The 141520-nt window shown below is 35.0% G+C and overlaps 14 protein-coding genes and 1 non-coding gene across 18 annotated transcripts; 6 read left to right on the top strand and 9 right to left on the bottom strand.

Annotated features, from left to right (window-relative positions):
* Nucleotides 1-31400: 31400 nt before the first annotated feature.
* On the bottom strand, nt 31401-48441 carry LOC113760524 (probable pre-mRNA-splicing factor ATP-dependent RNA helicase DEAH9). 3 transcript variants are annotated; one of them, XM_027303138.1, is made up of 23 exons: nt 48315-48441; nt 47376-47520; nt 47096-47170; nt 46176-46265; nt 45921-46000; nt 45040-45109; nt 44878-44963; nt 43684-43753; nt 43447-43542; nt 42577-42676; nt 40040-40086; nt 39871-39954; nt 39716-39769; nt 39096-39196; nt 37649-37739; nt 36638-36802; nt 34640-34729; nt 34335-34406; nt 33602-33700; nt 33361-33447; nt 32745-32798; nt 32547-32626; nt 31401-31726 (listed from the first exon to the last, which is right to left on the bottom strand). In XM_027303138.1, the coding sequence occupies exons 1-23, from the start codon at nt 48419-48421 to the stop codon at nt 31579-31581; spliced, it is 2091 nt and encodes a 696-aa protein (XP_027158939.1). In that variant the 5' UTR covers nt 48422-48441; the 3' UTR covers nt 31401-31578. The 3 variants fall into 3 exon arrangements, with proteins under 3 accessions (XP_027158939.1, XP_027158940.1, XP_027158941.1); XM_027303139.1 differs by having other exon boundaries at nt 40040-40059; XM_027303140.1 differs by lacking the exon at nt 36638-36802.
* An 11451-nt stretch (nt 48442-59892) lies between these two features.
* On the top strand, nt 59893-63472 carry LOC113760683 (glutamate receptor 2.7-like). Its single transcript, XM_027303361.1, has 5 exons — nt 59893-60287; nt 60454-61778; nt 61951-62260; nt 62354-62745; nt 62836-63472. The coding sequence occupies exons 1-5, from the start codon at nt 59993-59995 to the stop codon at nt 63277-63279; spliced, it is 2766 nt and encodes a 921-aa protein (XP_027159162.1). The 5' UTR covers nt 59893-59992; the 3' UTR covers nt 63280-63472.
* Nucleotides 63473-64237: 765 nt separating this feature from the next.
* On the bottom strand, nt 64238-74830 carry LOC113762651 (apoptosis inhibitor 5-like protein API5). The gene is made up of 16 exons (XM_027306199.1): nt 74551-74830; nt 74277-74441; nt 71639-71738; nt 71491-71556; nt 69664-69761; nt 69506-69580; nt 69040-69189; nt 68079-68144; nt 67930-67995; nt 66698-66808; nt 66266-66355; nt 66075-66181; nt 65401-65515; nt 65238-65303; nt 65053-65156; nt 64238-64593 (listed from the first exon to the last, which is right to left on the bottom strand). Exons 1-16 carry the CDS (start codon nt 74635-74637, stop codon nt 64368-64370), a joined length of 1692 nt encoding a protein of 563 aa, XP_027162000.1. The 5' UTR covers nt 74638-74830; the 3' UTR covers nt 64238-64367.
* A 2308-nt stretch (nt 74831-77138) lies between these two features.
* Nucleotides 77139-81640, bottom strand: LOC113762655 (ATP synthase mitochondrial F1 complex assembly factor 1). Its single transcript, XM_027306204.1, has 5 exons — nt 81521-81640; nt 80711-81032; nt 80407-80486; nt 80270-80328; nt 77139-77664 (listed from the first exon to the last, which is right to left on the bottom strand). Exons 2-5 carry the CDS (start codon nt 81020-81022, stop codon nt 77360-77362), a joined length of 756 nt encoding a protein of 251 aa, XP_027162005.1. The 5' UTR covers nt 81023-81032; nt 81521-81640; the 3' UTR covers nt 77139-77359.
* Nucleotides 81641-83842: 2202 nt separating this feature from the next.
* On the top strand, nt 83843-86318 carry LOC113763880 (peroxidase 19). The gene is made up of 3 exons (XM_027307863.1): nt 83843-84124; nt 84577-84777; nt 85740-86318. Exons 1-3 carry the CDS (start codon nt 83858-83860, stop codon nt 86316-86318), a joined length of 1047 nt encoding a protein of 348 aa, XP_027163664.1. The 5' UTR covers nt 83843-83857.
* Nucleotides 86319-87357: 1039 nt separating this feature from the next.
* LOC113760416 (D-aminoacyl-tRNA deacylase) lies at nt 87358-91034 on the top strand. Its single transcript, XM_027302983.1, has 8 exons — nt 87358-87603; nt 87708-87799; nt 87914-87980; nt 88701-88731; nt 88867-89007; nt 90387-90412; nt 90503-90561; nt 90647-91034. Exons 1-8 carry the CDS (start codon nt 87424-87426, stop codon nt 90675-90677), a joined length of 627 nt encoding a protein of 208 aa, XP_027158784.1. The 5' UTR covers nt 87358-87423; the 3' UTR covers nt 90678-91034.
* Nucleotides 91035-91514: 480 nt separating this feature from the next.
* On the bottom strand, nt 91515-98008 carry LOC113762939 (negative regulator of systemic acquired resistance SNI1). Of its 2 annotated transcripts, XM_027306587.1 has the most exons (15): nt 97638-98008; nt 97478-97544; nt 96313-96406; nt 96145-96234; nt 95975-96046; nt 95708-95779; nt 95443-95524; nt 95318-95367; nt 94999-95211; nt 94850-94920; nt 94688-94757; nt 93917-93982; nt 92974-93126; nt 92356-92489; nt 91515-91742 (listed from the first exon to the last, which is right to left on the bottom strand). In XM_027306587.1, the coding sequence occupies exons 1-15, from the start codon at nt 97825-97827 to the stop codon at nt 91664-91666; spliced, it is 1503 nt and encodes a 500-aa protein (XP_027162388.1). In that variant the 5' UTR covers nt 97828-98008; the 3' UTR covers nt 91515-91663. The 2 variants fall into 2 exon arrangements, with proteins under 2 accessions (XP_027162388.1, XP_027162389.1); XM_027306588.1 differs by lacking the exon at nt 96313-96406 and having other exon boundaries at nt 96145-96262.
* Nucleotides 98009-98108: 100 nt separating this feature from the next.
* On the bottom strand, nt 98109-98181 carry TRNAE-CUC. Its single transcript has one exon. It is a non-coding gene; the product is annotated as a tRNA-Glu (tRNA).
* A 3448-nt stretch (nt 98182-101629) lies between these two features.
* LOC113762591 (GDSL esterase/lipase At5g45950) lies at nt 101630-104677 on the top strand. The gene is made up of 5 exons (XM_027306105.1): nt 101630-101979; nt 103216-103346; nt 103464-103697; nt 103844-104090; nt 104223-104677. Exons 1-5 carry the CDS (start codon nt 101712-101714, stop codon nt 104411-104413), a joined length of 1071 nt encoding a protein of 356 aa, XP_027161906.1. The 5' UTR covers nt 101630-101711; the 3' UTR covers nt 104414-104677.
* A 70-nt stretch (nt 104678-104747) lies between these two features.
* On the bottom strand, nt 104748-107929 carry LOC113762590 (GDSL esterase/lipase At5g45960). The gene is made up of 5 exons (XM_027306104.1): nt 107570-107929; nt 107265-107395; nt 106917-107150; nt 105591-105861; nt 104748-104965 (listed from the first exon to the last, which is right to left on the bottom strand). Exons 1-5 carry the CDS (start codon nt 107850-107852, stop codon nt 104772-104774), a joined length of 1113 nt encoding a protein of 370 aa, XP_027161905.1. The 5' UTR covers nt 107853-107929; the 3' UTR covers nt 104748-104771.
* A 2388-nt stretch (nt 107930-110317) lies between these two features.
* On the bottom strand, nt 110318-117903 carry LOC113762968 (GDSL esterase/lipase At5g45960-like). Its single transcript, XM_027306630.1, has 5 exons — nt 117602-117903; nt 117374-117504; nt 115192-115425; nt 113544-113799; nt 110318-110680 (listed from the first exon to the last, which is right to left on the bottom strand). The coding sequence occupies exons 1-5, from the start codon at nt 117888-117890 to the stop codon at nt 110487-110489; spliced, it is 1104 nt and encodes a 367-aa protein (XP_027162431.1). The 5' UTR covers nt 117891-117903; the 3' UTR covers nt 110318-110486.
* A 5132-nt stretch (nt 117904-123035) lies between these two features.
* On the top strand, nt 123036-124499 carry LOC113757011 (ethylene-responsive transcription factor ERF091). Its single transcript, XM_027300435.1, has 2 exons — nt 123036-123679; nt 124280-124499. The coding sequence occupies exons 1-2, from the start codon at nt 123036-123038 to the stop codon at nt 124497-124499; spliced, it is 864 nt and encodes a 287-aa protein (XP_027156236.1).
* Nucleotides 124500-126949: 2450 nt separating this feature from the next.
* Nucleotides 126950-127782, bottom strand: LOC113762429 (pathogenesis-related genes transcriptional activator PTI5-like). Its single transcript, XM_027305881.1, has one exon. The coding sequence runs from the start codon at nt 127692-127694 to the stop codon at nt 127104-127106; it is 591 nt and encodes a 196-aa protein (XP_027161682.1). The 5' UTR covers nt 127695-127782; the 3' UTR covers nt 126950-127103.
* Nucleotides 127783-131937: 4155 nt separating this feature from the next.
* Nucleotides 131938-134886, bottom strand: LOC113757007 (LOB domain-containing protein 6-like). Its single transcript, XM_027300434.1, has 2 exons — nt 133980-134886; nt 131938-131948 (listed from the first exon to the last, which is right to left on the bottom strand). Exons 1-2 carry the CDS (start codon nt 134884-134886, stop codon nt 131938-131940), a joined length of 918 nt encoding a protein of 305 aa, XP_027156235.1.
* Nucleotides 134887-136944: 2058 nt separating this feature from the next.
* Nucleotides 136945-139595, top strand: LOC113762018 (rac-like GTP-binding protein RAC13). The gene is made up of 7 exons (XM_027305252.1): nt 136945-137180; nt 137341-137428; nt 137730-137839; nt 138457-138520; nt 138708-138772; nt 138873-138938; nt 139281-139595. The coding sequence occupies exons 1-7, from the start codon at nt 137082-137084 to the stop codon at nt 139380-139382; spliced, it is 594 nt and encodes a 197-aa protein (XP_027161053.1). The 5' UTR covers nt 136945-137081; the 3' UTR covers nt 139383-139595.
* Nucleotides 139596-141520: the final 1925 nt, after the last annotated feature.

Below are 141520 nucleotides of genomic sequence, written 5' to 3'. Positions count from 1 at the left end.
CATGTAGGACAACATTTTATTTTGACTGAGTGCAGAAATGTAGTTCTTACATCTTTTGAGTGTTAGATTAGTTTAGTATAGAGTAGTATAGTTCATCCACTCTTGTATATTGGCTAGATTAGGATGAAGATGGAGATGAAGAAGGAGGAGTTGAAACTCATGTGATAAGGGTTATCTCTTCTCTAACTCTTTATTTTTTGTATTGGATTCTTAAGTATGGTTAATATGCAAGTATTGGATTTTATGTTAATTATGTGTCTTTAAAGTTTATGCCTTGGGTTTGATTGAACTTCCTATGATTGTTAGTGTTTATTATTTGGTTATTTGAAGCTATTATTTGAACAAGTTATTTAGCACTTTATCTCTTTAAATCATGATTAATTTGGTACCATTGATTGTGATTATCTAAGGTGTTATATCTTCAATGAAAATTGAGATTTAACACTGGTTCAAGAAGTGCTAAACCTAGGGAGTACACTCACTAGAGTAGAGGTGCACTTATGTGGTTTTAGTGATTCATTTCATGTAATTTCATTGAAGAAATGAACTTGTAGCTAATTTCATAACCATGAGAATAGGTATGGATTAGTTATGAGTATAATTGATTCACTACAAAAGTAGGATTCATATGCATAAGGAAATTACACCATAACTAGCCAAGATAGTAGCACTCAATGATCCAAAGGTAGCACTTGCATGAGTAGTTAGGAATACCATAACCTAAGGTGTTTTCATTTGTTGTTATCTTGCATAAGTTTAGCATAGTTTTGTCTCTTTTAATTGATTGATCGTCTAAATAATAGAGAAGGTTCAGTAGTGCCGGTAATTGTCCAATCTTTCTCGTGGGATCGACCCGATATATGCCCTAAACTACTAGTTGACCTGTATACTTACAGTCAAAACGGATATAAATTGGATTTAAACTTGTACACACGAGGAAGTATCTATTGACCTCTAATAGAAAAGGCCAAACAGAAAACAGCGAATCCAAAATAAAGCTGTATACTTTTCGTGAGATAGGTGACACATGGGTTGTCGATCTGTTTGAATTTATGTCAAGTCGTCAAAATTGAGAGGTAGGTTTCCTGTAAATCTCATCCCATGACCTAACGGGAAAAGTGTCTCATAGACAGGTTATTTGATTTTTTTTTGGTTGTATTTGCCATTTGAGACCCGGATCCAGTGTTTACCCAAAAAAAAAAAAAAGAACGAATTAAATTGTGTTCTACAAAATAAAGCATAATTTTGTGAAACGCAATTCTTGCTTTAGCTTTTGTGAAAATGTATAAATCTATGGTATGTTCTTTCATTAAAGATGCACAATCTAGTAAAAAACTGAAAAATAAACTATAAAAAGGATTAGTATATATGCATGAAATAGCATAATAGCTAAAGTAGTGGTTCTTCTTTCTCCAAAGCACTTTTTTGCATTAGTAGTAATTCACAAGTCAATTCTCGTTTATTGCACTAAATGTTCCTTACCTTGTTTTTTTTGTACGCTTCATACTTTTATTGATAGGCTGATGAGTTTATACAAAGATTGGAAGCTCTCAGCAAGGGAAACTCCTAATTCCAAGCATAGCTCTAGATTTTGCTGAAGCCTAGGTATAGGTCTCCATCCTAGCACAATGCTTCGTTGTTCCGTACCTATTACAACTTCTTTTTTCTAAAAAAATCTTTCTTATCTTGTCCTTATTTCAAACTTCACCAATACTACCACATAGCATTAAAGCTCTTTACCTCACGGTTTCTAGCTTTTATTTATTACAACCTCACTTGCATCACCTCTCATTCTAAGACTATCATGCCTGCCTGATTGTAACAACACATCAAACTCATAAATCCATACCTCTTTTGTTCTCACTTTTAATATTGGTTTCTTTTAATTTTGTAATCTTGAATTAAATTTTGCGAGAAATAGAAAAGGAATGAGAATATCTGTGTGCGCTTGTATGGAGAGAGAGAGAGAGAGAGAGTTTGGAGCGGATGTAGAATTTCTTGTTACAAAGAAATTTTTAACCCAAATTTACCTATTTGGAATAGAATTGTGAAGTTTCAACATATTGCTTTAGCAAACGGTGGCCTACTCTAGAATTTCAAAATAAAAACAATAAAAATAGTTAACTACTGAAAAACTCAAATGGAATGTTTAGATGTGTGTGTATGTGTGCTGTATTTATAAGAATCTTTAAAAAAAAATATTAATTAAATTATACTTGGTCATCTTCAAATTATGAAGAATACTTAAAAATCATATGTCTAAATCAAATAAGAGAATATAAACAATATGATAACTATTGTTTATTGTTATGCATAATTCCTCTAGAATATGATGTCAAAAGTGGCGACATGAGAGGAACAATAACAAATGGTAAACCATCAAAAGTGGAGAAAGAAAGAATGCCCTAATTGAAAAGTACAAGATAAGAAAAATGGGAGGAACGAATTTAACTTGTAAATCAAATGAAGTTAACGTGTTTAACAGGAGGAACGGATTTCTCTCTAATAAGAGACTGTGATTATCGAGCAAACACTATAACTTAAATATTCAGCAAGAAAAAACAATCAAAATGAAAGCTGTCTAAACATATCTCCACTGAAGTTCACAGTACTATCAATATGAATCCAAAGCATGGGAAACTAAAATAGTTCCACACATGCATGATACCAAAACAAGCCAACCCAAACAAGAATCTTGACGGTCATAAATGTGTTTTATCATAGAAATCACAAACTTCAGAAAACTAAAATCTAACAGGTCAAAAAAAAGATAGACTGTAATTGAATTGAGCCTCTATCTAATCTGATAGCATATTTCTTGCAGATGCACAATAATCTTTTTTTAGTCATCCACTGCTTGATGCACTCGAAGTGATATTCATGGTCGCAATCCAACTTTACAATGCCCTGGTCGACTTACAATTCATCTTAGGATAGAAAAAGGGATCATCAAATCTAATACATAAAAGATGGAATTATTTGGTACCATATAATTGCATTGTAGTATTATTATCTCCGGAGAACTCATAATTGCCTAGCAAACAAAGGCAGCACATTTCTTGTTCTTCATTATCATTTCTTCCACTTGAGCGGTATTTGCTAAGGTTTAGGCCTCATCGCTTAGTCGGGTGTTAAATCCCATGCCATATTTCAAAAGCAATTACTGATGGCTAACTGATAGGGAATAACAATGTATTACATCTAAACTCTTATGCAATCCATCTACAAAATCTTACCTCATTAGACATTCTTTCCAAATTCAAGCGATCTAGGGTGTGCTACCCATTATCATTAAAAAAATATTAGCATTTTATTGAGTCCCACATCATCATATTTAGCATATGAATTTATTTAATATAATGGCCAGAAAAGAAAAGTTAGAATTGTTTTTTAAGTTTTACTCCTAAAACATCTTTATATAACTTCAAAATAAGGGAATAGGATAGTCAAAAAACATAGAAATTCACAAAAAAGTAACGGACGTGAGTTGAGCAAAAATCTAACCTCGCCTTGGTTTTGAGCATGTAAAGTCGCATGTCCTAAGTCCTGCCTTGTGTCTAAAAATAAAAACAATTCAAAAGTTATATATTACCTTAAACAAAATTGACTAATATCACTTTCAAGTAATAAATATATTTATATAGCAATTAATCAATCCAAGTTGAAGAGGCCTTGGTCTAATAGTTAAGGATGAAACTCCAAGAATTTAAGGTTTTGGGTTCAAAATTCTCTATAGCAATTAGCCCATCCAAGTTTGAGGAGGTTTTAATCTAATAATTAAGATTGATATTTCAAGAATTAGAGACCCTGGATTTAAATCCTCCTTCTCGTTTCTTAATTCCCACCATTTCCTTGCTGAATTTCTTTTTAAAAAAAATTAACCTATCTAACTAATCTATGGAAATAGTTATAAATTTAGCAAATCCATTGCCAAAATTACATCACCAACTTAATTACAATGTGAAGATTATCCCTAGCACTTTGATCTCATACCAAAAAGTTAGAAGTGAAAATTGGCATGTACTAAGTTCAATGAAGGATTCTTTTCAAGTTATATATATAGCGTAAGAGCAAGAAAAACAAGTGAAGAAACTAACCATAGCAAGACTAGGAAAAATTGATGGAATAGTAATGGTAGCAAACCAAAACTTGGATGTTCTCCTATCCTTGAAGAAACACTAATATTGGGGCATTTGCCACAAAAACTGTAGCATTACCAGTTCTTAATACTTGTGCTATGTATTCTCTCTTGTAGAATATGTTACGCATGAGATGCTGTATAAAAATGCTGTGATCAATCTCTACGGTGGTATAGATAACACCTTTATTTCCCTCATTGACTCTGCCTATATGCATCTGAATTGCTCCACCTAAGTCAATATTATGAATAACACGTCCTAAAATTGTAAAATATTTGTCAAAAACTTGGTTAGACTCCTATCCCGATACCCCAGTTATGATGATATTCAGGTCATTCTTTCTAGCTGCATATTATGTGTGAATTCTCCTTCTGTATTAACTATAGTCCTATCATTCCAACAGGTGAAAGAGGTAACAGAAAGATGATAATTTGATGGTAGTAAGCCTCTCATTGCGGTGTGGTCTTTCCCTTAAACAGATATTCCTGTAACTGTATTCTGCGTGACCTCGGCTTATAGATGGACTATTGGGATTTGTTCTCTATGATGAACTATCAAGTGCAGGAGTTACCTGGCATTCATGACAAGCTCCAGTATCACCATTAGAACCTTTATTACCCTGGAAAATCTATCAAGTGATTTCCTTTTCTGTCCATAATTAGTACAATGTGGAAAAGGTGCAGAATTTTTATCGCTAGTCTCAGTTAGAAATTTCAAACGCAAAATTAGTGGAATTGATCAAAATAAAATAATTTATTTACCCAACATACAATATGAGAATAAATTTGATAAACAACATCAAAATTCAAGGAGCAGTATATTCAATCTGATGCCATGATTTTGTTTAACATTCTTCAACGTGCTTATCATTGTCCATGGTCTATTACTCAGGAAGTCGATCAATTGTTGGCTGTATCACATAATTTTATAACTATATCCAATGGTTATCGTCAGGCAAATAAGATTACGGATGTGCTTTCAAATGTAGGCTGTTCAAAAGGCGCTTCAAAAATTTGTCTTCGTGAGTCTAATCTTCCACGTTTGGCAAGAGGTGAACTCCAAGTAGATAGATTAGGTTTGCCATCTCTTAGGAGTCGATAACTTGTACTAGAATTAGAAACTTATTGTAATATTTTTTAATTTTTCATGTAATTATGGAGATTAGATTCATGTCTCCCTTCTTCGTAATTTTTAATTATTATTAATAAAATTTGGGATGGCATCCCATCCCCGTGTATGAAGTTTGTGAAAAAAATTTTTTTTTTTTTGCCATATGGGATGTTCAAATCAAAGTCGCTGTAGTTATTATCTTTCAGCATTTGCTTGAAGTCAGTATCAGTACTGGAAGATGATTGGTGAGGTTCCATGGCACTTAGATTAGAGGAATTGCCAAACGAGCTAGACACATTGGCATTTGAAGAATAATTGTTGCTTTGCCCTTCCATTGTTGCGTTATACTAATATTTGTAGAATATCCAAAAAGTCATTTAATGACCTCAACTCACACTTCATATAAGGGAACATCTAAGATATAAGGATATTTTATGAAGAGATTTTGGTAACATGCTTTGTTCCTTTGCAATTATTGAAGAAAAATTTGTGTATAAAAGGTAAATAAAAAGTTAGAAAAAAGCAACATAGATGAGGAACCACTTTTGGTAAAATAAAATATAGTAATAGATTTTTTTTTTTTGCTTTTTTAAAATACTATTTGTTTTTGAAGGTAAGTCTATTTCTTGGGAGATCATTAGTCATAATATTTTCTGGATTTGAAGGATGCATTTGCTACTCATTTTCAGGATATTTATATTCAGACTCATATATGGTCTAGTTTCTATTTATCCATTGCTAATATGGCTAAGCCTATGAAGATTTCTTTAGTTAAATAGTTTCCTCTAGCGTTGTCGGTCTTCAAGCTCAACACTGATGGGTATTCAAAAGGTAATCCAGGACCAGGTGGGGGAGATGGAGCTTTATGTGATAATCAAGGGCATTTCTTTTAGCCTTTTCTTGTCATTTTAGCATTACAACAAGCTTAAAGGCTGAAATGAAGGCTTTGTTATTCGGAGTCAAGGCTTGTGTTTCAAAGGGTTTTTAGTGTCTTCATTTGGAGTCGGATTCATTAGTGTCAGTGAATATTCTTAAAGGTTTGAATAGATATCCGTGGAGTTACAACATGAATTGGATGAACTTACGCAATTTCAGCAACAGTTTTGTCAAATTTCCCATTGTTATCGAGAAGCTAATCAACCTGCTGTTTGGCTGTCTAATATTGGCGCACTCTCTACTGCTGATTCCATGTGACGGGTTTTTACTTTAAGTGCAAGTTTAATTCCGAATTTACACCCGTTGGACTGCAAGTATACAGGTCGCAATTGTAGTATAAGATGTGTATCGGGTCGATCCCACGAGGAGCAATTAAAACAATTATTAGATACTAATTTACTCTATTATTTAGACTTACAATTAATTTGAGCAGAAACTTCAGATTTTAATTTAACTACAAAAATTCTTAAATAGATAAATGCAATTTCACAATAAGAGTAGAATTCACTAAATATTAAGATTTAGGGATGTAGATTCCGCATATAGCACAAAAGATCTAAAACGAATGAATTTAACACTTGTTACTACTCTTGTTTAACCAAGGATTCATTTGCAACAATACCAAAATCACATTTTCATGATAATAATGGGTTAAAACAGATTAGTTTTTCCTAATCTCTTGGAAAATACTAAATCTGTTTTGTGCATACCTGAAATATAGATTTTATCCACTTGAATGTATTTCTATTCTCATGAATATACTACTCAAGCTCTACTTTATGTCATTCCATTATTTTTACCATTTCTCAATGAGTAAAAAACAACTATAAACCTACTATTGGTGATCAAGCAACAACAAGTAATCCAACATACACAAGTAGATAAGTTAATACAAGACATAACAAGCATAAATCACAATCACTTCATATCATTTGGCCATAAGCTTCATCTACTCCCTAGATAAAGGAAATTAGCTACTCATGAATGATGAAACACTCATAACTTCATTAATGTAAATCATCAGGAATTACAAATACAAAAAGAGTAAAGAAAGTCTTAGCCAAGATATGGTAAAGCCTTCCAAAAATCTCCTTTGTCTTGAACTTAGATGATTACAAGATGGAACCTCAATTGCCCCTTGCAAGTACCTAGCTAGAGAGACTATGTTTTTTAGTAAGAATACTAGCTACGTTTTTTATGTCGAGACCTCCCTCAATGTCTCTGCATAAAAACTACTCAAAAGCTCCATTTTTCCAAGTCAAATTCTATCCTTTGATTCCCAAATCTCCACTTTGTTAGCATAGTCAAAAACCAATATTTTTGACTTGAAAATAAGCCACTTTTCTTGCCCTTTTGTCTTCTGAAGCATGTGCACCGAATTCCCTTGCATCTTATAGCTGGAAAGTGGTATGAACACAAGAGAATTGGCTGAGTCAAATTGCAGAATTTCGGCTATAAAACGCGCCTACACAAAACGCGGCATAACTCGCGTTTTGTCTACTCGCGTTTTCACTCTGGCCTTATTTCAACTGCGATTTTCTCATTGATAAAGGCCAAACTAGCTTTTGTACAAAACACAAAAGTTGTAGCCCTTTGAGTTAGCTTTCCAATGCTTTAAGAATCATCCAAATTGGAGCTTTGTAGCCTGAGATATGATCGAAAAACTGTCACCTGTTCAAACCTCTGTTTTAACTTCCGACCACAGAATGCAGCTTCTGTATTCCAACGTTTTGCCCATGAAGATGGCAGAAATGGATTTCGATGTCTTCATACGAATTGTAGGTCTCTTTCTTAGCTTTAAAATGGTATAAAGATCATCTTAATCCGATAAGTGTAGCTACAGATATGGTCAAAATACTGAAGAGTGTCAAAACTGACTTGTATTGCATTTCCTCACTTGAACGTTTTTCACTTCATTCTTCTTGTTGCCACTTGAATTCATCACCAAATCTCTATTTTTTACCTCATTTGACATCCTTTGGTGATTGAATCATCATTCCTGCATAAAAATGAAGTTTTTACCATTAAAATCAATAGAAATGCAATATTATCCACTTTTACCAAAAATATATAATTTTACCAAAAACCTCTTTATTTTATTTATAAAACTAAATAATCAACTCAAAATTAACTAATAAAATGCACTTAAAAATACGTAAAATAAACTCTTATCACCATGAACATTGCCTTGGCTGGTTCATGGAGATTTGAAATTGGATAGATTAGGTTTTCCATCTTTTTGTAGAAGATAGTTTTGATTTAATTGTTAGAGAGAATAGTATTCCCTATTTAATTTTTTGTTTTCACTTAATTAAGGTCAAGTTAGATCTCGCTCAAATTTTTTGTAATTTTTATTTTTAACTTTTAATAAAAGTATGGGCTGGCATCTCTTTTCCGTGTACGTGAAATGCATCTCTCTCTGCCTCACCAAGATTGCATGAATTATCAACAAATTATGACAGAATGACAAGTGGCAATTCTAATAGGATGTCATGTCTAAGACACTCAAAACTTTTGTAAAATTCATTCAGGTACTAATTTGACCAATTTTTTTTCAAACTTATTAGTGACTGCATTTCATGCATCTAAACTTTATTGACAATCTTTCACTTATCATGTTCGTAGCATTTGATACTTGATATTTCTACTAAAGTTTTTAAAGGACAATTAAGATTAAAGCATGTATAGAAACATTAGGTAAAAAACATATTAAAAAAATGCATCTAAATGAGCTAAGTATCAGATTCCTACTAAATGAAATGGTTAACATATCTTGGGAACAAGTAATTAAATAGAGAATCAACCCTAAGTATATAACAAGACAATGAATCGTAAAATCAGTAATTGTCCTTATTTTCGAAGATCAAGTTCTTGTAGATAGGGCAATTGTATTATTATTATTATTATTATTATTATTATTATTTTTTGTCATCTATTTCTACTCTACTCCTATTTCTAACCTATTTTATCATAACTCGAATCCAAGAACTGACCCAAGTAATTTTTGGACCAAATTTCACTAGCTCAAAATGGTTAATCCAAATTATTTAGTAGCCCAAGGACCCAAGTTCTTATACCTTTTCTTATACCACCGATGTGGGATGTCTCATTCACCCCACCTTTAGGATTTTGTATCCTCATAAAGCTCATCAGCGAGGTTCGCTCTGATACTATATGGACCACTTTAGTGATAACATTTTCCCAGGTCATCACAAAGGTAATTTTCCGCCACACCAACAGGTTGCGTGCAACCGATATCGTGATGACTAATCCTATGTTGTCACTAATGATAGGTCTATGTGAGGTCATCTGTGACGACATCAAAAATCATCACTGAATGGGTCAACTATGACAAGTTTTTGCTTGTCACTGATAATATTGTTACAAAAGACCAAATTTCTTGTAGTGATTAGAAGACGTTGCGCTTCCGGAAATGATGAAATCAATACTGAATATCGCCCGATTTTTCGAGTAGCCTTGTACTCAATCCCCAAGCGTATAAGTGCCTCTAGCATGTTCCAAGAGTTCAAATCACTAGGTTTGAAAGCTTTCTTCAAATCTACCTTATACCCCACATTCGAAACATGAAGATAGATCTCCAAATCAGCTCTATGGACTCAAATTTTTCTCCCTCGCACTGTACTGGTAATCACTTTCGTGTCGTAGTGGAAAACCTTCTTGTCATCCACATTTGCATAAAATTCTCGGACAAGCTCCTCATAATAGAAGTTTGGGATGTTAAAGAAGTTTTTCCATCCCAATTTGGCAAAGGAGGCCTTGAGATGGTAGACCTCCTCAACATCCGGAGTGACATCTTTCTCCACCAATACCTTAGCTCCCCTCCTAGCATTGTACCAAGTTTTATTTTCGACGGAGGTAAAGCGCGACTTATTATAAGGGACTTGCTCCTCTTGTTCCCCTTGTGCCTCTTGTTCCTCTTGATGTTGAGTCTCCTCTTCGGATGATGGCTCGTCCTCAAGCACAAGACGTCTACTTGCTTTTCTTTTCATGCGCGGTGGTCTAAACGTCGAAGCTTCTCCTCTCCTATTGGGAGGTGGAGATTTCACCGCACCTTTCTTAGTGCGAGCCATTGTACATAATTAAAATTATTAAACGTTAACTTCATTTAATAGGTACATTGTTAAATAGAAGATAACAAACACTTAGTCGCATTTACCTCTATCTTTAAAGAGACAAACTCATTAACTTACTTACATGATAATTAGCAATTAATACCATAAGTAAGTGTCCAAAGTGGTTATCAACAACTCTTGCTCCTATAATTTCTCCAATTAAAACATTTAAGCATATAATATCCAATTAATTAGAAGAAGCATTTAAGCACACAAACAACTCACTCCCAACTTAGTGACCTAAATAAACATAATTAAATGCTAAATAGCACCTTAACCATGAGTTTTAGGTTTTAAATGGTCATTAATTCACTTTTCACCAAAAATTCTACAATAAACATGCAAAAAATCAAGAGATAGGCAAATTAGTCCTAAAATTAGCATGTAAATATCCTAGAGCAATCCCTTAATCTCATACAGTTTTCTTCAATCCAATTAACTCAAGAATTTAGCTAATAATTATCAAATCAAATTAATCCTCAAAATTAGCTAAAAATTGCTAAATTCACCAAATAATCACAAACCCATGATTTAAACATCACCAATAGTCATCAATAAACTCAATAAACATAATAAAAAGCATCAAACTTCACAAAATGAAAAAAATTCGAAATTGCCCAAAAATAGAAAAAAGTGAAAATTGGCAAAATTCAAATGACAACATTTGGTGAAGATTTGTTACCTCAAACTTGTTGATAGATGATTAATGATGCAAATGGTGAAGAAACCCCCAAAAATTTCACTTCAATTCGGCCTCAAATGAAGAGTTCAAAAATTTGAAACCCTTGTTCTTCTCAAGCTCAAATCCGAATTAAAACTTGTTTTTGAAGGAATTTAATCTATGAAATCAACTCTCAAAGGAAAGGGGAGTGTTTTGGTGTATTTAGTTTGGAGATTGGAAGATGAAAAGATGAATTTTAGGAGTAGTGTGTATTCAAGGTGTGAGTGTGTGTGAAGGTTGAAGAAGGAAGTAAGGAAGAAAATGAGGAATCCGTGCGCGGATTCCTCTTTGTTCGCAATACTGGCCAGATTCCGGACAGTTTTTGGCCGGATATTCGGCCGGATTCTAGCCAAGAATTTTTTTTTTAACACATATCCGGCCGAAAACTGGCCGGATTTTCGGCCGGATATGAGGCAGTAGCTTCAAAAATCGTTGTTTCCTTCCCCTGTTAATCCGTCCATGAATCCGGCCAAAAATTGGCCAGATTACTGGCCGGATTTACTGCAGAAATTTTTTATTTCTGCAGTTTTTCCTTCCATTTTTCATTTAAAAAATTTTTTTACTCACCCAATTTTCAACTTTCTTTATTTTTTTCAAGAAAAACTCACCTTAAACATGAAAAATGTGCTTTCTCAACCAATTGCACCTTGAAACATGAGATCATGCATCAATATAACTTTAGAATTAAGCACTTTAAATGCATGAATTGGATCAAGAAAACTCCCTTTTTGCATCCTTATAAGCTATTTTGCATTTGAAGTCATTTGCATAAACCATTGCCATTGCCACCTATAAAACACACAAAAACACTAATTAAACAACTTAAACTTACTAAAAACAAGATATTGTTGGGTTGTCTCCCAACTAGCGCTTCTTTATAGTCATTAGCTTGATTATATCATCTCATTTTTCAAGGAGACTTAGTTAACGAATAATCCACCATTTTTGGACGTGGTGAATCATTAAATGGTGACTTTAAAGCAAAAGCCACATGATCTAATGATGTGAGAAATGGAAGTGACTACCTATCTCAAGTGTTTCATAGATATTACCTTGAATATGTACCACTTGAGAATTCACCAAATGAAATGTCATGAGAGTATCTTGGGCAGGAATATCTTTAAAACCTGTACTTTTTATACACTCCTCAAGATGGGTGAAAAATGAGTCATTGAAGCTCACCTCTTGAGGTTCAAAATTAGTTTCAAAGACATTATCATGTGAAATGGATATTTGCTCATTAAAACACACTTGAGATTCATCATTTTCATCAAAATGCAACCCATTTTCACATACAACATTCCCACCATTCATGCTAGGATCATTTTGTAAATTATTAGAGGAAATAACTTTACACAATGCATTCAATTGCTCATGTATTCTACCAAAATGAGAAGCTAATTCATCTACTCTTTCCTCAATCCTATCAAAACGGTTGGAAGTTGCATTTGCTAGCTTTTCTATAGCTAAATCAAATTGATTAGAAAAATTTTCTACGGCTAGCTCCCAAGATGTATTAGAATCATTAGCTAATGGTTCACTTTCTAACTCCCAAGGTAGATGTGCATTAGCTAACTTTTCTATTGCCAACTTCCAAAATAGTTTTGATTCATATTGGACACTTTCAGGTTGGTAATCATAATAATATAGATAATCACTATATGTACATTGATTATCCCAACCATAAGCAGGAGAATTGCTCCAATTAGCATTATATTAATCAAAACAAGGATTGTAATGCTCTAATTCATCAAAATAATTCATATTTTGTGCTTGTCTACATGTATTAGTAGCATGATAACTTCCACACAAGTCACAAATCACATGATAAGAATTAATAGCATTAACATTCCTCCCTTGCTCAATTTCATGCATAATTGTGTCCATTTGAACTTGTAGTATCATAACATCAAATTTAGCCTTTAAGCATCTTAAACCATCTTCAAAAGACATACATTCAGTAAATTCTTGGTTACCCCTGTTGAAGGAGCTTTGCACTTGGTAACCATCCATTTCCAATCTTCTATTTCTCAAGCATTGTCCTCCAAATTGACATATCCTTCTCATCACCTAAAATTGCTTTTAAACAACCTCAAAAGCAAAATTAGTAAGAAAAATAGGTAATGAAACACATACACACATAAAACATAAAAATAACAGAAAATAACATTCACACTATAACTAATGAAATGTCTAAACTAATAAAGTTGGTCTTCACACCGATATTACCAAATCTTCCCCAACAACGGCGCCAAAAACTTGACGAGATTTTAATATACGTGCAAGTTAAAAGAAAATGAATTACACCCGTTCACTGCAAGTATACAGGTCAACTAGTAGTTTATGGTATATATCGGGTCGATCCCATAGGGAAGAGTGAACAATTACCGGTATTACTAAAACTTCTCTATTATTTAAACTATCAATGAATTATAACAAATTTAACCTACTGAAATTCTACAAAATAACAAATAAAAGCTCCTTAGGTTGTGGTATCCCTAACTACTCATGCAAGTGCTATATTTGGATCATTGAATACTACATTTAGGCTAGTTATGGTGTAATTTCCTTATGCATTTGAATCCTACTTTCGTAGTGAATCAATTATACTTATAACTAATCCATACCTATTCTAATGGTTATGAAATTAACTACAAGTTCATTTCTTCAGTGAAATTACATGAAATGAATCACTAAAAATCACATAGGTGCACCTCTACTTTCGTGAGTGTACTCCCTATATTTAACACTTCTTGAACTAGTGTTAAATCTCAATTTTCATTGCAGAAACAACACCTTAGATACTTACAATTAATGGTACCAGATTAATTATGATTTAAAGGGCCAAAGTGCTAAATAACTTGCCCAAATAATAGCAATCAAATAACCAAATAATAAACACTAACAATCATAGAAAGTTCAACCAAACCCAAGGCATAAACTTTAGAGACACATATTGAACACAAAATCCAGAACTTGCATATCAACTAAACTTAGAATCCAATACAAAAGATAAAGAGTTGGAAAAGAGATAACCCTTGCCACATGAGTTTCAACTCCTCCTTCTTCATCTCCATTTTCATCCTAATCTAGCTAATATACAAGAATGGAAGAACTATACTATTCTAAACTAAACTATCTTACTACTCAGAAAGTGCAAGCGCTACATCTCTGCACTCCAAGTTTCTCCCGTATGTCTCTCTATTCTCTCTTGCAAGATTTGGCTATTTCAAGATAAAGGAAGTCAAGAAAATGAGGCCTACACTTCCTTTTTACAGCTGGTAATGTTTCTCACATGTCTAGCATTGCATGTGACTTGTTGAAGGTGAAATTGAGTTTTTCGCGTAAAGAGCAGCCTTCTCTGACCACAATCCGACCAGAAATCCGGCCATAAATCCGGCCAAGTTCCGGCCGGATTGCTACAGTGACATTTTGGTGCACTTTTGTTCAATTTCCAGTTCTTCTCCGATTTTGCGTCAAGTTCAACTGAACTTTTCTTGATGATAAAAGCTGATTTAGCTCTTGACCGAAACATGAAACTTGTATCCCTTTGAGTTAGTTTTCCAATGCATCAAGAATCACCTCATTTGGATCTGTGTATGCTGATAAATGACCAAAATACCCTTGACTGCTCATTGCCCTGTTTCAGCTTCGACCAAATGAAATTGGCTATTGTACTTCGGCTTTTTGACTTGGAAAACCTTCAAACTGGATTCCGATGTCTTCACCAAAGTTGTAGATCTATCTCTTATCTTCAAATTGGTTCAAGAATCATATTAATCTAATTACTGTAGCTCAAGTTATAGCCGAAATACGAAAATGTGTCAAAACTGTCAAAATACACAAATCCAAGTAAAAAGTGATAAAAACCTCATTTAATCACTTAAAAGCATTTTTCACTAATTATAGCCAAAATGATTCATTTTCTTCCAATAATATAACTAAAGTGACTAAAAATAATATAAAATATCATACAATTATTACGTAAATTAGTCACTTATCAGTACCCAAAAATATTAGGAGCGGGTTAGGGTCGCAAAATAGCATATCCGATATATTAGGGTCGGGTCAGTCAAATCATGTTAGAGGCGGGTACCCGATCCGTGTCCACTCCTAAAGCTATGCACAAAAGTCATATATGATAATGAAAACAAGTGTAGTAATTTTGATTTTTTGAATTAGTACGAATAAAAGTTAGATTGATAGCAAGAAATTATGTATGAAAATAAAAATCAAAGAACAAGAAAATTAAAAAAATATGGCATATCATATTGAAGAGGTGAAAGAACTAGAACAATTCTTAAAGATGAACAATCTATCTAAACTCAAAAAATTATCCAAGAATACTAAGAGCCTTGAAAGTGAAGAAGAGAAAAAAATTAAATTTATTTGTGATGAAATTCAATGGGTAGAAGGGGGTGTAGATTTCTATAAATAAGACTAATGGGAAAATTTAATAAGAATTAAATATAAGATTCATACAAGCTTAGGAAACTATAAGATACCATACAAAAAGAAAAAGTCTAGCTAGAATAGAAAAAACTTTAAGTACCTTGATACATAGATGGCCATATATCAATGATTAATGACTCTAATAGACTCTAATAGGAATTACTGAAGGAGAAGAAGAGAAACAAAAACTCAAATAACAAAAAAAATTTTAATTTGGATTGATGTATTAAAAATGATATACAAGGAAAATATTACGATTAGAAACTTGTCTTCTCTACCGTATTTCCCTTGAAAGGCTTTTAACAGGAGATATCCTAAATTTTTTTTTTATTATCTAACAAGGAGGATAAAAAGAATTAACTCTTTGATGTTGTTATATTTGCACATATGACATTAGGTTGAAAAGATATGTCAATGAAATTTTTTTTTAAAATTGAGTGCACATATATGCACAAAAGTGTCACGTGCTAATAAATAAGCTTAGTAATTATGAGTTTTTGAGTAGACACGGGTAAAATCTAGATTGACTACAAGGCATTCATAGATGAGAACGAAAACAAAAGAACAAGAAAGTAGAAAGTATTGTATATCATACCAAAGACGAACAAAGACTAGAACAAACTCTTAAGAACTCAAGAGCTATACAATCTATCTAAACTCAAAAGATTATCAAAGTACATTAGAAGCCCTGAAAGTGAAGAAGAGGAAAAAAAATAAAGTTAAAATTGTTAGTGATAAAAACTAGTAGGTAGAAAGAGAATGAATTTCTACAAGGCCAATAGGGAAACTTAATGAGTTAAACGTGAGATTCCTACCACAACTGCTTCTTCCAATATATGACAAAATGTGAGAAGAATTGCAAAAGATTAATCACCAAGCATAGAGAAATAGACAATATCTCCATCTCTGTCGCATGAGTTGAATGTTTGTTATGACAACTTTTCTCATTAGTTTTGACATAATCTCTCTCTCTCTCTCTCTCTCTCGCTATATATGGGCTAACTAGGTCCATCACTTTTTTTTTTATTCTTTGTTATTAGTGTTGTTGTCTTACTTCTCTTTTGAACTTGTAACATTTATTTATGCTACTTTTTTGTTTCCAAAAGATACCTTTACAAGAATGTTGAAGTATTTAGTTTTTTTTTTTTTTGCTTCAACCATCATCAATATGAGCTATAAGGCTACATTTACCAAAACAAATATCTTGAACTTTTTTGTGCTATAAAATATTATTTAGAATATTTGTATTTTTTGGTAGTTAAGGTTCGAAGAATGAAACAAATTTGTGTTATTGTAAGTTACACTTAGTCGAATATACATTTTTTGCTATACACCTAACCAAGGGAAAAGTGATTACATCTAGGACAACTTTTTAGTTGGATTGAGTTTTAACAATTTCTTAAGTAATATTAAATGAGTTAAATATGTTCTCAAATTTAAATGATACTTAATAAGTACAAGTTTTGATATTAAAAGATTACATATGTAAATTAATTTAATATCACATTCTACAGAGTTTATATGTCAGGATAAAAAATTTGATTACAAAAATATGACTAGTATTCGGATTGGAGAAGTATAAAATTTTTTTAAATACATTTAGGCCTAATTAAGCAAAAAAAAATTTCTATTAGAGCAATTTATACCATAATCCTTTTTCTTCCATAAATGAATACTTATTTTTCCCATTTTTTTTGAAGATATCATTAAAAATTTGTCTCCCAGCAACATACATGTAAATGATTCAAACAAAAATTTCAACAATATTAGAATTTAATTCACACTACTCCATGCAAAGGAAAAAGCAATTATTACAATTATAATATCTCTAAGTATTGGGAGATATCATCCAATACCAACAATTTCAATTGAAGTTACATGCAAAATTCATAAATGTTAATTATAACAAAAAATTAAATTAAATGTAAGAAGCAAAGAAGCTTTGGATAAGGGGGAAAACGAAAATGGCAAACATCAGTTCAATACTTGTCTTAGTCTAATTTTTTCCCTAAAAGGGTTATAAAAAAAGTTTGTCATATATAGTAATTCATATATGAACAGTTTAAGAAACAACGGGCCTTTAAACTAAGGAAAAATAACATAAGCTAAAAACTCATACTGATATCTATCTTTTATTAGTTTCATTTTTCCTTAAAATGATTTTTACATAAGTGAATTGGTCAATGTAATCTTGTTTGTGAATATTAAAAAGAAAATGATATATCATTTCGGTGTATTTGATATATGGTTGGAATGAAATATAAATGTATAATAAAAGTCAAAAAGAAAAAGAAAACTAGGAATAGAGCTATGCACAAATACTGCACATAGTACAAACATAAAAGTCACGATCTTGCTTCTCCAAAATAATTATAATTGAAATCTAGTTTGACTTCATTCACTATAACACTTTAATCTTCATATGAAATAGCTAAAAAAAGTAAAAATTTGAACTAAGTGATAGTAATGGCAGTACTAACGTCGTTGAAACATTTGCTATATATGTGTTATTTCATCATTAATGGATAGGAATTTCTCAAAATTAGTTTTTCATGTTTTACAGAGTGCGTAAGAGCATGATAAACAAGTGCAGAAACTTATCATATGCAATCATATAACCAATTGGTAAAAGTGTACAAAGACCAGACCATAAAAAGAGAAACTAACCATAGGAAGGTGAATTGATTCTACGGTATCATCAGGATGTTCGACTCTACTTGAGGAAGCCACTAGTGGGGTAAATGGCATGAGAATCGGAGTATTACTAGCTCTCAATGTTTCAGTTATGAACTTTCTACTATAAAAATAACCCCAGCTATGCTGTATAAAGAGGCTATGATTAATATCTGTTGTGTTATATACATGGTTCGCCATCGCGGGTCGCGGTTGTGTCGCGGTCTCAGTTGTTCCACATCCGTCGCGGCATATCGATTGAATATCGGGTGATATGAACATTATAACACATTAAAGATTCCAAAAATTTTGAAAAAATTACTAAAATTAGAAAATATTGAAAAAGACACAATTTAAAAAAATATCGGAGTCGACTCCGAGTTGACTCGGATATATCGACCGATATCATGTATCACGGATTCGAATCGGTCAATATCGGTCGAGTCAGAGCGAGTCGTCACGGATATGGTGATATCCGTGATTCGGGGATCGGTATCGTACCGGTCCCTTCCGTTTCAGATACGACTCGGCCGATACGTATCGGTATCGGCCGATACGTATCGGTATCGGCCGATATGGCGAACCATGGTTATATATGAAACCTTCATGGCTCTCATTTACACTGTCAATATCCATCCCTATGTAGCTGCTATCATGCTCGATTGCTCCACCTAAGGCATTGCCATAATCAGGACAAGGACGATTTGGACAATGAAATACATTTCCAAAAAGAGTAATGCATTCGCTGCTGCTTGCTTGCTCCACTTGAGCCAATGTTGCTACTGTGATGGGGATGATTTGTATAACCAATGACATTTCCAAAAAGTGTAATGTAACCATTGTTTGTAGTCCCAGTACTTTTTGTCATCCCATCAACTTGGTTGGAGAAGTTCAGACTCCAATCCCAATTCACCAATTGCGATGATATCGAGGTCCTTGTTTCTGCCTGTATAGTATGCATGATCTCTCCTTCAAAATTGATTGAAGTTCTAACACTCTAGTAGGTGAAAGGGGTAGCAGAAAAAAATTGATGATCATCTAATCCTGATAAGTTTCCTCTTATAGTTTCTGGACTCCTCCTAGGACGGACATTTCTATAGCTGTATTCTGGACCACCTAAAAACCTAATGGTCCCGACTCCAGAAGTATCTCCTCTCCAGGTAGACGGTCCTTGGCTCATAGATGGATTGTCACGATATGTATTTGGTAATGAATCATCATGCAAAATGTCACCATGGTAGCCTTCATTATCCACGGATGATCCATCAAGTGCCTTCCTTTTTTGTCCACAATTAGCACAGTCTTGTGGAAGAGGTGAGGGAATTGTATCAAAGTTCTTATCCAGAATGTCCGAATTAGAGATCAATAGAACTGATCAAAATGGAATGATTTAGTTACATGATATACCAAGATAAAATAAATTTGATAAGCAACAAAATTCAGGAAAACGAGATAGCCTTACCATATATATGGAATGTTCAAATCAAAGTCGGTATCATGATTATTATCCAACATGTGCCTGAAACTGGTAGGAGCATCAGAAGATAGTTGATGAGATTCCATGACACTTGGAACAGTTGCGTCTCTTGTATCTAGTTGAATCAGTGTAGAGCTAGACAAATTGCCAAGCGAGCTAGAAATGTTGCTAGTTGAAGAGTTGCTATTGGTGCTTTGCCCTTCCATCGTTATTCTACTAATATCTGTAGAAGATCCATAAGATCATTTGATATTGTCAAATCCCACTTCGCAACACAGTAAATGCAATATTCGAATGTTCTTTAAGTAAATTTTTGTAGTATACTTTGCTTCCTTGCAATTTAGAAACTAAAAACTTTTACTGATATCAATTTTTTATTAATTTCATTTTTGCTTGGAATGATTTTTGCAAAAGTGAATTGGTGAATGTAATATTATTTGTGAATGTTAAAAAGAAGACAATATATCATTTCAATGTATTTCATATTTTTGGATATGATATATGGTTTGAATGTAATGCAAATGAATCATAGAAGTTAAAAAGGAAAAGAAAACTAGCAATAGAGCTATGCACAAATATTGCACATAGGACACACATAAAAGTCTTGATCTTTCTTCTCCAAAATAAACATGCTTGAAATCTAGTTTGACATTCAAAGTACTACCACTTAGAACATACACTAATTTAGAATGTTTGCTATATATGTATGATGCGAACTCGATTCTCCAAGGACCACTCCAGAAGAAATTGAATCGACCAGGCAGCGGAAGGATCTATCTTGACCAGGTTATGGATACAAGAGACGGATTCTAAACCAATCAACGATAGCTCGAGATTTTTTAGAACGGTAGAATGGCGCCACAATTCAACGTGGTCTTGAATTGATAAGCCAAAACTTGAACAAAGGAGACATGACTCACTTTGTATCAAGAAATGTTCCCAAAGGAACAAGAAAGAGAAAACTCTCAAGTTTTATTCATAATTGTCTTCCTACTGATAATATCATAAGTTTGGCTATTTATAGCCTTGCAAGACTCTGAAACCTAATCTAAGTTGGAAACAATACAAGTCTCCTTATTTGACTTGGCTTCTAAACTTGACAAAATCTCCTAAACAAATTTGGAAGCAATTAACTACTTTCCTAAAACTCTAATTCAATTAGAATAGGAAACTAACCGACTCAATTGGCTTAACTATGGTCAACATGACCTTATCCTTTATTTCCCTTATTAAGAACTCAAAAATAACTCAAGACTAACTAACAAGTATGCTGGAAACTTACTTAAATAAATAACAAGAAATAAGCATGACAAAACTTCAATGATTCTTGAACCTGATTGTGCCATCAACCAACAAACGAATTTCCTTGAACTTGACGGGAATCCAAATCTTCATGTTCTCATCAATGTATTATTAACTTTTTTTCATTCATGGATAGGGATTTTTATGAGTTAATTTTTTCATGTTTTTAGAGAGTGTAAGAACATAATAAACAAGTGTAGAAACTAATCACATGCAATCATATAACCAATAGGTCGAAGTGTGCGAAGACCAGACCATAAGAAGAGAAATTAACCATAGAAAAATGAATTGATTCTACTATATCATCAAGAAGTCCGGCTCTACTTGATGAAGCTGCTAGTGGGGCAAATGGCATGGGAACCCGAGCATTATTAGCTCTCAATGTTTGATCTATGAACTCTCTACTATAAAAGTTACCCTAGCTATGCTGTATAAAAGATGCTATGATTGATCTCTGTGGTGTTACACATGAAACCTCCATTGCTCTCATTTCCACTACCAATGTCCATCCCAATGCGGAGCTATCATGCTTGATTGCTCTACCTGAGTCAATACTATGATTGGGACAAGAACGATTTGGACAACGAATTACATTTCCAAACAGGGTAATGTATTTGCTGCTTGCTCCACCTGAGCCAATGTTACGATTGTGATAGGGAAGATTTGGATGACCAATGACATTTTCAAAAAAGGAATATAACTATTGCTTGTTGTCCCAGTGTTTTGTGTCATCCCAGCAACTTGGTTAGAGCTCAACCTCTAATCTCGGTTCACATGTGATGATATCAAGGCCCTTGTTTTTGCCTGTATAATATGCATGACCTCTTCTTTCATATTAATTAAAGTTCTAGCACTCCAGTAGGTAAAAGGGGCAGCAGAAAGAGGATGATCGTCTAACGGTGATAAGCTTTCTCTTATAGCTTCTAGTTTCTTCCCAAGGCAGACATTCCTGTAACTATGCTCTAGACGGCCTAAAAACCTATGCAGCCGCTATCATGCTCGACTACTCCACCTAAGTCATTGCCATGATCGGGATAAGGACGATTTGGACAATGAATTATGTTTCCAAAAAGGGTAATGCATTCGCCCCTTCGTTCACTTGAGCCAATGTTGCTACTGTGACGGGGATGATTTGCATAACTAATGCCATTTCCAAAAAGTGTAATGTAACCATTCCTTGTTGTCCCAGTCCTTTGTGTCATCTCAGCAACTTTGTTCGAGAAGTTCAGACTCCACCTTGTTTTTGCCTGTATAGTATGTGTGATCTCTCTTTCAGAATTGACAGAAGTTCTAGCACTTCAACAGGTGAAAGGGGTAGCAGAAAAAAAAAATGATAATCGTCTAATGTTGATAAGTTTCCTCTTATAGTTTCTAGACTCCTCCTAAGATGGACATTCTTGTAGCTATATTCTGGACGACCTAAAAACCTAATGGTCCCGACTCTAGAAGTATCTCCTCTCCAGGTAGAAGGTTCTCAACTCATAGGTGGACTGTCAAGATATGTACTTAGTAATGAATTATTATGCAAAATGTCACCATGATGACCTTCATTATCCACAGATGATCTATCAGGTGCCTTCCTTTTGGGTCCACAATTAGTATAATATTGTGGACTTCTATGGAAAATCCCATTTGAATGCCTGAATTGGAGTTTGGTGGAATTGATCAAAATAAAATGATTTAGTTACATGATACACAATGGTAAAATGAATTTGATAAGCAACAAAATTTAGGAAAACATGATAGCTTTTCTAGTTCAACTTAATTTATAATTCACACAAAAATTTCAACAATATAAGAATTTAATCTACATTACTCTATGCAAAGGAAAAAGCAATTATTACAATTATAATATCTCCAAGTATTAGGAGATATCATCTAATACCAACAATTCCAATTGAAGTTACACGTAAAATTCATAAATGTTAATTGTAAAAAAATTTGAATTAAATGTAAAAATCAAAGAAGCTTTGAGATAAGGGAAAAGAGAAAAGGTGCAAAGTGCAGTTCAATACTTGTCTTAGTCTAATTTATTTCCCTAAAAAAGGTTATAAAAAAAGTTGTCATATATAGCAGTTCATAACTAAATGAAGTGAACTAGATGAGAAACAATATGAACAATTTATGGAGAAATAGTCCTTCAAAATGAGGAAAAACAGCAGAAGCTATAAATTTTATTGATATCTATCTTTTATTAATTTCAGTTTTTGCAATAGTGAATTGGTGAATGTAATCTTGTATTTGAATGTTAAAAGAATGATATATCATTTCAGTGTATTTCATATGTATGGATATGGTATATGGTTGGAATGAAATGTAAATGTCTAATAGAAGTCTAAAAGGAAAAGAAAACTAGGAATAGAATTTTACACAAATATTGCACACAGCATAGACATAAACGTCATGATCTTGTTTATCCAAAATAAACATGCTTGAAATCTAGTTTGACATTCAAAGTACCACTACTCAGAATGTACAATATTTCGGATGGAAACAAAAAAGGCATAAGATAATATACCCATAAGAAGCAAAACTAGCTTGAACAAACTCTTCAAAGATCCAAGAGCTAAATCGACTTAATTACCACAGATTATCTAAAGAACTCTTCAGAACTTCAAGTCAAACAAGTTACAAAAAAAAGAAAGTTGAAGTTGTTTTTCGATAAAAACTAAGATGCAAAAGAAATGAATTCCAAAGTGAGATAAATATCATAACTACTTATTTCTTTGTATGGCATCAATATTAGTAGGATTAGATCCTGCAAAAAGATCAATCACTGAATGTAAGAGTGGTTGTTTCTTCTATTCTTTGTAGCAACTCTAACCCTCCTTGTGGATAATCCTCCCTTATATTTATATTTATGCACTCCTTAATTAACTTTACGAAAATATATTCGTACTCTACTTGTTATTTATCGCACTCACACTATCATATTTATCATATGATTTTCATTTATTAGACTATAAGATTAAACAAATAATAAGAGTGTAATTAACAAAAAGTGAAGTGTAATCAACAATTCTCCTGATTTTACTTTTTAAAAAATTTAACACCTAAACTATATTTTAATGACTGCCCATTAAGCACTCGCTAGATAGACCTTAAATATAAAGATTGACGAATGACTTGTGGGCATTTTTTTAGTGCACCTAAATTTCACATAATTGACCATATGAATTTACATACTCACTTTTATTGCACCCTATATTTAAATACTCTTGTATAAAATATATACTCTTATCGAGTGCCCAATCAAACCCTTAATCTAATCCAATACTAACTGCTACCAAGTATATGAACAATTCTTAGTAACTTCTTTTATAAAATGAACAGTAAATGGAAGAAAAAGGCAAAGGAAATAAAATAACTATTAATAGCTTTAGCTATTTAGGATATCTTGCCACTTTTAATACACATTTTTCTTTTGACATCTTAATCTACATATCTATATTATGCAAATTTTTGTCTTTGCACTTGAAACCTTGTAAAGGTGGATCTATGTCAAATACTAACAAATGTTAAGTATTTTAAACAGTTCATTCAAGAAGAATCAAAGACGCTAATTTTAATCTTTGTGGATTCATGAACTAAGGGGGCAAACAAAATGAGCTCAAATGGATGCTAGAATGTGTATTTATGTGTACTATACCCATAAGAATTGGAAGAAATATAGTTAAATTGTATTTTGCTATTGTGGAATTTTGAAGAATATCACTTCTTGGGCTATATGTCTAAATCAACTAAAGGAATTCAGCTAATATGATAACTATAGTTTATTGATATACATAATCATTCTAAAATACCGTGTCCAGTTTGTTCAATTTTTACTTGCCACTTGCAAGAACAAAAAAAAAAAATGCAAACCATTAAAAAAGCGGAAAAAACTTGTAATCAAAAGTAAAAGATTAAAAAAAAATTGCCTGTCTTTGCAATTCTTTTATGCCAAAATTACACTTTATGTGTGAAATGGAGCATGATACTTGGGATAATTCTTTGTTCATAAGCCTATCCCTCAAGCTGTTATTTCTATCAAATCCGGTAAAATTAACAAAATACATAAAGAAGAATAGAAATGGGAAAGATTAGAAGCAATGCATTGGTTAAGAAATTTAGAATAAATGACCAAATGAAAGTTAGGATAGAGTAGACAATGAATTTAAAATGTTTAAATTTGTCCACTTGGCAAAGTAATTATCAAAATAAAACATAGTTTCTGAAGAGTGTTATGTATAAAAATACCAAATTTGGAATTGGAATTCAAAAGGTAAAAAAGAAATTAAGTTGGTCCTTACAAAATGTATAAGAAAATAAACGAGAATCCAAAGGTACAACTTGTACCATTAGAAAATTAAAACTAATGCGTACAAAATACAATTTCAAATTGTGTTGAGTATCTAATCTAGTTCTATTTTGTAACTCTATCCAAGTTTGTGAAGATAAACTTCTCCCTATTGAGATTGCTATTAATCTATCAATATTTTTAACAAATTTTTTTAACTTGAACTTCAGGGACTATGGTCCGCTCCAATTTGAAGGTAGTAAGCTTTTTGTAGCCGAATATTCCTGTGGCAATTTCACTTTTTTTTTCCTTCCATTTTTGCACGTCTATTGCACCTTTAGATAAAGGCAGTTTTTTATGATTTAGTGGTAGAATAACTTTTGTAATGATGTACTAGATATTCCACCTCTCCTATCTTTCGCCACTCCAGCCAAGGATCAATTCTATACTTAGCAAGGTTTGGATTATTTATCTAGGTTGTATGCTTGATTGCCCATAAAGTTAGCTCAACAAATTGAAGAAGACTTTGATTGTATATGTTGGTTAATGTTGAGAGTTTACTGATGTTTCTTATTAATTAGAGATGAAGATTTCGGTCAATTGGTGTGTTGTGTTCTCTTTTTTTTTTCTTTTTTTGCTTGAATTCTAGCCAAGAAAGGTGTTAAAATGTGTTTTTTTGTTATTGCACTCTCCCTTTGGGGGGGGGGAAAGAAAATAAGTCACCAGTATTGCTAACCTCTCATTATTTTGTTCCTATCATATTTTTAAGTTGCATTGTGAAATGGCTGATGTACTGAGTGTGCTAAGCCCAATTAAAACCATTTGTCTTAGAATCAATTGCTATGGTATCATCAGGATGTCCGGCTCTACTTGAGGAAGCTTCTAGTGGGGCATATGTCATGGGAACCAGAGCATTACTTTGAGCTATGAACTCTCTGCTATGCAAATGACCCCAGCTATGCTGTATAAAGAGGCTATGACTCATATTAGTAGTATTATATATGAAACCTCCATGGCTGTTGTTTACACTGCCAATATCCATCCTTATGCGGCCACTATATATCATGCTCGATTGCTCCACCTAAGTAATTGCCATGATCGGGACAAGGACAATTTGGACAGTGAATTACGTTTCCAAAAAGAGTAATGCATTCGCTCCCTCCTCCACTTGATCCAATATTGCTACTGTGACGGGGATGATTTGTATAACCAATGACATTTCCAAAAAGTGTAATGTAATCATTGCTTGTTGTCCCGGTACTTTGTGTCATCCCAGCAACTTGGTTGGAGAAGTTCAGCTCCAATCCCAATTCACCAATTGCAATGATATCAAGGTCCTTGTTTCTGCCTGTATAGTATGCGTGACCTCTCCTTCAGAATTGACTGAAGTTCTAGCATTCCAGTAGGTGAAAGAGGTAGCAGAAAAAGAATAATGATCATCTAATGCTGATAAGTTTCCTCTTACAGTTTCTGGACTCCTCCAAGAACGGGCATTCTTGTAGCTGTGCTCTAGATGACTGAAAAGCCTAATGGTCCCGACTCCAGAAGTATCTCCTCTCCAGGTAGATGGTCCTTGGCTTATAGATGGACTGTCAGGATATGTATTTGGTAGTGAATTATCATGCAAAATGTTGCCTTGATAACCTTCATTATCCACGGATGATCCATCAAGTGCCTTCCTTTTCTATCCACAATTAGCACAGTCTTGTGGAAGAGGTGAGGCACTTGTATCAAAATTCTCATCCGGAAAGTCTAAATTGGAGATCAATGGAACTGATCAAAATGAAATGATTTAGTTACATGATATACAATGATAAAATAAATTTGATAAGCAACAAAATTTAGGAAAACAAGATAGCCTTACTACTTCAACTTAATTTATAATTTAAACAAAATTTTCAAAAGTGAATTGGTGAATGTAATATTGTTTGTGAATGTTAAAAGAAAACAATATATCATTTCAGTGTATTTCATATTTCAGGATGTGATATATGGTTGGAATGAAATGTAAATGTATCATAGAAATTAAAAAGGAAAAGAAAACTAGGAATACAACTATGCACAAATATTGCACATAGGACACATATAAAAGCCTTGATCTTTCTTCTCCAAAATAAACATGCTTGAAATCTAGTTTGACATTCAAAGTACTACCACTTAAAATATACAATATTTTAGAATGTTTGCTATATATGTGTCATTAATTTTTTTCATTCATGGATGGGATTTCTATGAGTTAATTTTTTTCATGTTTTTGGTGAGTGTATGAACATAATAAACAAGTGTCGAAACTAATCATATGCAATCATATAACCAATAGGTCGAAGTGTGCAAAGACCAGACCATAAGAAGAGAAACTAACCATAGGAAGATGAATTGATTCTACTGTATCATCAAGAAGTCTGGCTTTACTTGATGAAGCCGCTCGTGGGGCAAATGGCATGGGAATCGGAGCATTATTAGCTCTCAATGTTTGAGCTATGAACTCTCTACTGTAAAAGTTACCCTAGCTATGCTGTACAAAAGATGCTATGATTGATCTCTATGGTGTTATACCCGAAACCTACATTGCTCTCATTTCCACTACCAATGTCCATCCCAATGTGGCAGCTATCATGCTTGATTGCTCTACCTGAGTCAATACCATGATTGGGACAAGAACGATTTGGACAACGAATTACATTTCCAAATAGGGTAATGAATTCGTTGCTTGTTCCAACTGAGCCAATGTTATGATTGTGAGAGGGAAGATTTGGATGACCAATGACATTTTCAAAAAAGGAATGTAAATATTGCTTGTTGTCCTAGTGTTTTGTGTCATCCCAGCAAATTGGTTAGAGCTCAACCTCTAATATCGGTTCACATGTGATGATATCAAGGCCCTTGTTTTTGCCTGTCTAATAAGCATGACCTCTCCTTTCATATTAATTAAAGTTATAGCACTCCAGTAGGTAAAAGGGGTAGCAGAAAGAGGATAATCGTCTTATGGTGATAAGCTTCCTCTTATAGATTCTAGTTTCTTCCTAAGATGGACATTCCTGTAACTCTACTCTAGGCGACCTAAAAGCCTATAGTTCCCGGCTCCAGAGGTATCTTCTTTCTAGGTAGAAGGTCCTTGGCTCATAGATGGACTGTCAGGATATGTACTTCGTAATGAATTATCATGCAAAATGTCACCATGATAACCTTCATTATCCATAGATGATCTATTAGGTGCCTTCATTTCAGCCCACAATTAGTACAATATTGTGGAAGAGGTAGGGGACTTCTATCGAAAATCCCATTTGAATGTTTGAATTGGACTTCGGTGGAATTGATCAAAATGAAATGATTTAGTTACATGATATACAATGGTAAAATGAATTTGATAAGCAACAAAATTCAGGAAAATATGATAGCCTTTCTAGTTCAACTTAATTTATGATTCACACAAAAATTTCAACAATATAAGAATTTAATCTACATTACTCTATGCAAAGGAAAAAGCAATTATTACAATTATAATATCTCCAAGTATTAGGAGATATCATCCAATACCAACAATTCCAATTCAAGTTACATGTAAAATTCATAAAATTAATTGTAAAAAAATTTAAATTAAATGTAAGAATCAAAGAAGCTTTGAGATAAGGGAAAAGAGAAAAGGTGCAAATTGCAGTTCAATACTTGTCTTAGTCTAATTTATTTCCCTAAAAAAGGTTGTCATATATAGCAGTTCATAACTAAATGAAGTGAACTAGATGAGAAACATACTATATGAACAGTTTATGGAGCAATAGTCCTTCAAAATGAGGAAAAATAGCAGAAGCTATAAATTTTATTGATATCTATCTTTTATTAATTTCATTTTTTCCTTGGAATAATTTTTGCAATAGTGAATTGGTGAATGTAATCTTGTATTTGAATGTTAAAAGAATGATATATCATTTCAGTGTATTTCATATGTGTGGATATGATATATGGTTGGAATGAAATATAGATGTATAATAGAAGTTTAAAAGGAAAAGAAAACTAGGAATAGAGTTTTGCACAAATATTGCACATAGCATAGACATAAAAGTCATGATCTTGTTTATCCAAAATAAACATGCTTGAAATTTAGTTTGAGATTCAAAGTAGTGCTATTCAGAATGTACAATATTTCGGATAGAAACAAATAGGCATAAGATAATATACGTATAAGAGGCAAAACTAACTTGAACAAACTCTTCAAAGATCCAAGAGCTAAACAATCGACTTAATTACCACAAATTATCTGAAGAACTCTTGAGAACTTCAAGTCAAACAAGTTACAAGAAAAGAAAGTTGAAATTGTTTTTCTATACAAACTAAGTTGCAAAAGAAATGAATTCCAAAGTGAGAAAAATATCATAACTCCTTTCTTTGTATGGCATCAACACTAGTAGGATTAGATCCTGCAAAAAGATCAAATACTGAATGTAAGAGTGGTTGTTTCTTCCATTCTTTGTAGCAACTCTAACTCTCCTTGTGGATTATCTTCCCTTATATTTATATTTATGCACTCCCTAATTAACTTTACGAAAATATATTCGTACTCTACTTTTTATTTATCGCACTCACACTGTCATATTTATCATATGATTTTCATTTATTCGATTATATGATTAAACAAATAATAAGACTGCAATTAACAAAAAGTGAAGTGTAATCAACAATTCTCCTGATTTTATTTTTTAAAAAATTGAACACCTAAACTATATTTTAATGACTGCCCATTAAGCACTCGCTAGATAGACCCTAAATATAAAGATTGACGGATGACTTGTGGGCATTTTTTAGTGCACCTAAATTGCACATAATTGACCATATGAATTTACATACTCACTTTTATTGCACCCTATATTTAAATACTCTTGTATAAAATATATACGCTTATCGAGTGCCCAATCAAACCATTAACCTAATCCAATACTAACTGCTACCAAGCATATGAACAATTCTTAGTAACTTCTTTTATAAAATGAATAGTAAATGGAAGAAAAAGGCAAAGGAAATAAAATAACTATTAATAGCTCTAGCTATTTAGGATATCTTCCCACTTTAATACGTATTTTTCTTCTGACATCTTAATCTCCTTTTTTATATTATGAAAATTTCTATCTTTGCAATTGAATCCTTGTAAAGCTGGATCTATGTCAAATACTAACAAATGTTAAGTATTTTTCAAGAAGAATCAAAGACACTGATTTTGCTCAAATTGGATGCTAGAGTCTGTATTTATGTGTACTATACCCACAAGAATTGGAAGAAATATAATTAAATCGTATTTTGCTATTGTGGAATTTTGAAGAATATCACTTGTTAGGCGATATGTCTAAATCAACTAAAGGAATTCAGCCAATATGATAACTATAGTTTATTGATATACATAATCATTCTAAAATACCATGTCCAGTTTGTTCAATTTTTACTTGCCACTTGCAAGAACAAAAAAAAAAAAAAAAAAGAAAGGCAAACCATTAAAAAAGTGGCAAAAACTTTGTAATCAAAAGTAAAAGATTAAAAAAAATCGCCTGTCTAAAAATTACACTTTATGTGTGCAATGGAGTATGATACTTGGGATAATTCTTTGTTCATAAGCCTATCCCTCAAGCTGTTATTTCTATCAAATCCGGTAAAATTAACAAAAGACATAAAGAAGAATAGAAATGGTAAAGATTAGAAGCAATGCATTGGTTAAGAAATTTAGAATGAATGACCAAATGAAAGGGAGGATAGACAATGAATTTAAAATGTTTAAATTTGTCCACTTGGCAAAGTAATTATCAAAATAAAACATAGTTTCTGAAGAGTGTTACGTATAAAAATACCGATTTTGGAATTGAAATTCAAAAGATAAACAAGAAATTAAGTTGATCCTTACAAAATGTACAAGAAAATAAACGAGAACCCAAAGGTACCATTAGAAAATTAAAGCTTATGCGCACGAAATACAATTTCAAATTGTGTTGAATATCTAATCTGATTCTATTTTGTAGCTCTATCCAAGTTTGTGAAGATAAACTTTTTCCTATTGAGATTGCTATTAAGCAATCAATATTTTTAACAAACTTTTTTAACTTGAACTACAGGGAGTTTTTTGTTATTGGAGTCTCCCTTTGGGGGAAAAAATGCGTTTCAGTTTTATTTGGTTGAATTGTGTCCTAGCAAGAAAATGGAGTACAGAAACTGAAACATGTATATGTATTAGCATTTGCAGAAGTACAGAAACTGCTAAAGAATGTGACAAAATGAACGACATTTTAGAGATCCAAATGGAAAGGATTCACCTGCCCAATCACGGAACTATGACAAAGGGTACATAATGCAATTAGATTTCTTAAAATGGTCTAATGTCAATGAGCTATGGGTTTTGGTTGCTGATGCTGATAGAAGTGGGGAGCTGCCTCCCTGAGCCAAGAAGGATCTATGGAGATGACATTCCGCATGTATTGGCGATCAGTTGAAACAAGTGAATTGTATATAACCCACTTCGGATTAACTCTGTAATTAATGATTCAAGAAAGAAAACAATGGAATTCAACTGTTAAACAGGTTAACACATTGAACTAATAAAAACGTATACTTGCTCCGAAAACAAAGGTCAAGAAAACTGAGCAACCCTACAAGAGAATATAAGCACTATTTGAGAGAAATCAGAAACATGTAAAAAGCTTGGAACTTTCCTTTCTGTATTTAGATCAGCTACAAGCCAGCACATTTTGCAACAAAGCTAGTTAATGACATAGAATGGGATATAACTTCCCAGTTTGGCTAACAGAAGCTGCAGAAAATGATAGGAGGGCTGAGGCCCTTTTTTGAAATTAACTCTTGTACTTTCAAGGGTTAATATATATATATATACCAATATTGATGTTGGTTGAAAAAAAATAAAAAAAGAAACATGTAAGCACGATATAAAAAGCTTGTTTAGCTCAATATAAGCACGTTATGTGTCGATGCATTAAGGAAAATTTCTAGAAAACAGAGCTTATTATTTGCCACAGAGGGAGAAATTTCCAATAATTCATTCTCAAGGGCATTCTTACCAACACTCTACAAGATAAGAAAATTTTCACATACATGTAACGAATACGCTGGAAGATATGCCTTCTTTATTAGTAAAAGGCTGCAAAGCTTTTTACTCATTTTCGCATGCATTAAACACTAAGACGGGAAAACTTCCATGAGTACAATTGGTCGTTAGTTATATAGAATAAAAACTAGGTCATTCTCCAAATTGCAGGCCCTTCCAAAGTGCAAAAATTTACTGATTCCAGAATTCTCCTAGACAAAGTAAATCACATCAAAGAGTTTTACTGACCTGAATAATACAGATGAAGGGTGGATATACACTTCTTGAGAAGTTCTCACAGTCTTGTACGTCCCATTATAGCTGTATGGCTGTTACCGAGGTATTCAATAGAGAAAAATAGTTAGTTCCCAGGAGAAAAATTATGAAAAATGAGTGTTTTTCCCCCAATAAAAAAAAAAAGAGCATTATTCCATTGAAGTTTCGTACTTCTAAGCGACAGGCATTGGCAAAAAATCCAGCAGTGATTGCCTTTCTTACAACCTGTAAAATGACCCAAAGAAAACAATGAATATTCAATCAAACAATGAAGTCAATAGCACAAGTTTACTTATCTACAACAGAAAACAGAAGTAATGCCAACAGAAAACTGCCTGACAATTCAGTCTCTATTTCCTCCATTTACATGTCAACTTTTAAGAGATATTCAATCAATTCCTCTCAAAGCTTGATCAGCAACATTATAGATACTTGTAACATTGAGGAATTCTGTAGATGTAAGAATAAATACCTAAACCTCTAAATATTGCCACTCTATGTGTTTACCATCAAATTTATAATCAAGCCAAAGTACAAGCAGTATATGAAAGGAATAACTAAATAAAGACTTTGTATCATTATTAAATTGCTGCATCTATTTCATCCCTATTAGCTGAGCAGAGGATGAGTCAAAATTGAATAGGTAAGGCTTCCAACTGTCTTGAAAATTCACTGAATGCTGGGAAAGACAATAATGCAGAAAGCAGTTTATCCAAGCAGGTTATTAAATGACCAACTGAACCTCTATCCTTGGAATCGATCAATCAAGTATTGCAAATTGACTTGCCTGTATGTCACCCTCACAAGATTTTAAAACTATGCCTAGCCTCTGAGCAATTCTTCTGAGTTGCTCTCTAACTTCCAAAGCCCTTTTCTGCAAAAGGATTGCCAAATATGTTAAAATAGAAGACAATTATACTAAGAACTCAAAAGCAATTAACAACTTCCATTCAAGAAAAACATATAAACGCTAACCACACATGGATAAAGTCCAAACACCTGTAGATAAGTTAGATTGACAAGTTTACCATGGCATTGTAATTTATGAAGTTCTTGTGGCACCACTTTGATGATTTATTAGACTGAATAAATCCTTTGTAGACATTCAAGAAGGTCACATGATCTCCCTGCAAAATATGCGAAGGTTCATGCTCTGCATTCACTTTATATATTGGAAGATAAGAAAAGGAAAGTAAACACATTTCTTATAAAAAGAGAGAGAGAGAGTAAAAAAAAAAAATTTCTTAAAAAAAAAAACAGAGAGAGAGAGAGAGAGCAACACTTCATCCACATATCATTCACTTAGTAAGTCAATCCTCACTTGGTTTATCAGATAACAAGGGACCTAGATGAGACTTCAGAAATTTAGAAACAAAATGCTAATCCTTCTGCAGATATACATAATCAAAATGCTAGGCTCACCCAAGTCCAGGAGAAAGCTAATATGTAAACACCGAAACTCCAACTAAGTCGTGTTTAACAGCTAAAAGGTGAAAGGTGAGAGAAAAAAAAATTTCTAACTAAAGCAACAAGAAACAGAAACCCATACTTCTTTGACCTTTGGGAGCTGCATTTCTAAGCCACAGTATCAAGTCATTCATGCTCTGGTAATACTCACATGCACCTTATGAATACAATGAAAAATCTATCAATGACCTAATACATTATTAACTTCCATCAAACGTGTTGAAATAGTATTTTTCGGAATGGTAACATTTTGCTACAATGTAAAAATGTTAAAAAGAGCAGATCAAGAAGAACCTCAGCAGCAGCAAATCTCAACTTGACTTCATCCAGTTCTTTTTCAGTTCCCCTAGCAGAAATCCAGATTGACTGCCAAAATAAAAAAGATAAAGATAAAGTTTGAAGATAAAAGAAGATAAATTAACTAACAAAAAAGATTATACTTCATATCAATTGCTCAAAAATGTGGTAAAAATAAAAAAGAATAACTAAAAACAGCCGAGGCCGCCTTGGTCTAGTGTCTAAGGTTAAAGCCCTGGGTTCAAATCCCCCTTCCCCCTCCCCACTTCTTAAATAAAAAAAAGTGAAACAGTAAGTTTTACCTGCATGGACAGAAGTGCAGCAATTGTAATGACTTCCTCAGAACAACCATACTGGTTAGAAGCTAAGATCGTCTTTGAGATCATTGGGTCCTACCAGAAACATGAAATTCATAATCAAAGAGCAAATTCAGTCGTTCCTGTCTCAACTAGACTTATACAAACAACAGTCTTCTAAAGCTAATCAAAATATTGCAAGACCAAATTAAAAATTTTTAGTCCTAACAACGTAAAGGAAGAATTAAAAAAATGCTTGATTGCAATTGGGCCAGAATACTACGGTTGAGGACCTGGGGTCAGTCCTGATCTAAACATTGCCAATGCTAGCCAAAGACCAAGCTCAACTGGGGCTAACCATCAAACCTTAGTTCCACTCAGGCTATAAAATATTCAATGAGATTGCCAATAAGTTCATGATTCACCAGCCAAAAACAAACAATTAACATTGAAAAAAAAAAAGCTCAAAATCATGTAAACAAAATGGCTCCAAGTCTTTGGTCAACTGATGAAATACGTTGTGGCAACCTGGCAGCATAGCATTTCTTTCTTACCAAGTTTCCCAAAGTTTAAGCACTGAATCATGGATTTAGTCTTTTCTAGGCATAAGTCAACAGGGTCAACAGGGTGAGGCTTCCAAAAATGGGAGGAAAGGGGTGGGAAAGCGGCTCCTTTCAACCAGATTACTAGCACATACAAACTTCTTCAAAGCTTAATTTTGGAACTAGATTTAAGGCTATTCTGTTAAACTGTATCTCATAACCTCATCCATTCAAAATGTGGCCATGAATCAGTTTGCAGTACTAGTATAGCTGTGGTCCTAAAGTTGAGATGTCTTACTGACACCTCATAGAGTCTAAAGTAATCTGAACTTAGTAAATTGCACTTTCTTCCAAACTGAATCTAAGCTTCAGAACAATAATAGTGTCTCCAGCAACTATCGTGTTTACAAGGTACATCAGGCCAATCCAGTGAAATGCAGAATCTCCAAAACTTGAGATCAATATAGAATCTGTTTTCCATCCAGTTTGAAACTCTGTAAAAAAAAAAAAAAAGGGTAACACAACTACTTTGTTGGCCCCTGTCTGCTTAATATAGACTTAGCCATACAAGCAGTCACAAATTATGGCAGCCCAACCACCAATCCAGTAATCTCTCATATAAACTAAGACAACAATTGCAAGGAAATGATAGAACTAGAAATGAAGGAACAGATTGAAAGAAAATGCATACATATTGAAAACACAATCTAAGCAAGATGGAATAACAGAAAAGTAGTAGTACAACAACTGGTACACAACCATCCGGATGAGAAAAAGTCAAACATCAACTCCATCTTTTGCTGAACTTATCACTTGCCACCATTATGTTCAGTACGCAAATTAAACATGAAATGAAGAGAAGCACTTATCCCAATGTAGGAAAACATATAATGCTGGCATCATTAAGGTTACAAAAAAAAAATGCAGCAAGGCCACATTGACAAGTAAATGACAGTTCGTAATTTGAAGAAATAGTACTTTTTAAGCACCAAGCACAACATACTTCAAAAGCACCAAGAAGCACCATTCAATAATTGGATAATTCTTTATATGGTTGCAAAAGTAAAACAACAATCAAAAGAGATATTAATATATTAGTGACGCGTAATAGCCCATGCTAAGCCCCCCATGAAAGATAGCTTTCACAAGAAGAAAAAGAAAGGGAAAACAAGATCTGAATTGAAAATAGTCCTGAATGGAGAATTGTAATAAATATCAAGTAAGGATTTTAACATGGTTAGACAAGAAGAACTGGGAACCCAATTACAGGTCAATAAACTCCTGCTTTATCTTATTTTCTTTATTGTTTCCACATCGTCTGAGAATGTTTCATTTATCCAAAGAACACATAGCAAGCATTTTCAATAATGAAGCAAACCTGCAAATCTACATTAACTCGAATTTGGTAATTTAACAATATGTATGCATCCCAAAGATTAAAATGCTGATGACAGTAGCATACCAAAGGAATCTCTGCAACTTGAAATCCATCAGGCGAGGTTAATTTGGCATCACTGTCAAGGACACCAAGAGAATATAGTACTTCTAGTGCTCTAATCATGGCCTCGGATGATGGAGATGCCAGCCAATCAAAACCCAAAATATTATCTATCCCTAAAGCCTTTAACTGCAACATTATATTAGACAAATGAGTACTTGAACATTTCCTATGAGCTTCAACAAGCAAATCCAAACCAGTATTAGAAAAGCAATATCATACTAGAGGACACTTTATCAAGGAAAATGATGTCAGATAAAGCAAACAGAACCAAAGAGATAAGTTCCAAATAAATTTTACCTTGAGAGAGTGACAACCACTAATGCTTTTGGACAATTATTATTCATTAAAAAAAAGTGATTATGAGAAAACTATAAACAGAAGAAAAATATTTTATACCAAAGCTTTTGAGAAGCAAAAGATGTTACAAAAAAGCATTATCAAGAAGCTGAGGCAGAGATATAACAGAAACAGCTCAGAGTACCTTCTAGCTTAATACAATCTGGCATTGACTTATTTATTCAAAAAGACCATGTCATCATGTTACCTACCATCCCAATGCACCAATTAAAAATTATCACACAAGCAGGTAAAGCATGGTTTGGTATCTTCCACCATTTTGTACAGGGAAACTGAGCATCCAAACTATTCAAGTTTCAACTATCATCTTATATCTGGTATTCCCAGTCTTCCATTATCATGCATGTAGCTATAGCAGGGGAGGGAAAGCTAACCATTCTATCACAAGTGCCATAGACTTCTAGTGGGTGCTTTCTCAACAGAAACGCACTGAAGCTACAAAAGTTCTCACAAAGAGAACAATTACAACCTCTAAACGATCTTAACAAAAAAAGGGATGGAAAGAACTTTACGTCTAATCCAAAAAATGCCAGCAAAGTTGAGCATGTAGCTCAAAAATTCTCAAACCAGATATCTTTTAACAGTATAATCACATGCACTCTACCTGAAGCATACCTGAATCACTGAGGACACAAGATTTGATCTCTGGATCTCTGGAATGCCCTCAGCAGACATCTCTTTGAGGAAGTATTGTTCTGTGTAGAGCCTGCTCAAGGCAACGACAGTAGCAAACTTTTTTTTGTAAATATAGAAGTTTAAGCCACATTAGATGAGGTGAAAGTTGAATCCCTGGTCTTCCTGTGTATTTTTACTTGGTAGAAAAGTATTGCACACTTGGAGGTTATGCAAAAAAATTGCACAGGAAGACCAACCATGCAAATCTAAATATAACAACTTAAACCACTGAAAACATCCTCCCTATAACATTGAAAGTCAGCCGCAAGAAATTTCTTTTCTTTTTTTTTTTTTTTTATATTGCTCCATTGAAGTCATATTCACCTTGAAAACAACCTATTCGGCTATTCCAATGCCTGAATAGCTATCTTGTAACAGATGCGAAACTATGATATCCAAAGGAAAATTTGGAAACATGTACTAAATCTTGGGGACTATTTGGAGTGACATGTTACTATATGCAAAAATGAATTTTGCGCAGATACAATGATCTTTCTTGATAATTTTAGCGAAGAGTTAACAGTAGATTTCTCCTAGATTGGTCTTTTGGGACACAATCTACCAAATTCCCCACCTAGAATCAATTGTTAAATTTCTAACAGTCTTCCAAGCAAGATGAGCAAGATAGATCTCCCCGCAATAGACCTAACAAAATGATCTTAAAGTAACCTGTACTGCTGCTCTTCATTCTTTCTGCTCATTAACTGAAAAAGAATACTAGAAGATCTTACATGCAGGTAGCTAAGAAAGCCAAAGTTTTTTTTTTCCTGAGTAAACAAAACCAGGAAGTTGTAAGAGTGAAACATTTTACCCAAGTGGTAGTCCTGATTAGTAGAATAACTTAGGAGGAAAAAAATTACAAGAAATTGCAACAAACATTTAAAAGAACTAGTGGAATAAAAGTGCAACATATAAAGTTTGCATTCCAGTCCAAACTATTTCACTTGTCAAACTGTAGGAGTGGAACACAATTGTGAAAGAAGTAGCTCTGTGGTGCACTGGAGTAGGAAGGCAAGGAACCCATCAGCCAAAATTTTGACACTGCAAACTCTAGATCTAGGTAGAGGGTTGAATATAAATGTGCAACATACAAAGAATTTAAATTCTAGACCTAACTATTTCACTTGTCAAACAATACGAGTGGAACACAAATATAAAAGTAGTAGCTATGCGCAACACGAGAGCAGGAGGAAAGCACCACATCAACCAAAGTTTTGACACCACCAGACTTTAGATCTTGAGAGAATGTTGAAGATACAGTAGTAAAACTGACAACCTAAATCCTGACCTGACTAACGTGTAATTAATTAATAATTTGACATCCAGTCATTTTAAACAGTCCTGAGACAAGAAAGTATTTCAGTAGTTGCTCTAGAATAGTTTGCACCTGTAGCACTTTCCTGGTCGAACTCTTCCAGCTCTACCAGCCCTTTGTCGAGCAGATGCCTTGGATATGGGTGCCACTATGAGACTCTCAATATCCGTAATCTGTAGTAAAATGACAATAAGATGTGACCCATCAATCACATATTTTAAGCTGCTCATGGGAATGCTGCAAGTGAGGAAATTTCCCAGTCCTAGTAAGAGCTTAACAAATATAAGCTTCAAAAAGGAAGAAAAAGTTCTAATAAGAAAATCAATTTCGATGCATTCAAAAGCAGCAAGAATCAAAAAAATAAACCTAACATTTCAAACTCAAGCTCATTATGCTTGTTAAAGACAGGCTATTAAAACATTGTAACATAGGATATACTCTGGCTTACAACATGAGTCTTCACGTAATAGAAGCAAATGCTCATGCTCAGGAATATGGACTTTTCCCAATCATGACAGATATAGGTAGACAAAAACCTTAAAAAGTAATCAAATAGCAAATCCAAATCAGACATGTAGAACTATAAAGAAAATTACAATTCCATTAACAACGTGCACCAGGGGGAGGGGGAAAAAAACGAAGTGCTAGCAGTGGTACTCCAAATGTTAAAAAGAGGAGAGCCAACAGCATACCGGGTTGTAGAACCGTTGCTTTGAGAATCCACTGTCAACAACATACACAATACCCTGAATAAAAAATAAAGTAAAAAACAAATTAAATTGATGGAAACTTGTTAGTTTAACTCGATGATATGATAGTCATAAACATTTTTTTGCCGCCTAATCACCTCCAAAGTCAATGATGTCTCTGCAATGTTTGTTGATATCACCACCTTTCTCTTTCCTCTGGGAGTTGGAGAAAACACAAGATCCTAAAATTAAAGCAGCGTACACATTCATAGGTTGACTAAGAAGAAGGAAAAGATATCTAACAAATACCAAATTATTAGAACTGACCTGGTCCGCCCGTGGCAATCCTGAATAGAGAGGCAATATTATCAATCCTGCTAGTCAATTGAGCAAATAAACATGAGAACTAAGAACTGATGAAACTTGAAAAGTAACGAAAATTAGTTTTATGATTCTACAAAGCTTGATTTGTATTATCACCAATTCTTTCGGAACACATACTAGGTGAAGGGGCATGATAAATCACGTAGTGTGTGTTTGGATTACAAGATTTAAAAAAAAAAAATTTCAAATTTTGTTTTGCTTGCATCATACACTCAATTTCCAACCACCTTTTTATCTCACATACATCACATCACAAAAAGTACTACAGTAATAAATATTTCAAATAACCTCCTATCCAAACAAACCCATTATTTTTCTCCAGCTGACTGGAGGCATGTGCCAAGATTTTTGTTCGATCGATGAAATTCCTTTTCCAGAAAGAATAGGCAAAATAGAGTAAAACAATCTAGTTCACATGGTTTGCCTCAATTAACTTTCAGTTTCAACTTTGTAAAACCAAATTTATGCAGTTATAGTTTTGAACAACAAACTTAACAGAGTTTATGAATACTAAGTTCATCAAAATAAAGACTTTAAAGGTGCAATGAAAGATTTTCTCTATTAGCATGTTCTCACCTTTATAATCATAGCGGTCAATTAATGAGAAATCTAATATGAAAATAATCGCCACAATGAAATTACAACCTGAGGAAGGACAATAAGGAAAACCTATTCTCTAATAATCTACCAGATAATATATTACTTTGCACGTAGATAACCAAACTACCAGATCTAAAAAGCAACTTAAGTATCAACAACTTAAACTAAACGATATTCACAATTAATTTGTAAACAAATTAAAAGAATGCAATAGAATCTGAGACCATATATTTCATGCTTATCTTATATACGACACAGATGTCATGGCTTTGTAGCCTGTCTTGTCTCAGATTAAATAAAAGGCTTTAAGTCAGAAGTAAATTAGCATGAGCTGAAAAGCTACAAGCTTAAGCCTTTCCCCTAAAATGGATCCAGAAATCTCTAAATTACATTCCCTACGGAGGAACTCCATGTTAGAACTAGAATGAAAGTTGCATTGTTTAAATAGACTACTTTCTAGTATTGCAAGTCAGAAGTAAATTAGCATGAGACCAAAAGCTACAAGCTTAAGCTTTTCCCCTAAAGTGGATTCCAGAAATCTAAATTAGGTCCCCTAGTGAGGAACTCCATGGCAGAACTAGAATGAAAGTAGCATTGTTAAAAGACTACTTTCCAGCATTGCAAGTTTGGACCCCTCTTCGTAAACATATTAGCAGCTGAATGAATCTTTCACTCAGAATTTCAATTGATTCTCTATGTGTAACATTTGGAAAGGAAGCAATTCCTACCATGGAATGACAATTTTCATTTGATGGGTCTTTAAGGTTAATGAGTACAGAGATCTTTCAGAGTCAAAAAGATTGCGATTGTGTTTTCAGACTGCGTGGTCATTTTTCATGCAATTCCATCCCTGGGTGGAATTTCATCTTCTTGTTTTCTCAAATTCACATCAAGAGGGGAGTTGTTATGGTCCTAAGGATCTTTGTTGGCCCACATAAAATAAAGGTCTCAAGTTCATTGCTCAATGATCAAGCATGGTCCAGAAAACTTGATACTAGAAAGTTAGCTCAAAGATGGCATTTCATCTCATGTCTCAAGCGCAATGCTTCTTGAGGGGACCAATTTGACATTTGCTCCCAATAATAACATCCCTACCCTCTTTCAAGGAGAATCCAGTAACTACTTAACCCTTCAAACGCAGCTTAAAATTGTAGAAGAATTTAAAATGCTTCAAATGCAACTTAAAATTGTAGAAGAATTTATCTTCGCTATTTCCCAATTTGCAAAATCACAAATCACTACTTCCTGCAACAAATGCAACAGAAAGAAGAGGTAGAAACATAACATATTACAGGGAACACAAACCAGTGAAAAGACTTTCAAAAGATTATACTGATAATTCATTTTTTGCTTCTCTTTGTCTACCTTTTTCCCTCTTTTACCAATGAAACAATTACCTAGTAAGTCTACTTTCTACTAAATATTCCAATGACAGATTTCACCACTTCAACCAAAAACTTCAAAGTCAAAACTTTAGATGGCAACTTTAAAGTCACAGTTTTAGACAGCAACTTTAAACTCGCAATTTGAGAGGGTGACTTTTGGTTACTTGTCTTAGTCACCCTTTTTTCTTTAGTTTCTTTATACTAAAGTTACCCTTTTAAATGACCACTTTAAAGTCACCATCTTAGATGAGACTATGTAGTTGCCATCTGAGATGGGACTCTGAAATTGCTGTTTAAAGTAGAGAAATAAAATCTCTACTCTGGAAAATCCCAAAAATTTTGGACTACTTTCCGAGTTTCTAATAAAAATTGGATTGTTTAGGTAATTGATCCCAGCTTTTTAACCTTTATATAGCATGCAATAAAAACAATCCAACTTCCAACTGTTATTCTTTCCCAAATCAATAAAGTGATGAAAAAACAGATGCAAACTACCTTGATTTCGACCATTTCGAGATTCCTCTGAAAGCAACTGTACCGCAGCATCAATATCATCTTGACCCGTGAGGAACATGAGGATATCACCCATCGCCTCCTGGAGAACACAAATGTATAGGTGCATAAACAATTACTTCGTACATGATGATTAGTGGTAAATTGTGTTATGCACCAATGAAATGCCAAAGAGTGGTGGCTAACAATAAATTGTAAGAAAACATTAATGCTTCCAAGATTCAGGAGACAAATGCAAACAAAAGCCAAACCATGAACAGTAAGTATTGACAGTAAAGGGCACTATTTATATTAAGGAAAAAACACAAATGCAGAGGTTCTGGGACAGCTACCAAAGGATATAGGAGTAGGGAAAATGACGCAACTAATGTGCAAATACCTGCACTTTTATCAAATTTAAACATCTAAAAAATATCATACTCTCCCTTTGTAAGATTTAAGCTAAAGGATTGGAAAAAAGAGATGCCGCTTTTTCACCTCTATTCTTCATTCATTTCTCTACATGAAGAGATCAGACATCCTATCATCATCCATGGCAGCCATTAGGATGCGATCTATGAAGGATAGGAGAATGAAACCAAAAGACAGGAAAAGTAAACCAAAAGCGCCCAAATACACCCAAATGGTAAGCCACACGGCTTACATTTATAATTCACCTCAAACTAATTTCCATGTATATTCAACTGAGAGGATCACAGAAACAAATCCAAGACGGTTCTTCCAATTGCAATCTTATTATAAGGAAAATTTGCCAAACCAACCACATACATCACAAATATCTAGTTGATAAATCGGCTGTGCCAACACATAATCAGCCACCCCAATATTGTCATTTTCTGTGAACTTCAATACCTGATCATGAATTGACAACACTGTCGAAACAGCCGCCTGAAGATAATCCGGAACAGGATCCTCAACATAGAAGATTTCCACATTAAATCCTCTTCCCTGTAAGTAATGAAAAATTAACAACATAAAACAGTCAATCAAGCTGTTTAGAGTACTTCCAATATCATGACCAACATTTATGATACTAAGAAACAAGAATCTTCATAGTATGAATTGATTTATAAAATTAGTATCTCTTACCTCAACTGACAGGATGGCAGGTTCTGCATTTGGTCCATGGTCCTCAGTCTGTAGCGCTTGACGCCTTTTACTGGATTTATCAGTACACATTCAAAATTGACATAGATTCTTAGAGAACAATCAACTAGTGCAATTCCAAACACCAACATCAACTATGATCAGTTAAACACAATGATATCAAAAGGAAATTTTTATGTAAGATCAGATGATGAACCACATAAGGAAAGTAGGTAAATATAGGAAGACCAAACAAGGTTGGAGTTATTTCAAAATTTACATAAGATTTAGCACACATGGAAATTCAGATTAGGAGGCAACAGGTTGAAATTATTCCACTTACTCATCATTTACAGACTAGGTAAGCAGAGGTTCATCAACTACAATCACATGACAGCATCTGGAAGCTTATTTCATTTGCAATCAACTTAACTAATCATTGTCACATAGAATCTAGACCTGAAAGGCACCACTAAACCAGATTCACCACCAACAAACAAACAACCAACTCAATAAGTATAACATAAAATTGAGGCAGGCTACCATGATTATAACTTTCTTACTCCATTATACCACCAACAAATGAGACAAAACAGTTAAGAAATGACCTTCAGTCTTATGTATAAACAGAGTTTCATCTGAAAAGACATTATTGTTAAAATATCCACAGAGCCAATTAAGCTTGTATACAACAGATGTTCATTCAGCAAATAAAGCCTCAATATCTTTGTCTATGAATACCACCACTAGCATATTCTATCAATCCTTCCTAACACTCTATTTGCAATTTCCTTTAGATCTGTCCTGCCATTAGGTAGAAGTTGAACTCTGTCCCAAGGGTATAACGTTACAGGAAGCTCCTCCTGCTTCTTTTAAGAAAGAGCTCCAATAATTTGCATCATGTCATATTAAAACTACAATGACTACACATAAATTTTGAGCTTTCAAATCTTATTCAAGTATTAAATGACAAGGCGCAAGTACGACATAAGCTATCTATCACAATAGAGAAAATACCAGAAAGAGAATGAACAGGCAGATGAACACTAATGGAAAATTAAAGCTTCTAAATAGACAATATTGGCATTAAACTACTCTTGTTTTACAATCTGGTTGCTTTAGAGGTATCTTCACTTTAAACAGAATATGCATGTGTGCACCTATCTAATGCTGACAGCAAAGCTACAAGACAAGAACCTGGGAGAGAAAAAAGAAGATATCTTTTTTGCTTCAATAGTTGCTGATGATATGATAAGACGCAGTTCTGGCCGGCGTCGTTGAATCTGCATTTTCGAAATATTAGCCTCACATTTGTACAAAACCATGAAGCATACTGAATTAATGATTCAGAATATATACCTTCTTTAAGAGACCTAATAAAATGTCAGTTGAAAGAGATCTTTCATGAGCTTCATCAACCATTATGACACTGTCTCATCAAAAGTCATGCACATATGTAAGCAACTAATTGCTACATACCTAGAAAAGACATTATACAGACATCAATTTTGACATTTACAAGACAAGAAACACAAGGCATCCTTATATTAGAGTGATTGGGTTCGATCAATTATTTTCTACATCCATGTGAGAGAACTAGAGGACATGCAGGCAGGTAACACTACATCGACTGGCTTAAATTGCAAATATATCAGAGAACTAAGATTCAGTAAAAACCAGTTCACGTGCAGACTACAAAACAAAGTGCAAAACAATGCTACCATAAAATTGCAAATTCAACAATGAGATCCTCAAGCAACACAATTTCACATGGAAGAATCTAAGAGAACATAATGTATATCTCAGTAGTTTATCAAAGTACCAAACCCATCTAGTTACTCGTCTCTCATGACAACTAGCATATATAGTTCTAAAAATCTCCTTATTTCTTATTTCCCAAACATAACATATGAAACAAAGTCAGTGTAAGATCTCATATCCTCTTTTTTTTTTCATGCCTTCTATGCACTATACACGACCACACTTGGTGAATGTGGAATAAGCAAGGGAACCTAGAAGCATGTCATTACTTCTAACCCATTGAATGAACCCCAGAAACCACTAGTTCATAAATACCAAAACATCACATAAAATGCATACATGGGAACCAAATGAGTTAATCAAAATAATCCACAAAGATAAACGCTGCAAACAGAGAGAGAATCTATGAGGAAGGGCGTTATCATCAAAGGGAGGCAGGAGAGATGATGAACTTTGATGAATGATTAGTACATTGATACCTATACTTGCTCAAGAGAGGATCATCCATCATTTCTCTCAGCAATACTCCATCTGTAAGAAACTTGATCCTTGTTAAGTCCTGTGCTGCCAGGGTGGTTAAACAAAGCAATTAAGTACAGAAGTGTGTGTTTGGAAGAAAATAATCATGAGAAAGGGAAAGGCACCAGTGATAAGGGTTATAGGGTATTATTGTTGATAATCTACAATAATACTAATCAACCAAATGTTGTCAAGGTATAACATAAGAATCTTACAGTATTTGTGACATCCTCAAACCGAATTGTATAACCAACTTCTTCACCAAGTTTGACACCCATCTCTTCAGCGACTCTTGATGCCACTGACTGCATATGTCATAACCTCAATCATGTGGTGCATGATTATAAGCTTCTAATATAAGACAAGTACAACGGAAGCATCCAATCTAAAAAGGGAAAAAATTAAAGCTGCAGCAGGCAATATCTGACTTCAAGTTGTCAGCATGAAGATAAGCCGGAAATCATAAATTCACAAAAAAAAAAAAAATCCTTAATCATGGAAAACTAAGTGAAATTTTACGACAACTTAATAGAATTCAGAATTTTAGAGTTATCAAAATCTGCCATATCCTCACACTATATAACTTTACTTCTGCCAAGCAATTTTGCAACAAGGTGGTAACTAGATCGGAATTGTTAGCATCTTAATGTACACATGATTAAACTGAAAGCAACCTGAGAATCATTACAAGACAAGCAGTTTTCTTTCCTACACTGACACACCAAATTCTCTGGCAAGACTACCAAAACCACAATAGTCCTACATTAAACAATTTTGGGGGAAAAAGTTGCATCAAGTTATTTCCCGGAAATTACACTTTATTTCACCCCAAACAAAGGAGGAGAAGAAGAAGTTACAGATTTAGCAAACTCACATCCCACATACATCATGCGAAAGCACTTGGAGACATGTCCAACTCAAAAATGATCTTATATGTACTAATATAACTTTTCAAATGTAGGCTTCCCAAGATTCACACATGGAGAGAAACAATCCACTATAAACATATGTACAGATGTACATGGAGATGCAGAGAGAGAGAGAGAGAGAGAGAGAGTTTTAAAAATTTGACAATCAGGCAAAAGAACATATACTGGGATGTGCATGTGTAGGTGAATCACGACAAAAAATAAACCTGTACAGCAAGTCTTCTTGGTTGAGTACAAGCTATAATGCGCCCCCCTTCTGCCCAACCAGCTTCTTTCAAGAACTGCAGGCAATTAGAGCAACAACCATAGTCATGAAACTTAACATAGCCCAGAAAGGAATAGAGAAATCAATCTCGATGATTTAAACTCAGTTAGCCCATTCAAGAATTCACAATATACACTCTGCATTAAACAAAGCAAGCACGAGAATAGGAACATAAATACGTAAAAACAGAGAGAAGGGTTAGGCGAGCCTAAAAATTGTACCTGAGGAATCTGAGTGGTCTTACCACTACCAGTTTCCCCAACAATAATGGCGGTGGCATGAGTCTCCACTAAATAAAGAATAGCGGTTCTGTACTTGTACACTGGTAGCCTCTGCCTCTGTTTCTCTACACTCGCAAAGCCGTATCTGTAATATCAACATCTCTTAAGGTTACATCAATTCAAGACCCATACTCTCTTTCGGAAGCCCCCCGCAATAATTCAAGGAAAAATACACTCCCACTCCCAAACATCGACTTGTCAACAGCATATTACAACTCTCAAGAATCAAGAACCATTCTCAGAATTCCATGTCTTTGGCTTCAATACTATCGTAATGACCAACAGTTCAAACGTAAACTTCCCATTACCACTGTACGACTACAACTTCTATAATTCAAGAAACATATTATCACTTTAACAGGTCAACAAATAATATCAAAGAAAATCCCATGCCTTTTATTTCAATAATCAATATGGCAATGATTCAGGTAAAGTTATTCAGGTACATTTCCATATTTACGGTTTCCACACATTCAAGAAACACATTTTCTTAGCAACCCTCATCTTTGGCTTACATCATTACAACATCTAATTTCAAGAAAACATACTTTCTTGGCATCACATACTACCCATATTAAATCAAGAAACTTCAGTGACCATATAAAATCAAGAAGCGTTAGTGGAGCAAGTAATTCAAGAAAATTTAAGAACCATGCTCACTTTGCTATATAAGTTATTTCTTGGCATCACATGCTGCCCATACTAAATCAAGAAACTTCAGTGAGCATATAAAATCAAGAAGCGTTAGTGGAGCAAGTAATTCAAGAAAATTTAAGAACCATGCTTACTTTGCTATATGAGTTATTTCAACTAATGATTACCACTATAAATTGAAACCAAAAAACATTTTTTTTAAAAAAAAGGTTAGCAAGGAAGTACCCAGAGGAGGAGGAAGATAGGGCGGATGTGGAATAGAAAAGAACACCGCCTTCTTCGTCGTCGATGAGGCGAGGCCTCTCCGTTCCCGGTTTCCAGAACTGTGACATATTTTCATTCAGGGGTTTTGGGTTTTAGCAGTGCAGGAACGAGGAAACTACGGGATGGAACTGATTTAATGTTAAAGAGATCCGGTCGGGGTTGTAAGTACCCGGTCCGGGCCGGTGTATTTTATTGGTGCTTCTCTTTTTTTTTCTAGTCAGCAGAATGACTTTTGCATTTTACTAAACTTAATCCACAGGAAACCACAAAAGCCGGCAACTTTTGTGGTTCCTGAGGAGCCTAATAAACTACCCAAATCCCCCTCCTAATAAACTTATTGGTGCTTCTCGGTGCGGTAAATATCGTGCATTGTATATCTTTTCTAGACTTTTGACCCAAAAAAATTATTTATATATATATATATATATGTTACTCCACACTAGATAAACCAAATTAGTCTATGCGCGAATTTAATTTCATCATGTAAGAGGTCATTCGAGCTTAGGTTGACTAGTAACTAGTAGCTCGCCAACTCATGAAATTAAATTCAAATAGCATTTTATATTTGATGACATTCAAGTTCGATAAAAATTTGTTCAAACTTAGTTTGACAAATAAATAAATAAAATTTTAAATTTATTAAAATAATCAAATAAATTTGAACAGTTGAGTGTAGTGTTCGACCTGATTAGGATCGTTTGAAGTTTGAACCCCTACTCTTAAACAAGAAAAATTACGATAGCATAGTGGAAAATGCATCATAACTATCCAACAAAAGGATCAAATTGTAGTTTTGTAAAATGAAAAAGTTTTTTCTTCCTAAATTCAAATTGGAAGAATGCGATTGAGTGACAGCTGGGCAAAAAAAATGCTAGGTAATTTTTTTGTTGCTTTAGCATATTGTAGATTGGTAATTCATCCAAAAGGGAAAAAAATTAGTAAAATGAATTTAAAGAAGGAAGGAGAGAAAGAAGAAAAGGAAAATAGCACAAATTTTCTCTAAATTCCCAAATTTGTTGGGAGTTTGGCGGAAAAAATTATATGTTTTTAAGTTTATTATATGTACTTTTAGTGTTTTGTTCTTTTGAATTTTATAACTATTACATCTTACTTTTCTATTTCTCTATGCCATCGGAAATAAAAATTATTTCCTAATTTTTCATTCACCCTTTTATCCCTCTTTCTACTTTCTATCTCAACTACAAACCCTTAACCAATGACATAAATTCTCATTTGTCTTCTTTTCTCATCAAAAATTTCCATTGAAATTTTGACAAATTTTGTTTCATATAATGTATTGCTCGTAACTCATCTCTTTACCTTTGGTTACTAAGAGGAGCAACGAGGCTTACATTAGCTTGAGTTTGGCTCATTAAATAAAAATAGCCAACCCAACCCAATCCATCCACTCCGCCTAGGGACATAATGGGTTTGTTTGGATAGAGGATTATTTGCCAAAATTTATTTGGTTACATTATCATTACAATTTCTAACACACCTTTTTATCTCACATACATCACATCACAAAAAGTGTTTCAGTAAAAATATCTCAAATAATTTACAATCCAAACAGAGCCAATGTTTTACTTGAATGCAAATTGGACTAAATTTGGCCTAAATTTAAAATTTCATTCAAATACGAGTTGAGCCAAGTTAGGCTTAACCTAAAAAAGACCTAACCATTTAAATAAACTTAAATATATGTAACAAATAATTAATAAGTTTAATATTAGTAAAATTTTATAAAAAGAATTATGTATTTGTTAGTAATGGAGTTGTCTTAATCCACTAACTCTTTTATCCTTTTCAAAACACAGTTCAAAACACTCTTATTGTGCATCTAACCATTCAAATTTCGATGTCTTGATTCTTTGTCAAAAAAAAAAAAAATCCGATTCATCACATATTCTATGCTGTTATTTGGAGTCAACACTCATAAAATTAGATTACAGATTGGATTGACTCCTCACATTTAAGTAATCGCACTACATGGCACATTTATCGATAATGGCATTCCAGATTTGGCATTAAAACTCAAAATTCTATTTCTCTCCTGTCGTCCATTCGGTATCTGACACTTGACAAACCTTCCCCACTCCAAATCCCAATCAATACAGGAGGTCCTTGGCGATTCCATTTCCCAAAAATGGTTGAGTTCAGATGCCAGCAAAAATTTCACTTGTGCCATCATAACAAATAGGGTAGGCAGCTTGTACAACAAGAGAATATGTAACAAAGCAGCCTTTCAAGTTTCAGCTTCTGCTCCCGTCCAGCAGAGCAATTTTGCCTGCTTGCTACCTTCAAAAGCGTCCTGTTCTTTCTTGTCCTCGACTCCCATTCAAACCTTTCTGACCACAGGCTTTGGCATGAATCGAACTGCTCCGTATTAAAGGCTCCTTAATCCCGCTGCACAAGAGCAGAAACAAGGGAAAAAAAAGACGCTCAAAAACTTTACCATTGCCCTGTTGCCCTGTTGGTTTTCGCTTTCCTTCCTCCACTTTTGCTCCTAAACCTTACAGCTTGCAGAAAGTTTCTCAAATGGCGAGGCTGAGAGCCAGGAAGCCACAGAGGGATGCTCCTATTCTTAAAGCCAAAAAACGCAAGAAACCCAAACGCCAAAGAGAAGTCCTTAAAACTAATAATAAGCCAGCTTCTTCTTTGCTCCGATCATCAGACGACCATGAGCAGAATCTTGAGTCCCATCAAAAGCCTTGTTTAGACATCACACTTCCATCACAAATTCTCAGTGATTTTGATCCGAAGAGTTTCTCAAAGGCACAGCCCATACAATCCATGCCTTCATCTCCTAAAACTCTTTCTCATCTTGCCATTGTCCCGTTCAACAATCCCAGCTTGAAAGCTGGCACAGTTTCTTCACGGAAGAAGGGAAAGAGCCTAATGACGTGTCACTGGAACAAGAAAAAGATGGAAACTTTGACAAAGCATTTCAACCCCATCCCATTTTCACCCAAAAGAGTGCCGTCTTTAGATATTGCAAGCCACCAAAGTTTGCTCTCAACTTTAGGCCTGTGGGATTTTTTCCATCTTGATTTTGACCAGGAACTCCGAACAGACTTGATAAAAGAGCTCGTTGTGTTCTACAACTCGAAGAGGCATCCGTACTGTAAAAGCTATGTGAATGGTATGTCAATAACCCTCAGCCGTGGAGCACTGGCGAAAGCTCTGCATTTGCCGCTTAAGAGCCGAAGTCGCCGAAGTCTTGTTGCAAAAGGAGGTGGCGAAGACGGGTTATTAATGCTTTCCGAGGAGGAGGGTCTGTTTCTTGAAGAGATCGTTTGGGGTTGGCTGGTTTTGCAGGATGATGGCTCTATGGTGATAGAGGAGGTTTTAAAGTTTACGAGGTGTGTTAGAGAGAGAATGCTTGAGGAGGTCGATTGGGCAGGGTTGATTTGGTTTATGGTGGAAAGAGAGTTGTCAAAAGGGCAGGATTTGGTTAACTGTTATTATGCCTCTCATATGCAAATTTTGTTGAAGCATCAGCTGCCTAAGTTGTTTGAGAGTGAGGATGTTGAGAACGTTATTGGAGAGGAAGCACATTTGCTAGATGTGCCTGTTGAGAATGTTTTGGGCGAGGAATCAAATTTGCTAGATTTGCAGATGGTTGACGTGGAGGACTCGAGAAATGTTGACAAACAGGTGATTTTCTTTGATGAAGAGTTCAGTAAAGAGAGTGTTGCTAGCGTTGTAAAAGATGCATGGATTACTGAAATTGGGCAGGAAGATGAAAATATTTTGGTGAAGTGTTACAAGAGGAGGACCCAATACTTGGAGAAGTGCAGGAAGGAGAGAAAATTATGCATGGTAGATGATGTGGGGAATACTATTGCTGCACGTGATTGTGAGGGGGAAGAAATAGAGAACCAGCAGAATGATGTTTATCTATTGGATGGAGAATTTGGAAATGAGCAGCAAATTAAAGGCGTAAATCATGATCAGCATGAATATGAACTGCAGAGCATGAATGAGGAAGACGAGAAAGTAGGTGAAAATGCAGATGAGTTAAAGGGTGATGAAATGGATCATCAGCAAGGCAATTTGAGTTGTATGCCTGCCAATGAGAGAAAGGACCTAGAATCCAGTAGTTATGTTGGCATGTTGAAAAATCTGGACAAAGCTAAAGTGTCAACTGAAATTGTATCCAGTGGAATGGATCATTTGAATTGGCGAGAAAGAGACAACCAGCAATTCAATGTAGCTGCAAAACAGGAAAATGGCGAAAGAAAGTCCAGTTTAGAAGTTTCTGAGGAGGGGGTGAAAGATGCTGTTAACATGCTAATGAATGAGGAAACCCATGAGGAGGGGCTTAAAACAGAACAGTTAACAGATTTGACTGTAAGTGGAGTGGATGTTACGGATATCCAAGGAATGGAAAATCAGCAAACGTGTTTGGTCTCAAATCAGGAAAACGGTGAAAAACGTTTTGGTATAGAAGGTTCTTTGGAGGAGGAGCAACACGTACGTGCTGAGAGTATTTTGGATGAACAACATGCCGCCCAAACAGAACCTGGAATTGAATTGACGGTAGTGCAAGGCGAGAAAGAAGTTGAGGAGATGGAAGGGTTGGCAGAAGAGCCATGCAAAGTCGAAACTGATGAATTGCTTGACAACGGAGAAAAAGTAATGCAAAAGGTACAGATTTTCTTTTTCTTTTCCTTTCGTTTCCTTTCTTAAATTAGAAGAACTTGCATGCTTAATCTACGTCTTATAGTAACTCAGGTTCTGTTTCTTTTCCTTTCGTTTCCTTTTTTAAGTATTTGTTTAATATGCTCGCGAAGTATCCTCCCATTACTTTGTTACTCATCTCATCCTATCAATATGTTTTGTTTGTGTAAATATTGGAAACTAAGAAGCATGATATGCTAAAACTTTTTTGGGTCTATGATGGTATACTATTTGTATTCTCCTGCATATATTTTTCTGCAAACAAAAGCATTTAATGTTCTTTTCTTATCGTAGCTCTATATGCAGGTTGATTTATGTGCCGCGAAGCATAATACTTCCCATGAGAATGCTTTGAAGGAGGGAGTGAATCAGGAGGGACATGCCACTCAAACAGAACCTGGAAATGAATGGATGGTGGTGCAAAGAGAAAGAGAAGCTGAGGGGATGGAAGGGTTGGCAAAAGAAGTATGTGAAGCTGAAATCGGTGAATTGCTTGACAAGACAGAAAATGCGATGCAAAATGTATTGGCTTAATTTTTTTTCTTTCCCTTTTTCATTCTTTTATGATTAAATGAATTAATTATATTTCCTTCACGTAAAAGACCTCGAGAACGAAATTGCATGCTTACAGCTTACTCTGTCTATAGAAACTTAACCAGAAATTTGTGTTTCTTTTTAGACATAGGTTCTATTGCAAAATGTAGGAACAAAATGAAATGGTCTCTTATTTCATCTTATTGTAGAGATTCATCAGAAAGCTTCCCAAATCGTGTAAAATATACTGGAGTATTAAGTCAAATTGCTCTTTCAAGTATGTATAAAACATGCTTTGGAATTTTCTTCCCATTTTATTGTTTTACTATGTTTTGTTTGTAAAAATATCAGAAACATCAGAGATGGTGAATTCCCTATGATGAGTTATGGAACATGGACCTAAAGGTTCGGAAAAAAATAATACATGAGAAAGTTTTTGAGAGTTCGAAGCATGATATGCCAAACTTTTTGAGGTTTATGATTAATACGAATATTTTCCTGCATAAAATATGTTATTTTTTATACCCCAGAAAAAGGTACATTTTTATTTCTTGCGATATGTGCAGGTTGATTTAAGTGCCGAGAAGCCTAATATTTTCCATGAGAATGCTTTGGAGGAGGGGGTGAATCAGGAGGAAACGCACTTGCGTGATTCCTTGAAGAGATCTGAAGAAGAAAATATTGAACCAGAATCGATGGATGTGAATGAATTTCTTCGAGCTGATGTGGTTAGTAAGCAGATCACATTGAATGCAAGAACATGTAAAGGTGGAAGTGATCATCATATAGAGACTACAGAGGAGGATATCATATGTTTGGAGCACGAGGAAAATGACAAAAGGGAACAGCAGTTATGCAAAAGTAATGCCTCTGAAGACTCTGTATTACAACAATGTGCTCCAACAAATGTTGAGGTATGCGAAATTCATAAACGAAAGATTCAAGTTGTGGAAACCAATATTTCAAATGATCTTCCTATGGAAGTGTTGGCAAAAGAAACATGTGAAGCTGAAATTCATAAATTGCTTGACAACGGAGAAAACGTGATGCAAAACATACAGGTTCTTCTTCTTCTTTTTTTGTCAGTTTTGTTTCCTCATTCTTATACCATTAAAATAATGAGTAAATCTTATATACACTGACAGTGTATACACTGTCACTGTTTGATTCATGATATGTGCAAGAGAGGAATATTTTGAGGATAAAATTGCATGCTCAATGTGAGTCTTATTTGCAACTCGGCTAGAGTTTTTTGTTTCCTTTGACATATAGGTTCCATTCCCAAAATGTATGGTAATAAACTAGTCTCGTAATTTATGTTGTAGTAGTTAGATTGCAGGCATTCGTTAGATTAATATGTGCCAGAGGATATTAATTCAAATAACTCTTTCAAGTATTTATCTTGTCACAATATGCTTTGGGAATTTCTTCCTTGCATTTAGATTATAACTCATCCTTTTTGTATGTTGTGTTCTAATTCCATTGGAAACACCAGAATGCAGCTGAAGAAAAGTAGTTAAATAAACTTGTGATAAGTGACGGGGAAAGAGTTTATTTTTCTTCTTCTTGCACTATATGCAGGTTGATTTAAAAGCTGACAAGCATGTTATTTTGCAAGAGAATGTTTTGGGGGAGGAAGAGAATCAGGAGGGGATGAATTCCTCTAAGAGTTGTGGAGAAAATGTTGGAGTAGACGCAACAGTTTGGAATGAAATTCTTGGAGCTGATAATGATATACAGGTCACATTAAATGCAGAACCGTCCAAGGGTGGAAGTGAATATGTTACAGAAACTAAAAGGGGGGATGTTATGTATTTGGAGCATGAGGAAAATGATAAAAGGAAATTCCAGTTAAGTGAAAGTAACATCTCTGAAAGGCTTGTCTTACAGAATTGTACTCCAGGAGATGTTGAAGTTACTGAAGTACATAAAGAAAAGATTCAAGTTGTGGAAACCAATATTTCTCACGATCCCCTAAGGGAATGCACTTCAATTGAGGACCTTTATTCAGCTGAGGGTGTTCAATCAACTTGTGAAAACGAGATGCGTTTTAGTGCACCCAACAATAATTTCAATCACTCTTTCATAGAACTACCTACCCCGAACTTGGATGTGCAAATTGGAGAACTGATCCCATCTGTTCATACTGAAGCACAGCAAAGTAGGAATGTCCACCCAAGCGCAACTTCTCTAGAAAATTTTGAATCTCAGCCTGATATTGGTATGAATGTGGGTGGTTCTTCCTTTGACAATTCGTTAAGGAGCGAGATTTGCAGTCTGAATTATAGCCAGTATGAGCATGTGACTGAAAGTCAAAAGAGGGCTAGGAGTGATGATGCCGAAAATAATGAGCCACTGGACCTTGAGTTGTGTACTAGACAGATGGAAGTATGGATGTCAAGATTGAAAAATGCAGCTAAGAAACGAGCTCGGGCAGATGGTGAAATCAGCACAAGGCTGCTAAGGAAAATTGAGGAGCAGAACAAGATCATTGAAGAGCAGAACAAAATGATTCAACAGCATGAGAAATTGAAGAACGAGGAACAGCAAAAGAAACAGAAGGGTATTCGTAGATATGAGCGTGAACTACGTCTCATGCAGGGTGTTCTTTCTGACTACCGGAGGGCTCTGAAAGAGGTAGACAAGTCATATTCCAAGTATAGAGAGCGTTGCCAACTTCCTGAAGAGCCACTTTATATGGATGATCCATGTGGTGGTGGTAAAGTTATCCTGGCAGCAGAGTTTAACAAATTGTCACTCGAAAGCCAAAACAAGGCCACTCAAGTCAGCATTGAAGGCATGATGAAGAACTTCATGCATGAATGGGTTGATAAATTTGAAGAATATTTTATTGAGCTTGATCATCTCTGTCATAGGTTGGAAGACGTAGAAATTTCTGTGTCCTCGTTGAAAGGAAAGGTTTTGAACGCTCAGGATCCTGGAACCTGAAAATGCATTCTGGGCTTCTCAATGCACTGGAGGCTTTTGGTTTCGTTTTAACGTCCAGGTCTTTGACATATCACAGGTGACTTAGTTTCCTGGACATGTCTGATAAGTTGGTTGTTTGTGTTACAGATGGAAGTAGCTTCTTAGTAGTTTAAGCTCTTGTTGTCGAAACCTTAATCAGATTGATGATCCTAAAAGTTCGTGTTACGTGGATACTGGTTCTTAACTCTTTGTCCTGACAATGATAATTAAGTTGATTTTGGCCGTTCAACATGTGATCCTAGATTGAATATCTTACAAGAAATTCATGAATCTGCATTTGAGTGAGTGATGGAGCTAGTTACTTGCTTCTTGTGTGCATTTGTCTATTACAAGAAGTCTCATGGAGCAGGGCTTTCCGGCTTTGCAGATAAGCCGTTAATGTTGAGGCTGTAGTTTTAGCCACACATATTCTTTCTGATGGAAGGCTAAACCTGCAAAATCACGCTCCTTTTCCCTTGATTTATGCTGTATTCCGTTAGTGCACTTAGAAAGAGCTGCATTACTCGTAGCTTGACGATTTGAGGCAGGTATTAACACCTACAACATCTTTGGTAAAAGTAATTGTGTATTCTAATACTAATCTTGCTCTCTAAATTTTCTTGGCAAGAATTGAATTCCCAAGTTTTTTCTCTGTTCTTTACATGGTGCCAATCTTTTTTTTTTTCTTTCTTTCTCCCTAGAAATATTATTCAAACTTTCACTTGTTACGAATTCAAGATGCTACGAATTCAAACTTTCACTTGTTACGAATTTACAGTGTATTTTTTTGTATAAAAATTTTCAAAAACTCTAATCCAAACAGGCTCTAAAGTGCCAACTTGTAATTGGGATGCCAAAAATAAATTGTAATTTGAGGTGTCTTGAATTTTTATTTTTTATTTTTTGCACTACAACAATAACATTTATATAACCTAATCTATATTATTCAATCATAAGGTTTAGAAATTCAACTAGATCAAAAAGGTATTTTGACATCTGTTTTAAATTGTTTCACAAGTAGACGAGATTCGAACCTGCGACCTATAATTTAAAGAAAGATTTAATCTTTTTTGGTGACTCTTGAGCCAAAGGTGGATGGCCAAAATAACTCGATGGTGCCAGGGCACTTACATTTGAGAACATCTGAAGCCGCCATGTATCTGAAATATCGCACTGGGGTCAACAGGCCAAAATCTTCTTTGGTGGTCAAGATTCCGTGGTCCAGCCTTTTTAAGTGTCTTCATGGAGCTTCATGGTGGCTGAAAAATCTAAACACTTTAGATATCAGCCTTTTAAGTGTCTTCGTGGAGCTTCAAGATTCCGTCGTCCAGCCTTTTGAAAGTTGTAGGTTTGTGTTTATACCCAGATCAGAAAATGAAATCAGTCATGCTCTAACTCAATTTGCTCTCAAGTTAGTGTATGATATTGAATGGTAATAAGACTTTCCAAGTTGGCTGATAGACATAGTGAAAAAGGAAATGAGGATAGTAGTCCTTTTTTTAATTAAATTTTGTATTATCAAATGGTTTTCATATATATATATATATATATTTATATTTATATCTGTTAACGTTTGTGGAAAAAAAAAAACACTTTAGATATCTTTGGGTATTTTCCTCTTATTTTCGTTTGAGGCTTCGTTGGCTCCATGAAATCTCCTTGAAAACAATAAGCCTGAATTGAACACCACCCACGTATTGATATGAGAAGAAGCAAAGGTTTGTGTGTTATTGTGCTATTGATTTTGATGGAAAATTCTAATCACATATAATTTCAACGTTCAACTTCACGCCTTCGGTCATTATACGCCATGTAAAAAAGTCCTTTTGATTCTTCCACCATCTTCCTGCAATTACATGTTCAATGACATACATAAGGCTTGGTGTAATGATAATATCGCTGAAGCATGAATCTACTTTCAAACAAAAAAGTTCTTTTTTTTCAAACAAAAAAGTTTTTTTTCTGATCTAACAATATTGAAGATTCTAAAAGCCCTCCATTGGGCATGAATCTAACAATATTTGAAGTGTTCAAAGAAATCAAAGATACCATTCATCTCTTTGACCTTTGTTCCCTTTTCTGGAAATAAAATGTTTAGATTTTTCAGGCATTGTGGAACTCCGGGAAGCAACCTAAGGGCTGGACCCCGGAATCTTCATCACCAAAGAGGATTTAGGAACTTTTCTTGTGTACCATTGCATTTAGAAATGGGATAATCCCCTAGGTTTCTCTTAATATAATATAGCAGTCTTGAGATTTTGAAAATATCACTTACTTCCCTTAATAATTATAAAATGATGATATTAACCCTCTCTTAATACATTATTCATATATCAAATAAATGGAGTTCAAAAAATTAGAGAAAAAAATAAAAATCCCCTTCTTCTCTGTCCCCTTTTTGCAACATTCTCCCTTACTCATTTTTTTTTTCTGAATGACTATGTAATTTTTTATTTGTAAATTCCAGTAAAATGAATTTTATTTATTTTATTTATTTTTGTGATTTGTGATCGAGTGGGATATGATTTCTTTATTTATTTTGAATTGATTTTTATAATGATTTAGTACAACTTAAAAGCGTGAGCCATGGGTTGAGGAGAGGTTGGGAAAAAAAAAATAAGGTTCATAAAAGATCGGTTTTAAGCATATAGAGTTGAATTGGTGCTAGTGTATTTCTTACAAATATATTTTTTATTTTTCAATTTATATATTTATGGACAATAGCTTTGTGATGTGGTGGTACTATTGGAGACTTTTTTTTTAGTTGGTGTTATTTTTTTTAAGTAAATAAAGTGTCTTAGAAGTATTTTTATTTAGCAAAATGAGCAAAAGGGTAGTTTGGGATATTCGTAAATTTTGTTACACAAATAACAAAAGTAAGGGGGCTAAGTATTTTTTAAAATGTTAGAGGTGCTAAGTGATATTAAGAGAAATCTCACGGGAGGTTTTTGATATTATCCCTTTAGAAATTCATTTTCCTCGTACTTCCTTGAAGCTTCTTCGTTAACTCCATATGAGGGGATTTTTTTTTTTTAACTAAAATTTATATCTTTATACACGAAAACGAAACCTGTGATTAGTGTAAATCTCCTGGAAAAGAATAGGTCTGAATTGGTCACCATATATTGATATGAGGATATGCTAATTTTTCTGAATTGGTCACCACATATTGATATGAGGATATGCTAATTTTTTGTCTTATTGTGCTATTGATTTTGATGAAAAGTCTAATCAAATGTAAATTGAAGAAGTCATTTTAGCCCACTGCTGCTGGTCTTGGTTCAAATCCACTTGTTGCAAAAGAATATGACCATGGACTTTTCAAACCTGCATATTTAGTCAAAATACAATTTTATTCTGTTTCCAAGCTTTTGCTTATATTAGCTATCTTTCATCCTTCGTAGGTTGAACTACACATTTCATTTCCAACTGCTGTGCAAAGAAAGGATGAAAAAATGGCTTTCCAACTACTTACCAATAGTACAAATATTAAGTGCTCTAATGTCTTGTTCCTTGTAATGAAACTATGCTTCCTCATCATATGCTTTTTTCAGTCTGCTATAGGAGCTGGCACTCCTCTAGAAACCATCAATATTGGTGCAATCATAGATGTTGATTCCCGAGCTGGTAAAGAGCAAAAAACTGCCATGCTGGTAGCAGTTCAAAGTTTCAATAGTATATCAACAAATCACAAACTCACTATTCATTTTCGTAACACCAGCAACTATCCAATTCATGCAGTGTCTGCAGGTTAGTTCACCTCTTTTCCGCTTGTTTTCTTCCTTTAGTTGCTAATATTGGGAAAAAGTAAAGTTGATATTCCTAAGTCCGATTTTTCTTCGATGTCAACTTTGGTTAGAAATGCTTCTGTCATGTCTAATTTGAGATATTTTGTGCCCTTGAAACTCTTTTGCAGCTGAAGAGCTGATTACACAAAAACAAGTGCAAGTTATAATTGGGATGCAGACATGGGAGCAAGCTGTTTTGGTTGCTGATGTTGGGAAAAAAGCTCAAGTGCCAGTTCTTTCATTAGCACCAGCTCCTAACAGACAGCTGTTCATACAGCATAGATGGCCTTTCCTGGTACCAACGGTTTCCGATGGCTTCGAACAGATAAGTTGTATTGCTTCTATCATCCGTTCTTACCACTGGAGAAAGGTTGTAGCAGTCTATGAGGACAACACATATGGCGGTGATTCTGAAATGCTTGCAATACTATCTGAGGCCCTTCGACCTGTTGATGCAGAAATTGAGGCTCATTTGGTTCTTCCACCAATGTCTTCTGTGTCTGATCCAGAAGGAATAGTCAGAGAAGAGGTAGAAAAATTATTGATGACACAATCCAGGGTGTTTGTTGTTCTTCGATCTTCATTATCACTAGCCAATCATTTGTTTAGAGAAGCCAGGAAGCTAGGATTAATGGGTAGAGACTCAGTTTGGATAATTGCAGACACTCTTTCTAATCTCCTAGATTCTGTTGACACCAACTTCATCTCCTCTGCTCAAGGTGCTCTAGGAACCAAATTGTACTACTCAGAAGAGGCTACTCCTTTTCTGGATTTTAGACGTCAGTTTCAGAAAGTTTTTCGATTGGAATTCCCAAGTGAACATAATTTGGAGCCTGGAATTTATGCTCTACAAGCATATGATGGCATCACAGCTATTTCGAAAGTTGTGATGGAATTAGGCAGTAAAAGTAATACTGGTACTTCAATGCTACTGCCAACGATAATTCGATCAAACAATTTCACTGGCTTAACTGGTGATATATATTTTCATAATGAGTCACTATCAAGCCCACCAATGTTTAGGATTGTCAATGTTGTTGGCAAGAGTTACAAAGAACTTGGCTTTTGGTCATCAAGTTTTAACTTTGCAGATAGCCTTGAATTGGAAAATGGGAAGATAAATTTTAGTGCAGTTGATGGTGTTCAAACCATGCAAAATATGACTGCTAGAGTAAATTGGCCGGGGGAATTAGACAGAATCCCAAAAGGTTGGGCAATGCCCAGTAATGCAAATCCAATGAAGATTGGAGTTCCAGGACGAACAGTTTTCCAGAAATTTGTAAAGGTAGATTGGGTCGACAATGACAAGAATGGTGAGTGGAAGTATGACGGTTTCTGCATTGATCTTTTTGAAGAAATACTTAAACTTTTGGAGCAAGAATATGCCCTCCCTTATGAATTTTATCCCTACAACGGCAGCTATGACCAGCTTGTTGACCATGTCATCAATCGGGTATAAACTGTTCCTTGAAGTTCATCAAATTACTGGTCTACATGAAACCACCATTGAATGTGACTAATGATATTTTTAACCCTACTCTTCATTTTGTCAGTTTTTTTTTTTTTTTTGGCAATCTCTTTCTCAAAAACTGAGCCTTTTGTTTTTCTTTCATGTTTCTTTGAAGTCCTTTGATGCTGTTGTTGGCGATGTAACAATACTGGCCGATCGATCAAATGATGTGGATTTTACCCAGCCATATGCCGAGTCAGGCTTGTCCATGCTGGTCCCAGTGAAAAATGGAGCTCAGATGCCATGGATGTTTGTGAAACCTTTCACTCGGAACATGTGGATTGCAACATTTTCAATAATGTTCTACACAATGATCGTGGTATGGTACATAGAACACCAAACTAATGAACAGTTCAAAGGCCCTTGGAAAGACCAGTTCGTAACTGCAATCTGGTTCACATTCTCCACTCTTTTCTTCGCTCACAGTAAGCAAGCCTTCTTGTTATTACATGCGGATACAAAATTCCACAGCTCATCATGAAGTGCTTTCCTGAATTTGTATCTTTTTTGTCCAACAGAAGAAAACGTCAGAAGTAACTCTACTAAAGCGGTGGTTATGATGTGGCTATTTCTGGTGTTCGTAGTAACCTCAAGTTACCAAGCAGCTCTCACTTCAATCCTTACAGTCCCCAGACTTGAGCCTCGTACGACTGATGTAGAATGGGTAAGGAAAACAAATGCAGCAGTTGGATGTGACAGTGATTCCTTCGTAAGGGATTATTTGCAGAATGTACTTCAACTTCGAAACATCAAGACCTTTGACAGCGAAGACGCTTATCCTGCAGAATTTGAGAGCGGCAACATAACAGCAGCATTTCTTGAACTGCCTTATCAGAAGGTTTTCCTGGGAGAGTACTGCAATGAGTACACTGCTGTTGGACCTACTTACAGAAATGGAGGACTGGGCTTTGTAAGTAGTCCTTCACAATCCTGTCTTCTAGTCAGAACCGTTAATGGTTTAAAACACAGTCTAAAATCATTTCTCCATGCTCTTCTGCAGGTGTTTCAGAAAGGATCTCCAATAGCCCGTGATTTTTCCAAAGCCATTTTAACTCTGCAGGAGAATGGTAAGCTTAGGAGCCTCGTAGAAGAATGGTTAGAATCATCTACGAACTGTTCGAGTGTCGATGGGTCTGGTAACCCTGAGAGTCTGCGCTTTGAGAGCTTCTGGGTATTATACCTTATTTCTGGTTCCACTTCCACTTTTTGTTTTGTATTTTTTATTACGAAAAAATGTTGGAGACGCCAGGAGGCCTATCAGAATGGTGCTATTGTGGGTGGTAAAGGAATAAAAGGTATCGTGGATAAGGTAGTAGAACTAGAACCGTACTTGCGTCGCAGATCAATGGGGAGAGCTGGGACATTCGCTCAAAGATGGAGTTCCTCACGGTGGGGTTTAGTAAGTCCTACAGACCCTTCAGAGCATTTTGAGGCTGCTCCATAAGGGGAGTTGAAACGCTTGCTGTGGTGTGCATGCATATTCGTTCAGGGGTACAGGGAGATGTCGTAGGAGCTCTGACTTTCAATTTTCCTCAACCATATCAACAGCATTTTGATAATGCCTAACATGTAGAAATAGACATTACTCATGTGGATTGTTGACAGAATAGAGGGAACTTTTGTTTGTTTGTTTTTTTTTTTTAAATTTCTTAGTGTTTGAGAAGAAAGAATGGGTTGAAGGCAAGCTCGCTGACTTCTTGATATAGGCTCCGTAGATGCATTACAGAAGCTAGAGAACATGTTCTTCATCCATGCCTTGTAATGTTGTAGGCTCCGCTTCTAGGGAGCTCTCTTTGAAGGAAAATAAACTGCTTCTCTAAAGCATTTTCAACCAAAACATTCTTTTTTTTTTAATCCCAGAAACACGGCGCTTATTAAAAATAAGCCACAGTATAATTTACTCGAAACACCCCAAAAAACAACCATTGGAAAAAAAATTTCACGGAAGATTAGTCCAAATTAATCAAACATGATCCAGTCCTTCATCTTCCAAGTTCAGCTACAAGTGACATTTATGAACCAAACAGCCCTTTAAGACTCTATCGTAAATTAATGCAATGGCGCTTCGCTTGCATGCGTATTGCGTAAAGTGTCGAGGATTTCTTTTTGTCAACTAGAATGGAAGTTCAAAGTAATCCTTGTGACACAGTCGACCCTAATTGCCATTTAGATCTCCCAAAGTACAACTCCAACGTTTCCTCCTCCAGAATTGTTCTAGAAGCCGAATGTTTATACGTTTCACAGGATTATCATCCTCGCGTGCGCACAGACACACACAGAGGCAGTAAAGGAAAAAATTCGTAAGCAAACACTTTTTGTGATGGGAGTTTATTTGAGTGATTTATTTAAGATAATTACTGTAACACTTTTTGTAATATGATATATGTGAGATAAAAAAGTGATTAAAATTTGTGAAGCAAATCATTTTATCTCAAATCATCTCAATCCAAACACACTAACTAATTATTTTCTGTCAACTAGTGTATAACCATTAGAAAGTGCAAGAAATATGTCACAAGGAAAGAACTGTAGCTAGTAATAGCCCCGTCCCCTACCTCGTCCACCTCCACCTCGACCCCTGCCCCTGCCCCTGCCCCTGCCTCTGCCCCTGCCCCTGCCTCTTAATCCACTTCTACCCCCATATGCTGAACCTTCAAATGGCCTATTAGCATACTGGTTCTGAATTCCACCATCACCACGTCCCTTTTTCACGGCATTGTTGCTAGAGCCATTCGTTGTACCAGCAGGGCGTTTACCTCTGCAAACAGAAGGAAAACGAATACGAAGGTGAGAAACCAAGCACAGGTGATTTGATTACTCGAATTGACCGGAACACTAATTAAGTTCCACTTTCAATTGCTTAGGTAGGCTGCAGTTCAATTCATATTTACATTGTACTAAGCTTCAAAGGTCTTTCTTTCTATAAGTAATGCCTGTACCTTAGAAAGGAGAAACAGAAATCTTCAACTATTTACTATGAATGTAAAAGAATCTCTATTGTGCATTTGCTTCCACCTTCTTTGCCAATGTTCCACCCTTTTCTCAAGTACCCAGGATTCTCTCCCAAGTATAACACACTACTCATTACCAGGACTTCAAGAATGATCACCGCATAACTCACAGTCCACATTTTTATGATCAGAAAACATCAAAAACTCTAAACCAAAAATGTAGTTGAGCTAGACAATCTTGACAAGCTTTGCAGTTCCAAACATACCTGGCTGCAGGAGTGTTTGATGAAGGAGAAAGTTTCTTAGTTTCTTTCCAAGATAAGTCAATTCTCTTGTCACCAATAAATGATGGTGATTTTGAATGCAGTGGCTGCATAATCAAGAAATTGTCAAGAGCATTAGTTAAAGTATTTCTATATCAGGAGTCTACAGGAATTTTATCCCCATTCACCTGTGTCATAGCCAATATGTTGTTACAAGTACGCAACCCAGTTGTGGTATTCTGCTTCTGTGTCTTCTGAAATTTGGTCAAGGGAAAAAGAAAAATCAATTAGGACACACTAAGACTAAAATAATCCAGAAAATAACTCTTAACTCTGGCTTGGTCAACTCACTATGCTGGCCTTTGCTTCCTCAGAAGTAGCAGCCATCAATGCTTTGTTGTGATCAGCCATTCCTTGAGTTAATTTCTTCATGGTAGCCCTAGCTAGCTCTTCCACACAATTTAAGCTGTAATGGAAACAAATGAACATCAACTTTCAAACCTCCTTCCCCTCTTTCCCTCTCTCTCATACCACATGCCCAAACCCACACAGACAAACACATATAAGCTCTGCAGAAGAGGAAAAGAATTACTGAATATTTTCAGCTTCAACTGTCAAAGGATGTCACAAAGCAACAGTTATCAAATATATGCACTAAAATAAATTGCATTTTAGAGTTTAGTATTAAATTAAATTGAAGAATAAATGGCTCTATACTCACAGTTTCTGTTCACTCGTAGACTACAAGACATTGCTAACTACAGAAAGAAGATTTCCTGATGCTCTCTGTCACATGATATTGATCTTTTCTGACCAATTTTGTCCCAATTCTGTACAATTACTGAATGTAGTAGACTAGTAATTATCTTTCCTCTTCATTCTGAATTGCATGCCTCGTGTAGGAAGTCACAAAACTATACATGATAGGCAATTGCGCAGTTTATGCATTATATTCACAGGGAAGAGAGAGAGAGAGAGAGAGAGGTAAGGATCAAATTATTGTACTGCTACAATCAACAAACTACCGTTCTATGAATTCTTTATGATACTCTGAGAAGTCCTCCCCAAGCCTATCAGAAGGTTGGCCAGTCACAATCTTGTAACCACACAAGCTGTTGGTGGCATTGGGTGCCTATTTAAAGGAAAAGAAGAAAAAAATGAGCAGTGTAAATGGAGAAAATGTAGTAGAAATTGAAGGAAAGAGAGACTTTGTGACCTTGTAAGCTAAATGGTGGAATGTATACAATAAGCACTCGACATAAGTGAAGTTCATCTCTTCTCCTGTTTTTCTTATAGGCATGTATTTCTGAAAAAAGAAATAATATCCAATCAATCAAATAAGCAGTATTTTTATACATAGTTATAAGGGAATAGACTCATTCTTCATACTGTAAATTGAAGGCCTCTCATACTAGTATTAGAGGAGAATAAATCAAGACTCAGAATGAACAAGACTGTGGCCACAATGAATGTATAAAGATAAAAATCTTTATAATAGATGCATATAGCTGGACAGAGAGGGAGACATTTGGGGAGAGAAGAAAAAATGTTTTCTTTCCAACCATGCTTGGGTCTCATATATTATGTTCTAGGTGCTTTACAAGCTGTAACAAATTAGTCTTCCATAAGTCGTAAACTATATACTTGCCTTCAAAAGCTGAACAACAGAGGGAAGGATTTGTCTTGAATCCTGAGGTGTGGTGTAAGGTGAACTCTCAGCAAGATCCTTGAGCAGGTCAACTTTCCATTCTTCAGGAAGCTGCCAAGAAAGAACTTAAGAGAAGATTTCAAACAATAGAGTGGAATCTATATTTGGATGTGAAAAAAACAAATAGCCATTAGGTAAGTTTAAACAGATTGGTAAACAGCAGAAATGTTTGACGAATTTCTATATGGGAATGAATCCATGAAGTATATCCGTAGCGATATGGTGATAAATTTGCCCATCAAAGTGCTCTTATTCCATCTTAGACAATCATGCAAAACAACAACATATATTTAGCTCATGACTTCCCCCAGTTATCAACCAGAACATTCCAAACAACTACAAAACTGTTTCATCAGCATGGTCACCACTCTTCATCGAAAGGTTGATGCATATGTATAGTCCTTAAAGAATGGCAATTATGTCATGACAAGTGAATAATAAGCAGACTGCCTCTACTTAAGTTATTCAGTGCTCAATGACAGCAAGAATTTCTGTATATCAGTTTATGACATGAGCTAATTGAATCCACTAAATATAGTTATCAGAATAATTCACTAGAGAAGATAAAGGCTACCAATACTGTATGCTGGAGGGGTCTGGGTAAAGTGATCAAGGCTCATGTAAGCATAGAAGATGAGGCTCTTAACAAATGAATAGCCAATTTGATTGGAAACAAGTGCCTCGAATGCTCAGATTTCATGAGGCCAGACCAAATTCAAACCACTAAGTAGACCTATTATTTGAAGGGCATCTCAGAGAATGTCTTCAGCTCAAACTGCATTCACCTCTAACCATCTCAACTATGCGCAACTGCTCTACTCTAGCTACAGAGTTGGAAGTCAGACAAACATTGAAACCCCTTAAGACAGTTTTTTAAATACTTCGACTTCATTCTTTCTCACTTCAAGCAATACACTTCAATAATCCAACCAGCCAAAAAGAAAACCAGGCCAAAAGAAAGTGCTATCTCATTCCGCAACAGCATATCCTAATGATTTCTCAAATAATAACTGCAAAGATGAGGATCAGCAGCAGATTATGCAAGGACAAACCACTATAGGCACATAAAAAAGTAGTGGGATTTACTCTTAGAGCATTTAAATATCAGAAGAACAGCCAGACATTGTTAATGAAACAGCTAAATCCTGCTACATTAGGAAATGCAAAATTACCTTGTCAAAAACAGGAAAAATGTGCTTGTTCAAGTAATTAAGAAACTTGCCATTGGATGCACCCCTCTGCATGGGAAACAGTATTTCAGCTCAACAGACCAGTCTATAATTGACTCAAGAGGGCCATCAAGGTAAACAATAGCACAAACCTCAAAAAATGGGATAGCCATAAACAAGCATGCTATTAACCTAGCAATGTGATCCCCATCTGAAACCTGCATTTTAGAAGCCATCATTTCAAGAATTGCTGTAGATAGATTATACTACAAAACCAAGCATAGTTGCATAAGATGGGAAGGGAACAAGAAAGAATTATTGCTTCTATGCATGGCCAAGAGTTTCATTTGAAAATGTCAGAACCTTGGTTACAAAACTAGCTTAATTATATGAGAAAAATAGTGAGATTCAGATGGCATCATGACAAAAGTGTCCACAGGGAAAAGGAAAATTTAACGTAGGATGAAAAGAACATGTGAAATGTAAAATCCACCCAATAAACTACAGATAACATGACAACATTTCAGCAATGCAGTAATTTGGCAGAAGCCATCTTGTAAGAGTTAGCCTTTTCTTCTTGCATTTGGATATCGCATACAAGTAGCAAAATAGTAGACAGGACTCTGTTAAGTCACTAGATTGCTATGGTAGTATCTTTAAGTTCAACTACCAGACAAACATAGCGATGAAGATCCCCTGCACTTCGAAAGCATTGTATATGGTATCTTCTCTTCATCAATCTGACAAAAAGGTTAACCTTAACCATGCAGTTGAAAAAGGATCAAAGAAGTCTACAAGAAGATTATCTGCTTCCAGTGAATGACATCCATGTACATATGACAACAAAATCATGTCTCAAGTTTTGTAAATATGAATATGGTAAGTTGATGTGCTCTTCACACTCTTAAGGATCTTAATAATGGTCAGCCCAAAAAATTATTAATAACAAAAAAAATTATAATAACGCTTGCCCATAAATGACATATATTTATTTGGAATGCTTGTTTTGAGGGAACTTTTCATTTATTTTCAGATGGGTTTTGAAGGGGGGAGAGGGGGGGGGGGGTTGCAGCAAGAGTCAACCATGTCATCAGGTAATGAGCAATTGCTTACATCGAACTGAGCATCAAGATCCGCTTGGCCTTCAATGATCTCAATGAGCTCTTGAACACGCTCAGGAGGAGCTTTTTCTCCAAATATGCTTAAACTTTTTAAGAAATCCATAAACATCTTAAATTCTGCTCCCGTCACATCTTGTAGACTCTGCAAAAAGAACTAATCAGTTTCTTACCCTTTATTTCCTTTTTTAAATCATCATATCAAACAATTCAGACTACCAGCTCTGCAATAAGCACCCTTATTCGTCCTCACCTAGCAAATTCCTTTGTTAATATTGAAAACATTACAATCATCAACACGAAGACATATCAGCAATTTCCATAGGTATAAAACAGAAAATTTGTCTAAACGAAGAATTGCAGTTAATAATCAATGCTGCATGTTTGGCAGGAATTTGCAAACTGAAAGTTCTATGGTTCAACAGAGGAGCAATTGGATTAATACACACAGAGAGACATACCTTTTTAATCAAATCAGTCATGTGTCTTTCCATTAGCTCTGGTGGCTTCAGCAACTCAGTTTTAAGAGGGAATACCTAAAATAAAGTATGTTGATTAAATATAAAACCAAAAAGAGCAGCAAAGTTCATTATACTGAGCCATGTAATTTTCACCCAACCTTGTCTCTGATAAAACTTAAGGTTCTCTCTCGAAGATTCTCATCAGTCATCTGCTCATCAACACTCTCAATGTGCTTAAATAAGGCTGTCAAAGAAGCTGCAAAAGAAAGTTCAGTTTACCGACTTGATAAATCTTAAGTGGTGGTTAACCATTGCAGCGATTCAACCAAATACAACTATTCACCCACCCCAAAAAGGCTAAGATTAGAAGGAAATATAGAAGATAGAAGACCACATATCAAATTATTAGATGGAAACAGAGTATTGCAATGGGATTCCTTTTTACCAATGGATTAAAGATTGTACATACGGCATGATCTCTATAATTCTAAGACAATACCTCTGGATGACCGAAGACCCAAACAAGGTGCTAGTATAATATGGAATCCCCACCCCCCCCCCCCCCTCTCTCTCCCAAAAAAAAAAAAAAACTAAAACAGCATTTAAAATATATTCATAAAAAGATACATAAACAAGCAATGTTACAAAACCATCGAACATAGTGGTATCACTCTGATGTGAATTGGTCATAGCAATTACCCTTGCTTGAGTTTTTTTATCGTTGAATGTGAAATGATATGAGAAAAGCTCCCAAACTAATGGAACAATCACCGCATCTTGTAATGTGTAGCCTAAGACTCTAATAGCCATGAGCCATACTCCAAAGTTCTAGTAGGTATGAATTGAAGATTTCTAGTGAAACATATATATTAAGTCAAAGCCATATGTTATATGTATGTATCAGCTATCCAGTCATTCATATACATGTGCCTGCTGATCAAGGACACCAATCATTGATACACGTTTGCCTGCTGATCAAGCCAGTTTAAGTGGCAATGTTCACAGTGCAACAAGAACTTTTTATATTCACCCCACAAAAAACAAAAGAAAAATCGTAAATTACAATGAACAACCATGGACGACTGAACAAAAGTGGACCATAACCTACTGACATTCATCCTAAGTTGTAAGATTTAACACCAATCTGCGATAATATAATGTAAAGAATGCTAATACCAAGCTAAACCTAGTCAACATAGAATTACAGAGTCATGTATTTCAACCAACAAAAATTGGAGCTTACATGACTTGAGTTCGACCACTGCAATGAAAAGTGGAATCTACAGGCACAACAGTCAAAGAAGCATGACAAACAACTAAAGTCTGAGCATTGGAGTATGTTTTTCTCACATAATATATATATATATATGGTAGTCAGAAGTTGACCAAAGTGTACTTGTTTAAAGAAATAAACTCTATCAAGTGATCACTCGTGAGCTTGTACTTCACATGATTGTTCTCTACATATCACAAGAAAATAAGGATACAATCACTCATATACAGCAAAAGTAGGAATCCTGAAAACAAATAGAAAGTAAAGCATCAAGGTATAAGCACAATGTTACACCCTCCCAGTGACATCATTCTTACATCTACACTATGAAAACATAAATATGAGGCTCCAAATTCAAGAAGGTAGTTTCAGCGTATTTCACCAAACCAAATCCTGGAGGCAGTTCTATTCCTGATTAGTATTTTTTCGGACCGAATAAAACTAAAAAAGGATTTAAATGTGATTATCATTTTCAGTAACCATAGACCGATCAAGAGCTACTCCAATAGCTGATATCCTGAAACCTAATCTAACCTGTGGTCCATCTTTGGATACCAATTAGGCTTTGAAACATATCAAAGAAAGATGTAGCATTCTCAAATCAAATAGAATAGAAAGTTTGAGACCTATATCATTCTATTCTGTATTGACTGTCCAGTAAAAAGTAGAGACAGAAAAACAATCAGTATTGTGTTGCATCGTACAATAGTACCTTTAACATCCTGCCTCAATAAGGATAAAAGAGCCTTATGTACTGCATCGCGCTCAACATTCTCCTCTACAAGCATCAACCATGTTTTTAGATCAGATATGAACAACATTAAAGACAACTGGAAGTTCAAATAAAAAAACTAATTTACCAGCAGTGAGGAGCTGGGCAAGAATATCAACAATCTTAGAAAGATGTTCAGGTGTATCTTTGCAGAAAAGAGGAAGTCCACGAATTGCTTGCACGCAAACCTGCAAGATTTGATTGGAAATCAAAAGCACAATATTTAGGAACAAATACAAAAGAGTGTCATCACAGTTCATACAAGCACTATGAGATTACAGAAGAAAGTTTAGATTCACTTATGCAAATTTCATCATATGCAAGCAAATAAGAACCACTATAGAGGCCATCAAATCATATCAAAGAACAAACCCGACAATATTTTCAAAGCAAAAGGAAAATTACCTGTATGCGAACTTTCAAACTAAATGAGTGTGTGCTCATATAATCTCTGTGCGTGTATGAGAGAGAGCGAGAGAGAGAGAGAGAGTAAGTAGAAGTTGCCCAGACTTCTTAACCGTATCCATAACAGAAAGTCAAAATTACTTCACGTATCCGACACTTTTCAAACACATCAGATACCACAAGAATGTTTAATAGAATCTGATATTGAAAACTAACAAATTTATGGACAAGTGCTCATGGATAGTCAATTAAACCTTTCTCATGATTCATGTAACAAAATAAGGAAAGAAAACGGGTTGCAGCAAGGTTTGCAGCCCATTTACAAAAAAATTGAAAGAAATAAAAATCACCTGCTATTCTAGCAATACAATGGCAGATCACCCAAAAATTTAACTCCTAAGCATATGTTGAATAGGATAATGAACATTGAGCATTATAAAAGGTTTTCTCCACTCTCCAGAGTCACATTCTTGTTGTTGTGCCTTCTGAACTCCTTCAATACATTTTGTTGTTCCTCTCCTTCTCTATGCTACCAAAATTAATGCAAAAGGGCATTAATGCAAATCCTGCTATTCTACCTCATGCAGATGTTCCAACTCTAAAAGAAATCTTTGATCTAGCTCGAAGCTTCTCAGAACATCATATCAGTCGCCTACAATGTGGATCATGAGCCCTATTCTCTCAAAATGTTGCAATTGATTAATTGTCCCTTCATTCTCATTACCAGAGCCACTGACAAGTAGCCTTTTAGGAGAATTCATTCATGATCTGTTACGTGACTGAAAAAAGCAAGCCTAAAAGATAGCAGCATCAGACACCAATTTATGTTTCCACAGAAAAACAGTTCATTCTGTTATAGTATCTTCACTGATAACTTCCTACATGCAACCCAAGCCAATTTCTATCTTCAGCACTAACAAGTAATTGCAACTCAACAGACTCAGCATGTATCCTTGCAAAAAATGTATATCTTCCTGATACAGCAAATTACTTCTAGAAATAGGCTGCAGGATGCCAATTACCCAAAGATCTTAGCCATGCAGCATTTTGGTGGGTAAAATATGGAGAAGCGTGCTTATTCATTTTGGCATATGTTGTTTAAACTCCTCCCATCCATTCCTGAAGGTTTCCAATCTATTAACTGACAAATAATGTTGATTTCTTTAGATGTTGATCCTCCCCTCTCAAAACCCATTAATTGAAAACCAAATCCTCTTTCTCCACATGGCTTTCGCTTTATTCACAAACAACCTCCACTTCCCTAATTTCTCAAGTGAATGGTGGATGTGTACCATTAAAAAGCAAGGTACACCAACAAAATTTGGGTGTCAACAATCATATCAATATCAGACTGTTCACTTGCAGGTACACGCATGAGTGAAATGCTGCCAGCTAAAGGATCTGAAAACGGCATCCTCAGGAGGGAATCAAGGGTGTAATAAGCCTGAGGAATGAGAAGAATTTTTTTTGGATGTTCACCACATTTCATTCTGTATCCATCTTACACATAGACCAGGTTCCCAACTATTTGGAACTTTTTATACGAGAACAAGAACAGACTCCTTTAAAGAAAGTACTGCAAAAGCTTCCATGATAATGCACACGACGGCACTGATAAAATCTATCTTCTGCCTCAACAAGATCATAAAAATCTCCATCTTCCAAACACACAAGCCAAAGCTCAACCACCACCTACCCCAGCCAGTTGCTGCTATATCATGCAGAAAAGAGACCACCTAAGTCAAATATGAAGAAGGCAATATAGTTTCCCTGATCTTTTTGCCAAATAGTCCTACACCATAAGGAATCCACAGATCAGGCATTTCAATACTGTTTCTCTTGCTGCTGCTTGAGTTCCATTACACTTGATGTTTAGTAGTATCAGGCTATTAAAAAAAAAAGTTTAAAACTAATGAATATCTGCTAAATTGAGCAAAGGCACCAAGTCTAAGCCTTCAACAAAAACAGAATCATGCAGCTGACCACATTTTAAAATTCTATTTTAAAAAATTAAATCTTTTCCACTTCCTCTGTTCCAAATTGTGATCTTTCCCACCATTACTTATGAACTTGCAGAAAAAAACAGTTGAAAAATAGCTTCATTCAAATATATATCAACTTTAAGCATGTACTTGCTGAAAATAATTGTTGCAATTAACTAAGAAAATTCCTCCTTCATTCTGCTCGATTCTGCCTAAGAGTTAAACAAGAACAATATCTACAACTGAACACTATCAGATATACTTAAATTGTATAATATCATCATCAATAAGAAAATTTCGAAAAAAAAAAGATGAGATTAAGATTAAGAAAACGCTGACCCCGAGTTCTTCAGCTTCACATAAATCAAGATGGGCATCTACAGCACTGACCGAAAGACTTGGGAAAAACTTGAAGAACCTGGGGATCAGTTGAGCAGCTAATTGCCTAGCTTTAATGCTGGTACTGGTTGCCGCCTTTATTATATTCTCGTAATCCTCCACATGCTAACAAACACCACATTCATATCAATCACCAAAATTCGCAGTCAAAATCAATCTTGCAGCAAATTATTAAAACCCCAAAATTTAAAAATCGGAGAGAAGTTGGGGGCACCTGAGTCTTATCCTTGGCTTCATTGAGGCGTGCCCCGTACTCGTAGAGCTTATCTATGTCCTTGGCCTCGTCGGAATTCTCGGTCATCTTACTTCAGAGCTTCTAAATTACTGCTTAATTTAACTACGTGACTGTGTGAAAAGATGAAGGTTAAGGTTTAAGGAATTGGATAAATTTGTCGAATCAAAATACAGATTTTGTATCGATTTGAACAGAGGTTGATTTGGTTGGATAGAACAGTGTGGAAAGCGAAGATTGAGACGGTATAGTATTACCTTCCAGAAGACTCGAGCTTTATATAGTGGCGGTCCCGTGGACGAAAGAGGAAAGAAGAGAAAGAAGTGAATTTGCAAACAGTAAAAGCTTGAGGCAGGTTTGGTCTCGTAGACCGTAGAGACCAAATTTTGCCACATCTACGACTCTTAAATTTTACCTTTGCAAATTACCAAAAGGATTTTCTTTTTCTGAAAAATATTGCTACTAATTTCTTGGTTTTGACCTTTGAGGTTGCATTTCTTCGATTAGTCCTTGAATTCCACAGATTACTTTTTATTGTCTGGAACTATAAATGTACAAGATTGAAGCGTGAATAATTATTTCATAATTCATATGAGAATAGTAGTATTTTGGAATATTTAAATGCTAAAATCCAGGTTAATTCAACAAATATAGGATAGATGTAGCCTACAGGGAGATAGGTAGTTGAAATGATATATAATTATCTTTAAAAATAATTAGCTGTTTTTTAGGGTATTTTTGAAAAATTTTGCTGTAGCAGAGTTTTTAGAGTATATTTTAGAATATTTTTAGAAAAATATTTTGAGATATTTAAGAGTAGAAGAGTTTCTAGAATATATTTTGAGATATTTTTTAAAATTTTAAAAAATTCAAACTAATTTTTAAATTACCTTTTAGAGTACTTTTTAAAAATTTTATTGTATTTGAAAAATAGTTAAAAAACAGGGGATCCAAACAGAGCCAAGGTTAGATTGGGTAATACATTAAATGACACTCTCGCTTTAGATGTAGTAAGATAAGCGTGCGGCTAGCATCTTTTATACATTTAGATAAAACGGGAATTCATCTATAAAGTCAATAAAATTTGAAAAACTATGATTGATCCTGAAAGAGAATGAATGAAAAAAATAATCTGTCTAATTGAGGCCTGAAAAATTAGAAAAGAAAAACCCGATTCGAATTCTTGGAACGGAAGAAAATAAATCTATTATCTACCATCCATTAGGCAAGATCAAGTAAATCCTAGCAGAATAAAAGGGCGGATAGACTTATGAACAGTGTTCCGTGGTCACTCGTTGGCATCTTCAGTGTGTGAGTATTTTCGTAATTCTCCAGCCATGTGCAGAGTGATTGAACGGTGGAGATTCAAGATTATATGGCAGCTATTTTTGTTTGGGTTGCCGTTTGACCATCTTGCCATTGGATACCCCTTTTGCCATTGGATTAGTAATTAATCATGATAAGAAAGACTACTGGCTTCGTCTTCTGAGGTTGTTCACAAGATCTGAGATTAGTGCGGTGCGGCAATGCACTTTTGTTTGGCTAGTTTAGCTGATCGAGATTTGGTCACTGTCTTCACCATTTTGCATAGGCATGGTCAATTGATTGGGTTTTATTCAGATCTGACCCAAACCCAATGTATTTGGGCAGAATTTGAGTTGAATTTCTCAAATTCAGATCCTACTAGTAAAAAAGTCATGGATTTGAATAAAATATATTTTTTTATTATTCATACCCAGTCCAATATATTTGGACAGAATTTGAGTTGAATTTTTCAAATTCAAATCCTACTAGTAAGAGAGTCATGTATTTGGATAAAATCTAATTTTCTATTATTCACACCCAAATCAAACCCTACCCAATATATATAGACACATATATATATATATGTATATGTATATATTAGTAAATAGAATGTAGATGCAGATGAAGCTTTGAAAATAAATAAAAGTACTTGATAATAGTTGTTTTTTTGAATTCATAATATTGCATTCAACTTTTTGGATATTAGTTTTATTATTTAAAAATAAATATTAAGAACACAATAAGCTAATAAGCTAATTCCTTAGGCTAACCATTGGTCATGTACTACTAAGGACACACACAATAAGCATATACCGAGTCTTTAGTCTTTTTTTTTTTTGTCAGCAACGATACATGTGTATAACTTACTCTATCCTAATCTAGGGGGGAGAGGGAGCCTAAGGAGGCTGTTGTAAGAGTTAGTGGGTATACAGACCCAACTAGATCAAAGAAGTGCTATGGCACAACCCTTATGTGAATACTACTTTTGTTAAGGCTATCGACTGGGGGACAAACAGGATAAAAAACCTTGAACAACTAACTACCCACGACTCACTTTGAATGTTAAGGCTATATCCTCTATAGTGTAAGTAAATACAACAGTTTGCCTATGAATCTCCTCAGTATTAAGTAACCTAGCAACGTGCATACTGCTACAATAACACACTCACCAAACTCACTCCAAGGGCAACATCCGAGGTGCGAGGCACATACGAGCAGGTAGTTATTTTGCAAGGAGGTTACGACACGATGACACATCTCTCCCATAAGTTGTCCTGTAATTTTCATTCCCGTATTTGTAGTGAACAAGTAGGACTCCAAGATAAAATCTCCAAGTCTAAGAAGGATTTCAGTTAACAAAAAAAAAAAAACTCTTTGTAGCTGCAGTTAATAATGACATTATACAAAACTTGTGTTCACACTCTGTTGCTTGTCATCCGGCTGCAGGTCTCATGCTCTTTTGCTCAACTTTCCATCTTCACTTCTCTTACAAAATTGGCATCTCCAATGCTTGCAAAACATCCTTGAACTCAAAATCACGTGTTTCTTTGTTGAAACGCTCAACTAACTTGTACCTGACATCATTCAAGTAAAATGATTGTGCAGTCTCCATGAGCCATTTGGCCTCTGAGTCACTGAGCTTGCTTGTAAACACAACATCACCCCTAATAAGCACCAATTCCTTGCTTTCTGCAAATTCAGTGTAATAAGAGACAGTGAAGTAGGGAGCAGCCTGAGTTCCTCTTGCTTTGTAATCTTCAAGACCAGTGAAAATCATGTGTGGCATTTGCACTGCATCAAATTGTTCAATAAATAAGCGATGACCCAAAAAAATGCATTTTCAAGACAATGAAGGCCACTGAAAGATAAGTGAATCCTGAAAACATAAGAATGTTGTCTTAGGGTAGCTAGGATATCATCATGTAATTAGTTTTTCTTTCAAGCTGGGCAGCAGAGGAGCAGATGGGATAAAAATTAAAATCATTGGAAGAAATATTGAAGTAACTGACGAATGGTATATTGGCAACACATGACATGAAATTAAGAAATACAAAACTACCACGTTTACCTTAACCTATAAATACCTGATATGCTACCAATACTGCATTTATGTATTAAGGCTTCACTTCTACTTCTTAGCATATCAGCTAATCCATTTTTGTAACCGTCCATTCTCAGAGAAAACTTAATAACATGGTCTAATCTTGTCCGTCAGACAACAGAATACATAAAATGGAATCTCAGAGTGGACCTTTTCTTTTAAAAAAAAAAAAAAACTTCCTGCTTAATATAGGTGCTCTATTGCAAAATGAAAACAAACTCCAAAATTAATTTCAACAGATGAAATAGTCATATCAATACTAGCTGATTAAATGACTTGATATACAGGGATGATATAAAAATTATGGCCAGGACAAAACAGAAGGAAAATAGCCATGTAACAAGGCCTTGCAAACATATAATATTCTCGTAGTAATGATTACGAGTAGCTTGTTGGCTGCACCACACCAATTAGAAAGTTGAAATATGAATGCTTATCAAGCAAATACTGCACAACCTCTTGACTTGGGCTTCTAGGTAAGTTTTTTCTAGCTTGAGAATTACAGCTTAATCTAATGAAAACATCTATATTTCCTCCCAGTGAAAAGTACATCAATTTTGCATCATTTGTAAATGAGACAAACTTATTCACAACTCTTCAAAGATACCGCTAAAAGAGACACAAACATCCAAGAAGTCTCAGGGCTGAAAAGCTTTTCCTAAGCACCAACAATATGCACATAAGTATTAAGACAGAGGCAACAGTCTGAAGGTCATTGTGAATTATCCAAAAAATTTAATAGGACACACAATCCTAATTTCAGGCAATCAAGCATGAGAATGACAATGATATATGAAAAACATACATGCAATAGATAGACTTCTTATATAATGTATATAATGTACTGTGCAAAGCAAACTTCAAAGCATTGTTGGCAAGAGGTATGTCGAAACAAAAGAAACTGAAGAACACAAGGCAAAAAATTAAAGACAAAGTGAAGGTGTCAGAGAGATAGCATCCATAAGCAGCCTGCTCTTTCAAGAAAACAGCTGTGAAGCAGCGGGTATGCTAACGCTGTGGGAACAAGTTGCTTAAAGATAACAAGCCATCCCCTGAACTTTCAAAATACAAGCAGATAGGTGACCATCTAGTATGTTATCTCAGTAAGTACAACTCCATTAGTATTTCTTTGTCTCACTTTTAAATGTTTTTCTTGCCTTTCATTCCGTCCAAGAATAATGTCCACTTTCCTTAAACAAATACTTTCTAAAGGAAGGAAGGTAGTACAACCAACATGTTCCATACAATGCTCTAAACATCAGTTAACTAATCCAGTGGACTGCACATATTCCTCATTTTCTCTTTAAACTCTTATATATCTTCAACAATTTCTTAAACCTCATGGCCAATCAAACTAAGACATTCACATTGGGGAGGATGGAGCAACAGGTGTGGTAACAAAACAATTATTCTACTCTACCAATATCAGGAAGCAGAAAAAAAAATTTTGAAATATGAATTAGTAGGAAAATTTGAACTGAATTATGTATCTTGATATTGGCATAGACTTGCTTTATCCTAAGCTAGTGTAGATTTTAGCTTGATTGAAAAAAAAAAACCAGTTTAGTTAATGAAATGTTTTATAGCCAAGGAAAATGCAAATTGTTTGCCAAGGCTAGCCACCGCCATATGACTTACATCAATATGTTTGGAGACGCTGCCAACCTTTCTTCTGATTGTGATTGCTTATGAAAAAGTTCTTAAACAAGGGGAGTCAGGAAGCAAGAAAGAAAGCTAATTTAAAACATTGATTTGTGAAAAGAACCAGAGCATTAAAGATAAGCTTTACAATGTATTACAACTAGAAATGCAAGATAAATAGCGCGTATAAAACTGTAATAGAATGAAGTTCAACACCCTTTGATTCCCCTACAACAGATTACCACCTAAAAGAACCTGAAGTAAGATGGTAATCACTATTGGCTGGAGTTAAAAACCCAAATCATGCATGAATCAGTCTTCCTATATAATCCCCTTCCATTAATCTTTGTTTTGCAAGCTTGAAATATTGCTATCCAGGTACATGCTTTTGATATACATTGATTATTTACTGAATTGCAGGATGAGAAAGGAGAAGTCGTTGATGGAGCATCAACCATCCCAATTCACAAAAACTTAATAACAATATTGAATGAACCAAAAGAATAGCCATGTAGTGAATAGAAATGTAGCTAGTTGAAAGACTCTAATGAATGTGACTGGCACATTAATAATCCACCATAGATGATGGAATTTCAAAAGAGTTGACGAAAAATAAACAGTGGTGCTTGAAAAGCAAGTAACAAGTGATCTGACCTTGAAAAAAAATCGTTGTGTAACCGCTTCCTTTCCACAGTGGAATCACGAAATATCGGCTAAAAAAAACATAAGAAAGTTTTTTCGAGATTAAGGAACAAACATGTGTCAAAGGAAAGATCATGCACATGGATTACCAATTTTCAGCTCTCTGCTTCAATAGATGGTATAACTTTGCGTCCATTGATGCCCCAATGTGACCTCTTCCCAGGTGATACTGATATAAAACAGCAGGTAAAACAATAAATCTACTGACTATAACAAAAATGTGGATCATAAACAAAGAGTCATTAGTCAACTTGTGATGGCATCATTTGGACATATGATGAAACTTCTCACAGCTTTCTACATATGATAAACATAACCAGTTTTGGTAAATCAAGAAGTCTAAGTTTTTAGTTCAAGGAAGGTAAGAATCACAAGAACAGTTTAATGCATTACATCATCCCAAATGTCAGCAAGTTCTTCTGGAGTTTTGCTGTTAGATCGCTTAATATCAATAATCGATTCCAAAGGCTTAGGTTGCAGAGGACTGAACCCAGAAGCAAATTTCGACGTCCTATAGGACCCAAGCCCACTCCATTTCAAGAAATCACTAGGAATTGCAGGTTTTCTCAATTTCTCAATATGCTTTGGCAGAGATGCAGCACTGTATGATCGTTTCGCAACTAAACAGTGTGAAACATTGTCTTGAATAACACCCACTGCACACAATAACGTCCTCCTTGAGGCCCTACTGGCTAACCTTTGCATTATCCTTTGTCTGCAAAACATCCATAACATTTTAGTTCCTTTTCCCAGTTATGACAAAAGAGGGAAAGCAAATACATTGGTGAAAACAAAATGCAGCAGCAAAAATTAAATCTTTCAACAGCTCATTTAGCATGAAAGAGGAAGCCCACCACACTGCAATGAATTTCAGGGACATGGGTTAGTAAAATGAGATAAAACCAAACAAACCACGTAAAAAGCAACATGCCCTTGCATGTTCGGTCACCGTTGCCACCTCCATATACCATAATACCACAGAAATGAAAGCCAAACTGTTTTGTAACATATGGGTAAACGACAAAAAAAATGGGTGCATAGAAAGCAAAGAAATGGTTGGAGAATTTCATCAAACAGTTGACAGAAGTGGTATTGATTTAGCCCAAAACAGTACATGAGTAAATAAAATGCTACCTTGAGAGAAAAACCCATTAAACAACGATTCAAAACCATGGGCAGGAAATTGCAACATCGGAAAATTACCTGAAGATGAGCTACCAACGGAAGGAATTACAGTGAGAGCTCATGCAATTAGCTGCTGACGCAGGAGAAGTCTCCAACTACCATTCTAGCATTCTTTTTTGATTTTGAGAGAGGATCCAGCATGTTAAACCGGTACGACGTCGTAGACGTGGAAGATAAGTTTGACGTGAACTGAGTATAATTTCTTTTTCATTTTTTTTCTAAAACACTACTCATTTTAGCATGTGTATCTTGAAATTAGACTGAAGAAATTAAATGTAGGATACAAATTTGGATGCCTCTTGGAGTCCACTAGGTACCTACTTCTTGACTCTTGATATTATTGTTTGTTGTTTATTTTAATTTCTATTTTTAAGATTTTGGTTAATGTATTTGGTTAGGAAAACAGTAAACTGTCTACTTTGTTTGGAATGATTTTTTTAAGTGATATTCTTTATTATTTAAGTAGCTTTAGTGAATTAATATATTTAAAATTTGTTTGAAAACACACATTAATTAGACTAACGTATAAATTTTGGAGGAGGAAAAAATGAGTTGCTAGTATGTAAGAGGTTTCAAGTTCGAAATCTCTTATTAACACTATAAAAAAAAAATATTATCGTCAGATCATTTTGCGAGTCGTGTCAAAATTACAACTTGCGGAGTAAATATTTGTGGAGTAATAGGCTTAGCTTTTATGCATTAAGTATTCTCAGAGATGAGGAGAGAACTTTTGCTACTTCTTAAATATTATGATACACTTTGTATAGCTGATTGAGCCGTTGCTCAAATACTGCAATGGCTAGTTTATTAATAAAATTATCTATCGTTTCCAAAATAAATATTTGAACCGATTGCACCAATAAAGGAGATCAGTGTAAATCACTAAACGCATCCTTCATTTAGTACAAGCATTTTGAAGCGTCAGTCAGTTCATGTCTTCAGTCCTCTTTCTTCAGGTTTAGACAGATATGGATGTGCAAAAATAAAAGCTGGGGAATGCAAGAGTACAGGTACGGCATGGACATGGAGCAGAATCAGATGGTCCATCCACAGCTTTTACTGAGCTCACAAAAAAGTCGTCAATCCACTTAATGAGTACAATGATTCAATGAAGTTGGAAAAGGCAATTGCATGATGAATGAGAGAGTAGACTGTTGCAAGTCAGTCTCAATGAAAGCAACATAACAACGAACAAAGGCACCAAATCTTCAAGCTAAAACAATTGGCTGTATGAACAACAGGTTTCCAGTGATCCCCCTTATTGCACTTTGCACATCAGCACATGCGAAGTGGGGGCACCGGCCACATTCCATCTGTTATGAGTGTTAAAATACCAGCAGTTTGGTTCTTGTTTTACCCCGACCATGCATATAATTGGATGCCGGAGCACTTATTTCTAGTATATCTCACTTAATATGTGGAGAAATAGTATAGATTATGAGGCAAAGAACTGGAAGAGGAACGCACGTACCACACAAATGCTGCTGACCAAGAAGTCTGTCTAATTGATATGTATCCTTGTCTTTGAATGTTAATTAAGTTCCAATATCTCAATAGGGCTCTATCTTATCAGGCTATGAACTGAGTAACTCGCACTCCTTTCCACCAATAAACATCACCATCATGTATGCAATTTCTTCAGGACCATGTTCAGTTTTAATATTGACAAGTTTAGGGGGATAAAGAAAAACTCTAATGATCTGGGGTAGAAGAAGTTTAATATATAACTGGATTAAGTTTAATAATTCAGCAAGCCCGTGAAAGATGCTACATGCGAATCAGTTGTTTTAGACTGAGTACAAAAAGAAGAAACGGCCTAATCGTCATGCTTACAAATAAAGCTCAAGTAATCAGGCAGGCCACTTAAGTAGTGGCAAATAAATCTCTCGTGAATTTAACAGTAATTCACTCGAGGACTGTTAGATAGTTGAACTTTTTCATCATGGTATCCAACTTCCCTTTGAAGAAACGTTTGGACAAGATGGTTGGATGAAAATTCAACATAAGGAAGTTTCTGAAAAATGGTAAAAACGACTTTATGAACTTGTAAAATTGCACTTTTGTCATGGTACCATTACATTTTCCTTTGTCACCTCCATCAATGTGGAAAGTACATTCTCACTTTAAATCTGCTCCCTGTGTATCCGTGAAACAGAATTAATAATTTTGTGGGCATCACGGGTTTTGATTCTCCCTTCTTGAACATGGCTATGCATTAATTAGACACCAATAGACAGTCGTCCACTTCTCACTTTCATCACCATTCTCCTGTACAAGTAGTAGCCATTCTTGTTTGCTATTTTGTCCAAAAGCGGTGGTGCTCTCCCACAAAACTAACTTGAGAGTTGAGCCATTATGTCTTTCTCTTGTTATCCATTGTTCTCTGCTGCTCTCTTTTTTGAGTTTTTTCTGCTTTCTTTCCTGGCCTTATTACCCTCTTCAGACTGCTTGGTCAATGTCACCCGAGGCCGCATTCCACGCGAACTCTCAGTCAACTTCTATGCCAAATCCTGCCCTCAGGTTGACCAGATTGTGGCGTCCGTCACCTCTGAGCAGTTTAGAGAAGCCCCGGTATCCGCTCCGGCCACCATCCGCCTCTTCTTCCATGACTGCTTTGTTGAAGTAATCTTGATTTTCTTGTCTATAACTTGTAGCATTTTGCAAACGAGTGCATGCATTTCTTCAGACCCGCAGGCTAGCTAGAAAATGTGGCCGGTGCATTTCTTTTCCGTACTAGAACTTTTTTTTTTTTTTACAAACAATTATGGACCACATTATATACAGCATCAATTCCACAGCTTGCAACAATACGCCAACCTCTCCCCATGTACATTAATGATTGAGTAGTCTACTTAATTAATCTCAACTCATGGTAATATCTTTTCTGTGATAAATTATAAATTAGCATCAAGTAATTACTTTTTATCACTTCTCAAATTGTTGCATGGTAATAAAACTTAATTCATGGTTATGTCTTTTCTGTGTTATAAATTCAAATTAGCATTAGGTTATTAGCTTTTACGTTATTGAATTTGTCACTTCTCGAAATTTTGCATGTGCTAATAACATTGTAGGGGTGTGATGCATCAATATTGATATCGACTAGACAAGGAAGCAAAGATTTAGCTGAAAGGGATGCGTTGGATAACAAGGAACTTGCTGTGGAGGCATTTGAAAGCATAAACAAGGCCAAGGCACTGGTGGAGAGTAAATGTCCTGGAGTTGTATCCTGTGCAGACATTCTAGCAATTGCAGCCAGAGATTTTGTCCACCTTGTAAGTTACATGTTATCACCCAATACCCATGTGTAAAGGGTCAATATCATTTCCTTTTCAATCATGTTAGTGGCTTTTAATAATCATGTATATTATGGTCGTCGTGCTGTTCATGATCTTCTCCAAGTCACGCCAGCATATTCAATAAGAAGCGACTAGAGCTTTTCATTTTTGGTGTAGAAAGGAGAGAGAGGAAAAGCTGAACCCCTGTAAAGAAAGTATTAATTTGTCACATTTGACAGTCAAATAATCATCGAGTATTATGAAATTCTTGAATATGCTGATGCCCTCATTGTTTATGTTTCTGCAGTTTCTGCAGTATTTGTCGCCAATATCTGACTCACACGACAGATTTGTCATCCAACAAAAAGCAAGATAATCCTTGGCCTAATGACAAACTCTACCGATTTAGTCAGAGTTTTTTGAATGTTGTTTGATTCTTTTGTGAAAGATCTAATCAGATTAGGGACTTTGTCTTTCTTAAGCAAAATTAAGGAAAGAAAAAGGGTTGATTCTCTACAAGGCTACAAGTAGCTAGGAAGAATCCAAAAGCTGTGCTAACTTTTTGACGTTTTCATTGTTCTACAGCTGTGCAAATTTTGGCCTTTAGGCAAGTAAAACAAGAGTTCATTTTCCCAACCTCGCCATTTGTCCTGATTAAATTTGGACACTCCAAAAGCTAAATCTAAGAGTTTGCATCATTTCATGCGAATATAATCATCCCATCGTCATTTTCCATACAAGATTCTCTGAAGGCTAAATTTCAAGAATTATGTTGGATAAAAGTTGTTTAAATTGGCCTACTTCATAAACCTGCATACTCCGATTGTATATATAAAGTTGTGTCAATTGAAAAAAAAAATGTATATGTATCAGTTTGATCATGCATGTCATTCATAGCTGATTCTTCATGTATGTAGTAGCTAGCATGATTTCCTTAGCGGGTGCATGTGATCTTATAGACAGGAGGACCGTATTATCAAGTGAAGAAAGGAAGGTGGGATGGAAAATTTTCAATGGCCTCAAGGGTTCCTTCCAACATTCCTCACTCCAATTCAACTGTGAATGAGCTTCTAAGACTCTTCAGCTCAAAAGGGCTAACACTGGAAGACCTAGTTGTCCTCTCAGGTGCACATACAATTGGTTTTTCACATTGCAAGCACTTTGTGGACAGGCTATATAACTATAAGGGTACAAAGCAGCCAGACCCTGCCATTGATCCCAGACTCCTGAAGGCCTTAAAGATGTCATGCCCACAATTTGGAGGCAATACTGATATTGTAGCACCTTTTGATGTTACTACCCCATTCTCATTTGATAACGCTTATTATGGAAATATTGAATCTAAATTAGGCCTTCTAGCCTCTGATCAAGCCCTGTCTTTGGATCCAAGAACTAAGCCTTTGGTTCAAGCCCTAGCGAAAGACAAGCAGAAATTCTTCCTAGCATTTGCTGCAGCTATGGACAAAATGGGCTCAATTGGTGTGAAGAAGGGACCAAGACACGGGGAGAAAAGAAGAGACTGCAGTATGCATATGTGATTCTTGATTTTTTTTTTTTTATTCTTTTTTCCCTCCTACATATTCTTTATATGTTTTTTTTTCCCAAAATTTTAAGGTATTCTTTTTCTTCTACCACTCTCTTCTATTTGTTTAGTGTCTTGCCATTCATTGCTCTGACGTCTTGCATCCATAGATTTTCGCTGTAAGCAGTGCCAGGAGGCTCATTTTTAGAAATTTTCTTTAAAGGAAACTAGTTTTAGAGGACTGACATCCAAAATGGTTTAGTTTGTGGCAAGCTAATTATCGTTACCAATTGCCATCCAAAGACCAAAATGTGGACACTTCTACCATCTTGATTCATGCTCCTATGACATCGCAAATACTTTCGTCTATAACCAACTCTAAATCACCTTCGTGAGATGCAGAGGCAGAGATTTTATTGGGGACACGTGTCATGCCAAACAGGTCTACTTTCTGAACAGATTGAGGAATAATTACAAACCTTTAGTTGTCTGGTAAAGCACTTATCATGAAGTCAGGAGATAGACCCTAGCTTCTCATTATTTATCTGATAAGACTGTATATATAGGGAGGGGGGCTTTGGTTGACAAGAAGGTAGGAAAAAAAATACGGTTCTCTACTTAATTTATTTCTTTAAAATTCTCAATTGAATCGAACGTCGAAATTGAGTTATTAGTTCTGTGTTCTGCTGTTAGTTTCGAGTTCTCGACATTTAGTTTCGATCTGGTTCGGACACGATCTTTTTGGTTCTTTCATGAGATTTTAACAAAAATTGGACATGTTTTATTAAGGGAATGCTTATAAGAAGATGGTGTAGTTAAGATTTTTCCATTAATTTAAGTAAGGGACCAAATCAGCTAAGTTCATAAAATGAGGGGACCAAATTGGGATAGACCTATAGAAAGGGGGCCAAAACAGAAACTGTCCCTCATTAAGTTGATGAAGGTAAAAGTTGGCATAGAAGGCTTAGTTATTAATTATTCACTTAACTCCAAATAACAAAATATGGATAGAATAATGAAAGATAGTAGCGTCCCTTGATCAATTTTATTCCCTGGAACGGCATCTCTAATGGCTTTGGCTTGGGCCGCTTTTCCTAAAACCCCATTCCAAAACCGGAAAAATGAATTTGGTAAAAACCAAACAACCCCCTAATTTCACCCACATATTAGCCACCTGCACTGTGGCGGCTAAATTGCGCCGCCACCGACCCTACTGCTTCTCCGCACCCAGGAAACGCCGGATTCTCGAAATCACAGCAATGAGAGCGGTGGTTCAGCGCGTTGCCTCCGCCAGCGTCGAGGTTAGCAACGTAATTTCGCACACGAGAACACAGAAGAATTTCCTTCCAGCTTTCTTATTTCTTTCTTAAGTTTTTTGCAACGTAAATTCAGCTGCAATGAGCAGGTTGAGGGGCGTATTGTTTCGGCAATCGGGCCGGGCCTGCTTGTTCTGGTTGGCTTTCATGAATCCGATGCGGACTCTGATGCTGAGTACATGTACATAACTGTTTTTTTATTTGTTTTTTTTTCTGAAGGATATGATTTTTATTGGTATATATTTGCTTAATTGGTGTATTGTTTTATTTATTTACTTATTTATTGGTGCCGCAGATGTCGGAAAGTGTTGAACATGAGACTATTTCCAAATGAGAAAACTGGAAAGACATGGGATCAAAATGTAATTTTCTGATGAACTCCCTCAAACATAGTAATGTGTTTTGGTTCTGAAAGATTCATAGGGTTATGATTAACTTTTTTCCCCCCTTTGAGCAGGGTTATGATTATTTATTACATTATGTTATTAATTTAGGATTATATAATATCTTGACATTTTAAATTATGGTGTAATATTAAGGTATTTTTAGATGTTGTACAAAATTTAGCCTTTGCATCTTTCAAGCAATTTATGTAATTTTATATCATGATATCAGTAATTACTTTTATTGCCTGCATTATTTTGATTTTCCTCGCCAAAGTTGCACTTAAAGGTTCTAGGAGCGTATATAGTTTGATCGTATGAATTCAGTTCAAGTTAGCTAGTGCCTTATAAGTTGAATTGTATTGAATTACTGTGTTTAAAAGTTTTACAAACTTCGATAGTAGAAGTAGAAATTGCCATGGTGGATTTATATTGCTAGACTATTAATATTAATCTTATCCGCTGACAGCATCAAGCCATGTTTGATTGAAAGTAGAAAGGAAGTCAAAATGAGTTATTGAGTTTAAACTAATTGTACAACAAAAATTTCATGGGATGTTGGAATTGCCATAGACACAAGGAAGATAAAGTGCCAATTTAGAGGATTTGAAAATGCTACATGATTTAAATGGTAAGGTAAAAATGATCTGTTATCTATTGCTTTCCTAATAATGTTCGTGGGATTTTTTTCATTTGCAGGTCATGCAAAAGAATTTGGAAGTTTTATTGGGTAGGTGCTTTACTTTCACCTTTCTTGTTGTCAATTGATGATACTTTATCTTTGTTCTTTGAAGATACTGTGGAAGAGCACTAGGTCTTAATAAATTGTACTTGTATTGCTTCTGATGCTGGTTTGCTGGTACAGTGAGCCAGTTTACATTGTATGGGATTTTAAAGGGAAACAAACCTGATTTTCACGTGGCCATGCCTCCTGAGAAGGCAAGGCCGTTCTATGAATCTGTGGTTGAAAATTTTCGAAAAGCTTACACACCTGATGTTATAAAAGGTAAGCCCTATTTTGGCTGTCTACTTATTTCCTTTGCTTATCATTTCTTCTGATTTATGTTAGAGTTGGTAGTGGATATGCCTCTGGTTACATAAGGCAGAATTGATGATTAGTCCAATGATTGTTAACGTTAAGGCTGATAAACTTTCTTACCACCAGTAAGTCTTAATTTCAAGAAATAGTGCTAGGAAGCTCTACACCCCTAGTTTTAGATTTCGTACTAAAACTTTCCTTACAAAATTTACTTCTGAATTACTGCATAAAGATATCATGATTGCATAATTTAGCTGATCTGTGCTGCATATCTAAAGATTGATTACTAGTCACATGGATAGAATGGAAAACTTTCTTCTAAAAATTAACAAATCATCTATTTAAACTATGGTTATTAGCCTCAATCTGCACCCAAGCCTGCTTGTTTCTAGGAAGCTTCCATGTTCTTTGGACCCTACTGTAATGGCATAGCTTTGATTTTGGATAAGCTGGAAGTGTTTGTTTGCCTTTTTGCAATCATTTAAGTGTTCTTATATTTATTATTTCAATTCTTCAAAATGAAAAGCCAATTGGGTAATAGAAGATTGACTAAAATCATAATGTATTTGTCGCAATTGCATATGAAAATCTGAATTAATGTTCATAAGAAAGTTTATTAGGACTTCATGGTTAACTGTTTCAGAATATGTCTTGCTGGTATTTTTTTTTTCTTTTATTGGTATATTCTTTTTTACGTTCTCATGTTATGTATGGTTTTATAGTGGATTCAGTTCTCTAATAATGATTGCCACATATGAAGGAAATGCAAAACCGTGATGAAGAGACTAGTCTTTTAATTCACCTCCTATAGAAAATAATGCCTGTCACTGAAATTGTTCATGAATAGTGGTACCTCAGGAAGTGAGAAATATCATTATGGCAGTTGCAAGTGTAAAATGATAACCAACATTCTTCAACTCTGATAGTTGATGGTTGGAACTTCTTACCCTGTTTAATGAAGTTTGATCCACTTTGTTAGGACAACAATTTTTTTCTTGTTACAGCTGCTGTTTAATGGCGTTTCAACACTTACTCTTGAATGGTTTTCTTTAGTCTTCAAGGTTGTGTGCCTCAGACTTATAATTTTCAGTGCCGTTTTCCTATTCTAGTTACTAGAATAGTGGCCTGTTAAAACTTTTGAGGACATATGTTTGCTTATTTGTGCTTGAGACTAGTTGGACTCTGTATCTTCCAACTTGCTGATATGCTGTTAATACTTAATCCTGTTGCTATCTTTCCACTATCCTAAAGTGGAGAATAATTAACCTGCATTGTCTATCTTTGAGTTTGCTGTCCTCAAATATTTTTATTTCTTGACCTCTCAAAATTTTTCCTGCCCTCTGCAGATGGCATTTTCGGAGCCATGATGAAGGCAGGACTCCGTAACTCTGTATTTTGAGTTCTTACCTTTACATTTTTTAGTGTGAGAACACAATTCTGACATGTTTCTATGTCGGTGAAGGTCAATTTGGTTAACGATGGTCCAGTGACAATGCAACTTGATTCGGTACAAGCATCAAGGTTTGTGCATGCCATCAATGCTTTGGCATTACCAGCAAATCTTAATTTTGCTGTGAGTTTAAACCAACTTATTTGGTCGTTTCAGGAATACAAATGACACAGTGGAAGCATCATAACAAGGCTAGCCTTGTTGGGCAATGGCTTCAGGATGGGGATATGGTGGCTACTGTGGATTCATAGCATGGATGATTAGGGGATGGTCGAGGATAAGGCATGCGTTGACATGTTTTGTCTGAGCAGACGAAGACATGGAGATGCCGGACATTTGGTTTGTGAAAGTACATTATGCTCGTCAGTTGTCCTCCTTTTCTCTAGGAGGACTGCATTGTTTTACTTGTAACAAAGGATTCTGAGATGTTATGTTCCCTACAGTAAAATTGGTATGCCAATGGCTCTTAAGTTCTTATACTGGAGGAAATTCATTTTGTCGGCATGCTTGAAGTACATCAGTAAACTGAGGCCTTTGGAGATCAGTGCTTTTTCCGCCCATTCTTCATTAGTATATCCTATACACAAACCATGCTTCCATGCCATTGGCTCGAGGACACACAAGAGAGAATCAAGAAGCCTGAGGGGATTTTAAAATGGTGCAACTGCATGTTAAACTTCATTTTAACCTTGCAATTAGCTGAACTTGACTTCAAGCATAAGGCCTTCGATGGTTCAAGTAACATAATGGACAGTGAAACAATGTCATATACCCCATGTATGTGGTTGACAAGAAACTGAATGATATGGAAGAAGACTTCCTTCTTTGTCAATCATTGTAGCACTATAACTCGTTAACATGATGTGATGTTGAATTTTGACAATCATTTTAGTGCCATAACTTAATATGATGTAATTGTTTTGCAAATGCAGCTCAATAACTTCCTGTTGACATGATGTAATATTGTAAAAAAAGGGTTTTTGAGAAGGCATCACAGAGAAACTTTAATCATAATCACCAACTATTATGATTCAAACCATTTTTCAGCGAAACAAAAAGCTCATATAATTATGATTCAAACCACTTTTGACATTGACATATCCTTACAAAACATATTCCTATATCTGTAGTGTTGGCCAGCAAATTTGAGACTTTTGATGTACAAACAATAATTCATGAACGGGCTCCTGTTGACAGTACACTTGCGGCCGTGAATAGTGCTTCTCTACAGAAAGGCGAAAAGGTAAACTGCCTGCAGAAGATATGTCAATTGACAACAATAAAAACGCTTATCAAAATTTGTATTCACTTCTCTTTACATGATCTTACAGCATCCTTTTTTTTTTATTTACAATTTTCCAATATTCTAAATAAGGTTAAACAACTATGATTGGAATGTCATCAGGTAACATAATCAACAATCTTCAGGATAGAAATGCACTTGTACGGCTCATGTAACTCAAAATTGTAGAAAACATGACTACTGCAATCTCTGTTACTTATGCACCACGCTACGAATGAATGCCAAAACTCTAAACTATTATGCCTAATAATTGCGTGCAGTGACCAAACACTCTTTGTCCTCATTTTTAAACTCTGGAGCATTACAGAGTGCCTTGCACCTCAGCAGTTTGATAAACTAGTGAACTTATCCTTTGTTGCAATAATTTGGATTGAAAAGTTATCTAAATTCCAATAAAAAATAAACTACCAGAACAAGAGAAGGACGTCTTAAGTCACCTACCAAATATATACATATATATATATATAGACACGTACACTTTCCTGAGCTAAACTGTTTCAATTATCAGGGAAATTCAAAGACAGCGCAAATGTGAAAATCACATCAATTAAGAACATCTTACTTGTCTTCCTTTCTGAAACAAGCAAAAGCAGACACTACATTCTCACATATTTCCATAATAGAGCTGCCTCTGACATCCTGCTTGCTATCAGAGGCATCTTCAACTGAATGTTTCGAGGACAAGGACAAGAAAGCCTGAAAAGAAATGCCAAACATAGAGTAAGGCAAAACATAGTATTTTGATTATGAATTAATCTTTCCTACACTGACAGTGTATACACTGTCAACGTTGGATGAATGACAACTATGCAAAATTTGAATTTGATATTCAACTTTTGTACACATGTCATGAATTAAACGGTGATAGTGTATACACTGTCAGTATATATAAGATTTACTCTTTGATTATTGCATAATCACTCTTTGCCCTAATTGCAGCTTGCTTTCATTTCATATCATTGTCTTCATATATTTTCTACGCTTTCCTTATGTCCGGTTTTGTTTGGGCCCCAGGGAAGGGGGGATGCCAGGGGTAAAGTTAAAACTCTGTCAAACCTAAGCTTGATTTTAGGATTTCTATCAAACCTACTTCTATCCATTTCTAGAGCTACAACACCGCAATCCCCGTATATGCAATCTGGAAATTAAGCATGACATCTACAACAATTTTATTGTTCACCTGAAAGCCATGCGCTAAAAGCAATTGAGTGACGTCTGGCCTCATTTTCTTAATGATTCCTTTTGCGCTGTTTTCATTTGAAAAGCATTTCAATATCCCATCAAAAGTTGCATCAGCACTTGAGCCATTAGACCGCCTTGTTCGGATAGAAGACTGTTACATAAAATATTGCAATGCTAATAGTCAATAACCATTCCAACAATTCCAGGCAGGAAATAATCAAAGAATTGCGAATACAGAGAGACATGAAAGTTCAGAATTTGCAATCAACAAAAAGTAGAGAAATTAACAACATATCAGTGTCTGATTTGACTGGTTGAGAGGTAAATGAATTCTCTACTTGTCTAGTTTACAGCCTAAAAAGTTGCAAGTCAAAAAAGTTTGTCCAGGTAATTATATGGAAAAGCAGGCAGACCATTTAGAAAGAAGGTAGCAAGTAATTCCTCAAACAACCTTTCATTTCCCTGGAAATGCTAAAAATGATCGTACAAGCAAAATGTGTCTTCTAATGACTAGTGAACTTATGAGAAGAGAGAAGGCTCCACATGTCTGGATATTGTATACAATTCTTTACAAGATAAATGTTATGGAAGTATTTCATGAAGTTTTTAGGCTAAGACAAACAGAAAACCTTTAATCAGCAGATTTTTTAATGCAAATCAAACACAGTACACAACCAATACATTCATGGTAAAACGGCAGAATAACCCTTTCCATTTCAGCAGAGCAGAAATAGAAGGAATATCCAAATTGAATGTGTCAAGGATCTAAAGGACAACTATGTCATGTAGGTTTGTCGAAGAATGCGAGGAACAGGACATTGGTATTTTGGAGATATAATTTGGACAAACAAGAGTTCACAATTTGATCATTACACAATTAGTAGATCATCCATCATGCAAAGCTTTTGAATTAAAGAAAAGAATTGGACTATCCAGTTTACCTTTGGAATATACTTCTGAAAGTACTGCACAATGGTTTTTAGCTTCCACTCAGGTTCATCAACGAGCTGTCATCATGAATGCACCAAATTAAACAAATTCAGCACCAGCTTGGTTCCCACCTGCCAGACTGACATAGAAAAAAACACCACCAAACAAGTTCTAGGGTATCATAATTAAAGAAGCGAGAGATGAAAGGGCTGGGAGAGGTTTTAAAACCCTTCACCAAAGTTTCAGTTCTTTGTTAGGATTCTGACTAATCACAGAAAAAAAAATAGAGTTTTACCAATTCATACTGAACATTGAGTTACTGCCAATTGTGTCTAATTTTCTCATTTGAAGGCTAATCTAACACAGCTTCTGAGATGGAGAAGTTAGAAATATGAAAATGCATTGAGAAGGGTTGACCCTCCCCTGATGTTCTGCTTTCATTTTCCCATCCCCTTCTTCTCAACTCCTGCCAAACAGGGAAATCTATTGCCTTCTGGCCCCCAGTTGCCCCACTCTGCAAAATCTTCCCCAAATGCACAGCAAAGACAAACATGCTCAAACATAAAGGTAGCAAAGTTACTGAACTAAGATCTGCCGGACACTTCTTAAAAACCTAATCAACTACAATTTCCATTGTTGGTATGTGCATTCATTACTTCTTTGGTTTCAGTTATTCTCCAGCAATGCAGCATGCATGCATACGTGTGTGAGCATTGCATGTCTGAGAGAGAGAGAGAGAGAGAGAGAGAGAGAGAGAGAGAAGAGAGACTATGGCTGAGCACCAGAAAAAATGAGAAAAGGAGATCACTACTGTATGAAAGCTCATTTAAAATGATCTCCGCAGCTGGAATCCTGCACCACATCGAAAAGCCAGAACCTTTTAACTGAATGGTCAAAGTTAAGACATAGATGCACTGTGTTATCGATAAAGAAGAGGAAAATACCTTGCCCCATCTGCCCTGGTGATAAGGCCAGTCATATCTGCTATGTTCCTTGATGAATCTAGCTCCATAATCTGAATGGTCCAAAAATTTCACAATCACTAAAAGCACAAATTCAAGATGTCCATACAATGGAGAGCTTCTCAACTAACCATCTGCAGAAGTTTCTTCAGGGCAAGACATGTATTCTTTTCTACTTCAGGTAAAGCTAACTCTAAAGGGCCATGACAATCCTTCTGTAGCTCTGCCAAAGAAGTTATTTTCCCTCTCTGATCACGAGTGATTTTAGTCTTATCACAAGAAAGATCACCTATGAGAGACATGCAGTCCTTAATTAAATCCTTGTAAGATAGTTTCCTGGACCCCTGCAGTATGATGGAAGCAGAAATTACAGGGTGAATATTGTATAGTACATAATGAGAAAAACATGAACAGTTATGAGAACTGAAACCAAAGAATAGAAAAGCATACTAGAATCTTGTTAAGGATGCACTCCCTCAAAAGAATCCAGTTTAAACTTTCTGCAGCAAAGGTAATGATCCAATTAACAAAGTATAGACATTAATCACATGTCACAAATTCAACTGCAATTTTACCTTTAAATGCATGAATTCGAGGGAAAAGATCTCCTTCAAGAACATTGACAAGATATTGAAACAGTAACATGTTCTGCAGTGACTGCAAGAAAATGATACGACAGATGAGAATTTGCACATTGTGATTATATAGTTCTAGATGTCAAGAAAAACTCCAATCCTACTATTAAACATTGGCACTTCATGCAGCTTGGTAAGTGAAAACTAAACTTTCAAGCAACAAAAGCTCAATGATATTGCAAGATGACATGGGGCGGTAACTGACCTTTATTTCTATTTTGTTGCGCCTTTCCTCGGTAGCTCCTTTAGCAATATCTTGCATCAGAGAATGGAAGGCCTGAAACCAAAACAAAGCACTTTGTTAACATAGGAAGGTAAGAACTCATGCCAATCAAAGTATTATGGGCAACCATTGGCAATTAAAGAATAACGAAATGGAGGATATAAGCCAAGTGGAAGATATTCAAGCAGTTGGTTAGAATTCCATATGAGATGAATAATAGAATGCAGGCATGATAGCAATACAACTTACAAGGGGGTTGATTGATCCACCTGAGGTATCAGTAGCTTCATCCCTCTCAATACAACCAAAAGGAGACCAAGCCTGGCATGCAGCAGAGAGTGCTATTATGTGTTTTGAACAAACAAAAAAGCAGTCATTGACATAAAGAAGATAGCTCCAATCAGAAATACAACAGTTACCTCTTCAGCCACAATAAGTTCGCGATGAACTTTAGAGGGTGTGGATGACTCTGACTTTTCCATCTTAGGCAAGTATACCCACGGATATCGCTGTAATGAAGGATAAGCTTGATTAAACCTAAATTTTAGAGAAATGAGACTGTCATAAAAAGAATGACCAAATAGTACCTTATTCAACTCAAAAAGAAGTTGATAACTAGCAATTATCAGATCAAGTGAACTTTCATCCTTCAAAATTTGAAAAACTGCTGCAAACATTTTTCTGTATAATCAGAATTCCAAAATTAGTCAGTCAGCCAAAAACCTGGGATAAATGTGCTTTAGAAGTTTCAGCATAAACCAAAGAAGTTTTTTAGCAGTTTTCAGCCACAGAAAAAGACATGATATAACTGTTTTCAAAGCATGGTCACCTCAGTGGCACATAAGATGACAGAGTCTAAGTTCCCCAAATGCTACAAACAATCGAGTTCATAACTTTATGTACACATAGATTCATGAATACAAGTAAAGGTGATCGAGAAACAATCATGGCCACCTCTAAATTTGAGACCAAGAGATAGAACCGTCTAATTTCAATGGGGTGATCAGTCGCAGCTAAAAGTTCTCCATAATAACCATACTGATATTTTGGTACTTAGAAATCTCAAAGAACTCATACATTAGAAAAGTCAAGAAGACATCCTGAGGAGGTCCTTCCAATCTATGCAGCTCGTAAAGATCTAATAGAGCAACATTTTTCAACTCAAACAACCAACGTAACCTTAAAACTTGCATTGATCAGAATCATGTCCACTGCTCGAATCAGTAATAGAGAAACAGCAAATATACAATCCAACTCAGATGCTAAAGTAATATTCCACAAAAGAACTTCACTTTTTGATCAGCTGAAAATAATCACATATGTCTTAAACACCAAGATCTGATTAAAAACCTGAGGATGGTGAGGGTTTTTGTTCCTTATCTTACACTGAGCATTTGATTTTGACCTTTCCCAGTCCCCCTCCCCATTCTTTTCTATATTATGAGCAAAACTTCTAAAATATAAATATATATATATATATATATATAGAAACATATTGTGCCAGTTAATCAATTGGCTCAATATAAAAGATTAAAAAAAAAAAACTCAATCTTACACAGAAATCCCCACTAAAAATAATTCAGGAAAAAGAATACCCAAAAAATATGGTCATCAACAATCCATATCCAATTACGTATATAATTCCATCTCCTTTTTCTTTTCTTCGTGAACTTTTAATGACTTAATCAAACAGGAAAAATATAAATCATGTGCATTAAAAGACGAGAAATTTGACAAAAGAAAACAATGTACTTAGTTGGGGGATTGTCGTTTTCAGGAACCAAAGAAGCCGACCGAACTGCGTCCAGAAAAGCAAGCCCTGAAAATGGATGGATAATACCAAAAAAATTAATACGAACAAAATTCACAAAATAAATACTCCATCCTTCATAAAAGAATTACTTCCACTCACGGTCGTCGAGGAGGTGGTGGAAAGAGGCGGAGGAAGAGGTGTCAAGGATTGCCAGAGTATTTTCTTCCAAACCCACACGCCCACCCCTCCTCCTGTCGAAATTATTCTCATTCTTCTGGTATTTATTCCGATTTCCTCTTCCTCCTTCCCTGTCTGCTCCAACTCCTCTTCCTCTTTTGCGCGTCTCCATCTTTATTCTGTATCAGTAGTATTCTTCTTCTTCTTCCAAACCCCTCTTTCCCTTGTCTTCTACAAAATTTGAAGCCCCAGCACAGTAATTTGAGAAAGTAGGGGCATTTGTTACTGTTTGTTTTTGGGTCCGTTCCCGCCAAAATTGAAGTTGCTTCAGGGGCGGAAAAATAAACAAAATAAACCACGCAAGGAAGGAAGGAAAGTAGGAACAGAATTGTTTGAACGAGCCACCCTCCAGCCATACATCGAGCAAAATGTGAAGGCAACAAAACAAAAAGTTTCCGTTGCCGGGACTCGAACCCGGGTCTCTCGGGTGAGAGCCGAGTATCCTAACCATCTAGACTACAACGGAATGTTGTTCTCAGATGATTGGTTAAGCTAATAATCATTCTAAATAGCTTGTAATGCTCTAAGCTTAAGCAATGATCCAAGCAATTTTTAAACAAAATCATGGGTTTTAAATGGTTAATTCAAGTTATTTAATAGCCCATCGACTGGAACTTATATTCGTTTCATTTCGACAGAATTGGGGTCCTCATATTCAACCCTCACTTAAGAATTTTACACCCTCGCAAAGTTCAATCACAATCCAAATGTCCCTATACGTGACAAGTAGCTTTTTACACTCCTAAGTACCGGGACTCTAGAGGTGATTCTTGTATGTGGCACACAATTCTTTATACTTTTTTACATAGTCGAAATCATAACACACTTGGTCTCAAATTCACATTGTGTAGAGACCACGCAAGATTTGTTTTGATATCATTTGCAATGCCCCGGGCTCAAGGGCTGGTTCAAACAACTTTTGAGTTAAAATACGGGTTAAAAATAGTAGTCCAAATTATTGAATAGCCCATGGGTTGGGACTTCTATTCATTTCATTTCCTTCCATACTCTCGATATGGGACGGATCGGGGCCTCACATAGTTACCTAGTGAAATATGTAAATTAGGTCATCCGGTTTGTTTGTTGTTCAATCTAAGGTTTCAGTGACTCAACAAGATTTATGATTTCCTTCCTTTGGAAATGAAGAAAGCAAGCTTTTTTTTCCTTCCTATATCTGATCCATAATTAAGGCCATAAAGGCATATATTTTTTTCTACCTTACTGCATCTTTTAATTTTTTTTTAAGTTTTATATGTGCTAAGCAAGTAATGTCTTTAAAAATGCCTTTGCATTTCCGTCTGTGCTTAACTATGTAAAGCTTGACAATCATATTATTATTTTTGAAAAACATCGATAAAATACAATCTTTATTTCTAGGAACTTCGTGTTTGTATCTTATTTTCCAGCACTTCTTCAGCTAATTAATAAACAACACAGTGACATCAAGATGGACTTTAAAACGTTAAGCTAATAGAAAGGGATATATTCTTGCTTTTCTTTCTTTTGTTTTAACTAATATTTGCTAGCTACTCCTTATCAACAATAATTCTTCTCTGCAAAAAAAAAAAAAAAAAAATTCTTTCTATATGTATAATGTTCTCCTATCAAAAGTACTGAGGTCCAACACTAGAGGGTTGTAAGGTTGCAGAGGTGATGTCTATGATAAAAAGCATTAACTTGACATCTAGATTTCCCGATGAAGCAATTGTGCTTGAGGGAGATGCAGTGAATATTATTAAGATGTTAGAAGGAGGATCATTTTGACACGAGAAATATCTAAAATGATGCTAATTCACATCTACAACAAACGCAGATTAAGAACATAGCAGCTAATGAAATAGCTCATACATAGGTAAGGTCCCTTTTTTTTTTTTCTTGTATCAATATTCACAAAAGTACTTAAGACTTTACACTATTGGGTAACTACCCACCTTTCTATATGCTTCCCCCAGTAATCCACTGGAGATAGACTTTACTTTTTCTAGTTACAAAAGAAAAGGAGCAAGACAGACCAGAAAGCCTAAAGTTAGGATATCTTCCAACACACACACACACACACATATATATATATATACATACATATATGCGAGTGCAAACGTGCTTGGTTCTGAGTTGATGCATGAAGCTCCTCTTGTCAGCTTTAATTTCAATGTCATTCCAATTCTGTTCTCTTAACTTTTTCTAAGGCTAACCTATCTACTCCTGCTGTATGTTTTTTCCCTGGGTTTTTCATGGGTAAATAAGGGTATATATGTTCCTCCCCTTAGTCTTGCATGGCTTAATGAGGCTGTCATACAAGAAACGTATCTGAGTTCATGGAATGGGATAAGAAGGTTCTTTCTTTCTTTCTTTCTTTTTTTATTTTTAAACTATAAAAGCAAAACATAGGTCCAATTTTATGAGCAAATGCTTAGATTTACTTGCAAAAGATTATTCTTCAAATTGATATAGCTCCAGCATCTTGCGTTGAACTCTTCTAACATTAGTATATAAATTTTTTTTTATTCTTATTTGTGGGTTAATTAAGTGTTATAGATATCTTTCAATTATTAGTATGTAAGCAGACGGACAACATACAGTACACTTATCCAAATGTTCTCAACACCAATCCAAGAAACAAAATCCAAATCATGGTAGTGTCCAATAGAACATCAATGACATGCCACTGAAATCACGTAAGCCACTGATTGGCGGCATGCCTAACTGATAATTTGTTAAGAAAATCATAGAAAGTGGATAAAAAATGGTCAACACCAGTATAAATTTCTCTATTTTATATTCTTGTCTTGATCCTTCCATTACACTTTTTTATAGGGGTAAAATTCAAAACTTAAAAAATGACAAAAAATTTTAACACTAAACCCCCTCCTCATGCTTTATATATAGAAGGATACGAGGAAAAAAAAAATCACCTTGTCTATAATTGTTATCTGACCCTCGATCCTGTGAAGTCTTGGCCAATAACGATAGCCTTCCTTAAAAGAGCTTGTTTTCAACTTTTTATATGGATGCTGATCTGTTTCTAGCCCACAACCAAAAAAAAAAAGGGAAAAAAATAACACGGTGCTTCTATCTTCTATTAGCGTCCCAAGTGTAATTATACTTTGAATGGTAACAATGTTGAAAGTCCCTGTCCTTGATTAGGAAGGTGCACACAGGTTGTCCAAAACTCCAGCAAATGAGTTGAGAAGCTGCATTAATTTGAGCCTTTATCTACGCCCTATTTTGTGTCCACTTTCTTTTTTATGTGCCACATCAGCAGATATAATAAACGAAACTACGTAATTTTGCCTTGAACAAAAAAGTGGACACAAAATATTGGACAGAGGATCCATCTGCCCTGGCAGGCTGGTACTCATTGAAGGGCAATATGATTTTCCAGTTAGTTGAGCAACTCTGGGTCTACTTAATCAATGCAATTCGTTCAATGTCAAAGTAATGTAAAATCCTTGTGCAACACTGTTAAACCTTTATTTTCATGTTCCAACCTGGAATCCAACCCCACTCAACCAAATGGTCCCAATTGATATCAAAAACAAAGAGAGAAAATGATCAAAAGCTCCAGCTTAAACTCTCATGTTTTTGGTCATTGCCGTCAAGTCTTGAGGCATTTTAATTTGGTACCTACGTTCCAAATCCAATTTCATATGGCATTTCTCACTTGTGGAGTCCAACAATGGTTATATTATTGGTGCATTTCTCACTAAACGTCTTGAATTAAAAGTGGCCCATTTATGAAGGGTAAACAATTGAGTTGAATTGCTTAATAGTTTCTGCAACTAAAGTAGGCTGGAACACAAAGGATTTCACACGACTTTGTCGTACAAACTTTCAATGTGCCACCTAACAAAATTTAATGCATCGTAGGCCGTTAAAGAGAAATGTTTGTGTGTTTTCAGAATCAACAGAAAAAAAAAAACTCCCATTGCATTCTTGAACTCCAGTTTCTGCAAAGGCATCAAATTCAAACTGGTTCAGCTAGCTTGCTAGCTAACTATGGGTCTGATGAAAATGGCGATTCTGTTCTTGGCCATGGCAGCATTTGGCCTCACAGAAGCCGTTGACATCAGTCAGCTGAGACTACTGGCAGCTAAAAACAACATGACATGTGTGTTGGTTTTTGGAGATTCTAGTGTTGATCCAGGCAACAATAACCGTCTTGACACTACAAATAAAGGCAACTTCCCACCTTATGGGAAGGATTTCATCAATGGCCGCCCTTCTGGAAGGTTTACTAATGGCAGACTTACCACAGATTTCATAGGTATGTTAAACATCTTGCTCCCCAAAATCCCATAAAATTTGAGAAAAAATGGGATTAAATTACATACTACGAATACGATAATAGGGTGTCCCTTTTTTTAAGGGTTAATTATATTTACCTCCCTTAAAATTTAATCAACCTACAGGTTGAACCCCGAGGTTTGGCCAAATAACAGATTTCCCCGTATGAATAACTTCCGTCAAATATCCGAGACGAAATAGATGAGATGACCAAAATCTTACAAGTACTAAGCGATGTAGTCTTTCTAAATCGTCATGTGCCTTTTTCTTATTTTTCTTTTCTATTTTATTTTGATCTCCTTCTTTGCAAATTTTCTAAATACTTTAGCAGTGGCAGCAATGTTGCCTTTTGTCTCCGCCATTTGTAGGCCACCACCGTCTCATGATCTGAGCCCAAATTCTGTAAAATTTTTACTTCAGGCTTGTTTTTTCTTTTCACGGAGGTCATGATTAGGGACTCGACCAAAAACTACCAAATGGGTTCGACTGCTATTTGGTCAGACTCTAAGGTTTAATTAGTAATTTGCCAAACTTTAGGGAAGGTAAATATAATTAACCTCTTTTTTTAATGGTGTAGTGCATGCATTTTTGTTTTAGTATAATCTATTGTAAGTAATTACCACGTGTTTCATTTATTGCATGTCACCGTAAACTCAGCACACCTGAGAATATTATATTGGTTGGTAACCTGACAATATTACTTATATTATTAGTTGAAGTCCAAAGTCACTTTAAATGAACCTTCAATTCAGTGTTAAAAAAATAACATTCATTTTGTTCTTTGAAATTAATTTTTCCTATGGTCTGCAAATTTTCTCATATTAGCGGGCCATAGTGTAGCCAACAAAATTTCGAATTTAAAAAGAGATCATATATCATGCATTTAGACTCGCTAATAAATACTCGCTAATCTAAAACAATAATATTTACATTAATAGTGTATTAAAAATTTTCATCATTGTCCTTAGTGTCCTACAGATAACTTATAGACCGCAAATACATTTTGAAAGTAATTCAAAATTTTAGCTCCTTATGCTCCAAATTGAAAAATGAATATGATTCAAGCTAGATAAATGCCAGCTTTAATTTTTTGAGACAGAATTGACTAATAATGCAATATTTCCATGTGGTATCAATTGCCCGTTTTACACTTGCATATTACTCGTTTCCCTTATTTTGTTACTGATTTTTTTTTTTTTTTTTTGGAATTTTGCAGCGGAGGCACTAGGGTACAAGAAGATTATACGAGGTTTCCTCGACCCACATCTGAACAAGATAGACATGTTGCATGGCATTAGTTTTGCATCAGCAGCTTCGGGTTACGATGATCTCACAGCAAATCTCTCAGTAATTATATGAAAGACCCAATTTCTCTTCAATTTATTGGTTGATTTTTTAATAAAAAAAAAAAATTGTAGCTTGATTAATTTTCTCTTCTCTTTCCTTATAAATTGTGGAGGGCAGAGTGTTATATCCTTATCCAAACAAATGGAGTATCTCAAGCATTACATGATACACCTGAGGCGGCTGGTGGGAGCAACCAAAGCTGAAGAACTTATAAACAATGCTGTTTTTGTTTTAAGTATGGGAACCAATGATTTTCTCCAAAACTACTTTCTGGAACCTGTACGTTCAAAACAATTCAGTGTGGCACAATACGAAGATTTCTTGATCACTTCTATGTCTAGTGCCATCAAGGTGCGTCTCGGTAAATTATAATGTGGTCCCTTAACTTTTTGGGAAAATTATTTTGGTTCTTAAACCATTGAATTATCTTTTATAATGACCTCAACAGTATGTCTTTATTCTGAATTTCTTATAAACAATCGCACTTACTTTTGCAGGAAATGCACTCTATAGGAGCAAGAAGAGTAGTGGTAGTGGGAGTTCCCCCTCTTGGCTGCCTCCCACTAGTATTGACGTTTCGGGGTGAGACCAAATGCGACGAAGCATTGAACAAATTGGCCCTTTCATTCAGTACAAAGTTAAGGCAAGAGTTGACAAGCTTAAAAGGGTCCCTGGGGCTTAAAACTTCCTTTGTGGACATATACACCATCATAGGAACAGTAATTCAGAATCCAAAATCATATGGTTAGTAGTATTTACTATTTACGAGGCAATTAATTAGGAATAATACCATGGATTATATTATATATTATTGTCTAATCTCTTGTCCACAAATTAAATGACTAATGATGCAGACGGGATTTTTGTTTTGTGCAGGTTTTACAGAGGCATTAAAGGGCTGTTGTGGGACAGGAACCTTTGAATATGGCAGCACTTGCCGGGGTTTGGCTACGTGCTCTGACCGGACAAAGTATGTGTTTTGGGATGCAGTTCACTTCACAGAGAGCCTGTACGGGATTCTTGCTGATGAAGCTTTAAAAACAATCAGTGTTGATCTTCTTAATTGAGGAAAGAATTATTTTGCTTAGCAACCTTGTGAGTTTGCTGAAAGAAATTAAGCTCCAAAAAGAAAAAAGGAGGAGGAAAGGGCTGCTAATTATGCATTGAGTTGAGGATAAAAAGAAATGTTGCAAATTCTTGAGTGCAGCCGTCGCAGAGTCGTTTATTGTACTCGTGAAATGAATTGTTAGAAGAGATATTATTGAAATGTAAAAGTGGTTTCTTTATTGCGAATTTGACGAATAACCAAACTGAGATGAACTCTTTTTTCAGATGCGATTTTCTAATTCATATAATTAAGTCGACAGACATTTACTTAAGGTATAATTTGAATTAGCGCAGGAATAGAGGGTAATGAAGGAAGCATTAATCACTGACAATGTAATCAATCGTAGGCCGACGGGCTTGAAAGACAAGGCCGTATGATTTCTCAGTTGGGTGGATTGAGTCCCAAAATACGTACTTGGAGGCATCCGGGCATACGAACGACCTGGGGTTGCACATAAATGATGTTTCAAGCCACCCCGTGCCGCAACAGCCTCTGCTAACCTCATCAAAATCTACACACGATAAATTGGCATTTCAATCTGTGACTCACAAACCTAATAATTCAAGTTAAGCAAAATGCATATTGATTATTTTAAGAGTAAAAAATTTGTTAATGATAAATGTAAGATAATGCACACAAAAGAAGGAGTAATATGGTTCGGAAAGTCTTGTAAATTGTTAGACCAAGTGAAAAATGTACATTTAAACTTATCATATGAATGCACATATTTACATTTGTTACTCTGAACAATTAGATATTTTGTATAAATCAATTTTATCCAACAAAATATTAACATCATGCTAGTACTCGATGGACCCCAGTAGCCAAACTCTCCGATATTATATTATGGGTTTGTCTAACGGGTAACTATTTGATAAATACTTGTTTAGATGTAACTATTTTAGACGTTAGATTTTTTAAAAGATAAAATTAATTTATTAATGTAACGGAGAATAATAATTGTTAGTGCATATCAATGAATGCCCATTGGATCCCTTTAGAAAAACACTAAAATTAAATGGGTTAATTATTAGTCTTGGAAAGTGATTAATTAAGTCATGACCAAAAAAAAAGGAAAAAAAAATGGTGGTTTATGAAATCCTTCAACATAGCTTATAAAAAATGGGGGGACTAACCATATTTACGGCCTTGGGATGTAATCTCTGCCAATGGCCCATAGACATCCAGATAGGCAATTCGAGAACCATTAGCTGCTAATCTGATTTGGGTGGCGTTCAGTTGGTTCTGGAGTTTCCGATTGTAATCCTGAGCGACGGACGAGATACTGTCGACGCAGCCGCGACTCGTTAGGGGGTGATCGGCGTAGATGGTAATGACAACCGGCAAACAACCCATCGGTGGCAGCCCAACAACTCCGATTCGTCGAGCTCCAACATCCCACAAATCCTTCCAAATATTAAAAACCAAAAGAAGATTTAGTTTGCCTCATTAATTTCTCACACACACACACACACATATATGTGAATGATTGGTATTAGTAAACCTTTTGTGAATGTAAACACTTATATATGTATTACATTCTTACATTTGAATACCTTTTTAAATTAACTATATATTTTTATAAAAAAAAAAAAAAACTCTTAATAAGTGTCCACTACTGCATATCTGTTAGTCAAGAGTTCTATTTTCTCTAATGCAGTTCAACACAAATGATCATTTGAACATTAAATTCCTCGCACCGATCTGACCCAATAGTCACCATGGTTGGTGGCCATCTTGACTTCCACATTAATCACGCAATCGCATCATTTCTGCTGGAAACTTCTTCTAATTAAGTGTATACCGGCTTAGCTTCGACCATTAATTATTCGTGTTTTGCTAATCTTCTGTGCTTTGGAAGGGATTAGGACTTAGGAAACAACAATTGCTCACTTTCACATAGAAAAGTTGGACCTTCAATTAATCTGAGCCACAAAAAATGTTAAATTTCATGCACAGACGGTCAACCCACGTCCAACTACTTTAGAGATGTAGTGTTCATAATGCCAAAATAAAAGATTCAAAGGTTGGCTATCCAAACACAATCAAAATTGTGTTTCCCCTCTTCCCCATACTACCATCTTTGAAGGGACCATCAAATTTTTTTTCCCAAAAGGGAAAAAAATTTTGGGAAAAAAAAAACAGAGAGAGAGAGAGCATCAAGTTATAGTTTTCCGTCCCGACTCCCTACCCATGCAAGTAAAGATCAATAAAAGCCTACTTTCTATTAAAATATACATACAGATGCATGTTTATGGACCATATGGTTGAAGCTCAAGATTGGACCAACATTTATTTCTATGTTTCAGCGCCATAATTCCCTTGAATTCAATGCCGTATCGAAAAAGAAAATCAAGAAGCCAACAACATATACGTACAAGACGATGCAAATATTAGCTGTCTAGATGAAAAGAAAAATTATACAAATTGCAATTTGGGCCGGGGTTGGGTGGGGAACCAACCTGCAAGAAATGCTGTACGTTTTGCAGACAAAAGTCTGTGTAACCTGAAATGGTATAGGCTTTCCTTCGAATCGGCATCGTGAAATAATTGACGACAAAGTCGTTTGTGCCAGCACTAACAAGGAACATGGCATTTCTTATTAGTTCTCCAGTCTTCTCCTGCCCGATTGCTGCGGCCACTTTTAATTGATACTCTTTGAAGTACTCCAGCTGTTTTGACAGGGAGATCACATTCTGCAGAAGATTGTTAAAAAAATTTTTTTTTTAAAAGAATTCAGCATATGGGTTTTATAACTCTGAATTATTTTCGTTCTAGCTAGTTAAGAGAGGGTGATGGAGACAGCAGACCCCTAGTCGTGGTGTGAGCGGGTCAAATCCGGATCCAGCAGATGCGAAACTGACTCCACTCACCAATTCCTCAATTTTGAGGTTTGGATCCAGATAAGGTGGCACTAAATCTTTGATACCAAGGTATTTGGCTGCACTTTATAACCATGACCAAATTTGTTACAATCATGTATGCAAAAATTAAATAAAATAAAAAATACATACAATCATGGTACTTAAACATTGTACATATGTATAGGTTTTTCTTTAACTTGTTTCTTAATTTCACTCAAAGAAAGAAATCAAATGTACTACTAGGGACTCACCAATATAATCATTAGCCAGCCTTCCATTAGTAAATCTTCCCGTTGGAATTTGGTTGGAGAAATCTCTTCCATAAGGTGGAAAGTCGCTCTTAAATGCGGTACTTATGTAGTTATTATTTCCAGGGTCCGCAGTAGAATCTCCAAAAACAAAAATGGCTCGAACTGAACTCTTCCCGGCATTGTTTAGTGTTTCTGCCTTTGCTTGGAAAATGAAAATAGTGCCAGAAAGAAACAACAGAAGAAGCAGAAGAGAGAAAATGCTAGTTTTTCCCATAGAACTCATGATAACTCGAAAGCTCAAAGAACCGTATGCAAGAACAAATGATGAAAAGCCAGCCAGCCTTATATCTGTGGAGCTTATCAAAGTAAAGTAATCAATCATGCATAGGCCTCAAAAAGGTTGGTTTTCTATTATGTTAACAAGTGTAGGCTACAATATATAAAGCTTACCTTTTTATTAAATTTTTTTTAACCTTTGGTCGAGGTAACTAGATTCGACAGTTCCTATTTGGTTTTGGTTTGATGAGATTGGAGGCTACACCAAATTGTTCGTGAATTGTTTCAATGAGTTCTCAACTACCCTTTTCCTTCTGAACCAACTTTGCCGGTTCCAACAAGAAAATATCTTGACTTTAACTTAATGAAGCAATCCAGGGCAAAGCTGAGGCCAAGGATTTTTCAGATTGGAGATCAAGGACCATTACTCATAGAAGTATGGAACACGAAAGGGTGAAAAGAACACAGAAGTCGAGGGGCAAGCAATGTAGACATGACCGTGGCATCAAATATTTCTCCAGTTCGGGCAACTGAAGCTAAACTAAAATTCTTTTAGCACAAAATTTGGTGAAAAGTTAGACTATTACCTAACGGATATGTAAGTGCCTGAAAGACTTTATCTCCGAGTTAGATTTGAACACTTTTTTTTTTTTATTGTTTCAAATTGAATTTGATACATAATTATGCAAACAAGTGGTTGGTCTACACCTCCATATAAGTTAATTAGATAAATCTTACGTTTTACGAAATATTTGCCAACTGATATTATATGATGACTAGCTAGGATAACTATTGTTCTTTGTTTCAGAATCATCTTTCTGTAGATTGTATAGGTGCAAGTATATTTCGGATGGATGAGAGTACCAATTCACGAGAGTTTCAATTATTTCGCGATACCAGTTCTAGTTTGATGGTCATTGTAAAATCTTGTTGACTATAAGGCCCGAATATTGTATAAAACCTCATACCTAACTTGATTATATATTATTGCTTGTTATTCTTTATTGCATATTTTCTTACCAAACTTGTGGTGAAGGGAAATTAGCGAACTAATAAATAAAAGCTAGAGCAAATTAAGGATCTTCGGTAATACTGCATGCAGAAGATTAAGTTATTTCTTATCTCTTTTAATGCATCTGAAAAAAGATTTTTTAAATGCATGGAGATGGAGTAGTCTGCAATTCCCATTATCCAGGTTAGTACGTACAATTTATTAAAGTAGCAGCAGAGACTTAAAGTTTTTCTTCCAACTGATTAAGTCCTTGATTGCACTCAATTGGTGTTAACTATTGTTCTTAGTACCCGTTAGACAAACCCTTTAAAAATAACTAAAAATATAATCCCGCTGAGTATAATCCGCTCGGGAAAAAAAGAGAAAAAAAAAAATCCAAAAAGGTGTTTACTTGGATGGAAGCCCGATTTCTAACTTCTAAGCACTCACTTCATCTCTCCCTAAAAGGCCATAAGTCATCAATAGCCCATCCCCTAATTGAGTAAAAAAGAATCACTACATCATAATGACGAAATTCGAAAATATGCACAAAGGAAAGGATCTAATGTAAGAAAACCTTCGCAAACCTGGGCAAAGAGAAAAATCATAAGTGATGTTTCTTCTTCAATTACATTCTTCCTTAGCTAAAACATGCGACTTGATTGACTCTTTATAAATGGAATTGAGTTTGCAATTCTTGTGGATTGATCAATAGGTTAATTAGCTGAATCCTCCGATCAATAGAACAAGGCCTACTAATGATGCTCTTACAGCATTGGTATATATAATTAAACATGGGAATCAAGCTCAATGAGCACATCAATCTTTCAAACTATATATGACGAATCCCATCCAAAAGCGCAAAAGCTGCAATTAGTTTGCTAGAAGAGTCTCTCGTCGCTCCTGAACGGGCTGCAAGATTAGGATTTCCTCAAGAAACACCGTCAGAGATGAGCTTAAGAAAACTTTGAAAGGGGAAGGCTCTAATTGAGAAGATCAACTCTCGGCTAGGCTGCAAAAAGCTGTGCAAAGAAACCATAAATCATCCTCACTTGATCAAATCATAGGAAATGACATCGAAAAAGTGTCAAGTATAAAGAATAGATTACCACAATCATATCCTCACTTCTGACTACCTAGCTAGTTAAAGCTTCTTAATTGTATATATTCCACTATAAAAGATCTTTCCTAATTATTTTGAAGTACTAGCTAGCTTGAAAATTTGCAAGTTTCAAAAATACTCTTGCAAATATATGAAGGCAGGCCAAAAGCTTGAAGGTGGCAATTAATCAAACTAATTAATATACTCATTAATTCTGTCAATATGTTTGCTAAGGGCATCCCAATCATTTAGTTCATCAATCGTTTAGGAAGAAAATAGGAAAGAAAAATTTTCCTACCAATCTTCACAAATACAAAAGCGAAAGAGAGAGTTAATCGAAGTACAAAAGATTCAACTTATTTCAATAATGCAGTAATTTCTATTATGCCCATTTTTTTTTTCGATGAACGACATTCATTTACATGAAACACAACAAACTGATGTACACAATATTTAAATTAATTTTCTTTTTGGTGTTGTAAATGTGACCTCCTTACAAATTCTTGCGCACGCCATTGCATTGACAACAACAAGATAATTGATTGGCGTTATCCCTTCATGAAGGAATCAGCGAGTGAACGTAGGGACTTGAACAAATGGTAATATGCTGCTTGAGTTGGATGTACTGCATCCCAGAAGATAAACTTTGACGGATCAGGGCAAACAGGGGACTCTTGATTGCATAAGAATGATCCTTCAATCAGTCCAGTCCCACAACAACCAGTATTAACATCTTCGAAACCTACAGACATTGGAGACCATTCTTAGTGTTACATCAAAATGTGGTGGTACCGTTAAGGAATGGCGAGATTGAGACGCTGAAAAAGACAAGAATTTTTTTATAAGGGATAACTTCAGGAACCCCTTCCAAGGTTTTTAACAATTTCACTTAACACCCCTAAGGTTTTAAAAATTATATACACCTCCCATGCCCATTTAAAAATTTAAAATGGCAATACCAATTTTAGCATTCTAATAAAACTCCCTTGTTTGACATGCTTATATAAAGGATGAGAAAATCTGAAGAACTATCAATGTTGTTCTTAACCTCTATCTTGATCAAACATCAAACTAGTACCCTTCTGTCTCATTAAAATTGTCATACTTTTTATTTTATAATGTTCTAAAATATTTGTCATTTAAAGAAAGTCAAAACACCTTTTAATCTCTCCTTCCAATATATACCCTTCTTTTAATCATATGTATGTTGTCATTCAAATTTTTGAATTTGCGAGGTAAGATTAGAAAGAAAAATAAAATATCACAATCAAAGCACCGCTCTTAAAAAGTTAGATTTTCGAAACATGACAAATAAATTGAGACGGAAGGAGTAATATTTTTTTGATAATTTTCTTTGTCATTCAATTTTTTTTGTAGCTTTTGTTTTTATCTTTCCTTTTTTGATATCAAAATCAAGAATAAATCAACAATAGCCCAAAATAAATTGCCCAAAATCACTACCACACTATGGTAGTTCTATCACTGAACCAGTCCACAAACTTAAAAGAAAAATCAAAATAACTCTTTGTTCTCTATCTTAAAAAGAATCTCTATTCCCAGTAAAACATTATGAAAAGTAACCTATTGTAGCGATAGATGGTTATCAAACAACAAATATTAGCATGAAATATTTGACATTTATTCTTTTTGTAATTGTGCCAATTTATTTTATAATTGTTTAAAAGAATAAATTAAACTTTTATAAGATAAGGGCATTTTATGGTATGCATTAAATTTTTGACCTTATTTTAATGTTTGATTACCAAAGTGTCAAATCAAGGGAGATATGTGTAATTTTTAAAATTTTGAAGGAGCTAAGTAAAATAGTTAGAAACTTCAGGAAAGGTTTATGAAATTATCCCTTTTTTTATAAAGTTATTTGTATACATAAAAACAAAAAAAAAAAACAAGATAATATGTTAAAAGACGAAATGCTGCCTGCTTTTTCCTAGTTTCGCATATTTGCTCTTCAATACTACTCCATAGATTTCAAGTATGCAACCAAGTTCTTGGCTTTGAATCTTCTGTTATACATTTTGCTTTTACGCTCATGTTACGAGATATTTTAGAATGATGTTTGTCCCACAGCCATTGAATCTAAATATAATACTCTGTCTGTCTCATAAAGGTAGATCTATTTTTTTTTTACACAGATTAAGAAATTTTATTAATGTAGTTACATAAATTATTTTTTCTTCATACTTTCCTCAAATACCCCTTTATTAATATTGGATCATTTCCTTATACTATATAAGAATGAGTTTAGGGCAAATATTTCAACCGCAAGGGTAGGGTTATTTTGGGAATCCTTAATATTATGCATTAGCTTAAAAGCTTTATGTACAACTTAACGAAGCTTGTATTTGAATATGTTTACTGAAATGACCCTATTTAATACATTTAAAGTTCTCATTGATGATCCATCTGGGTATTGATGGAATGTGTTATGAGTGTGCAACCGTTTTTGTATGTTGTACAACTTACATATGCTTGTGTGTTGGTGTAATTACTGAAATATCCCTTAACTACCAATAATTCCCCATTTTAATACATTTAAAGTTGTCATTGATGAGCCACCTAGGTATTGATGGAATGTGTTATGAGTGTGCAATCGTTTTTGCATTTTGTACAATCCATGTATGCTTGTGTGCTGGTGTAATTACCGGAATATCTCTTAGCTACCAATTCCTTATACTATATAAGAATGAGTTTTAGTCAAAGAGGGTTTTGAATTTCAACCGTATAGGTAGGGGCATTTTGGAAATATGAAATAATATGTAGCTTTTTTAAAGCTTTTGGTACAACTCATAGCAGCATGTGTTTGGGTATGTTTACAGAGATATCCTCATATTTGTACATTTAAAGTTTATATGGTAGGTACAACACAAAATACAACTTATGGTGAGTTCTTTTGTCATACATTTCCAGAAATGGGGTTGTCTTTTTATGGGTATTTTGGAAATGCATGATTATTTTGGTTGTCTTTTTAGTTGTGGGTATAAGTGATAATAGCTATATTGTTACTATATTGTTTTTGGAATTTAGAGTACTTTAATTTTTCAATGCAAGAGTCAATCGACTTAATGTTACATTTTTCACTAAAATGAACAACAAAAATAAAATTACCAAACAATCAAATTTTTCAATTTGGAGCCATTAGAAGGCAACTAATATATTCAAAAATTTCTAATAAATATATACATTAAATATGAGTATGTTAGTAAAATAACAAACTAACCACTTTTTTAAAAAAGGAAATGGGCCTATAATTTGGGATAGATACAAAAGGAAAGTGAGCCAATATTTATATAGGACGTAGGGAGTAAGAGATAAATGCCACATTTAAAAAACCACAACTCCAACAGCTAAAAGTGTGATAGAGGTCCCAAAGTCCCAAAAGTCCACCTTTGCCTGAATTGTACAAAATCCTGGGGTTTGCTACCTAGATAAGCTAGCAATAGGTTCCTATGAACATAGGGAGTAAAAAAAAAAAAAAAGGAAAACTAGAAACATACAGCATTAATCTGCAATTTTAGTTATGACCAAAATAACATGCCAAAAAATAAGAAGGAAAACCAATGCAAATGAGGAGTAAATGCACTGACCATATTTGCTAGGATTTTGGATCATGTCATTGATTGGATTGTAAATGTCACCATAAACTACATTGATATCGGAACGTCGGACAGAAGCCACCATTTCTTGAAGCCCCTCGTTGTAACTCCTTGCAGCAGAGGAATACTTTTCAATACAATTTCGATGAAATGCACTGATCGAATTAAGGGTTATTACAACGGGCAAGCACCCCATTGGTGGCAACCCCACTAAACCAATATTCCGCGCTCCCTCATCTATTAATCCCTGCAATTATGCCACCATTAAACATTGTATCAACTTGCTGCACATTGATGAATATTTTGTGTGTGTGTTTTGTGGTTAAGTTTCCATTAGTGATTAAAACTAATAGTTTTCTTCTATCATTGACGTTCTTATGGTAATTGAGAGCAGCTAGCTCAATGTACACAGAATTCTAAAAGATAAATTATTTTGTAAGAATAGATAAATAAATCGAACGTATAAATCCTATTTAGAAAACATGAATATTAGATCAAAAAATGAAAAGAAAATTCTTTACTAATATTGGAAACGTAATTGACCGTGGATTTTTTTTTTTCTGTAAGTGAGAGATTTTGAATATAAGATCTCTTACTTACCGTCCTCCCTTCGTAACACCCAACCAATCTTCCCCCAGTTAACCATAGATCTTATTCTTTTTTCTATGACCATAAATTAATAATGTGGTTTAACTTTAGATGAAAGATTATCTGATTCCGTGTTAATTTTAATAATATAATATATGTGAGATAAAAAATATTAAAAATTAGTCTATTTGTTGAAAAATTCAATTTCACCCGAAACTTCAAAGATGGCTGGGACAAAAATAACCACACTCGAAAAAGAGGGGCTGAGAGGGACGAGGCTGCGGTGGCCATGGTGGTAAACTCACCACGAAGCTCCACGTTGTGTGTACGGAACCCAGTAGGACAGCCTGGACGAAACTAATGCAAAATAAATGTTTGTTGAAAGTGTCAGCATGCCCTTAAATATTTTTAGTAACCTGAAATCCAACCGTATTTTAACCAACCACTTATATTATAGAGTAGTTGACTACTAGAAAGAGATTTTAATATTTTTTTGGATATAGGTTAAAAAATCGAATTCCTTAACTTATATTCTAAAATTTTCACTAGTTTGACTAGTCTGGTGGCAATTCAGTTTCCTCCAAATTCTCTTCTCTTTATTCCTTTGGTTTCCCCCTTCTCCCTAATAGAGAGTAGGCGTAGGCGTTAACTAGAATCTATTGGGTCCAAAAAAAAAAAAAAAGAAGAGAAATCCAACCAAATAACTCATTAAGGGATTATCTGTCTTAGAAAGTTTCTTTAACATTTTTCCTAAATCCTAATCAATGATTTTATCTTCAATTTACTTTAAAAAATAAATTCCGGTGCCATCTTCATTAATGGGTGTAAAGTTAGAATTCAGAGTATGACTTCCTCAGGCCTTACATATCTACCACTTGGGCTACAATATCTACATACTTTCATAGTTTTTTTTTTCCCCTTTTTAGGCCACAATTTATATATAGTCATAAGCTGCGAACCCACTAATTAAATACTCCTAGGAATTTTGCAGTTACAAGGTTTAGAATAATTGGCATGCATGCTTAATAATGAAAAGATTTAGAAGACTAACCTTGAGAAGTTGGTGGGCATTGTCTAACAAGAACTTCTGGTAAGCTGAGACCGTGTAGTTAATTTGCATAATCGGGTTATTGAAGTAATTGACCACGTAGTCATTTGTGCCACAGCTTATTAGAAAGGAGGCCTTGTTAATCAGCTCTTTTGCTTTCTTCTCTCCAATGGCTTTTTCAATTCTTGCTTTGTATTCTCTGAAATAATTTAGTTGCTGCTGCATTGGAATTACACCCTGCCACATCATAGAACAAACCAAACTAATTGAACTACTTTTTCAGGAAATATAATTGGAGTAACTTCTACATGACTGATTTAAGTTTTCTTTTTTCTTTCTTTAATAAATTCATGATCTATTAGTTACAGATGAAGTGTCTTACTGGATCTACGTACATTATTAATTCATTACACCAGAAAGGTAATAATTTCTGTAAAGCAACTGGTTTACATTATGGCATGTCCATAACGTATGTTCAAAAGGACTATTATTGGTGAAGCATCATCACCTGGTTTTTAGAATTTACACAGTTACTAGTTAAAACTTATTCCTGCAAATATACATGCTTAAAGTCACAAGGAATTGGCCTTTCTTATCAAGAAAATTTCCAGCAAAACAACCAAACTACCAAAAAAAAGAGTGTAAAAGCAGATCATCTTTACCAATAACTCAAAGATATCCTAATGCCCAAGAGTCCAAAAATACATACAAGTACGAATGTGTACGTATTCGTGTACATAATTGTGTGCAGGTGACCCCTTTGTAAAACTGCCACATTTAGCACGTTATAAAAGCACCAATACGATTTTAGATTGCAGTTCCTTTGACAATCTCTTACGTACGTTATTACTTGTTCTTGCTTCTGGGATTCTGCAACAATACATAACGTGTTAACTACAGCTTCTGAGACGTTGATTCTAATTAGTGATTAGTGTTGCTCGACTCTACATAGTTTAAGTGTCTCAGGAGGTGCACAGCCAAGAATTTTCTTGCAATTTTTTTTAATTACTGGAAGCGGCAAAGAAGGAAACTATGTCACCTTAAACTATTGCATTTTATCAAAGAGCACAAAGTAAATAATAGGGCAAGTAACATGCAACCTGGCCCATGTGGTTTCATCTATTACCACATAACCCCTCTAACGTTTCAAAATGTTCACTTCATCCCCTATGATTTTATATAAAGTGGAAACTTGATGAAAATTAACATATATAACATCGTTAATTGAAATATCAATAGCATCCTTACTTAAATGCTGAATCAATCGACGGCTTAATTACATTGTATAAGAATATAGAGGAATTACGTGGATAAATGCAAAAATCACAGGGAATAAAGTGAATATTTATACAAGTCATGACGGGGCTATATGAAGATTCAAATTTTATCACATGCACTTTTAGAGCACGTTTGATTTAAATCCATTATTTGTGAGTAATTCTATTTTAAATTGCCCCTCGTCAATTGGAACTCCAAATATAGGGATGAAGACTAGCAGGTTCTTTTTTCTTGTGTGTATGTGAGAGAGAGAGTATAGTTATAATGCAACAGTTCAACGTGGATAGCCTATTATAGAATTTCTGCATATTTGCTATTTTTTTTATGTAAAAACGTTTGAATGGATTCGATTACGGTCATCATCACGTACTTATTTGCTACATACCGAAGCAGGAAATATCACCAGTAGATCAATAATTATCAAGGTGGACAAATGGAGATGTGACGAAATATGACAAACGCTGTATTTATGGTCAGAACTCAATGGTTGCAGAATAATTAAAGAAATGAACTACTCTGCACGGTCATACCTGATACTACATCACTACTACTACGATTTTGGTCTTGTCTGAACTGCTGCTTCTTTTATACAAACATAAAACAGGTTTTGTGAAAACATTCTTTTAACACAATTTTTAATTATTTTTTTAAGCGTACATACATCACATCTTAAAAAAAGGTACTCCTTTTTATTAATTTTGTTCAAACATGAATCACAAAATCTGTTCAAGATTATTTTGTGGATTTATGAGTGAGCCACCTTTCTGCCATGCAAATCCGAAACCAATCCTAGCAGAACAAGAGTACCAATTACACAATTACTCCTTCATTATTGTAAAACTGTCATGGAACAGGAAGAAAGATCTCAGAGACACACACGCAAGAGAAGAATGAGAGCCAGACGTACACTTAGTTTAGCTGTAAGAGGGTCGAATCCGGACCCCGCAGAAGCAAAACTGACTCCGGTTATGAGCTCCTCCACGCTAAGTGTTGGGTCCAAATATGGTGGAATTGTTTCTTTTAACCCCACATATTCAGCTAAACAATCTCAAACAAAAGCCACAAGTAGTTAATAGACTCCATAATGCGGTGCAAAGGGAGCAAAAAGCAGGTAAAGGGAAGCCGGAAAACTTACCCAAATAGTCAGTAACAAGCCGTCCATCGCTGAATCGCCCAGTAGGAATGTGGTCAAAGAAGTCCTCCCCATAAGGTGGGAAGTTGCTCTTAAAAGCAGTTCCTATATAGTCATTATTTCCAGGGTCCACTGTGGAGTCACCAAAGACAAAAACAGATGAAATGGAATTCTTGGAGATCAGCTCCCGAAGCTTTCTTGATTTTGTTTCAGCTTCGATGGTATTTGCTGAAAAGAATACCAGAGAATAGCAAATGAGAAGAGGCAGCAAAAACCCATATGGAGAATTCATTTTCGAGCGCTTATTGCTACAGCAACAATCTGACACGAAAGGAGTTGGGGATGGTTATGCTATTTATGGTCACAACGAGATGTCCAACAAATAAAGGAGTTCGACATATTCGTACATTTATTTTTCTTTTTTTTTTTTGGAGAAAAAAATACTTGTCATAATGGAGTTGGTTAGGAATATAGACATTCACAATTTTGTTGTGCAACAAAGATTTACGTGTGCATTTTGGAGTCTTCATTTTTCGTAAATATAATACTAGTAGTGTGTATCAAGAAAATCACTTTTTTTTCGCATCAAGAAAATGATTAATTGCTAAGATTTGGTGGAAAATCAATAGTTCATGTCCATTCACTTAAGAATGTGGGCATTGAACAATTTATTAAGTTCCTATATTAATGAAATCACTTGATTTTGTCTATGTGCACACCTTATTCGCAGCTCCAGCAATTTAGTGTAAGATTTTCATGCTTTTTTCAGTTATAAAAGTAAATTGTACGAACATCGCCCAAGACTGAACTAGCACATAAAGAAAAAACAACCTAATGTATTGAAAAAAGAAAATGTACTGTAGCGATATAATATATGTGAAGTTATAAAAAGGTAATTGAGAAATGAGTTCATGGAAAATATAAAAAAAAATTTGGAAAAAATAGCAATCCAAACAATTACATAACCATTATAGGTAACTGACAAGAAAATTAAATTGTGCAATGTTCATCAACGTAACGTGCATACGTTTCAGGAATTCATGGGCACCAAAATGAAAAGCTGGCTGTGCAATTTTAATAAGTTGCCGCTAATGGCATTAGCTTTTTAGCTTGAAGCATTCTACCTTGTCTCCGCTTGTATTTGTGGGTGGAAAATAATCCTCTTGTTGTCTAACCCTTTTTTCTTTTCTTTTTGTCTTAAGTCATGAAATTCTTTCAAAATAATGTACATAACAGATAAAAAAAAAAATTGGGTTAATTACAACATGCACCCAGAAAAAGTACACGATTCTCACTTTGTGCCCCTTTTCTTGAATTATATCTCACTTGTAACAATTTTTATTGCTATTTATAACAAATTGATTCAATAATAGGCAATTAATATTCACTTTAATTATTTTAGTTGATTTTTATAAGAAAATTTCTCCATTTAATCAAAACATTAAAGCTCAATATAGCTGCATGTTTTTCCAAATTGAATAATTTTTTAAAAATATATTGACATTCTAGATGCAATTAATTAACTAATACCATACCTACTCAGCAAGTTTCTACCCGTGCAATTAATGTATGCATGGGTTAAAATCTAGTAAAATCTTGAACTTGAAGAAGAGCCTCCACCAATATTGAACATATGAAACCTTTTCTTTGTTACAATATACATACGTCCATCCAAGAAAAGCAACAGCTAAATGTTGAACCCATGTATTATAATATTTCGATTTACAATTTGACCTTTTGATGCTTGGCCAAAACAGATGAGCATCTAATCCACGTATAATTTTCCTAAAACCAAAAAAAATAAAAAAACACCTTGTTTATCCACCTACAATCTTAATTTATTCGATGTTCTGCTGACAAGTAAATGATTTGGAGCATCCATCTTTTTCATACCACCAACAATTGAGATCTCCAAATTAATTTCTCTGCTCAAAGAATTGCACGTCTTTTAATGGTAGAATACGAATTTCTAAGAAGTTTTGCAACATGAATCCAAAACAAGGAAATCTCAAATGTTCTCGATTTGGAAATCCTCTGATTTTGGCTTCATGTACCAAAAGTTGCACTTGGAAGGATGAATTTAATTGACTGAGTTGCGGTGAATTCATTTTAAAGATTCGATCTAAAAGTCAAAACCTTAAATGTCAATCAAAAAAAAAAACAAGGTAAAAAAAAAAAAAAGAAAAGAAAACAAAAAACAAAACTACAAAAAGAAAAAGAATCAAGAAAAAAAAAAAAAAAAATAAAAAAAAAAACACAAAAAAAAACCAAAAAAAAGCAAAAAACAAAAAAAATAAAAAAAAAACATAAAAAAGAACAAAAAAATAAAACATAAAAGAGAAAAATAAACAAGAACACAAAAAAGATAAGACAAAAGAAAAACAATAAATAAAAGAAAAAAAATACAGTATAGAAAAAAAAAACAACAAAAAAAACAAAGTAAAAAACAAAAAAAAAAAAAATAAAAGAATAGAGAAACAAAAAAAGAAAAAAAAGGAAATGAAAAAAAATAAAAAGTCAAGAACCCATAAACTATAAAATTGCAAAACAGTGGGTTTCTTGAATTAATCTTTTACGCCTTCCTTCAAACCAGATTAAATACATGGAAACTGGACAGCCGCAAAAGCATGAAACCGTTGTGCTTCTGAAAATTAAGCAACCGCAGCAAGGCCTTTGAATTCTTTTCAACTCATTCTCTCGAGATCCTGTTGATTAGTGGCGGAGCTTAGACCCTAGGGTAAGGAGGGTAGATTTTTAATATTACATGAAATGAAGTAATAATAGTATGGTTAAAATCAATGGATGTTTTTGTTTCTCTTTTTAAGGTTTAATATAGGTTATGAAGTTGTATTGTTCTTAAATTTAGATGTGAAAATCATTCTCTCCATTTGGATTTGAAAACTTTGAAAGAATTTATTCTTAAAATAACTTCCATAATTAATTTTAACGAGACCCAAAATCCTCGTAGATGGTAATAATTATGAATTTTTAATTGTTTAGGGGGTCAATATAGATAGAAAAAAGGATGCATTAAATTTTAATGGGGTCAAATAAGAAGTAATTTTTAGAGTTTTTTAAAATTTCTAAACCTAAAAGTTGATTTTCTCAAATTTAAGTGGGGGCAATTATCCACACTTAGATACATGTGGCTCCGCCCATGCCTTTGATTATTATTATTTTTTAAATTTCCTTCTTATTTTCATCATTTAGTTTTACTACAATTAATACTTCGGCACCCCCCCAATTGTGGTATTTATTTGAGCTTTCTAGCTTGTAGGCCTGATTGTCACCATCCCATTTCTATTCCTTTTGGCATTTCTTCTTCTTCCTTCTCTATAATACTTTTTTTTTTTCAAAAAAAAAAAAAAAAACTTTGAGGATGGTGGAAATGCCAACAAAGATTGTGATACAGGTTATATAGGCTTTTCTAATATGGACTAATTCAATGGACTCATGGGAAATCAGCAAAGAATGAGGTAATTTTCAACGGGCTTCGAGTTTTCAGATCTAAATGTACTGGGCTCAAACCGAACAGCTCAGGCCTGAAAAGTAACATGATGTCTCATGTCATTCCTATTCACCCTTTTTTAAAAAAAAAAAAAATTACAGAATACAGATATAATAATAAAATTTAATCCTTCAAGTTCAATCTGCAAACAATTGGAATAATTTTGTTCCATGAAAGCTTGAGTTGGATTTTTAGGAATCTAAGTTTTGGAATGACAAAAGTGCAACGCATGAATTTTTCGCATTTTCTTTTCTTGCACAGAATCAAAGCATGCAATTCCAATGGGTGTAGGAATGTTTGCTAGCTAAAGTATCTTTAATCTTCGTGATCACGGAAGCCTACAATTTAAAATCCATCCCTTAGTTCCTTGTCATTTCTTTTTGGTCTTGTTCTGGATGAAGTATCACCAAAGAAACGTCTTCCCTTTGCTTATGCAGAATAGTATTGAAGTCTTCAGAAAACGAAAATGAGAAGAAATAAAAAGACTTTTTCAAGTTCACACAAACAAATTATATTAACCTTCACCAGCAAGCAATTTTGACTAATTGGTGACACAGGAATATTTTTTGATCATATCTTTACCAGGGCCTCCGATTGCCCCATCTCGCGAAGTTCAAAAGAAATTTCGGTCAGCCCAAGATTTTATTGTGGTCTCTTTTCTCTAGTTGGATACAGTTTAGGTATGTTACAGGAAGGTGCCGGGGAAAAGAATCGAAGCTGGTAATATTTTAAGCGGCGAGGAAGTTGATTGAAGCCATTCTTTTTTTTTTTTTTTTCGAGACGTTTGTATAACCTATTCTATTCTATATTTGAAACCATTCGAAATGTTATTTTTCAGATGATCAATCTCTTTCTCCCTTTTGACAAAAGAAAAAAAAATCTCTGTCTCCCTATCCTTGCTTTCTTTTTTTTTTTTCAAATAAAATAGGGGTCAATATTATTAATAAGTTAGTTAGATACCGTCCAATATGATTTGTCTAACAGAAAAAACTGCACTAATGACAAAAAATTTATAGAACATGTTACGGATATATCTAATTTGAAAATTTATTATATTTAACAAAATTACAAAATAAGAAAGATTATATTATAAATCACAAACCATCAAATCCGACAAATTGCGCATGAGCTGCTTCATAAGTATTTGTGCATGTTTATTCCCTCACATGAAAACTGAGGATTGGTCCACTGACTAGGAAAGGATTCTTGAAGTTTTTTCCACTGTTAGGTTCAAAATTCAAATATTGTGTTTGATAATTGGAGGTGGGAAGGGTGTGAGAAGAGATGGGAGAGTAGAAAAAAAAAACTCGAAAAAAGAGCCAAGTTTTAGTTTTTGGAGTTTGGGCCTTCCATTTTCCTCTAATAAAAAAATGGACCATCCAAATGAACCTGAAAAGTGTTACTAAAAATCTTTCCCATGAAGGTTGGTGGCGTGGAGTTAGTGTAATCCCAGAGAGCTTGTAAAGAGCACAATGATTCAAATCCATTTCCAAATACTACCATACAACCTTCCAAGTATAAGCATTTTTTTGAGATTTTTTTTTTTTAAATTTTCCCTTATATCACGATTACCGTTGAGTGCAGGGAAGATGTCCATGAAATCACACCATAAGCATATTCCACTTAAAATGAATGACAAATTCAAACGAGTACTTTTCCAGCAATCAATTTAAAAGAACTCAAGCCGGCTACTTTTCTTGTTGTCTACACCCTGGTATCAGGTATCATCCTTGAAGTTAGCTAATTTGCAGCACAAGCATCTTACTGGATACCTATTCATGTACTCGGAGAAACCGTAGCTACTGGAGCCATCAAAATCAAAGACCAAGGCTATGTATATAAAGCTATGCAAATCGAGGAGAACATTCCCTGATCATTCTCTATTTCTCTATACCTTATCAAGTTAATAGAATATTCGCTTCAAGTGGAATGGCTCAAGACGAGAAATCCACGATTTTAGAGAATGTTTGGGCTAATTATATAGCCAAGAGTGAGTTAGAAAATGCACACCAAAATCCAGTTGAATCTTCCCAAACATGGCATGATTTGCCTGGACTAAATTCCAGAGACGGATCACTACTAGAAAGGCTTCCAAGTTTAGGCAGGTTTATATCCATGGGAGCCGAAGCATGGGAGCAACTTCTAGATGGAGCTAATCTTCCAAACAATACAGAGTCATCAAGGACTGTTCATTCACAAGAAACATGCAGTAGCAAGAAGATGGATTCGGGAGCTGATGAAATAAAGGTCAAGAAGGTTGTTACAAGACATTATCGCGGGGTGAGAAGGCGGCCATGGGGCAAATATGCAGCTGAAATAAGAGATTCATCAAGAAAAGGAGCTAGACTATGGCTTGGGACTTTTGGAACAGCAGAAGAAGCAGCTATGGCTTATGACAAGGCTGCACTGAAAATCAGAGGTCCCAAGGCATATCTTAACTTCCCACTTGAAACAGTTGCGGAAGCCATGGGAACGTGTAAGTCTATTCCACAAGATTACATGGATTCATCAGCAACTTCTTGTCAGACTAATGATACTACTACAAGTGCTTCAGTTACTTGTGGTGAAATCATGTCTAATTCTAGAAAAAAGGGTCTTAAGAGAATGGGACAAAACTGAGGACTCTTTCATCAACAATGCTCAATCTGCAAAGATTTCAGCGGAATATTGGGAAGAAGCTCCTATGAGTGACATCAACTTATTACAGTTTCCAAATCTTGAAAGCGAATATTTAGAAAATTTGTTCTCCTTACCGTAACTGGTTAAGTAGCACTGGCAATACAAATGTAGTGTGAAGATTTCATGTTGTTACAACAATATGTACCTTATTTGTACATCACCGTAATTTCTACGCGCCAGAGTGTGGAAAAGCTGTGTACTTACTTATAGACTATCATATTGAATCATTTGAATCATCCTTAATCAAAAAGCAGCAGAGTTCATGGTAGAGATTTGACGAATCTCGAGATTGATATGGGATATCATTCTCATCTCTTTCCTTGGGTGAATTGTGGTTTGTCCTCTTAAATTATGTTGGATCCAAGATTGTTTCTTTGGACAACCAATTGCATCCTTTGACAATTATATATTCTTCGATTCTTTCTTTTTTTTTCTTTTTGGGTCTACAGAGAGACTAGTCTAGCTTGGCTAACACCCATTACATCATGGCTTAGGAAAGATCTTAAGGATGATGGGGGTTCTTCAAGCTTCCTCCATCCCCGGCATAAGTCCAGGCTGATTTTCGCTAGATGGTCAGCGCAGCAATTCCTGTCTCCACGTGTGCTTCAGTTGACAATCCCCTTCTCTGTTCTTGGCACCTCTTATCCTTTGGATTTGATTAAAGTGAGGGCCATCTTGGGAGCATTTTTGCACCAGCTGCAGTCCCATCCGTGAATCTGATTCTAAGATCACTTTCCTCAATCCCAGCTCCCATGCTAGCTCAAGTCCAAAAGCCATAGCCCAGAGTTATGCTACACAACCCTTACATTCTTCAATTCAATCAAAGGGCAAATTACACTTTATCCCTTTGAACATGAAAATTTTCACGTAACCCTCGTGTCGTTTTAAAAACTATACACAACTCCTGCATAATTTGGATTAAGAGTCAAAGACCGAACTTGCCCTCTACTACTAAATTACCAAAAATATTTGATGTCAAAATCAAAATTATTTATTAATCATAGGAGATTATGTATAAATTTAAAAAAACTATAAGATAATTATATGAGAAAGTAATAAACCACCCGCCCGGGGGGGTTAAAGTGTAGTCTATAGTGCATTATACACCTTGGCAACTTTAGCTATTTCAACTTCTAAAAGTGGGTAATGTTGACATTTTAGCTTATTTTGTTACAAAGTAGAATTTTCGTCATTTTGACATTTTAATTCAAATCATGATAAGGTTATATATAATTTTTAAAACCATAAAACGATTGTATAAAACTGTTTTAAATCACAAGAGGGTAAAGTATAATTTACCCTGATTCAAATAACTGCAGATTGCACAACTTAAGTAGAATTTAAAACGAGATCACGTGGAGGGAGAGGGCTAGTGCGAGTTTACTAAAAATGCGAACTTTATTTGTCGTACTAAATATCTTATACACGTCAAACACAGGTTTCAGTTTTATATTTTTGATGGAGACTGTATAATGTAAACTAATAAATTCTACACATATTTGAATCAATATTTTTTTGTTGGGTAATACATCAATTTTTACATAGGTAATTCACAAAATTACACGAGATCAGTACACAGACCGACGCTAAATTGTACCTATCCTGTTCTATAATGCCAGTCTCGCAAGATTCAGAGTTTTGTTACAATGTCAAACTTAAACAGTTATGAGTAATTTCTTATGGTCAAGTATGAATATCAAGCATTTAGCCCAAGAAGATACATCTTTTATACCCGAACTCTAGAAAATTGAGTTTATACTCCCACTTAGAAGACATCAGTAGCTTAGGCTCTATGCTTGTGGAATGTTGATTTGTTTTGTCTAGAAATGAAGTTAGTGATAGAGCTGACCCTATTAGCAATTATGAGCTAAGCATATTTTTGGATGAGGAGTGGCTTAACCCTTAGTGTCATAGTGCACTTGTATAGCTCTAAGCCTCTTACTGAACTTTTGCCCACTAAATATATAGTTGATACACAGTATTAATAAAATCACTTATTGTTTCAGAACAAAAAAAAAAAAAAAATTACACCCGAAAAGACAGTGCAAGCTGGAGTAGGGTGTTCGTCAGCGCTTCTGTCACTCAGTTCTAGAATTTCTCGGGGTTTTGGTCAGCCACGGTCTTGTGCCTCCATTTTCAGCGGTCTCACACGGATGCTTGTTATCGAATGCGGCAGTTGTTTTGTTGGTAAAGTTACGCTACGCGTGCCAGTAGACTTTGCACTCCCAAGTAGTAAATAGTGAAGCGGTATTCTGGTGCCGATGCAACCAGTGAGGACGGATTATTTTTCTTTACAAAAGAACGTGTGATGACTGTATTAATGAATGATTTGTAAAAATTTGTACAAGCGATCTATAATTTTAGTAACATATCTTGATCCGTGGTGTTAATTGGAGTGGAATCCATTCAAATTTTTATTTATATAAAAAAATGTGATATTGTGGTTATAAATATTAAAGGGTTGAGCAATTCGTACCATGTGCATAATTCATGATGTGATTACAATTTTTTAAGCAAAGGAAAGGTCAAATTTGAGAAGGGGAGGGGAAGAGAGATTTGAATTCAGGATTTTTAATTCTTATTACCTCAATTTTAATTATTAAATTAAGGTCTGCTTGATCTAATTTCCTCACTACATATTAATTATTACTAGATGACTTTCATTTGGTCCAAATTTTGGTTAAAATTTAATGAATTTCTATAACATTAGGGCCACCTTGGAAAAGAATGTACAAGATGAATCTTGATATGTAGGAATTGTGCCACGTGGATGCGTGCTCTGCCTACCTATGGAACCAGAAAAGTGTAAACGGGAGGGAAGTCTTGGATCCTAATTTTTCATACGGTTGATACAACGCTCAAAGCAATAGATCCTTTAGTACGATCTAATCACTGTTAAGCTAAAGGCCAAAAGTCAAAAACTTTGTAGAGGCACAACTTTTCGATTGGTCGACTAGTGATGACAAAAAATATTTGGTAGAGCTTTTCTCCATGAAACTTTCGTAATATTAAGAAATTAGCCCCTGGACTTTTTAACCATTTTCTATGGTTCTCGAGAAACTTGATCGAGCAATTTAAACTCGTACAAAGTACAAGCACCGAGCCAGCTAATGCGGGTGATTCAATTCTTTTAGCTGAACATAATGAACATATTTGCTGGAGAGTTGCAGGACCAAAGTATTTACTAGGATAGAGATTAAATCTCAAGAAAATTTAAGGAAGAGAAAATGGCTGGAGAATTCTGACGCAGATTGAAAAAACACAGCTATAATACATCATAGTTTCCTAAGAAGTGGAATAAAATTCAATCTCCTGTCTTTAAACATTTTGGAACACCGAGAAATTTGCTGTGTATTCTTCAGACTCTGCATTCGACAAATCCCCAGCTGCATTCTCTGATTCAAATGAAGCCAATCCCAGCCCCGTCCCAGACGAAACTTCAGTGGAGCTACTACTTGAATTTGATTCCTGTCGATCTAGGTTCAGCTTTGCATGATGATTATGATGAACTCTTTGCCTCAATATCGATGATTCAGATGCTGTTACTATTTCCGAAGGAAAGTTAAGCAGAGCTTTAGCACCGCGCATCCTGAATGCAGCTCTATCATAAGCTAAAGCAGCTTCTTCTGCAGTTTGAAAGGTTCCAAGCCAAACTCTAGTACCATTTCTCGTCGAATCGCGAATTTCTGCTGCGTATTTTCCCCATGGCCGACGCCTAACACCCCTGTAATGCTTCTTGCCTGTGGCATGAGATGGCTGATGAAGCATCTTATTCACAGAAGCTTGGTTTCTTGAAGAGGGGAAATTTGAGGGTGAAATGGCATTTGCTTCAGTCAGAACTTCATATAGTACCATCTCTTGTGAGTCATTCTCGTTAAGAGGTAATTCTGCCTGTGGATATGGAACCATGGCCTGCCCTGCCTTCCCTTGCTGCTGATCAACAATACAATGCTAATTTCTAGAGGAAATTGACTAGTGAAAGTTGCAAAATTGAAATTCTAAAAGCTTGGGAAGGTTGAGCCATCTATTTATGTTGAGGATTACCAGAGATTTTTACTGTGGGGTCATGGAATTTATTATTGAGGGATCGGAAGGTACTAGGAAATAGGGGGAAATGTGGTTTTGATTTTGATGGAATTTTGGTTTGACTGGATGGTGGAATATTAGAACATGAGCAGATTGGTCCTCCGATTCTTCTCCATTTCACAACTTTATCCACGACATTAATGGTGATTGTTCGTGAATATTATAAGATTTGGCTGCAATAGTTTAGAATATCCTATTCTCTTATCAATAATATCTAGACTTCCATCAATTTGAAGGACAATAGTCAAAAGATCGAAGAAATTTTGGTTCTTTTCATTAAATTTTAGGGTAAAATGTACTTCACTCCAATGTGATTTAGCAATTTTGAGTATAACCCCCTATAGTTTTAAAAGTTATATATAACCTCTCATAGTTTGGACTAAAGTATCAAAGTGACGAAAATGATCCTTCATAATGGAACCCCTGAAAATGTCGAAATTATCCTTGTTTAAAAATTAAAATGGTTGAAGTCATCAAAATATATAAACATAATATGCACGATATTTTAATTCCGTATAGTTTTATGTTTTACCATATGACACCCATCTTATAGTTTAGTACTTTACCACATAACTCCCTTATATTTCTAAAATATATACATAAACCCCCCTCCCCCGGTAGTTAACAAATAATTTTCAACTTTACACAGGTGTATTTTTGACATTTTAGTCGACTCCATTATAGAATGCAAATTCCGTCATTTTGATATTTTAATTCAAACTATGAAAGGTTATGTATACATTTTGAAATCATAGGAAAGTTATATAAAAAAATGTCAAACCATAGCGAGATAAATTATGTTATACCCTAAATTTTACAACTCGAATAAGCATAAGGATTGGCTCCACCTTAAATTTATGGCTGGCTTTCACAGATGTGCTTCTTCTAAATAGGTTCTTCTTAATTACCATATGTTTTTTAGGCAAGGCATGATTAAAATAAAGAGAGATTACCGTATGATTTTTTTTTTCAGGGTAGATTAGCGTATGATTAAAGGAATTCGATTATTGCTAGTTAGGTGTCACAGTGTGAACATAACAAAAAAGTATAAGCTAAAAGTCCTCTGCTGATAGACCAAGAGAGAGCCAGACTTAGCTCCCAATTGGCTCCATGCTTCTAGTATTCTACCATATCAACCGTGAAAACAAATGTGGGTAGGCGACAATTTGTCCATTTGGCCAGGGTATGGAAATTCAATCGTAGTTGGTAGAAGCCCGGATTGTAGATCTTCTTTAATCTAATTCCCCTGCTCGTTCGTCTATCAAAATCCAGTTGAATTGACCTCAGTTAAATTACCCATAATCCAATTCCAATATGGCAACTGTTTATACTTCTTGCTCGTAAATGTCAAAGCTTCAAATCCTTCTAAATTTTCATGCTTTAATAGAAACTCTACAAATTTTTGGTATGCGAAATATTCATATATTGAATTCAACGTTAACTCAATCGTTTGCCAGACCTAACTAGGGTTTCTATAATCATCAGATCGAATTGTACGGTGTAATTTTACATTACTAACGCAGCAGTAAGTGTAGGTATTAGCACAACAATTATACACAAAAACACAAAAATTTTTAACGTTTCTTGAAAATTGTGTCCAACAGTCAATTTTATCATATTCAACATCAAACTAAATCCATCCCTATTGTTATCTGCATTACATAATCAAAACTGTGATGGGAGAAGCCGCAAATTCCGAAAGACTGGTGGGAAAAGAAGCAAAATGAAACTCGAGGAAAAGGACATGGGCTCTAGCTTCACCTAATATTTCTATATGCTGCCATCATCGTGCTCATCATCAATGGACTTAGTTGTCAATTAGACCCTTCTTCAACGAAGGACCCGTGCGTGGAATATGCGTTCACATCGATGGTGACCTCAACTGGGACAGGATCAGGTAGATGAACAGATCAGATCTTCATATATTTCTTCCACTTCTGGGGCCCTAAGAATATATGAATCCAATTTCTATACGTATTACTCCTTGACTCTTCAAAAGGTGACATGACACATTTTTTATAGTGGTTCATGAATCCCAAAGGGAAATGACAACTGGGGAAGGCTAAAAAAAAAATTAAGTAAATAAAGACAAATTTCCGTCTTTGAATGCTACAAGTTTTAAGGTTCAACCAACGAAAATGTGTCGATTCTTGAGTATTCATTCCCCAACAAGAAAAAGATATATTTCACGTGGTTTGAACAAATCTGTTTGGTTGGACCAAACACAGACAGCAAATCGTTTGGTTAAAGCTGCATCAAAAAGAACAAAATAAAAAACTACGTTGGATGTGGAAAATCATATTGTCATACTAGTCAAAGGCAAAAGGAAGCAAACCATGAAAGTAATAGGTTCTTTCTTTGTTTCTTTCTTTCTTTTTAAAGTGGTGGAAAAAGATTTAGTGTAGAGGGGCACGAGAGATGTTGTTATAGTTGCACGTGGGAATGGGATATGATTAATTTTAAGTGCTTTGCGTCATCCATTTTTTTTTTTTTTTTTTTTCAGTTAGGGGTATCCGGGCCTACACCCGACTAGTCCCCTAACCCTGAGGAGAGCGGGCCCCACCAATCCTCAGGAAGATACCCCAGGCTGCCCAGCTTCCGAATCGAAACCAGGACCGGCGCCTTAACTAAGAACGCGAAGCCCAGCCGAGCAATCTGTGGGGGGTTGCGTCATCCATTTCAAAGTAATGTATTTTAGTTCGACTGTATTGGAGGAGGTTTGAATTGGATTTGACTATAAGATAGAAGGAATTGTAAATACGGATTTCTGAATTCGACTATATTAATTGGAGTACTAACTATATTCATATTTCATGCACTAAGATTTCACACAGGAATTGCACGGAAGAAATTGGAAGTTAACCTGTTTAAAAAGTTGTTTGCCATATTAATTTCGTTTCCAAAATAGTATTCCCATTTATCTAATTTCAAATCATAGTCCATTTCTAATAGTTTTTATTGTGTCACATAGACTTCTAATTGGTCATAGCTGAGGTGGAATCTATCTGTGTTGCCTAAATTCCACCTCAGTCTTTGTTTGTTGACTCATGCTATTGCTGTAAGAAAGGCACTAGTGCCACTTTAACTAATTAAAACTTGCTAGACTAATTAAATAGTTGCGTGTAAGTTAGTGATCTTAATTTCAAAGAATCTTCAATATAGTTGAACATTCAGAGATGAAACTTATATCTCGTGTGTATGACTTGACTATCACAGAACTTATCCATATAACATCAAGTAAAATAAGAAAATATTTCTTAATTGAATTGTTATATGAACTTGTTAAAGGAAAAAAAAAAGTGAGTTTGGTTCCTCACAGACAAATATCATTTTTTGAATCTAACACAATAAATAAAATGAAGAAAAAGTGGGAGTGAGGAGAAAATAAGAAGTTGGGATGGAAGACAAGAGTAAGCCAGAACATTAGAATAGAAATATGATTTCGAATAATGTTAATTTTCAAAACAAGATTATTTTAGCAAAAAAAAAAAAAAAAGTCCAAGTTACACTCTATATTTTATTAGATTTTCTGCTAAGATACCAATTAACATCACAATTATTCTATTTATATAAATGAAAAATAATTTATATTTATATTAGTTGTATAATAATTGATAATAATGGAATTTGTATAGCAATTGTGAATAATGGAAGTGGCAGATCCAAACTTGAGGCTACCAACCTGGTCCGTGCCCATTATTCACAAAAGCCCATCTTGGATAAGTACGGCCCTCAATATTTTTGGAAGTCCAACATAGGAAAGACACAGTAATGGGCTTCTGAGACATCATGAAATGGGCAAGTACAAAAGTTTGCGCCGATGAACCAAAGATGTAGAAAAGAAACATCGCAGTAATTGTGCTGGTTTTACCGAAAATGATTGTATAGGAAACACGAACAAAGTTTCAACAATGGATTTTTAAAGCAACATATTTCATGTAAAAAAATCTATATATTTCATGCGTCAAAGAAATTCGTTTCCGGGCTGAGAAAAGAAGAAATCTGACGTAATTATTCATTGTTGTTTCTTGGTGGGATCCTCCATCAGTTTCGGAGCGATATGACTCTACCGATTATCTGCAATAATGTGAAACAACCAACTCAGCAAGGATAGCATGGAAAAAGTATAATTTAAGTATGATCGTAGGCTTATCTTTTTCCACAAGCTGTAAGTTGTCTTACAAGCCGTGAACTTTGTAAAGCTTGGTACGTAGTAAAGCTTAAGAGCATAGGTTGTTTTTTTACGGATTGTTTTTGTTTGTGGAGTTTACAGTAATACATTTCAGAAAATCTAATTCATACAATTTTAAATACACATAATAAAATAAAAAATTTAAAAAAATAAAAATAATTCCTATCACCACCACCATCAATCCCCTACCCCCTCTCCTCTTCTCCTTCTTCCTTTTCTTCCTCTTCTTTTTCCTTTTTTGTTCTCTCCGTCTCTTCTCTTCCATTCCCTTCCCCCCCATTGGTCTCTCCTTCCCCTCCTTTGGGAGCTTCAATTGTGATCAGAGAGGTTGCGATCTAAGATCGAGTTGGGACTAGAGCGAGCTTTGGTGGGAGCTCCCAAGGGAAGGGGGCTAGTGGAGGGAAGGAAAGGAGGAAGGAAGTAGGGGAGAAAGAGGGAGAGAGAGAGGGAGAGGGAGGGATAGGAGGGAGAGGGAGGTGACGGTGATAAATACTAGTGGTGGTGGATGGCAGTGGTAGCGGAGCTAAATTTATGAGTTCAATGAATTTTCTTATAAATTAAAAGACTTGTTGACTATACTAAAAAAATCAAATACGACTGTTTAACTTAGTGTCAATCTTTCATCAAATTATAAACATTACTTTTATTCTAGCTATATATGTATCATCAAAATTTTGTCCAACACAAGTTAGTTAGAGAATGGTGCGATAAAAAATCACATATTCTCAATGGTCAATGGACTTGGAAATGAAAAAGGAAATAATACCTAATTCATCAGTAGGATTACACCGCTGGGATTTCACAAATACAACATAAATGTCTAGTTATTATCCATTAATGCCTTAGATTTTAAGAAACCACGTGTGTGTCTATTTTTTAGGGGTGAAAGTACCTAAAATTTAGGTTTCGTTAGGAGGTTAATGAAATTGTTTAATTATATTAAAATACAACAAAAAAAAGGTTAGAAAATGTCTGTAACTCTCAAACTACTACTTTGCTATTGCTTTCCTGTATAAGTCGATTAGGATTCACCTGCATAGACAAAAGTTTAACAAGCTCAAGACATTTTGTTAATGGGAACAAGGTAGGTCTAGACTAGGGAAAGGGGTAGACAGTTAATTTTTTTTGGTCCTATTATAGCTCATTCGTGTAAATTTTACAGAATTTAGTGTTATTTTTGCAAAGATTTGGTGTATTTCCATCCATATAGTGTACATAAACAAAATTTATGGTTACAATATAATTTTGTGAGAGTTTATAGCAAATCTTGTAATAATTATGCCGAGCAATTCATAACCAGAATACAACTCAACAGAACATGCCAGAGTACATTAAGTCTTTTATTGTACTTTTATCTCAAAACACCACGGAATTCTAAACACTTCTAGATCAACCTCTAAAAGACGCACCCTAGATAAACACAAAACAACATGCTTTTAACCCGTTTTCTTGATTATTGTAATTAACGTAATATTAGAAAAGTAATCTGTTAGAGAAGAAGAGTCACAAGATTAGTCTGTCAAAACACTAATGTCTAGTTATTCACTATGCAAAACTAAACCTTCAAGATTTATGGCTTAATTAAATTACTAACAAGCTCGAAGAAGGGATTCTTTTGTTGTAGATAGTAGCATTGGGCATGGTTTTGGTCTAGAGACAAATTTTTTTCTGCTCAGACTGAATAGCAAAATATAGTCGGCTAATAGTATTGCCTATGTATTTTGAGGGTTGTTATTGTTAGCTCAAAAGGTAGAGCAACCTTTCAATAGTGAACGCAAAATCGAGATGGAAAAAACAAACGGTGATCAAACAAATAGTGGAATAAATCCCATGATTAATTGTTTGTTATAAATCCCATGATTACAAATAGGTGATGAAAGACTAAAAGCTCAAAAATTAAAAGAATTTAAGATTACCTGGAGTGTTTCTCTGACCAGAATTGATGAATTGAAGCTGTTGAGAACTAGGGTATCCAAACAAAGGCATCACTTGGTTGATACTTCGCCTATCAATGGAAGGATGAGAAGTAGAATAGTGACTATACAATCCATTGGCCAAAGAATAACCTGCTCTACTGCTTTGACCCGCATGATGGCTTCCCATATTGGCTAGCACTGCTTGTGCATGATTTACATCGTAGTATGGTGCAGCAGCAGCAATAGGTAAAACTTCTCTTCCACGTTGATCTTGTAAAAATCTTGCCGCAGAAACTTGAGCAGCATTAGTTATTCCTGGTTCTAGTGATAAACTTCCACTTCCATGGTAATAATTCATCACGTTTCCAGCCCCAGGCTGGACGGCTAGCACCCCAGCGTTATTACTACAGGTCTCTGTTGGAGACTGTTGCATTGATCTGAGACCTTCCTTCAGGGATCTATTCTCTTCTTGCAACTTCTGATTCTGTTCGAACAGTTTCTGGTTCTTCTCGATGATCAGTAGGTTCTGTTCTTCCAAAGTTTTGTACATACCTAAAGGTCCATGCACCTTATCCTTCTTCCACCCCAATGCTTCCCATTCAAGAGACTCGACTGCTCTCTCCTGTTCATGCGGTTCTAAGACTTTGATGATCTTAGATACGTTGGATACGCCGAAAACTTTGTGAACTGCACTGAAGATATCAGCCTTCTCCGCTGGAAAGTGCTTTAACATGGGACATTCTTCTTTTTTGCACTTTTTCCTTTGATGCTTGCACGCAGAGCATGCAGGGCGATTACCGACTTCTAGATTGTTGTCTTTGTCGTTGTTTTTATTATTGTCATCCTCGTTCGAGGTTGTATTGTTGTTGTTGCTGTTGTTATCATCATCATCCAGCATCCCTAACATCCATGTCGACCGGACCAAATAAGAAGTAAGAAATTAGGCGAAAATAAAAAATAAAAAAAAAAAGAAGAAGAAGAAGAAGGGAAAATTCTTGAAACAAGCAAGAAAACCTTGTGAAAGATTTCCCTATCCTACAAGATCAGAAAAACAAAAAACGTTGGACGACTAACCTCTTTTTGATTAAAGTAATTTGGAGATGGAGTTGGGAAATCTGCTACTTGTTTGCCTTGAGGTGCATGCAGCAGAAGAAGAGAGATTTTCTTGGGATTTTGAAGAACGTTAAACTGAATTCGGGTGAAACTTAATCAACTAAAAAGACAAAGTTCTAATAGGAGTCCTTATTATTAGGGTTCCGTCCAAAGGTAATTCTGCACAGTAACTTTTTGAAGAGGGTTTGCCCAATCAAAAAACGAAATATTTTCAGAAGAGGAAAAGGAAATATGAGTCTAGCGAGATTAATCTTGCAAGGCATCCAAGACTGATATGGGCCATTTGGGTCGTTGTAGAGTAAGCCCAAGCTTAGCCCAGCATACTTAATATTGATTTCATTTAGGCCTGTCCAAAGTCTTTCATAATGGGCTTGGCATCATCAAAATGTCGGTTTCAACTAATCCTACTTTTATTTTTTGACCTTATCATTATGTTTTTTGGTGTAACAATTTCTTGTTGAAATAGTTCATATTTGTCTTTTATTGCATTAAATTGTAAGCCACTAACCAACAAATCAGAGTTGTCAGGACTGGGAGTATAAATTTTGTCGTAATGTGCTTCGAATACCAACAGTTTAAGATAGAAAAAGCAGGACACACAAGGACGGAACTAGGAGATGGGGAGGGAGCCTCCGCCCTCGAAATTTTGAAAAGTTTTTTTTTATATATATTTTATACTATTTGTATCCCCAAAATTTTTAAAAAATTTTGTGCTGATTCGAGAGTTTATATGTATATGTATTTTGTCTCCTCAAATTAAAATTTCTGGTTCCGTCCCTGAGGACACAGAAATGCGCTATTGTCATTTTTTTTTATCACCTTAATCAAAGTTTGTTTTTAAATTTGGTTTTTGCATGGCATTTGTATCTGAGGAGTCAATAAAATATTAAGCGTACTTGAGCAACTTAGAGTGAAAGGACCCATAAATATTTGAAACCGAATTTACGCAGAAGTTAGAACGAATTCTAAGTAAGACACAGATATAAAAGGAAATAAAAAGTTTACATGCTTCGAGCTAGATTTGATTCAAACTCAAGTTACAGCAAGAAATAAAAATCTGAAGCACTCACTTAATTTATGAACTATTGAAACAAAAAAAAAAATCGCAAATTAAGCGTATTAAAATTGTTGAAGCCACTTAACCTTATAACATAAGATCGATGATCTGAATGAGGTCACATTCCCAAGAAAAAGGTTTCAACACCTTAAACAAAACTAAAACAATTCATTACTGCCCATGTAATATTTTTCCTAAAAAAGTGAAGTTAAATTGAAAAAAAAAGGAAACTCAACACAGTGGAAGGGTGCATATAATTTTTTTTCAAAAAAAAAAAAATTCAACTTAATAAGTGTGTACACCAAATGGTAAGTTGTGTTTGTATGCCAACTACTAATCTCAGGACACACATTTTTGAAAATAAATCTTTTATTATCTTTAATTTTTCTTATTAAAAAAAAATTTCCAACCGGTTTAAATGTTTGAATGGGCTCTAATCTAATTTAGCCTTCTAACCACATGTGTTCAGATCTGGAAGGCAGCCTGAAAGTAATGGGTGACACCCTGAGATATCACTTTTAGGTCACTTCTTTTGGAATATTTTCTGCTTAGACAATCATACTAGGTTAGTAAATCAAGCAATCCTCTTTGCTTCTAATCCCTTCCCCAACACTTAACCAACCAACACCAGCACTACACCTACTTTGCTACATTTAGTCTGCCTCTGGCCTTCAACTCAAAGAAAAGAAAAAGTCTAGAAAGCAATCATTTTCTAGGTGGTATGCCTGAGTTTTTAAATGCCAACCTCTCCACTACAATTTTCTTTAAGATTTCATCAATACTTCCTTAATAGTTAAATAGTTTTCCTCGTAAAAGACAATCATTTACTATCATTGAAAGCACAGAGGAATCAGTTGCACATATATGTACTAGCTAGTTAGTCACTACAACAACTAGATTAGCGAATTCAGCTGATAAGAAGAGCATCAAGAATGACAACTGCAAGATTTATAAAGTGTGTAACAGTGGGAGATGGGGCTGTTGGAAAGACTTGCATGCTCATTTCCTATACGAGTAATACTTTTCCGACGGTACGATTTCCAGAATGATCATCTAGACCTAGCATTATTTCTGCTTTTCTTTTTATTTCTTTTGATATTTTTGGTAAGCAGTAATATTAATCTCCATTTCTTCAACTGAATTATGCACTTCTTCTTCTTCTTTTTTCTTTTTCCTGTTGTGTTATGACAGGATTATGTTCCTACAGTTTTTGATAACTTCAGTGCCAATGTGGTGGTGGATGGTAGTACGGTGAACCTTGGCCTGTGGGATACTGCAGGTAAATTGTTCTTTCTCGTTAATGTGCTTTGCTGAGATTAATTGCATGGCAGTATTGAAATAGATTGCACTATGCTTTTTTTTTTTTTTTCTGTTTTTAAACAGAAACAGATGATTTTATAAACTCACAGTTGCAGCGCTTAATTATAGAATTACTTTGTACTTTTCTTGATTAATGGCGAAGAAAAGATATAGTACTGATCATAATTGAATGCTTATCTATCTATTGCTCTACACTTGAGAGATGATTATGGAAACAAGAAAAAGAAGCGACACTATATTCTTGAATCTATGCGTTGCAGGTCAAGAAGATTACAACAGGCTAAGACCGTTAAGTTATAGAGGTGCCGATGTATTTCTGCTAGCTTTTTCCCTCATTAGCAAGGCCAGCTACGAGAATATATACAAAAAGGTTCTTAACTGTTCTTCTATTATAAGTTAAGCTTGCATTTGGATTAGGAAAGGAATTGATGCAAAAAAAATAAAATAAAATAAAATACTACCACAGCTTTGATATTACAAAATTTCAGTTGTTTCGAATCAGGTGTGTAAGTGTAAGGGTGGTGGAAGAGTAGTTGTGTGTTAATTAGAGTTTTATCCTCTCTAGGAGAGGCAAGAAATTAAGTCTATGATACTGACAATCCAACCAATACACCTGCAAGTGTATATAATCTTTTCGAATGAAAAAAAAATATGTTAACAAAGTATAGTTACAATTAAACTCTCTTCGTTTGAATATACTCCTTCCTTTCTACCATTTTTTTCTTCACAACCCCAAAGTGAGCTACTCCATCCAGAGTGGCTGGGGATGCTTCCTTTCTCAAGTGAATTTTTTTTTTTTTTTTTTATCAATCCTCATCTCCTACTCCTAGTTCTATTCTAACTCGTATTAAAAGAGATTCCAACCGAGGGAGAGGATCCACTAGCAATTTTATGAAGTTTGATTTCGAATTGACTTCTGATAACATAGAAAGTGAAATCTTGCACACTGGATTGGATATTGAAAATCTTGCTCTTTATATCTAACAGTGGATTCCAGAGTTGAGGCACTACTCGCCAACCATACCGATAGTGCTGGTGGGGACTAAACTCGGTAAGTTGTATAAAATAATAAAATATTAGTACGATATTTTTTTTTTGCAATGCCACACCTGTTTATACATAAAGGCCAAAGAAAACACACGTTTCTTTTTCATCCTTTCAAAGCTTGAATTGGTCTTTTTCATCCCCTTTCTGGCTGATGTGATCTTATTGGCCCCTAATTTAATTTTGAAGTGCAGACTTGAGAGAAGACAAGCAGTATTTGAGTGACCATCCAGGCGCCACACCTATTTCAACAACCCAAGTAAGCATTTGTGATTAGAATGCATTCTCATATTGATTTTTCCAATTTTTTTTTTTTGGCATAAAAACATCTTTCTTGACATAATTTTTATTTTTGCCAGGGTGAGGAATTAAAGAAATTGATTGGCGCTGTTGCTTATGTCGAGTGCAGTTCAAAAACTCAACAGGTAACTTGACATGATACCTTTACTGCCATATATACATTTCTTGATTGTATAATATAGCCTGAAATCCCCTAGAAATAAAAGTTATGATCAGATTTTTCTTGCTCAGTTAGTACTTACGAAATTATTTCATACACTATTCTAAATGTTACTAGCAGTATATAATTATGGCAGGTATGCATGGAATAAAAGGGGTGCTCTACAATCTCAAGATTTTAGATATAGCTATATTTTCCATTGAAAAACTCAATTACCTTTTCAAAAATTAGATTTTGTTCCCCACTGAAATAAATATTATGACAAGATTTAAACTTGCTCTTGATGGTTGTGGTGGCATTTTTGCAGAATGTGAAAGCTGTGTTCGATACTGCAATAAAGGTAGCCTTGCGCCCGCCTAAAGTGAAGAAAAAGCCGCAGAAGCGAATTAGGCCTTGCGCATTCCTCTAAATTTTGATCTGTTTCGCCAATTGAAGGCAGCTACTCATTAAAATTTCAATTTTCTTTTTTTTTGTAAGATATGGAAGGCCACTCCAGGTGCCTCCAGTTCTATTATTCAATATTCTTATCAGATATTGTAGTATTTGCTACAATGTTGAATGTATATGTACACCTTTTTCATCACATACAAGAAACTGTTAAAGAAACTGTTAACAGAGCTTCTCATAATACAATGGGTGCTAATTTCTGGAATTCAAACCATTCATTTTCATGTAGTCCTTAAATTGAAGCACAAAATTTGGAAATGTTAAGAAACATTTCGTTCTAGATAATGAGGAGAAACTAGAATTTATGATAGTTTAGATTGTAAGTTATTTGAGATATTTTTACTGTAGCAGTTTTTGTGATGTGATGTATGTGAGATAAAAAGGTAATTGAGAAGATAAAAAGGTATATTGAAAATTGTAATGATGATGTAAGCAAATATATTTGGGAAAATAATCAGCTGTTCAAACAGTATATTGGTAATAGAACGTAATATGGGCGTTGGACTCTAATCGCTCTCATTGCAGTATCATCAAACTCCTCCTTCTTTATTTAATTAAATCTGCAATTTAAAAGATAAGAGTGAAAAAACGTAAACATGGTTTGACTCTTAATTGCCATAGTTGCACTACACCATTTCCTCTCTTCCTCTGACCCCTTCTCACTCTAATTAACTCATTTCAGCACTCTTTTCCTCTTCTAACTCCTCCTTTAAAAGGCAAACTGAAGCCCCCGCGAAGATTATGGGTTCAATCTTCTTTTTTATTTTCAACTTCCTCTCAAGGTAGGTTTTTTTTTTTTTTTTTAAGAGCTCTCAAGGCAGTATTACCTACTTTTTTTTGTTTTATCAACTGATGAGTAATGATTGACATCTTTTTTTTTTCAAAAAAAAAAAAGTTAGTTATTGGCATTTTTTATTTTATGAGAAACTCCAAAGGTGAGAAGAGACATTAAGAGTCAAATCACAAATACCACCGCTTCAAATCATTTGTCTTGTCCGTCCCGTCTTTATTTAATTAATACGTGTATTGTGCTGCTGGACTTATCACCTGTGTTTTCAGGCTCGGACCGGACCGGCCGGTCGGACCGGTTGGACCGGGAACCGGCCAGGCATCCGGTCCGAGCTAGCTAAAAAACTCGGCTGTTAAAAAACCGGTCAAACTCGGTCATAACTCGGGTTGGACCGGTGAACCGGAATTTTTGGTTAACTCCGATTTTTTATTTTTTTCCATTTTCGGCCTTTTTTTGGGTCAGACTTTGACAAATTGACCAACTAAAAACGCTAAAAATTGACTGAAAAAATAGAGCAAAATTGACAAAAGCTTTCGTGAGCTTCTGTTTGAGTGTTTCTTCTTCAGCCGATAGGCGATAACCTCGCCGATAACCACAGCAGTTCAGCCACCACCGCCGCTCTTGAGATCCATCGCCGATCTCTGGCCTCCATCGCTCTTGAGATCCACAGCCTTCAATCTCTGGCCTCCACCGCCGCAACACCACCAGTTCGTTCAGATTTCAAGAGAAACAAGTAGTTAGCAAGCGGGTGAACTGAAGCTAAAGCCTAAATCTGGTAATTTTTACAATCTGAAGGCTATTATTGCTGATTTGTTATGCTAAAGTTGATATGTGGCTGGAATTTTTTGATTCATTATGCTGGGCCTTCGGGATTGGATATTGCGGGTGTGAAACTAATACGAAGGCCACAACTGTTGTGCTCTGTTCTCAGTTCTCTCCCTTTCTTTTATGCACGTTTCTCCCTTTCCAGCTAACTGAATCACCTAGATGAAAGACAAATGTATCAGTTTGCAAATTTATTGTTGCCCGAATATGACGCCTGTGATTTTTCAAAAACTAAACTATTATGGCGTATGTTAAAAACTTTCTACCATTTTTACATGGATGAAATGGATGAGGATTACATGGAAGGGATGAAATGGATGAGGATTACTTTGAATGGAAGATGATTTTGAGAGGACAGACAAGTATGATAAACCTCCAGGTCCTATAATTTAGCACCCCCAATCATATGCACATTGTAATAGCTAGACCTTCTATTTTTGTTAACCATGAGCTTTAATGGTTTTATCCATTATAAAACGATAAAA

Source organism: Coffea eugenioides, chromosome 2 (genome assembly GCF_003713205.1).
Source record: "Coffea eugenioides isolate CCC68of chromosome 2, Ceug_1.0, whole genome shotgun sequence".
Classification (NCBI taxonomy): domain Eukaryota; kingdom Viridiplantae; phylum Streptophyta; class Magnoliopsida; order Gentianales; family Rubiaceae; genus Coffea; species Coffea eugenioides.
This window is presented reverse-complemented; position numbering and strand designations above follow the sequence as displayed.

Excerpts from the sequence above, each read along its gene's own strand:
- LOC113762655 (XM_027306204.1), bottom strand. The coding sequence starts at position 81,022 with ATGCAAAGGTTAGCCAGTAGGGCCTCAAGGAGGACGTTATTGTGTGCA. Across the intron at positions 80,487-80,710 it reads TTGCTGACATTTGGGATGAT|TATCACCTGGGAAGAGGTCA; the intron begins GTAATGCATTAA and ends GTTTTATATCAG. Across the intron at positions 80,329-80,406 it reads AAGCAGAGAGCTGAAAATTG|CCGATATTTCGTGATTCCAC; the intron begins GTAATCCATGTG and ends TGTTTTTTTTAG.
- LOC113762590 (XM_027306104.1), bottom strand. The coding sequence starts at position 107,852 with ATGAGTTCTATGGGAAAAACTAGCATTTTCTCTCTTCTGCTTCTTCTG. Across the intron at positions 107,396-107,569 it reads GCTGGCTAATGATTATATTG|CCAAATACCTTGGTATCAAA; the intron begins GTGAGTCCCTAG and ends TATAAAGTGCAG. Across the intron at positions 107,151-107,264 it reads CGCTCACACCACGACTAGGG|AATGTGATCTCCCTGTCAAA; the intron begins GTCTGCTGTCTC and ends AATCTTCTGCAG.
- LOC113762591 (XM_027306105.1), top strand. The coding sequence starts at position 101,712 with ATGGGTCTGATGAAAATGGCGATTCTGTTCTTGGCCATGGCAGCATTT. Across the intron at positions 103,347-103,463 it reads ATCTCACAGCAAATCTCTCA|AGTGTTATATCCTTATCCAA; the intron begins GTAATTATATGA and ends TGTGGAGGGCAG. Across the intron at positions 103,698-103,843 it reads CTATGTCTAGTGCCATCAAG|GAAATGCACTCTATAGGAGC; the intron begins GTGCGTCTCGGT and ends TTACTTTTGCAG.
- LOC113762651 (XM_027306199.1), bottom strand. The coding sequence starts at position 74,637 with ATGACCGAGAATTCCGACGAGGCCAAGGACATAGATAAGCTCTACGAG. Across the intron at positions 69,762-71,490 it reads ATTGAGGCAGGATGTTAAAG|CTTCTTTGACAGCCTTATTT; the intron begins GTACTATTGTAC and ends TTTCTTTTGCAG. Across the intron at positions 66,809-67,929 it reads TTTTTCCTGTTTTTGACAAG|CTTCCTGAAGAATGGAAAGT; the intron begins GTAATTTTGCAT and ends CTTTCTTGGCAG.
- LOC113762018 (XM_027305252.1), top strand. The coding sequence starts at position 137,082 with ATGACAACTGCAAGATTTATAAAGTGTGTAACAGTGGGAGATGGGGCT. Across the intron at positions 137,429-137,729 it reads TGGCCTGTGGGATACTGCAG|GTCAAGAAGATTACAACAGG; the intron begins GTAAATTGTTCT and ends TATGCGTTGCAG. Across the intron at positions 138,773-138,872 it reads CACCTATTTCAACAACCCAA|GGTGAGGAATTAAAGAAATT; the intron begins GTAAGCATTTGT and ends TATTTTTGCCAG.
- LOC113757011 (XM_027300435.1), top strand. The coding sequence starts at position 123,036 with ATGGCTCAAGACGAGAAATCCACGATTTTAGAGAATGTTTGGGCTAAT. Across the intron at positions 123,680-124,279 it reads GTTACTTGTGGTGAAATCAT|GAAAGATCTTAAGGATGATG; the intron begins GTCTAATTCTAG and ends ATCATGGCTTAG.
- LOC113763880 (XM_027307863.1), top strand. The coding sequence starts at position 83,858 with ATGTCTTTCTCTTGTTATCCATTGTTCTCTGCTGCTCTCTTTTTTGAG. Across the intron at positions 84,125-84,576 it reads TCCATGACTGCTTTGTTGAA|GGGTGTGATGCATCAATATT; the intron begins GTAATCTTGATT and ends ATAACATTGTAG. Across the intron at positions 84,778-85,739 it reads CCAGAGATTTTGTCCACCTT|ACAGGAGGACCGTATTATCA; the intron begins GTAAGTTACATG and ends GTGATCTTATAG.
- LOC113762968 (XM_027306630.1), bottom strand. The coding sequence starts at position 117,890 with ATGAATTCTCCATATGGGTTTTTGCTGCCTCTTCTCATTTGCTATTCT. Across the intron at positions 115,426-117,373 it reads CTCTTACAGCTAAACTAAGT|GGTGTAATTCCAATGCAGCA; the intron begins GTACGTCTGGCT and ends ATGATGTGGCAG. Across the intron at positions 110,681-113,543 it reads CCAAAATCCTAGCAAATATG|GTTTCGAAGATGTTAATACT; the intron begins GTCAGTGCATTT and ends CAATGTCTGTAG.
- LOC113760416 (XM_027302983.1), top strand. The coding sequence starts at position 87,424 with ATGAATTTGGTAAAAACCAAACAACCCCCTAATTTCACCCACATATTA. Across the intron at positions 87,800-87,913 it reads GACTCTGATGCTGAGTACAT|ATGTCGGAAAGTGTTGAACA; the intron begins GTACATAACTGT and ends TTGGTGCCGCAG. Across the intron at positions 88,732-88,866 it reads GAATTTGGAAGTTTTATTGG|TGAGCCAGTTTACATTGTAT; the intron begins GTAGGTGCTTTA and ends TTGCTGGTACAG.
- LOC113760524 (XM_027303138.1), bottom strand. The coding sequence starts at position 48,421 with ATGTCACAGTTCTGGAAACCGGGAACGGAGAGGCCTCGCCTCATCGAC. Across the intron at positions 47,171-47,375 it reads AGACCACTCAGATTCCTCAG|TTCTTGAAAGAAGCTGGTTG; the intron begins GTACAATTTTTA and ends AATTGCCTGCAG. Across the intron at positions 34,407-34,639 it reads CTGCACTTCTGTCCATGCAG|TCAATCTGGATTTCTGCTAG; the intron begins GTAAAACTTACT and ends TTATTTTGGCAG.
- LOC113762429 (XM_027305881.1), bottom strand. The coding sequence starts at position 127,694 with ATGGTTCCATATCCACAGGCAGAATTACCTCTTAACGAGAATGACTCA.
- LOC113757007 (XM_027300434.1), bottom strand. The coding sequence starts at position 134,886 with ATGTTAGGGATGCTGGATGATGATGATAACAACAGCAACAACAACAAT.
- LOC113760683 (XM_027303361.1), top strand. The coding sequence starts at position 59,993 with ATGGCTTTCCAACTACTTACCAATAGTACAAATATTAAGTGCTCTAAT. Across the intron at positions 60,288-60,453 it reads AATTCATGCAGTGTCTGCAG|CTGAAGAGCTGATTACACAA; the intron begins GTTAGTTCACCT and ends ACTCTTTTGCAG. Across the intron at positions 62,261-62,353 it reads CACTCTTTTCTTCGCTCACA|AAGAAAACGTCAGAAGTAAC; the intron begins GTAAGCAAGCCT and ends TTTGTCCAACAG.
- LOC113762939 (XM_027306587.1), bottom strand. The coding sequence starts at position 97,827 with ATGGAGACGCGCAAAAGAGGAAGAGGAGTTGGAGCAGACAGGGAAGGA. Across the intron at positions 95,368-95,442 it reads TCGAATTCATGCATTTAAAG|AAAGTTTAAACTGGATTCTT; the intron begins GTAAAATTGCAG and ends CCTTTGCTGCAG. Across the intron at positions 94,921-94,998 it reads TGAAGAAACTTCTGCAGATG|ATTATGGAGCTAGATTCATC; the intron begins GTTAGTTGAGAA and ends TGGACCATTCAG.